The 128,468-nt window shown below is 34.1% G+C and overlaps 12 protein-coding genes and 3 non-coding genes across 26 annotated transcripts; 8 read left to right on the forward strand and 7 right to left on the reverse strand.

The window, feature by feature from the left end:
* Positions 1 to 3,451: 3,451 nt before the first annotated feature.
* Positions 3,452 to 5,234, reverse strand: LOC102614585 (homeobox-leucine zipper protein ATHB-40). Its single transcript, XM_006466687.3, has 3 exons — positions 5,000 to 5,234; positions 4,560 to 4,876; positions 3,452 to 3,938 (listed from the first exon to the last, which is right to left on the reverse strand). The coding sequence occupies exons 1-3, from the start codon at positions 5,124 to 5,126 to the stop codon at positions 3,690 to 3,692; spliced, it is 693 nt and encodes a 230-aa protein (XP_006466750.1). The 5' UTR covers positions 5,127 to 5,234; the 3' UTR covers positions 3,452 to 3,689.
* Positions 5,235 to 13,664: 8,430 nt separating this feature from the next.
* On the forward strand, positions 13,665 to 16,814 carry LOC102614295 (probable NAD(P)H dehydrogenase (quinone) FQR1-like 2). Its single transcript, XM_006466686.2, has 2 exons — positions 13,665 to 14,440; positions 16,324 to 16,814. The coding sequence occupies exons 1-2, from the start codon at positions 13,887 to 13,889 to the stop codon at positions 16,550 to 16,552; spliced, it is 783 nt and encodes a 260-aa protein (XP_006466749.1). The 5' UTR covers positions 13,665 to 13,886; the 3' UTR covers positions 16,553 to 16,814.
* Positions 16,815 to 37,010: 20,196 nt separating this feature from the next.
* On the forward strand, positions 37,011 to 37,114 carry LOC127898996 (small nucleolar RNA R71). The gene has a single exon (XR_008050764.1). It is a non-coding gene; the product is annotated as a small nucleolar RNA R71 (small nucleolar RNA).
* Positions 37,115 to 43,971: 6,857 nt separating this feature from the next.
* Positions 43,972 to 51,415, forward strand: LOC102607290 (aminopeptidase P1). Of its 3 annotated transcripts, XM_006466669.4 has the most exons (16): positions 43,980 to 44,308; positions 44,413 to 44,476; positions 44,628 to 44,767; positions 45,067 to 45,351; positions 45,497 to 45,619; positions 45,930 to 46,157; positions 46,865 to 46,951; positions 47,102 to 47,169; positions 47,657 to 47,723; positions 48,504 to 48,638; positions 48,754 to 48,834; positions 49,868 to 49,922; positions 50,110 to 50,214; positions 50,339 to 50,404; positions 50,654 to 50,778; positions 51,030 to 51,415. In XM_006466669.4, exons 1-16 carry the CDS (start codon positions 44,216 to 44,218, stop codon positions 51,189 to 51,191), a joined length of 1,884 nt encoding a protein of 627 aa, XP_006466732.1. In that variant the 5' UTR covers positions 43,980 to 44,215; the 3' UTR covers positions 51,192 to 51,415. The 3 variants fall into 3 exon arrangements, 2 of the variants coding, with proteins under 2 accessions (XP_006466732.1, XP_024954041.1); XR_003065257.2 differs by lacking the exon at positions 51,030 to 51,415 and having other exon boundaries at positions 43,972 to 44,308; positions 49,868 to 49,957; positions 50,654 to 50,736; XM_025098273.2 differs by lacking the exon at positions 43,980 to 44,308 and having other exon boundaries at positions 44,423 to 44,476; positions 44,580 to 44,767.
* A 4,251-nt stretch (positions 51,416 to 55,666) lies between these two features.
* LOC102606992 (UDP-glycosyltransferase 72E1-like) lies at positions 55,667 to 57,424 on the reverse strand. Its single transcript, XM_006466668.4, has one exon. It carries the CDS (start codon positions 57,285 to 57,287, stop codon positions 55,806 to 55,808), a length of 1,482 nt encoding a protein of 493 aa, XP_006466731.1. The 5' UTR covers positions 57,288 to 57,424; the 3' UTR covers positions 55,667 to 55,805.
* Positions 57,425 to 61,533: 4,109 nt separating this feature from the next.
* On the reverse strand, positions 61,534 to 63,178 carry LOC102606694 (anthocyanidin 3-O-glucosyltransferase 5-like). Its single transcript, XM_006466667.4, has one exon. It carries the CDS (start codon positions 63,089 to 63,091, stop codon positions 61,646 to 61,648), a length of 1,446 nt encoding a protein of 481 aa, XP_006466730.1. The 5' UTR covers positions 63,092 to 63,178; the 3' UTR covers positions 61,534 to 61,645.
* A 7,753-nt stretch (positions 63,179 to 70,931) lies between these two features.
* LOC102631295 (anthocyanidin 3-O-glucosyltransferase 5-like) lies at positions 70,932 to 72,952 on the reverse strand. The gene is made up of 2 exons (XM_006466666.3): positions 72,786 to 72,952; positions 70,932 to 72,693 (listed from the first exon to the last, which is right to left on the reverse strand). Exon 2 carries the CDS (start codon positions 72,689 to 72,691, stop codon positions 71,237 to 71,239), a length of 1,455 nt encoding a protein of 484 aa, XP_006466729.1. The 5' UTR covers positions 72,692 to 72,693; positions 72,786 to 72,952; the 3' UTR covers positions 70,932 to 71,236.
* Positions 72,953 to 75,805: 2,853 nt separating this feature from the next.
* Positions 75,806 to 75,891, forward strand: TRNAM-CAU (transfer RNA methionine (anticodon CAU)). The gene is given in 2 exon segments: positions 75,806 to 75,843; positions 75,856 to 75,891. It is a non-coding gene; the product is annotated as a tRNA-Met (tRNA).
* A 3,062-nt stretch (positions 75,892 to 78,953) lies between these two features.
* LOC102630993 (BES1/BZR1 homolog protein 2) lies at positions 78,954 to 81,255 on the reverse strand. Its single transcript, XM_006466665.3, has 2 exons — positions 80,714 to 81,255; positions 78,954 to 79,975 (listed from the first exon to the last, which is right to left on the reverse strand). The coding sequence occupies exons 1-2, from the start codon at positions 80,936 to 80,938 to the stop codon at positions 79,241 to 79,243; spliced, it is 960 nt and encodes a 319-aa protein (XP_006466728.2). The 5' UTR covers positions 80,939 to 81,255; the 3' UTR covers positions 78,954 to 79,240.
* Positions 81,256 to 89,821: 8,566 nt separating this feature from the next.
* LOC102630486 (uncharacterized) lies at positions 89,822 to 93,667 on the forward strand. Of its 2 annotated transcripts, XM_006466664.4 has the most exons (5): positions 89,822 to 90,052; positions 90,169 to 90,370; positions 91,644 to 92,267; positions 92,422 to 92,597; positions 92,824 to 93,667. In XM_006466664.4, exons 2-5 carry the CDS (start codon positions 90,276 to 90,278, stop codon positions 93,435 to 93,437), a joined length of 1,509 nt encoding a protein of 502 aa, XP_006466727.1. In that variant the 5' UTR covers positions 89,822 to 90,052; positions 90,169 to 90,275; the 3' UTR covers positions 93,438 to 93,667. The 2 variants fall into 2 exon arrangements, with proteins under 2 accessions (XP_006466727.1, XP_006466726.1); XM_006466663.4 differs by having other exon boundaries at positions 89,822 to 90,370.
* A 135-nt stretch (positions 93,668 to 93,802) lies between these two features.
* LOC102629218 (NEDD8-conjugating enzyme Ubc12) lies at positions 93,803 to 96,954 on the reverse strand. 6 transcript variants are annotated; one of them, XM_052444444.1, is made up of 6 exons: positions 96,630 to 96,954; positions 95,558 to 95,671; positions 94,758 to 94,866; positions 94,431 to 94,509; positions 94,221 to 94,337; positions 93,803 to 94,151 (listed from the first exon to the last, which is right to left on the reverse strand). In XM_052444444.1, the coding sequence occupies exons 2-6, from the start codon at positions 95,664 to 95,666 to the stop codon at positions 94,014 to 94,016; spliced, it is 552 nt and encodes a 183-aa protein (XP_052300404.1). In that variant the 5' UTR covers positions 95,667 to 95,671; positions 96,630 to 96,954; the 3' UTR covers positions 93,803 to 94,013. The 6 variants fall into 6 exon arrangements, with proteins under 6 accessions (XP_052300404.1, XP_006466721.1, XP_006466724.1 ...); XM_006466658.4 differs by having other exon boundaries at positions 95,558 to 95,677; positions 96,630 to 96,952; XM_006466661.4 differs by lacking the exon at positions 96,630 to 96,954 and adding an exon at positions 96,379 to 96,623.
* A 6,910-nt stretch (positions 96,955 to 103,864) lies between these two features.
* Positions 103,865 to 105,567, forward strand: LOC102628942 (geranylgeranyl pyrophosphate synthase, chloroplastic). Its single transcript, XM_006466656.4, has one exon. The coding sequence runs from the start codon at positions 104,352 to 104,354 to the stop codon at positions 105,432 to 105,434; it is 1,083 nt and encodes a 360-aa protein (XP_006466719.1). The 5' UTR covers positions 103,865 to 104,351; the 3' UTR covers positions 105,435 to 105,567.
* Positions 105,568 to 106,870: 1,303 nt separating this feature from the next.
* On the reverse strand, positions 106,871 to 106,942 carry TRNAD-GUC (transfer RNA aspartic acid (anticodon GUC)). Its single transcript has one exon. It is a non-coding gene; the product is annotated as a tRNA-Asp (tRNA).
* Positions 106,943 to 108,405: 1,463 nt separating this feature from the next.
* LOC102628474 (UPF0496 protein At2g18630) lies at positions 108,406 to 111,343 on the forward strand. Of its 4 annotated transcripts, none has more exons than XM_025092478.2 (3): positions 108,407 to 108,837; positions 109,154 to 110,312; positions 110,898 to 111,343. In XM_025092478.2, exon 2 carries the CDS (start codon positions 109,155 to 109,157, stop codon positions 110,298 to 110,300), a length of 1,146 nt encoding a protein of 381 aa, XP_024948246.1. In that variant the 5' UTR covers positions 108,407 to 108,837; position 109,154; the 3' UTR covers positions 110,301 to 110,312; positions 110,898 to 111,343. The 4 variants fall into 4 exon arrangements, with proteins under 4 accessions (XP_052300709.1, XP_024948246.1, XP_006466718.1 ...); XM_006466655.4 differs by having other exon boundaries at positions 110,993 to 111,343; XM_052444749.1 differs by lacking the exon at positions 110,898 to 111,343 and having other exon boundaries at positions 108,406 to 108,837; positions 109,082 to 110,510.
* Positions 111,344 to 111,743: 400 nt separating this feature from the next.
* LOC102628183 (pentatricopeptide repeat-containing protein At2g01390) lies at positions 111,744 to 114,947 on the forward strand. The gene is made up of 2 exons (XM_006466653.4): positions 111,744 to 112,766; positions 113,533 to 114,947. Exons 1-2 carry the CDS (start codon positions 112,025 to 112,027, stop codon positions 114,537 to 114,539), a joined length of 1,749 nt encoding a protein of 582 aa, XP_006466716.1. The 5' UTR covers positions 111,744 to 112,024; the 3' UTR covers positions 114,540 to 114,947.
* Positions 114,948 to 128,468: the final 13,521 nt, after the last annotated feature.

Consider the following 128,468-nt stretch of genomic DNA (forward strand, 5'->3'; position numbering starts at 1 on the left):
CCATGTTTTGTAGTGTGGAGTATGGACCCACCATATTCAATTATTGGCATGAAGGCGAGCTTGTTGCCAATTTTACATTTAAATTAATGGGAAAGAGTTGGACTTCCATTTTTGTCTCATATATATATATGCTTGCATGTCCGCAAACATCCAGTCTTACAATGCAGGGCATTGTCTTACCTGCAACGCATTTGATGCAAAAGTTTATATTCAAGTATTAAGAATTTATGCTCAAGAAGATAACTCGGTTGGTTCGATCTTCGATTTCTTATAACAAACGAAAAAGATCAACGTATCAAAATCCACATCAAACTAATTGTGGAGCAGTGTTAGTCTTAATTTGCAACCTCACATGAGAGTTTTAAAAAGTGAAATAATTTAGTCCAACTCAATGTTAATCGGCATTGAATCATTAAAGTTGACAGAAATGGCTCGTTTTTAAATGAATGAATTCGCAGAGCTTCAACCTTTGTTACCATTGTGGAGATTTGTTTTTCCCACACGATGATGCCAGTTTGAGAAGATATCATATTTGGCACAAGGTGAAAAATTTGGAAAAACAATTAATGGGTTCTCATTATCCGACCATTAAATGAAGTGAACCAATATAGAAGCAAGCCAACTTTGTATTAACAATAAAAATGGTATGCTCTTGTCCAATAGTTAATGTGTTCCCATTAGCAAAATGCAGAAGTTGAAATATAATCTGGGAATTTCTTGTGTAACTGCGATAACTTGTGTATGCCATTGATTCGCCGAACTTGGCTTCTGGAGGATGAATTAAATGGGCTCTCAAGGTTGTAAGCAAAAGATCACGGGCCTAAGAATCCCAATTGATTTTAACTCTTAATGGACTATTTTGCACTGCGTAAGAGAAGCCTATTGCTTATCACTGTTTGGAAAGCACTTTAAAATTTAAATGATCAGCTGCGACCCTAAGGTGAACACTATTGGTACTCTTGACCATATTTTATCTTAAGATAATCACAGTTGAATTATTTGTGACAAATTATTAATTATCCATACACCAAGTGTTTGAGTAAATGCCCGTCCATCAATACTCACATCACACACCATGTGGATAACTACTTGCCACTAACTCATTCCTGCTGTGGCATGGCACCACAAGATGAAGCCCTCTTTTATCTGCTGTCTGATTCTTCAAAAATGGGAAAATTTTCTGTCATGGTTTCTTTTTCTCTTTTGACTAAGGAGTGTCTCAAGGACGCCCCCCATCTAATGCCCATTGTTTTTGTGCCTCATTTGGGCTGAGGAGTGCTTAAAGGATATCATGGTAATGTCTAATATTTTTTTATCACTCGCATGTAAGCAGATCATATCGTAATCTTTTTCAACATCTTTTAACCTTTTCTGCGGATGCTCCACTTGTGTCTTTTTTTTTTAGGTTCTTGTTCTTTTCGATCTTTGTAATTGTATGGGTCAGAGGGTATGGGAATTCCTACTCTATAGGATGAATAAGATAACAATGTATGCCCCCTAAGAAGCATTTTAGATTCTTTACGTCTAATAAGACATGCTTGAATCATTTCTTTCATATAAAACTATATTAGAAATCTAACAATATCACCATGAAAATTAGTAGATCAAATAAACTTAGGCATGATACAAGGTTCATATGTTTCGTATTAGAATCTTAACAAAATGTGAACTGCTCTTGATGAAAATCTATTTTTTGTTTGTTTTTTTTTTTTTTTACATTTTTAAATATGTTCATTTTTCCCCTCTTCTTGATTGGTATAGAACTTATTAGTTCTTGCTTCTAAATATAAGAGAGTAAACCAAATGAGTAAATTCCCATCCCCTGGCTTATTCGTATCTCTATTTTGTTTGATTAAATATTCTGTATATTTGCTTCACGTACTTATAATTTTAAAATTACGTAATCACCATTTTCTTGCAATATTCTAATTCTTGACAATTGTTTATTGATTTGAACGTTTACGTACATTACATTTACATCCCATTCTTGAGAAATTAAAAGCCATTCTAAGGAAACAGATGTGTGAAACCACTGCGCTAGAGATACAATAATGAAAAAAAAAATGAAATAACAAAGTACTCGAGTATTTTGATGTGCCTCAATATGTGTGTGTATGTATACGTATATATAAATCCAAAAAATTCTTATTAATTAGGAAATAAATTCATTAACTTTAAAGAGATTATTATTATTATTACCAATTATATTGAGATAATAAAAAAATAAAATTAATAATATAAAATATTTATTTTAATTATCAATTATTATATGTATAAAATAAAAATTATTTTGTATACATTGTTTATAAATGTATAAATATATTTTATTTAACATTATATTCAATTTAGTCATTTATATTTTTATAATACTCTAACAATTAAATTTATCAAACACATACCACTGCTTTTAAAGCTTACAACACTTTTAAAAATAAATTTTATCAAACGTTTAACTGTTTCTCTTCACAACTGATTATTTTTACAGTACAACTAATAAAAATTATTTTAAGTTAGAGTATTACCAAACTAACCCTTAATGCATGTGAATGTAATGGGTCTCAATATAGATATGATACATTTAATTGGGAGAGAAATAAGAAATGACTTAAACTACATTGATATTTTCATCACACATTTAACTAAACATATCTAAATACATTTATTTATATAACATTCATAAATTCATGGACATCCATACTAGATTAAAAAAAAATGCAAAATCCAAATCTAAGATGATCGATTTAACATGCACCTTCTAATCAAATTGTTAAGTGAATTTTTTAGATTGTGATGGATTATTAAATGATTGCTTATTTGAGAACTCACTCGCAAATTATATTCGATTGCCATCTATTTGATGATTCTCAATGTAATAAATTTTAAAAAACATCTTAAGTAAACTATATTTAATAAAATCAATTCAATAACTAAAACATACTAATATTAGTAAAGATGTAATTTTTTCTCGTATTTTTAATTAACCAATCGTATCTTACCATATTAATTTGCACAAAATTATTTGTAGAAGTATTGATCTCCCTACTGTCTTTATAAACAAGAAAAGTTTCTGACAAGATAAGATGGGTTTCTAATTTGAAAAAAGTAGAAAGAAAATATATACGTCTAATCCACATTCTGATGATGATAAAAATCAATCATCCAAGCATCAGTTTGCTGTCATTTACTTTTTAGATAAGATGTCCATAAAAAATTTTCCCTAAATGAATGCCTCTTATCCTGAATTATTGAGTGAAAATTGGGAAGGATACCCTGTCATTTTACTCATAATAGGTAATCAATTAATTAACACTCACTGGTTAGCATTTGCATTATCATATATGCTTAAGAATTATAATTGTATTTCTGAATTTTATCTTGAATGAATTCATATTCCTCTTTAATGGCAAAAGTTATGGTATGAAAGACACAGATCATACATAGAGACATAAAATAAATTAATATATTTGTAAATATAATATATATATTTCATATCAATACCACAATACATTAACATTGCAACAGCATTGATTATGTCCTAGATCCCAAACAACAGACATGTTATTTAGCTAATGGGACTGCCAAATCTAGTGCAAGCAAGCACACACTAGAAACCTAGCTAGATACATTAGATGGTCATTTATCTACAAGCCCACATCCTAAATCAACGACGTCGATGATCACTTGATGGATTAATAGGTGTGGAGTAAGAGCCACTCGGCAGCAGAAATGTAATTCTGTTGAAGCAAGTAGAGGAGATCCTCATAATCAAACCACCCAAGATTACCAGCAAAAGGGTCCAGGGTAAACGGTGAGTCCACGGTGTCCATGTCCGTTGGGATCGTGGCACTCGGATTATTGAGTGAAATCCCTTCAATGAGCTCTGACATTTTCTTAATCTCCTTCTCGGCAACTGAAAGCTTCTCTTTCAGCGTTGCCACCTGCAAATCAAGTCAAATCGCTTGTTAAACAATATCAAGAACAGGAAGTTGCTGAAAAGAAAAAAAGTTTCCAAGGTCACGTGGGCGTAAGTTCCTTCTTTTTGCTGCTCCCCAGGGTAGGCCATAATCAAGCCCAAAACTAACCACTTTTAACAACGTTGTAAAGACTAACGTAATGCTCACCGTGTTATTATTATTATCAATCAATACCAAGTTATGAACCTGTATCATTTTGGTGGCTTTTGCCGTCAAAAGTGAGGTGGCAAGTATAAAAGTAGTATCCTGTTCTTAGTTAAAAATAAATATTTATTAAAAAAAAAGTTAAAAATAAATAAGCATGGGATGGCTTTCTTCGAGCCCAGAGCTCATTCACAATCAAATATCTTTGGCACTTTTGTCCTTTTATAGAGGATAAGAAACAATTAAGACGTTTCAACTCAGATTCATTTTCTTTAAAATAACTCAAAGTCAGTCATAAATTGCGGGAATGGTTAGCGGCAAGGTATACTACTTGCATGTTGAGTAAGAAAATGAAATGTGTCAATATTGAATTAAACAAACAAATAAATAAATCGCTGATGTGAATTAACATTATAATTAGAAACAAGAAAGCTAATATACCTCAGACTCGAGTCGGGTTTTCTCCACGACGACATTTTCATGAGCGGTCTTCAAGGTAGCGTAGGTCTCCTCAATCTTCTTAGTCTTATCACGAGCCCTCCGGTTCTGAAACCACACGGCCACTTGACGAGGGTCGAGTCCGAGCTCAGCAGCGAGCTTGTCTTTTCTGTCAGATTCAAGCTTGTGTTCGTTGCCAAAATGCATCTCAAGAAGCTCAGCTTGTTCAGCCGTCAGCTTTCTCTTCTTCAAAGCACGAAAGCCACCGTTTCCGTTAGTATTCCGTTTGCGTTGCCTGCGCTTCGGCTTAGACGGCTCCCCTGAAGATGACCAGAACTCAGTATTAGTATTAAAGACTCATGCATGCATGCCGGATAAAAATTAATTTCAAATTTTAATGGCAAATTAAAACATTGTTTGCTTTGTTTAGGCTAGCTGCAAACCTTGTTGTGGAACGATTCCAGTTGGTGTGAGAACATCAGAAGGGTAAAACTGGGAAAGCAAGACCATATTACTTTTGTTATCTTCAACTTGATGATTCGTGTTTGTTACGATCATTTCTCTGATCATAAATCTCTCTCAAATATGTGTGTGTGTGTGTGTGTGTGTGAATATATATATATATATGGATATGGTAAATTGGTAATGTGTCTCCAGCTCGAGAAGTGTGTGTTTTTGAACAAGATGGCCTCTTTATTTATAGTGGTTTAGAAGTACTTAAGTATGACTCATGACTCACCGAGGATAGGATGCAAGTGGGCTTGGTTTTCTAACTAATTTCGATCGTGCCATTCATGAAAACAATGATGATGTATGACAAAAGTTGTGTCACTATCCGCAATTGTTTGATTAAATCGAGACATGACTATGTATATGTATCCTTAACTTGACAACGGTGTATTTACGAAATGCTTCTATTATATTCTTACCATGTGTCAAACATGTTGCATTTTTTAAGAAAATAATAAATTAAATCTAGTTTTGCTTCGCCGAATATAAATAAACGCTTACACGCACAATTAATTTATTTTAAATTAAGCAGATAAATTCAATGGTAATTATTTTTACAATCCATTTCACACATATCTAGCTTGCTTTCTTAGGATTTGGTTAGGCGGAATGGTTATCATCATCAAGTTTAGCTAGGGAAGAATTAATAATCAGTTAAATGAGTGTGAATTGTAATTTATTTATTTCTATCTAAAACAATTTCTTCTTCTTCTCTCTCTCTCCTAAGTACTAACTTTCGCCAATCAATGAATCTCGTTTGCATTTGCTTATCCATTGTTAATTAGATAGTAGGTTAGTAGGGTTAATGGGGGGGGGTTAGGCTTTCCTAATTAGGTAATTAAGAAAGGATTAGAGGGCATTGTGGTGTGAACAAGACCACTCAATTTTTTGTAATCGTGGATGGTTTGGGATCCCAAACCTGACCACATCGAAAGTAATAAACAATTAAGTACGGTTGGCCTCTGGATTTGGATATCTAATTAACAATAAGCTCACTTTTGTTGTCCAATTGAGTGGTTTTCTCCAATTTCTATGCGCATTAGCCAAGCCGTTCTCTTTAGTCTTAGCTTAATTAGCCCAACACTTGTTTAAAAGTTTAATCTATATAGCTAATCCGTGGCTCGAGAAGGTGAATATGTAAAATTACACCAATCTAACTCACTTTTCATTCCCAATATTTGTGGCAATTTGATGATCTATAAACGTCCCTAAGGAGAAAAAAAAAATGCGTTAAATACATTATTTTATATCCAACAATGGACAATATATAATAGCTTCACATTATTATAATTTACCATATCAACTGAAATTACAAGCTTCATATAGTACTACTATTATTGAAAGATTTTAAAGAAAACGTTTCATCAATGCAATTTAATAAGTGTTTCCTAAGCATGAAAAACGTTTTCCATAGAATTGTAAGTGCTTTCTGAAACGCAACGGGGAAAAATTGGTCAAAAGTCTTTTTTTTAAAAAAATTTTTTTAATTCAAATGGAGAAAGAAGAAGAGAGAGAAATATTTTAATAGAGAGATCGAAGTTGTTGTTAGAGCCATTTGAAGGCAGGGCACTACTAGAGATGAGATGTCGTCATTGTTGACGTCTTGCATGTTACTCAAGTCGACAAAATAATTTTTTATGTTCCCTGCCATCACGTAAGCCCCTATTTATATCCTCCAATCAGGTTAGGAAAGCGTGAATTTAAACATTTTAGGCTCCAATATGAGTACAATTTTAGTCTATAAATATGGTGAAGACAAAATTGATCATTATTATCATCATCGCTAATTACTTCGTAATATATACCTTTTTTTTTTGGACCAAATTCAGTAAATATCATCTTCTTTCGCTCACTTTTATCGTGGATGAAACAATTTCAAAATAAATTTATTCTTCAAATGTTTATTTATTTATTTACGTGACAAATAGGGTAGAAAAAAATATAAGTGTTATCTCAAAAAATTCTTCAAATAAAAATAAATTTGTATTATTTCAATATTAAATATTAAATAGAGAAAATAATCGCAAGAGTCTTATTTGAAGAGTTTTCTAAAATCTTTGCCCTTCAAATTTGAAGATGCTCTAAGATTTTGGTTCAAAATATTGTGATGTTACCCAAAAAAACAGGTCCCTTTCCAATCCAGTAAACTTTTCCTTTCTGGGAAAAGGAAAAAATAGAAGGAAGGCAAAACCTTTTATATGCAGCACAAAATGTTGATAAGCCGTGAATAAACCGATGGGATTAGAGCACGTGTCATAAGCCTATGCCAAATTGCCGGATGTACGAAAAGTCTGAAAACGAGAGCGACCAAAACTTTTTCTATCCACGGACCAATCACCAAATAAAAACTTAATTAGTTTGTCCATAATGTAAATTCATTGCATTGGGTCTCGCCGCTTCTATATATGTAGAAGTGATTTCTTCTCTTGTAGAAAAATGGTGAAAGTAAAAAAAAAAAAGATAGTAAAAGTTAGGCACTCGTGAAAAAAGACCAAAATAAGAAACTGATCGATAAGGATAGTTACCTACCGGCTACCGCGATCGGGTTTTCATGGGTTTCCTAAACTTTGACTAAGGTTAAAAATAGAGCACTTGACCTTCGAAGAAGGGAGGAAGAGGAAATTAAAAAGAATTAATTAAGGAATATCGGACAGCACTTCTTCTAGTCTTAGAGCCGGACTGCTTAATTAGTACGGCTCAAAGTCGGCTCAATTAGTGAAACACATGCAAGGTCTCGAGCTGAAGGCTTGCATTGAGAGTGTAGCAACAAACAAAGAGTTCTTCGATGGCAAGCAAAATGCACATGGGGGGCAACAAAAAAATTGTGAACGCGTGTCAGTTTCCCACAACTCGCTGAACGGGACCACAAATCCTATCTATCCACGTGTGAAATTTCAACAGACGTAGACTGTTCAAAGTCCTGTGAATCAATCAGAGAATCAGCTCCGTTTTACCCTTATTTCAACGCCTTCAACGATCTATAGCTAGGCTAGCCGCCATAATTTACCACCGTGGCAGCACGAGTGAACAACTCTTGTGTACGTGGCCATCAAAATTCCCTAGTTGTTCTAACAGGTGAAGGCTTCTGCAAGTAAATAATGGTAATGTTCACACAAATACAGTAAAAGTGAACAATGGTCATATGTACATGTACACCGGTGCATCATCTTGTTGATGCATGCAATTCATGGCCTTCTTGGCGTCTTCGTTCGGAATGAATAATGGAGCTCAAGTTCACTTCACCGGGTCATGATTGCTAATAGCGTCGATGAACCACAGCGGAGCAGAAGTAAAGCTATTTGTCCAAATAGGTTAAGCTTATCCTGACGCGTGTTAGGTTATTGAAGAGGCAATAAGATTGAGTTTGGGACCCCATGGTCCATGGTTAAAGTTGTGATGAATGAAGTTGAAGTGAAAAGGCACTGATTGGGTTTGATAGTGGTGAGAAGTTAATCAAGTTTTGATTTAGCTTAATTTGACTGTCTTCGAGTAAAATAATAATGATAATAATGAGCCAATAGAGAGAGGGCAGCTATGTATGCATGACTTTCTTCATTGGCAAAGTTAATGCGGTTCTCTAGAAGATTAGGTGGTTTCCAAATCAAGTTGTTGTTTATTTTAAGTAAAAAAAGATAAGCCCCGTGATTGTGAAGCTTAGTTTCTTTAGTTTACTAGCGTTAACTGAGATTAAAGTAAAGACAAATGGGGGAGTAAGAAAGGATAAGGATGGGCAGGAAAGAGAGATTCTTCAATCAAAGTTGTAAGCTGGCAGCCTAAGTTAATTTTGTCGTACTTTTTGTAGTTGTTTAATCAAGAAGACAAATGCTACAAGCTAGCTTGGCTGAAGAAGATGCGCATGGCATGGCAGGGATTCCTTTGCATGCTTTTGAGTCTTTTTATAATTAGTTCAATATAGCACTGTGTTTATATTATACTTAAATAATTCATCCAAATAAAAGAGCAACTTAAACAAATGAGTGTCATGTTTATCCCGACACATCCAGCCCTTGTTTCCCGTCTTCCAACTCTTAATGATGCGCTTAACAGCTATTAACAATTAGATTTTTTTTGCATCTTTTGATTTGGCTATATAATCAAAACTAATCCCTCTGTTAAGTAAACTTTAATTAACCAATCCCTAATTACGAAAGGATATTTGGATATGCATGCATTATTTGTAAATTAACAAAATCATAACATACCAAGCACTATCGATTTCATTCCCCTTTCAAAGGAATATTATTCAGTGGTCCCAACACATTGTGTGAGGTTATCACACCCATTTTCTGCTGTAGTGATGCCGTAACATAATTTGGCAATTTCCTTAATTTGAATGACAGCTTATAATTTCAGGACTCGTTTCACAAATTTGTAAAAGTTGATTTCGCCAAAACTATGCGAAATTAAATTTTGTGTTTTGAAGATGGATTCATGCTCATATAATTCAAGCGCATTCTTAATTCTTTTCAAAAAATAAAAAAATAAAACAACTGAAAAAGGATTAGGCAACTAATGAAACCCAATGGAATTAATTCAGGATACCAAGTTAATTATAATTAACGCCAAATTTTCGGGTTGATATGGCACTAAATTCAATTGAAGTAATGATCTTTAGTATTCGATTGTTAAGACCAAAACAAAGTATAAGAAATCAACCATTCAATTTCATTTGGTACAACCAATCCGTGGCCTTGTACTTGCAAGAGTTCATTGCTTTCATATCATGTTCTCTCTTAGATATCACTTTCATGCGATAGGGGAATATATTGGGGAAGATCCAGAAACTTAACTTGTTGGGGGTAAAAACATAATAAAAATTAATTAATTTATAAAATTGACCTATTATCAAAATTTTGTTCTAAATTTAACCCCACTTAAATAAATTTTTGAAAAATTATCCACCGTCCATCCGTTTTTTTCAACTTTTTTAAGAATACACAATTCTTTTTTTTTACTGGAATTCACCTGAAATTACATTTCTTTTCACTTTTCCACTTCCGTTTGGAGACCGTTAAGAAAAATGACGAAATTTTGTATAAATGACTTTTTTTCTCTCAAATGTAAAAGATAAATTATCCACCGACCACCTTTTTTTTATATTTTTTTTAAAATACACAATTTTTTTTTTGCTGAACTCCACTTGAAGTTATATTATTTTACACATATCCACCACTGTGTCATTGTGAAATGATAATTTTACCCTTATGATGTCAGTAAAGTTCTAACGGTGTTATAACGAGAGTGGACTAATAAAAAAAAATGTTAACTTCAAGTGGAGCGTTACAAAAAAAAGATTTGTGTATTTTTGAAAAATGGTAAAAAAAAGGTGGAGGATGGATAGTTTCCCTCAATTTTTCTTCAAAATTAATTCCAAAATAAAGAAAATATTTTATTGAGCGGGATGAATTGCCCACATTGAATTATATGTAAATCTATCCTTAGGAACATATATGTACTCTTTTAGCTCTTCCCTGTACTTCTACATTACATAAGCATCAAGTCCCGTGGATGGGGATTTTGAGTCTCTAGATTGGGATGACCACCCCACATTACACAAGTCTTCACAAGTCCTCAAGTCAATTTTGTCTGTGGTGTACATGCCACGCACTGTATTATTCCATGTTTCCCCCTTACCACACTACATTTCTTTCGTGCTTTTTATCCTCTAAACCAGCGCAAATTTCATTGTAAATTACACATTTGCTCTTAGATTTCAACAAACCCCTTAAATTACGCCTTAATTTGGGGCATTATCTAGGTGGGTTATGACTTAATCGTACCATTACTCTATATATATATATTCAAGCTCTGAATTCGATGTGTTTAATGCTAATAAATTAAAGTAGCACATTTGAACAGAGGCACGGCACGCCATCATCCCGACAAGGCGTGGCTCGTTCGTGGACAATGGGATAGCGCGTACGGCGCGTGTAATTAACAAGCAAAGGGGGAGAGAGAGAGAGAGAGAGAGAGAGAGAGAGAGAGAGAGAGGAGAGAAAACGATCAACCATTCAACCTAACCCTATACGAGTTAGCCACGGGTGAAATTGAAAAAGATGTTAGTCAAATACTTAAAAAGAAACTAATAAAGACAGAGCTAATTAAACTAGCCTTTAATCTTTTCTATTGGAAGGCAAACCCTAAGCTTATGGTGTAGCTTTCACTTTCTTTAAAGCTAAAAGTCCACATATATGACACACAAATATAAAGTGGGATTATTCCCCGCACTTGAAAAGAAAGAAATCTCGACAACAGCTAAGTTTGTGTCTTTGAGTGTCCAATTAAATAATGACGAAAGATTCTGTACTTAATCAAAACATTAATTTATGATTAACATTAAACATGCATCAGAAACTGTACTAATTAAAAGTGTATGGTGGACAAGTGGGTATGTGGCTCGCCATGGTCCTTCCATTTTCCTAATTTCCTACTCCACACTGTCACTCTTTTAGGGATTCCAAGCTGTCTTTAGTTTCTTTCTTCGTGTTAATTTCGCCCATTAGCTTTAGCACATGGCTCCCACTATTCTAATTGTTTCTTTGCAAGGCTTTCATTACCCCTCCGCCTCTCCCTCAATAATCGTAATACAGATCCTGGGTAACACGTGTCGTGATTATATTGCGGCCTTGTGTGTTGTGTAGGTACGGATTCTCGCAGCATTGAACAGTGTTTAGTCGTCTAGATTGATCTCTTTCCTCAGGTGTTTTAGATCCAAAGACATTGGTGTTGAGGCATCTTTTTGGGTTCAGTGGTGAATGTGTATCGTGGTGGTCCATGCTTGAAAAGCAATAAATGGGAAATCAATGACAAAGTGCTGTTTAAAATACTTGAAAACCATAATCAGGCACTATTTATGAATTTCTATTAATTCGTGTCCTTAATTGTACTTGGTGGCAACTTTTTTCTCTTTTTAATTTGAAAGTAGAGAACTTCTCAAAAAAAAAAAAAATTTAATTGAAAGTAGAGAAGAGTAAAATATAAATTGATTTTTTTAATCTACTTTTTCAAGATTCAATCAAAGAAACTCTTACGACTGGTGGCATGTATATATATATATCACAGATATATTCATTTAGTCAATAAGATTATGTCAAAAAAAAAAAATCTTCTTGTTGCAAGAATTTTAATTAGTAGCCTTTCGCCCAAGGGTCCGATGCACGTATACTCGCTTACCAAAGAGACGAATTTTACACGGGTCACTGTGTCACTCATAAGTCATAATATGGAGATGCAGATGCTAATGCTGCTAAATCCAAGAATGATAAAGGACAATTTTTTATTCCACCTAACCTCAGCCACTGCTCCGTTCCACCGAATCACAATCATTACAGGGCCAAGGCAATTCTGGGCCGAGTGTTTGCTTTACTTTGGGTCCGAGTTCTGGATTAGAAATTTAGGTCTCTCTGGCCCAGTTAGGTGTTAATGGTGTGACTCTGATTGGCTTCCCCGTCTTGTGTACTCGTAAAGTTAATTTTTATCTTCTCCGTTCTCATGGATAAATAAACGATGACCTTCGGACCTTTGTTCAGCGGAACACTGCCATGGGTCCATGCCATCATCCATCTTCATTATTGTACTCTCAGTCCTCTGAGCCAAATACCTAAAAAGTCAATATATACTTAGAGTAGTGTTTGAGCTGATCTATAATTTTAGTATTTGTTAGAGTTCGAGAAAACGTTATATTATTATTGGTATTCTTTCGAACCTTAACAATATTCAAGATCTAAGATTGAAAATTTTCAATATGCTTTAAAATTTTAAGCATTCAAAGTGTTAAAAAAATCAAAAAGAAGTTTAAATAGTCATATATCAATAGAGTTTATTTACATATTACATTAAATAGTGATTGTATTATTATCCAGTTTAATTCATTTCAATTTAATTCACGAGTAATATTAATAAGTTCAAACATGTTGTATATCATCAATTACTATTACAAGAGATAAAAGATAAAGTAGTTTGCTATTTTAAACCGGTTAACTAAATTAGGCTTATTTGATATTATGGATTGGATGGGTGATTGTAACATTCAAATATTTGGTAAATATTTATTACAATAATTAGGAAATTAAATTACTTTTATCATATAAAAAACTTATAATATCTTTTTTTTTTAAAAAAAAACTATATTTACCAAACATTATTAATCTTATTTTATGGCCACAATTTTTTTTTTTCGTTAGTTATAACATAAATCTATGATTGTAACTTGCCATTGAAGCAAAATTAATAGTTGTTGTTTAGTATCCATGAAGAAATACAACCAACCCAAAACATGAAAGTTGCAATTTTATTCAATCCTCTATCCTATTGATTATTCAAATTAAGTACAATAGTTGTTTCTTAGTCTTTATGTCAATTGACAACCAATCAACAAGAGTCTTTTTCCAAAAAAAAATAATAATAACACCTACCCAAATCTCCGACGCAGTACGATCAGCCCGTGAAGTCGAAAGACCCGTTAAACAGATCTGGGCCAGTGCAGCTTCAAGCGGACTGGGCTTGCATGGTTCGAGCACAAGGCGCAGTCAGCACGATGTCGATTAAAAATCAGAGCGCTCGCATCCGTGTGGGGTTAGGAAAGTTCTGCAATTGTCAGGGTTACTTGGACGCATCCGAATCTTCTATTCCAGAATAAGAAGAATCCGGATAATAATCATTTTAAAACCTCGAAATCAAAACATATCACAACGCCTCAGTGCTCCAACAACACAAGCACTCCACAAACAATTGAATTGCCCACCGAATTAAGTAACAATTCTATTCCACGGTCGGGTTGGGTTATCACATTATCCTCATTGAAGAATATCCTAATTCTCGATGGGGAAAGGCGGTGGCTGTGTCCCAAGCAAGAAAAAAAATCCACGCCCTCCCGCCATCATCGCCGACTCTGAACACGACCCGCTTACCCCTCCGGCCCCGATCCCAATCTCTGACCAAATCACTCATCCTAACGACACCACAACTACCTCCTCTCAGCTGCGAGAAATCACAAAATTGAAGATATTCATCGTGTTCTATTCCATGTATGGCCACGTGGAGGGGTTGGCAAAGAGGATGAAGAAGGGCGTTGATGGCGTTGACGGTGTGGAGGGCCTGCTGTATCGGGTGCCCGAGACGTTGACGAGGGAGGCCTTGGATCACATGAAAGTGCCGCCGAGAGATGATGACATCCCGGAGATTTCGGCGGCGGATTTAGTGGAGGCTGACGGGTTCTTGTTTGGGTTTCCGACGAGGTATGGGTGCATGGCGGCCCAAATGAAGGCTTTTTTCGACTCGACTGGCATGTTGTGGAAAGAGGGTAAACTTGTCGGCAAACCCGCCGGTTTTTTTGTCAGCACTGGCACTCAAGGTGGCGGTCAGGAAACCACTGCGTAAGAATTTCAGATCTTGTTGTTATTATTATTTTAATTTAACATTTAGCATTTTATTTGTTGATACATTTTAAGCCACAACGGTTTGGAAGCAGAAAGGATTTTGGATTGGATCATACAGCAAGCTTAACATTTAGACAGAGGGAAATTCACAAGTTTTGTCTATATAGGCCCTATTTGGTGTTGGGGTTGGGCAGTTGTAACAGTTGTAACTTTATCCTACGGTGCCTCAATTACTAAAACAAGGCCTTAGTAGCTGTACATGTTGATTATGTACATGTGACTTCCATTTTAATTGAATTTATATGTGGGATTCATAAGTTTGAGAGTGCGGTTAACTAGTAGTTTCTTCCGAGACGATGAGGGAGAACTCGAAATTTAGGAACATGATTAGTGGTTCGGAAATTGTTTTGAGGTTCATTAGATTGTCCTTGTCAGTACATTTGAGAACTAAACATAAGTCTGAATTGTTACGGGGCATGGAATGAAGTTGAAAGGAAGAACTGCACTGAATTTATTGGCTGAGTTTCTTTTGAGTTTTCAAACCAAAATTGAAATAATTAGATTTATGCAATTAGTTATCAGTATCTGTCACTTGGAGAAATTGTAGCTTGATTGAAGACCAATAAGAATGAAGATGTGTTTTCTTTGTCTAGAAATCACATCTGTTTTACTACGTTTATAATTATACAGCTATTCACTTATATTATTCAAAGATGTATTTTCCACACCAGTATCTGTAATTGGAGACATCATCAATGTTTATGTGTTCTTGTTTAAACTATGATGATTGAGTTTCTCTGATTAAGGAAGCAAGAGAGAGAATAAAATTACATTGTGTCGTAGAAATAATGAAGCAAGGTGCAAACTTAAAGCAATGTAGCCATGTGGTGCTCCAAGTCCAATGTGGTTGCTAGAATTAACCTTATCAATTACAGTTATTATGTTGAAAGGTGGAATCATTCCATTTGATGTATAACAACAGCTTGTGAACATTCTTATTCGATGTGCAAAAATGCAGTGGATCCTGATTCTTAGAAGCTCGGAACCTGCCAATAGGAAAGGCCAGATATAATCTGTGAAATTCTTGTGAATTTTTAAATTTGATGTACTTTATTGAGATGAACTTAGTACTGGCAAAGTGAGTCATTATAATGTTTACCATATACAAGTATGAGTTCATTATTTTGGTGGCCCTATGATTAATTTCTTCAAAGTTGAAGTTGACTTGCCAGAGCTTCTGGCTATTTTTCATTCTGACTTTTGGCTGGAATAATGGATTCAACTTGATGCTAACTATAACAGACTTCTAATAGATCTATAAACCCAAAATCACAGTAAAATTTTCTCTAGGTATTCCCCTTCTTTCAAGGGAATTTTCTGTCTGGTCTGCCAACAGACTTTCCACATGTTCTGCTCTTTAATTTGTGATCTTTGGTGTGTGTTTTACATTTGTAGGGTGAAAATTTTGTGGAGTGATATATCTGTTCATTATCATGGACAACCTGTTGGTTTTTATTCTTCATTATCATGGACATCCTCTTCTGGTTTTAAGTGTCTTGTTCTGAAATTCTGGCAACTAAAATATATATGTTTTGTTCTTTAAGTTTTATCCTTTTTCTGTTAATTGTCTAGGAAATTGTAAATAATTTTGAAGGTGTATTTTTGGACTAATCATTGATAACAAAAGTTTCTTCATAGTTTGCTGTTTTGGCTTACGTTTTTCTTTCTAGTAATGGGAAATGCAATTTGGTTTGCCAAAAGTTCTTTACAGGTTCTGCTTACATTTTCCTACCCTGGCTATGGGATAATTTCATTCACAAAATGAGGATATAAATGGACAGTTAGCTTATCACTGTATATTTCGTTTTTGTTTGGTTCAGTTGGACTGCAATTACCCAGTTGGCCCACCATGGAATGCTATTTGTTCCTATTGGGTACACCTTTGGAGCCGGTATGTTCAAGATGGACTCTATTCGGGGGGGCTCTCCATATGGTGCTGGTGTTTTCGCTGGTGATGGCACAAGAGAGCCAAGTGAAACAGAGCTGGCACTAGCAGAACATCAGGGCAAGTATATGGCAGCGGTAGTCAAAAAGCTTTGCGAGGCTTAATCTTTTATGTCATTGTTCAGACCACATCGTTGTGATTGGAGTTGTGTTTGCTTTGTGATTGAATTTGGCGTTTTATGTGTTGCCGTCATCCATTCTTTCTTTCCACAATTCATTCTGTTGAAAAGATGTAAATGATATGAAATTCTTCCATTATGCCTCCACAAATAAATCTGTGAGTCAGCGAGATGTTTCTTTGTAAATCTTTATTTCTTAACGTGTAATTTATCAGTATTTTGATGTAATAAATTTCTTTCTTGTCTTCTCTGCTTGTATGCTACTCTAGTTCATTTTATTTTCATACTATTATTCTCCTGGTGTTGATACCTCGAGTACATGCATGACTTGTATCATAATCGTTAACTTCATCGACATAATGAACTTTAAACGGCAAAAGCGCTTATTTTATTCAAGATCTATTTCGTTTTTTGCTCAAACTTTGTTTTCATCTGAAAAGAAGAAGAAGAAGAAGACTGGTATGTAGTGATAACCTCTTTAATGATTTGAAATTATCGAAGTTTTACTGATATTTGATTTTTTTTTTTTTCATTTGATTGATATTTAAATTTATTATTAGAAATTCGCGTAACATTTTTAGTGCAACTCGTTTTGAGTTGAAATCTACTTGAATTCTAAATTTAAGATGGTTCTGTTACGTGTGGAATATTTGGTCTTGTTTAAATATAATAATAATAAAAAATAGAAAGTTCCAACTACAGCTCTTTAATGCAATTACACTATGACTATGATTATAATAAAATAATATAATAATATAATAAGATAATAAACTTCGACCATACAAATATATTATTGTATCACAATATTGTAGGCTTGAAATTCACAAACTCTATTTTTTGTTTTTTTTATTTATGAAAATATGGATTTATGAGAAAACTAAGTAATGTGATGTATTCTTTCAAAAAATTATTATTAAAAAACATGCTTATCAATTAATTAGCAGTAGTTTTGGGCACGAAATAAAAAAAAATGTTATTATCATTTCACTACTTTAAAAATTATCAAATATCAAATGACTACAACAAATATTGTCTCTTATCATTTTCCTACTATATCTTTATAAAAATATCATTTTACTACTTTTTCGTTATAACCGTTAGTTGACCAATTAATTGACTAACAAAATATCAATTTCACCTTTCATGATTAAAAAAAAAAACTTGAAGCTTATTTACAAAATAAATTTGTGATGTATTCATTAAAATGGTTATAAAATACCAACATAATTCTTTTTGTTAGAATTATGATATATGGATTACAAATTTGTCTTATTAATTTTTTTAATCATGAAGGGTAAAATTAGTATTTTGTTAGTTAACTAATTGGTCAACTAATGGGTCAACTAACGGTTGTAATGGAAAAGTAGTAAAATAATATTTTTATAAAGATGTAGTAAAAAAAAGATAGAAGACAATACTTATTCTAGTTATTTGATATTTGGTAATTTTTGAAGTAGTGAAATGACAATAACTCTAAATAAAAGTATGAAATAAGATGTATTACAAATAATATATATATATATATATATATATATATATAGAGTCCTAGATTAGAACAGTTTCCGGGAACTAGTGGCTGCACATGGTGGGGTCCACCATGTGCAGCCCACAAATTAAAAAAAAAAGAAAAAGAAGCCACCAGCAATCCAACGGCCCCTGGTGGATTCCCGGACAATGATTCAATCCGGAACTCCCGGATTGGATCACTGTCCTATATATATATATCTAATGTTTACATTATTGGACCAAATTTAGAATGAGCTTATGGAGAGCCAAGAGATTGTTTTCCTATATAAAGCCCAAGGTGTTCATATATGTGTGTGTGTTTATATATAAATAAGAAAGTGTAGGTAGTTTATATATATAAATTAAAGTTTTTTCGCTTATTTTTACCCAAACATACAAATAACTTATTTTTAGTATTAGTGAAAGCAAATATGTAAAATTTATGAATATTTGAGGTAGTTTATTATTCTATTAACTGTTAAAAAATATATTTTACTTCCATTAAAATCATGTGGAATTCAACATCTTAAATAATGTACAATTGTCTTATAAAAGTTGCGGATGTCATGTCAGCTTAACACTGATCGAGCAAATGACATGTCCTTGAGCCCAAAAAATGAAATGATGGATCGTAAATAATATGCGCTAGCGCTTACTATTTACACTTCATCGTTTATAAAATTACTGAGGATGTCATGTCATGTTTGTTTAATATGATTGAACGAAGTGTCGTTTTAATAAATAATGACAAATGATCTATCATCTTCAACATGTCATCTATGCTCGTCTATGCCTCATGCAATCGACAAGTATAAAAAGTATGTGCCGATGCATGCTATAGATGACATGTTGTTTACATTTTTTCAGTAAACGACGCGTCATTGATCTTGTAAGCATTGTAGTGACTTAAAGTCTGCCTTGTTGATTGGCAAACAAATCGTCATCCATAAAGTTGAATTCCAATTGACTTTAATAAAAGTGAGATGATGTCTGTTTTTTCACAATTACATTGGAATAACAACATTATATTTGAATTTTAGTTTGAGTCTCAACTATTATCGATCACTTATCTATTAGATGATAAATTTTATAATTTGTAAAATTACTTATTTACCATTCAATAAATGAGTTACATGATTTTAATAAGTAATTATAATGACAATTCTAATTACAATTGCAACTCTTAAAATACAATTTAAACTATTATTATAATCATAGTAAAAAAAACAAGATAATAAACTTCGAGCATACAAGTATGCCATTGTGTCATAATATTGTAGACATGAAATCCACAATATTCATTTTTTTCATATTACTTTGTATATGAAATTTTAGATTTAGGAGAAAAAAAATTATTAGAAAACATGCTTATTAATTAATTGGAGATTGCTTTGGGTGTAAAATAAATAAAAAAGTATGAAATCCCTTCGAGAGCCAGATATATTAAAGATACTAATAATAGTAACAAAAATAATTATGATATTAATGTTATTAAAAAGATACTAATCATAATAATGATAATAACAATAATAATAAAGTATCAAAAATATTTTGATCAACACACGTTGTTAGGGGTGTAAAAAATACATGTTCAATTCAGACTCGAAACAGATTTGGGCGATTACCTAGCCTAGGGATGAAGTTGGACTGGTCCCGAGCATCAGTTGATAAGTCAAAGATCCTACCATAAACCTAAATTTTATTGAAAAAATTATTATATATATATATATATATATATATATATATAATTATATTTATTTGACCTATCTATTACATATATGTAAAGTTTTAAACATTTAACGTTCTTATTTTCATATCCAATTTTCATTGATATAAATTTATAAATTATAAAATTACAAAAAAAGTATACATATATAATATTAACAAATTTCAAATGCGAGTACAAAAACCCAAATTAAAAAATTCGGTTGGTGCTGGGCTTTTTAAGCCTGGTCTGAGTGTTTAAAATATACATCCGGGGCAGGTTCGGGCATTGCCCTACCCGATCCTAAACTCAGGTTTTGCCAACCCTAAGGCAGTGTTTACTTTCTGGAGTGGGAGTATGGAGTGTAAATTCCTCCCACTCCAGTGTTTACTTACCTTAAAAAAGGGGGAGTGGGAGTGGGAATCCGTGGATCCCACCTAATTTTAGAGTGGAGAGTGGGATTTTCACTCCCATGGGGGAAGGTGGGAGTAAGAATCCACTCCCCCCTCTTCCCATTTTATCCTTATAATTAAAATAAATAAATAATATTTAATAAAGTTTCGTTCTGGTATCAGAGCGAAGGGGAGGAAAGTGTTTTATTATTTAGAGTTTTGTGTTTAAAGATCTTGTGTTTTATTTTGAAGTTTTGTTTTGTGGTGAATTTTTACTGGTTGTAAGTCCCGTTTTAGGATAAGGATTCCGGTGAGGGCTGTAAATCCATACCTGTAGCCATATTGACCAAACCAAAAATAGACCATAAAGTCTTGACCATGGATCCTCCAATCTGTAGAACATCGTCCTTTCTAACTCTTCTTCCGGGAAGACTAGTGAGTCAAAACATGTTGTGAGTTCAGAAGAATTCATTATTGAGAACTTTGATAAAGCAATTGATTGTTGGGAACTTCCAAAAATTTCCAAAGAAAAGATTTACAAAACAAAAATGCTTGATCTTCTAAAGCATGATTATATTATAAAAACTGAAAAACGTGATATAACTCTTTCAGAGCCTTTTGAAACAATTTATTTGTTTTCAGAAAAATCTTTAAAGAAATTAAAAGAAAAGAATTTTAAATATATACACATTGGTTTAATCCAAGTAGGAATAAAACCTTTGACCAAAGAAGGCTTAGATACTTCTATCCTTACTGTCCTTAGAGATGAGCGATTCATCTCTTTTGATGATTCTTTACTAAGTAGTATCGAATCTAGTCTATGTAAATGTCCCATATCTTTTGATTGTTATCCAAATATAACAATTTCTCTTAAAGACAAAATATTTTAAAGAGCATGATTTTACAAATCAAAACCCATAATTATCATATGATTAAGGGATCCATCCCAGTTGCATTAATTTTTAAAATTTCTTACAAAGCTATGATTTCTGCATTTAGCACACAGCATAAATACCAGTCGAAAAGAGATGAGACCCTTCTCTTGCAGACTGATTTGTCCAAAGCAAACACGGTCATTCTTAAGCCAATCCAATGGAAAGATGTAAATCTTCCAGAGGAATGGATCCTTGAAGGAGCCGCTCCACCAGCGATTCCGAAACAACTTGAGCCCAATACAGAGTTGCAAAATGTGACTCAGTATTCCGATGGTAAAGTCAAACTGTCATTCAGGAGATCTACCTCATCCAGATTTTTTGATAAAGCTTCGTGCTCAGGCATTCTTTTATTAGAAAGGAAATTTACAAAAATACCCTCTGTTATAAATCTCCCTTTTCAGTCCATAAAAAGTCAACCTAGGTTTTCTACTTCAGATATACCTAGTACCTCCATCCGATCAGTTGATTACACCACTAGTGTTCCTCATCCGATCTACACTAGTAATTAACATGTACAAAGTCAGGAAGAGAAGGAACCTTCTCCTCCAACTTCCCCTACATTTTCTGTTGTTACAGAAAATGTCATTAATGTCATTGAAAAAAAATTTGAATTAGATAAAACTTCTCTGCATAATGATTTTTATTCGGATTTAAACAAAGAAAAAAGACTTTGGTTTTTCAAACACTTTTTAAACCAAAGAAAAGAAATCCAACAAACTTATTATGAATTTGTGAATTTTCATAAAATTCATATATTGTTTTTTGATTGGTTTGAGATATATTCTTCTGATAACAACATCTCTTATCCTTTTAAAGAGTCAAACCCTATTACTATTAGGAAGAAAGTTCATGAATGGAAACTTCTTGATAGTGAAAGAACTATAGAGTCTGAACACCCACCTCTTCGGAGTGTAACCGTTGATCACGGTGAACCTCCTATCCAAATTCGAGCTTCACCTTACAAAATTCCAAAACCAAATGATTCAGAGGCAAATTTAAGTAGTATTATCCAACAGAATAATTTCTGTAATACTAACTTAAATACAATCAGAAAGCAGTTGACTAGGATAGAAAACCAAATTCAGAAGTCAACTATTACTGTTCCATCAATTTCTCCTATTCCAACAAAATCGGATTCTGACAAAAAGCTTAAGGAACCTATTTTCAAACCCTTTCAGGTTTCGAAAACTAGCCAAAAGCTTGTTCAAGAGTCGAAATCAGATTTTGCTAAAGCCATTAGAGAACAATTAGATAGGATAGAAGCTGCTTCTTCCTCATCTAGCAAAGTTCAGATAGCCCCTGATACTCCTCAATCTAGCAATATTGGAGTATTAGAACAAGACCAAATGTCTATAGCCTCTTCTAATATAGAAGCATTCAAAGAAGAACCTTCTACTCCTAAAGCCAACAAAATTCATTGGGAATTAGCCCTTCTCACTGTCAAGACTCCACCAGATCTAGCAATAGATAATAGACCAAGTGCATTAAATCAATCCCGATATAATGCATCTTCAGTCTATGAGTGGAATATTGACGGCATGTCCGAATACAATATCCTAGGATTGTTGCAACAAATGACAATGGCAGCCAATGCCTATAAAACCCAAGCAGGAACTTCTGATCGTGCCATATCAGAAATCCTCATTGCCGGTTTTACTGGTCAATTAAAAGGTTGGTGGGATCATCTTCTCACTAATCAGCAACAATTAGACATTCTAAATTCCATTCAAGTCGATGAAAATAGAGCCTCTATTTTTGATGAGTTCAACAATCCAATTCAGGATGCTGTTGCTACTCTAATTTTAACCATTTCCCTCCATTTCATTGGTGACCCTTCACACCTTCGTGATAAAAATGCTGAGTTACTACATAATTTAAGATGTAGAAAACTTAGTGAATTTCAAAGTTACAAAACCTCATTTTTTACCAGACTATTTCTAAGGGATGATGCAAATCATATAACTTGGAAAGAAAAATTTCTCGCTGGATTACCTACTCTTCTAGGTGAAAATGTAAGAAATTCCATTAAAGCCCTTTATGATAACCGTATTCCTTATGATGAGCTCACCTATGGTGAACTCGTCAGTTTTGTCAATAAAGAAGGATTAAAGATTTGTCAAGATTTGAAATTACAGAAACGACTTAAGTGGGAGCTTAAGAAGTCTAAACAAGAATTAGGCGGTTTCTGTAAACAATTCAATTATGACCCCTTTAAAACTTCTATCTCCAAGGATTGTAATGGCGAGTGTTCTACTAAACCCCGCAGGAAACATTACAAATCAAAAAATTTTAGGAAACCCTTCCGTAATTTTAGAGAACTTCCTTATAAGAAACCTTCGAGGTCTTATAAGAAACCTAAATTCTCTAAAAGAAAAGAGTTTAGAGCCAAACCAAAGACTCCTTTCAATTACAAAGAAGCTATATGTCATAAATGTGGCATGAAAGGTCATACTGCAAATTATTACAGGATGAACAAAAAGCTTCATGAACTTGACCTCAATGAAGAGATCCTTTCCAAATTAGTCCCCCTTCTTGTCGAATCTTCTGTTTCCGAATCTTCCATGTCGGGAGACAGTGATCCATATCAAGTTGATGAGCTTTTTGACTCAGATGACTCTGTATCTAGCAGTAGTGAATCTGAATCTGATTCATATTTAAAGAAAATCAATGTTTTGACTAAAGACCAAGAAACTTTTCTTGAACTTGTAAAGCATATTTCTGATCCAAATCTTCAAAAAGAATATCTTGATAAACTTTTGAAAACTTTAGATTTTAATAAAGCAGAGACTTCTAAAGTCCCAATTGTTAAAAAGAATTCTTATGATCTTACTCAAATTTTGGATAAAAAGAAAACAAAAAAGACGGTTCCTAATATCCAAGATCTTCAGAAAGAGATAAAAGAAATCAAATGTGAAATTAGAGATTTAAAAGAAAAACAAAAAAGTGATTCTGATACTATCCAACTTCTTTTACAAAAACAATTGCAGGATAATTCAGACAATAAATCTAATCCTGATGATGGTGATGATATTAAAGTAAAAAACATTGAGTCAGTACCCAATGATTTTCTATTTGTTTTAAAGCAAATCACCACAAGAAAGTATTTGATTAAAGTCACTTTAATCTTTTCTGATGATTTTGCAATGGACGACATTGCCCTTTTTGATACTGGCGCCGATTTAAATTGCATTAGAGAAGACATCGTCCCCAAAAGATTTCATGAAAAAACAAAAGAAAGACTTTCTGCCGCTAATAATTCAAAACTGAATGTCAGTTCCAAGGTTGAAGCCTCAATCCATAATAATGGTTTTGATTTTAAAACTTCTTTTGTCCTCACAAATGATATTCATCATGCCATCATTTTGGGAACTCCTTTTATAAATCTCATAACTCCATATACTGTCAATTATGATAGTATATCCTTCAAAGCAAAAAACAAGAAACTTGTTTTCCCTTTTATTGAAAAACCTAAAACAAGGAATTTGAATATTGTTAAAGTCTGTTCTGTTTATCAAAACAGAATAAATAACCTACTTAAATCAAAACAGTGTGATCTAATGTTTTTACAAAAGGATTTAAACTTACAAAGAATTGAAAGCCAACTACAAAGTGATTTCATTAAAAGAAAGATTTCTGATTTCAAAACTCTTATTGAAAAAGAAATTTGTGCTGATCTACCTTCTGCTTTTTGGGACAGAAAACAACACATGGTAGATATACCTTATGAAACTTCTTTTAATGAAAGACAAATCCCCACTAAAGCACGTCCAATCCAGATGAACATGGAATTGGAACAACATTGCAAAAATGAAATCAAAGATTTAGAGTCAAAAGGACTCATTGTTAAGTCAAGGTCTCCATGGTCTTGTGTCGCTTTTTATGTTAATAAAAATTCTGAAATTGAAAGAGGCACTCCTAGATTAGTTATAAACTACAAACCTCTTAATAATGCTCTAAAATGGATTAGGTATCCAATACCTAATAAAAAAGATTTACTCCAAAAACTATGTTCTGCTCTTATTTTTTCAAAATTCGACATGAAATCTGGTTTTTGGTAAATTCAAATTTATCCTAATGACTGTTACAAAACTGCTTTTACTGTTCCATTTGGACAGTATGAGTGGACTGTTATGCCATTTGGTTTAAAGAATGCACCCTCAGAATTTCAAAGAATTATGAATGATATTTATAATCCTTATTCTGATTTTTGCATTGTTTACATTGACGATGTATTGATATTTTCAAATTCTATCGATCAACATTTCAAACATTTAAAGACTTTTTATTTTGCCACCAGAAAGGCTGGATTGGCAATTTCCAGTTCTAAAGTTTCTTTATTTCAAACAAAAGTCAGATTCCTTGGTCATCATATTTCTAAAGAAACAATCACTCCAATCGAGAGATCTCTTTTGTTTGCTGATAAAATTCTTGACAAAACCCAATTACAAAGATTTCTTAGAAGTTTAAATTATGTTCTTGATTTCTGTCCTAACATTAATAGGATGTCTAAACCCTTGCATGATAGATTAAAGAAAAAACATGTTCCTTGGACAGATGAACATACCAAGGTTGTAAAGCTTATAAAGAATTCTGTGAAAAGCATCCCATGTTTATATCTTGCTAATCCTACATTCCCTAAAATTGTTGAAACTGATGCATCTGATTTAGGTTATGGAGGCATATTAAAGCAAAAAGAAAATGATAAAGAACAGATAGTACAATATTTTTCTGCACATTGGAATGATTGCCAGAGAAATTATTCTACTATCAAAAAAGAAATCCTTTCCATTGTTTTATGCATTACAAAATTTCAAAGTGATTTATTAAATCAAAGATTTCTACTTAGAATTGATTGCAAAGCTGCAAAATATGTTTTGGAGAAAGATGTTCAAAATATTGCATCAAAACAGATTTTTGCACGATGGCAAGCCATTTTAAGTGTTTTTGATTTTGATATTGAATATATTAAAGGTGATACAAATTTTATTCCTGATTTTCTAATTCGGGAATTTCTTCAAAACAGATAATGCCGCCAAAGAAGAAAAACAAAGGTAAAGCTGTTCTTAAAGATTCTGAATCTAGAGCAACCTCTAAAGAACCCCAAGCTACCCCTTCTAAAGACAAATTACTTTCCTCAGCCATGCCTATTAAATCTTGGATAGAAATGGTTGAAGAACATGGTGCCCATTACAAAACCACTTCTTCTGATGACCAAGTAAAACAATGGATGAGTTCCATTACAAAGTCCCCTGAGCTTATGCTCGCCTTACAAAACCTTTTCCAAAGCCAGATTTTCTCAAAAGAAGAAAAAGAAAACCCTATCTCCAAAGAAATCAACTCTATCTCCAAAGAAATCTCAAAACCCTCTTCTCAAAATGTGATTGTCTCTGGTGAAAGCTCTTCTTCCCAAATTGTGCTTTCCCAACCATCACCTTCAAAGAAAACCTCCGATTGGTTTGATAAAACCCATTTTCAAAATATTATTTCTTTAGAAGATGGATTTTACCATGCTGATCCTTTCCAAGCAATTTCAAAGTTTTTCCCTAAGGGCTGATTTTTTAAATCATGAGATTTAACAAAACCCCAGTCCTACTATCAAAGCATTTTAGAAATCACTGATTCAGTTAAGTTCAAACATTTCTTTCTTAGTGAATCTCATTCAGAACCAGCCTATTCCACGGCTACTATTTTAAACGTTTTGAGCCCAAACCAATGGGGTGACCTATGTTGTGCAAATTTTAATGTACTCGCAAGCGCACGAATCTATTGTAGTATAGATCTATGGTGACGAGTGTCGATCCCACGAGGAGGTGGATTTTAATTGTGTATAGAATTAATTTTGTAAATGGGTTGTTGGATTTATGGTGGAAATGATTTGGTATATGCTAAAACTTAAATTAAAATGGCGAGAATAAATTCTAAAATTGGAATTGCAATGGCGAGAATAAATTGAAGATAATTCTATTGAAATGACGTACTTGGGTATCTGGATCCGTATCAACATGCATCATGGGCTAAATAATCCGTATTAATGCCAATTAAATCATGAGGGGGGAATCCACACCTCATGAACCACGCTCTAATCAATATGGTGCTAAGGGCTTATCGTGCCAAATAATAATAACCTTGTACTAGGGGGCCGGTGAAACCAAGGCGGTACTAGACAAGAATATTATTATTTGTCGACGACAAGTCAAAACATCCACAAAAACTAGAGGGGAAGAGAAAATAAATTTACCAAATTAAGCCCATGACACATGTTGAGACTTCACCTTCAACCCAAGCTCGAACGGAAATTAGCTACTCATAATTGAACTAGAGGCAAAATGGAAATTTATTAAAATACGAAGAAAATACAAGATGGAGAGGGAATTACAGAAAATGGATCCCAAAAATGGATTCAGAGATATCAAATTAGGGGGGGGAGGCCCCCTTTTTATAGATACATGGAGTAAATCATGGCCATCGGATTAAAAACAGTTTGGACGCTCAGGATTGCGCCACGTCATCAGTCAACAGTCCACGGTTTGACCACGCGGATGAACAGTAACACGGTTTGACCCGACTTTGAACAGTAACGCGGTTTGACCCGGATGAACAGTAACGCGGTTTGGTTGAAAATAATCCTGTGTGATGCATGCACCGTACGCGAGATTTTTCGTCCACTAATATGCTGCCACGTCACCATCAACAGTACATAAGAATTTTAGTCCAACAGGATCGTGACACCTCATCAGTCAATGCCACATCATCGGTCAATGCCACGTCATCATCCGTCTATGTGAACAGTGTCGTGAACAGTAACGTATACAGTACCGTACACGTGAATAGTACCGTACATGTGAATAGTGCCATTTTTCCTTTTATGCTCCTCCTAAGGTTTTCGACCGTCCTGAGTTCAAAAGTGATGTCCGTTTTGCCGTCTGATCTCTCCTTTATTGTGAAATGACTATAATGCCCCTAAAATACATAAAATACTTAATTAAAATAAAACACATGTAATTAAATCACAAGAAGGTTAAATATATAAAAGTAAGGGTTGTTAGTAAGACTTAAAATGTAAAATGACGGTTTTCTCCTTTATAAATATGCATTTTCTAACACTCAACACACCCCCAAACCAGCTTATTGCTAGTCCCTAGCAAATAAAGCGAAAACAAAATTCAAATTCAAAATATATATATATATATTTTTTAATAGAAACACTCGTATTTATTCCATCAAATTAATGATAGCAATCAAATAAAAGTATAAGCATTATCTCCAGTCTAAAGCAACATCACACCCACATCATCCATCCACATGAATTAGCCCAGTAGACTTTGTTTTAGCTACTCTCAAGAATGACATGTCAAACCCCAAAATCTCACTAGAAGTAGTGACACTCTCACAAATAAATTAATCCCAATAAAAATAGTCACTCTAATGAATGGTAATTGAGAGAGAAAATAATAAAGAAGTGATATCACATGCTCTCACCAAGATGAAATAAATATGCCCTCGGCTTAGAAATAATACGATCTCAAGTCAAATAAAATGTTAGTCAACCCACTTTATTTATCTTTTTTTTTTTTTTTTTAATTATGCATCACTACATCTTTTTAGCCCATATAACTAGCTTCTACTTCGGACTATAGTTCCCTAAAATCAAGAAGGACTTTTATTAGGACGTAACGTAGGCTAGGGACATGGTTAACAAAGAAGGGAAATAAGGAAAACAAAGTGTATGTTTGAGAAAAATGCAGAGAATTTTTTTTTTTTTTTTTTTGGAAGTTGCAAGGTGGATTTCACCTATTTTTATTCTTTTGAAACAACAACTTTTGTTTTTGTTTTTGTTTTTGTTTTTTGTTTTTTTTTTTTTGCTTTTATTTTGGCATAACTTCACTGAACAAAATAATTATTTACATTTTCTCAAACATAAATAGGTGATGGGACTTATAAGATATCGGGTAATACTCCAAATCGGAGTGGGTCAAGATGATAAGTTGACAAAGAAAAGGTTTTTTTTTTTTTTTTTTTTTTAAAGGCTCAAAAGGGTTAACTATGGATATTAAATAAAAGGGATGGCTTGAAAGGCTCAAACGGATCAAAGATGGCCTCTCCATCGTCTTTTAGGGCTCTAAATAATCTTCCATATCTACTAGTTAGATGAGCCTCCAAATGTAGCAACACACTCTTTTTTTTTTTTTTATTTTACAAATTTTTTTTTTTTTTTTTTAAGGGTTAACTCAAAAGTAATTTAGAGATCGTGTATAAAATAATAAACTGCTAAGCTGTATAAAGAGTGGGCAAAAGGGTTATTCTCCAAGAAAAATAATAGGCTCAAAAACTCACTTGGTACTTATTATGACATGTTCATTCCTTCAAGCAACTCACATTTGTCTCCGACATCAACATGTAAAGTAGCAAACATAGCGTAACATCACTTAAGACCAAAGATAATACAAATACTAAAATTTGAAATTAATCATGTCATCCAATGTTAAAACAAATCACACATTTTTTTTTTTTAAACATCATTCTACCCCCCAACCTATTCTAAACATGAAAGGAAAATATGCATGCAGAAATGTGAAAATGATGCATAAAAACTAATTAGAAAAGTTACACGTAAAATGATAGAAAACGAAAATGATTTTTTTTTTTTTTTAAAAAAAAAGATGCGTTTCTAGAGGAACTACACTCCATATTCAGCCATCTTCGACTCAAAAGTTGGAAAATGTATATTTATAGAGGCAAACTTAAAGAAGAAAAATAAACATAAACACATAATAAAGAAAAAGAAAATGTCTGAATTTTTTTTTTTTTTTTATAAACGATGAAGATGCGTTTCTAGAGTCACTACACTCCATATTCAGCCATCTTCAACACAAAAAGTTAGCAACAGTTAGTTTCTACAACAAAAATTAGTAAAAACTTAACCAAAATTCCACAATTGTCGACTATTCCCTCCCCCCAACCAGAACGAAACATTGTCCTCAATGTTTGAAAGGAAAGAAGTAGAGTTTAGAAGACATCACCTGGGTGGTGCAACACAGAAGAAAATATTTATAGGCGGAGAGTTAAATCTAATTTGTACTTCTTACTGCTGCTACTGTTACCATCATTATTTGGACGCTCCAACACGAAGGTCCAGGGGTCTGGCTCCGGTCTATAAGCTTGTAACAGATCAAGTAGCTCATTAGCAGTGTGAGCACAAATAAAAAGTTTTTTCACATTAGCGGGAATGAAATAGTTTTTTATTGCATGGTTAAGAAATGCGATAAAGCCATCATAAAAGTTATTGACATTTAACAAACCGATGGGTTTCTGGTGAATGTGTAGATGGGCCCAAGATGCTAGTGTCATAAGTGCCTCTAGTGTTGCAAGATCTCCTGGAAGGAAAATAAAAGCATCAGCATAATTAAGCATTTCAGTTATTCTTTCTTGCATACCTGAGACGACTAACTCTTCTCCAGTTGATGAGTCAGACGAACTGCCCAATGGTTTTAGGACTCTTGGGATGATGCCTAACACTTGACTTCCTCTGATAAAAGCTGCTTCTGAGACCATTTTTGATAACCCTCGATTACCTCCTCCATACACCAAGTGTAATTTTCTCGCTGCTATGCTTCGACCAAGATCTATGGCTGCCTCAACGAACTCTTTATGTTTGCCATAGGTAAATCCAGAAAGCACACAAATGTTCTTGAATTGTCTATTGGGAGTAGCTGCCATTGTGATACTTCTCGAAAACAATTTGTGAGTGCTTGACAAAAAAGAAATCACATTTAAGAGTCTCGGTGATAGTGGGTCATGGTTGTGTATGAGGTAATATGTTAGTGTCAAATAACGCGTAAAGCACGTGGCTCGCAAGTCAAAAAGAAAACAGTAAAAAGGAAAAAGCAAACAGTAGTAAAATTATTAAAGACAATAATGCAAACAATAAGACAATAGTGAAATAAAATAACAATAAAGTAAAAGGATATTTACAGGTAGTTGCGACTGTGGCTCACATCTTCCTCTGGTTTTACGTCCAGAAACGGCTTGAACGCCCTCTATGGGTCGAGGATAGGCTTCCTATCCAGTTTTCTTATAAACAGGCAAACAGGGTCGTTTATAGTCAGATTCCCGAGACTATATCGTGCATGCTCTTTCTGGAATAATGGCCATAACTGGAGAATCGCTCCTTGCACATATCCACTGGGATGCGTTTCAAGAGACAAAAGGATATCATCCAATGACTCCTTATTCAACCCATCCCTAATGAATTGAATCTTATCTTCCCTGTTATCAGACATCATTCCTAAAGAACATGGGTTTTTATTGCAACTCATTCTGGCACACTTATGACAAGCAACAGAAATTCTTCGAGCTCGTCGTTTTCTTGCATAATTTCCTTTACCACAACCAGGCATGTATGCAATAAATTTAGGAGGTAACTCACCTGCTAATCGTACTTTAGCCTCGATTAACCAACGGATGTCTGCAGGTATGTTATTCCTCATGAGCAATCGCATGCGTTCAGATCGGGCTTTATAGATCGTAAGGAGGGCATTCTGAGGGAGTGAAGGGAATCGCTTGTGAAGCTTCGCTAGAATCTCGTTTCTGTCCATACCTTCGCCTCAGAATATCAGTTATTATGGAAAACTGAAGTAACCGACTTGATTGTCACGGAGTACCGTTATCCGCCACTTCACCGGGGTAACAAACTAAAGCACACAAATAGAAAAACAAATTAAAACACACAAAGAAAATTAAAATCGTCCTCTTATTGAATTTACCTCAAGCTCCAACTGGATGTCGTAAACACTTCTCTCAATGTCTCTGAGTTGGTGTTCTAAACCCTCAACATAGGCTACTAACTCTGGTGGTTGTAGAGCCCAAATGCGTTGTGTTTTACAAAATTGAATATGCCTTTTGAGATGAGTTTTGACACGTTGAAGTGGTTTAAGAATGTTCAGGAGGAACGGTCTAAGTATGAGACTCATGATTAACAATGATAAGAGAAAACTTAATGGTAAAATAAACACACTTATGCAAAAACAATTTCAATTAGCAAAAGAATAATATAAAGAAAGAAAACAAAATCAAATCAACGAAAAGAAAGAAAGAAAAAATCAATTCAAATCTGGTGGGTCACTCAAATTTATTTCGGTGTCTTCTCCACATGGTTGGTATTCTAGATATGGCTTTAATCTTTGACCATTAACTTTAAACGTGACACCGTTCTTTGGGTCCTTAATTTCAATTGCCCCATGTGGAAAAACAGTATGAACAATAAATGGGCCAGACCAACGAGAGCGTAACTTACCTGGGAATAGGTGCAAGCGAGAATTGAATAAAAGTACTTTCTGACCTGGAGTGAACGATTTTCTCATAATTTGCTTATCATGGAAGACTTTCATTCGTTGCTTGTAAATCTTGGCATTTTCGTACGCGTCATTGCGAATTTCTTCAAGTTCTGCCAGCTGTAATCTTCTTTCTGAGCTGGCTTGCTGCATGTCAAAATTGAATTTCTTGATGGCCCAATATGCACGATGCTCGAGTTCCACAGGTAGGTGGCAAGCTTTTCCATACACTAGCCTGTAGGGTGACATCCCAATCGGGGTCTTGAAAGCCGTTCTATATGCCCATAAGGCATCATCAAGTCTTAATGACCAATCTTTTTTGTCTGGCCTCACCGTCTTTTCTAATATGTGCTTTATTTCTCGATTGGATATCTCAACTTGGCCACTGGTTTGCGGATGATACGGGGTTGCCACTTTGTGTGTGATTGAATACTTTGTCAAAAGTGCTTTGAATGCTTTGTTACAAAAGTGGGCACCACCATCACTGATTATTGCTCGAGGGAATCCAAAGCGTGAGACAATATTGTTTTTCAAAAATCCTATCACCACCTTGTGATTATTGGTTCTACATGGAATTGCTTCTACCCATTTTGAGACGTAGTCAACACCAACCAATATGTATTGATGGCCAAAAGAAGGGGGAAAGGGTCCCATGAAGTCGATACCCCATACGTCAAAAATCTCAACCACTAAAATTGGATTTAGTGGCATCATGTTCCTTCGTGTAATGCTCCCCATTCGTTGACACCTATCACATGAAGAACAAAAAGTGTAAGCGTCTCGAAATAGTGTTGGCCAATAGAAACCACATTGTAAAACTTTAGTCGCTGTTTTCTTAGCACTGAAATGGCCTCCACAAGCTTGTTCATGGCAGAATGAAAGGATATTCTGAATTTCATTTTCTGGGACACATCGTCTAACAATTTGGTCTGCACAATACTTGAACAAATACGGGTCATCCCAAAAGAAATTCTTTATTTCCGCAAAGAATTTGATCTTGTCTTGCTTGGTCCAATGCTCTGGAAGTTTACCTGTAACAAGATAATTAACTATATCAGCATACCAAGGTAATACTTCCACACTCATTAATTGTTCATCTGGAAATGACTCATTTAATATTAATGGCTCTGTAATTGTGTCAAAGTGAAGACGAGAGAGATGGTCCGCCACAACATTTTCTGACCCTTTCTTATCTTTGAATTCCAAGTCAAATTCCTGCAAAAGTAACACCCAACGAATTAGTCTAGCTTTTGCATCTTTCTTTGTGAGAAGATATTTAAGAGCAGCATGATCTGTGAACACAATTATTTTACAACCAATGAGATAAGATCGAAATTTTTCCAATGCAAACACTACTGCTAGCATTTCTTTTTCAGTAGTTGAATAGTTCAACTGTGCATCATTCAATGTCATACTAGCATAGTAAATAACATGGGGAATTCGATCAACTCTTTGTCCTAATACTGCTCCTACTGCATAATCAGATGCATCACACATTAGCTCAAATGGTAAGCTCCAGTTTGGGGCCTGAATGATGGGTGATGATGTCAACAACCGTTTTAATTTTTCAAACGCCATAAGACATGAATCATTAAAGATAAAAGGTACATCCTTAGCAAGTAAATTGCATAAGGGTCTAGAAACTTTGCTAAAATCTTTAATGAAACGTCTATAGAAACCAGCATGCCCAAGGAAAGATCTTACTTCTCTGACTGTTTTAGGTGGAGGAAGATTAGAAATGAGATCCACCTTGGCTTTGTCAACCTCAATACCTTTGCTCGAAATGATGTGACCGAGAACAATACCTTGTTTTACCATAAAATGACATTTCTCCCAATTTAAGACCAAGTTCTTCTCGATACATCTCTGCAGAACTAGTGTTAGATGATGTAAACATTGATCAAATGAATCACCAAAGACAGAAAAGTCATCCATAAAGACTTCAAGAAATCGTTCAACCATATCAGAAAAAATGCTTAGCATGCATCGTTGAAATGTAGCAGGTGCATTACATAATCCAAATGGCATTCTCCTATATGCAAATGTGCCAAAAGGGCAAGTGAAAGTAGTTTTCTCTTGATCTTTTGGTGCTATGGGAATCTGATTATATCCTGAGTAGCCATCTAGAAAGCAATAAAATTCATGGCCTGCTAATCTATCAAGCATTTGATCAATAAATGGTAAAGGAAAATGGTCTTTACGTGTGACAGAATTCAACTTTCTATAATCAATGCATACACGCCATCCTGTAGTTACTCTAGTGGGTATCAATTCATTATCAGCATTCGTAACTACTGTGACTCCTGACTTTTTGGGGACAACTTGTACAGGACTGACCCATGAACTATCAGAAATTGGATAAATGATACCTGCATCTAATAGCTTAAGGACTTCAGTTCTAACAACTTCTTTCATGTTAGGATTTAACCGACGTTGCATCTCCCTAGTAGTTTTAGCATTTTCATCAAGGTGAATGTAATGCATGCAGTCTACTGGGTTTATACCTTTAATGTCTGCTATGGTCCATCCTAATGCCCCTTTGTGCTCTTTCAAAACATCCAACAACTTACCTTTTTGTTCGTCATTGAGGGATGCTGAGATGATTACCGGTAGAGTACTTTCTTCTCCCAAAAACGCATATTCCAAAGTGTTGGGCAATGGTTTGAGCTCGAGTTTCGGTGGTGATTCTGATGATGGAATGAGTTGCTTCTCTGATGGTGCTAGTTGCTCAACTCTTGACTTCCATTTATTAGTGTCCATAGATGGTGTTGAGTCAAGCAGGGCATTGACCTCATCGACCGATCTGTCAATATCAAAATCCAAACCAAAGTGAGTTAAACATGTTTGTAAAGGATCACTAAGGTTTGAAACAAAAGTATCATCAACTAATGCTTCAATTAAATCCACATCAACAATTCCATCATCTACACTGTAAGGTTGTTTGGCAATGTTGAAAATGTTTAGCTCCATAGTCATGTTGCCGAAGGACAACTGCATATTTCCGATCCTACATTGAATATGAGCATCTGCAGTTGCCAAGAAAGGTCGGCCTAGAATAATGGGGATGTGCTTCCTTGAGTCCTGTATTGGTTGAGTGTCAATTACAATGAAATCAACAGGAAAATAAAACTTGTCTACCTGGATAAGCACGTCCTCCACAATACCACGAGGTATTTTCGTGGACCGATCTGCAAGCTGTAACACCACTGGAGTTGGGTGTAATTCTCCCAGTCCAAGTTTCACGAAAACAGAGTAAGGCAACAAATTTACACTAGCTCCTAAATCCAACAAAGCATTCTCAATTGTGTGGTTCCCTATACTACATGAGATAGTGGGGGAGCCAGGGTCTTTGCATTTTAAAGGAATTTTATGTTGGAGTATAGAACTAACGTTTTCTGTTAAAAATGCCTTCTTTTGAACATGCATATTTCTCTTTTTAGTACAAAGGTCTTTAAGAAACTTGGCATAAGATGGAACTTGTTTAATAGCATCAAGCAAAGGGATATTAACACTTACCTGTTTGAAGATTTCGAGAATCTCACCTGTGGATTTTTCCTTCTTTCCTTTCGCTAACCTTTGAGGAAATGGAGCTTTCGGAACGTATTCTCGTGGGTTGGTTTCTTCTTTCTCCTCCGGTGATGAGTCTTCAACATTCACAGGTACAATTTGATTTTCTTTGGTTACCGGCATCTCCACTTTGTTGTCGACTTCTTTTCCTTTTCGCAAGGTCATTACTGCTTTGACTTCTCCATGCTGCTGTGGTGAACTGGTACTTGCTTCATGCACTCCTTTAGGGTTAGGCACTGGTTGACTTGGAAACTTACCTTTCTCAACGGTCATTGCCAAGGTCTGAACTGAAGAAGCAAGTTGTCCCACCATCTTCTCGAGGCTTGAAACTGATTGAGCTTGTGAGTTGAAGCCTGCTCTCAACTCATTTCGTAGTCCATCAATGGTGCGGTTCTGTTGCTCAATCGTGGAGTGAGTAAGATTCTTAAGATTCTGGAATGAATCCTCCCATGGTCTGGGCTGAGAGTAATTCTGGTTTTGATTGTATGGTCTAAATGGTGGCTGAGAGGCTTGAGGAGTTTGAGAAATTTGTTGCATTGGTGGAGCTGGAGCTGCTGGTCCATTCTGTTGGAATCCTTGAGACCATGAAAAATTAGGGTGGTCTCTCCATCCAGGGTTATATGTGTTGGAGTATGGGTTGTAATTTGATGGCTTTCTCATTACACCTATGGCATTGGCTTGATCTGAGTATGAGTCATGGTCATGTGGTTCTGTTGATTTAGCAGTTGATAACGATGCTATTTGTCGAGCAAGACCTTCAACCATCTCCTTGACTTCTTTGATTCCTGAAGTTGATTCGCCAATTTGAACCTCATTCACTCCTTTAATCCTTCTAGTATTCCTGAGTGATCGACTCCGTTGTTGGGAATTGTCCGCTTGTCGCTGGAAGAATTCCCAAATTTCTGATGCACTTTTTGACATTAGCTCTCCTCCACTTGTTGCCATTAGCCATTCTTGCACATTCGGCAGTAATCCCTCTAAAAAGTATTGGCATTGGTGCCATTTCTCATACCCATGATGTGGACACTTCAAGAGTAGCCCATTGAATCGCTCCCATGTTTCGAAAAATTGCTCGTCCTCTCTCTGGGTAAACTCCGAGATTTCCCTGCGAATAGCGTTGGTTTTATGCACTGGGAAATATTTATTCAAAAATTTCGTTACCATTTGTTCCCATGATGAAATGCTATTAGCAGGTAAAGTATTTAACCATGAACGAGCTCTATCTTTTAAAGAAAATGGGAATAGTCTAAGTTTAACATCATCATCTGAAAAATTCTCATATTTGAATGTTTGACAAATGGCATGAAAATCATTCAAATGATTATATGGATCCTCATTTTCTAGGCCATAAAATGTAGGGAGACAATTTAACACACTAGGTTTTAATTCAAAACTCCTAGCAGCTACATTTGGGTATCTTATGCATGACGTGCTCAAATTAGCTAAGGGACTGAAGTAGTCCTTAAATGGCCTCTCCTGTGGTTGCAAATCCATTTTATTTTTAATTTGTTTGTGTGTGCGAAGTGTTCTTTCTAGTTCAAGGTCTATAGGTTCAAGATTAGGTAATAATGACCTACGACCATGCATGCAAAACAAATAAAATAAAAATAAAGATAGGAACAAAACAAGTAAAAATAAAGAAGAGGGAGAAATTACGATACTAACCTTATTGCGCTATTACAACCTTTCTATAAAAATACACAAAAATAAATACGTGGAAGAAATTAACTAAAAATTAAATTAATAAGATAAACAAAGAAAAAATTACAAAGAAAAATAAATGGAAAATTAAATTACAGAATTTTAAAGAAGAGAAAAAGAAAAGAAATACTAACCTTTAAATGTAGATTCACTTTTTTTTCTTTTTTTTTTTTAATAATAAAAAAAAAATACAAGAAAACAAATAAAAGAAATTATTCACAAAAATTAATTCTATGAATTAAAATTACTTACCTCCCCGGCAACGGCGCCAAAAACTTGTTGTGCAAATTTTAATGTACTCGCAAGCGCACGAATCTATTGTAGTATAGATCTATGGTGACGAGTGTCGATCCCACGAGGAGGTGGATTTTAATTGTGTATAGAATTAATTTTGTAAATGGGTTGTTGGATTTATGGTGGAAATGATTTGGTATATGCTAAAACTTAAATTAAAATGGCGAGAATAAATTCTAAAATTGGAATTGCAATGGCGAGAATAAATTGAAGATAATTCTATTGAAATGACGTACTTGGGTATCTGGATCCGTATCAACATGCATCATGGGCTAAATAATCCGTATTAATGCCAATTAAATCATGAGGGGGGAATCCACACCTCATGAACCACGCTCTAATCAATATGGTGCTAAGGGCTTATCGTGCCAAATAATAATAACCTTGTACTAGGGGGCCGGTGAAACCAAGGCGGTACTAGACAAGAATATTATTATTTGTCGACGACAAGTCAAAACATCCACAAAAACTAGAGGGGAAGAGAAAATAAATTTACCAAATTAAGCCCATGACACATGTTGAGACTTCACCTTCAACCCAAGCTCGAACGGAAATTAGCTACTCATAATTGAACTAGAGGCAAAATGGAAATTTATTAAAATACGAAGAAAATACAAGATGGAGAGGGAATTACAGAAAATGGATCCCAAAAATGGATTCAGAGATATCAAATTAGGGGGGGGAGGCCCCCTTTTTATAGATACATGGAGTAAATCATGGCCATCGGATTAAAAACAGTTTGGACGCTCAGGATTGCGCCACGTCATCAGTCAACAGTCCACGGTTTGACCACGCGGATGAACAGTAACACGGTTTGACCCGACTTTGAACAGTAACGCGGTTTGACCCGGATGAACAGTAACGCGGTTTGGTTGAAAATAATCCTGTGTGATGCATGCACCGTACGCGAGATTTTTCGTCCACTAATATGCTGCCACGTCACCATCAACAGTACATAAGAATTTTAGTCCAACAGGATCGTGACACCTCATCAGTCAATGCCACATCATCGGTCAATGCCACGTCATCATCCGTCTATGTGAACAGTGTCGTGAACAGTAACGTATACAGTACCGTACACGTGAATAGTACCGTACATGTGAATAGTGCCATTTTTCCTTTTATGCTCCTCCTAAGGTTTTCGACCGTCCTGAGTTCAAAAGTGATGTCCGTTTTGCCGTCTGATCTCTCCTTTATTGTGAAATGACTATAATGCCCCTAAAATACATAAAATACTTAATTAAAATAAAACACATGTAATTAAATCACAAGAAGGTTAAATATATAAAAGTAAGGGTTGTTAGTAAGACTTAAAATGTAAAATGACGGTTTTCTCCTTTATAAATATGCATTTTCTAACACTCAACAACCTACTCCATAATTTTAAAACTTTCCCTTTAAATTTTCAAACACGTTTACCTCATTGTCGGACTTATTCCTACTGGGATTACCAACAAGCCTGGTATAACACCTTTTTTATCCAAAATCCCAAAAAATCTCATTCTTGGTTATTTTTCTTTAACCCAAAAATAACCGTTCAAAGCCTTCCAAACTGGTTCCATCATTAGTGGAATACTTTTGGCCCAATACCATAAATTTTAACCCCGAATGCTACCCATTGTTTAAATCTCTTCAAAGCCCACTATACTCCTTCTGAATCCGAGAAAAGGTTTCCCCCATTTCTCTGTTTATGTACAAATTTCTTCCTTCCATGGGTATGGATGTGGAACCTTCGGCTTCATACCCAAGATTCCCAACTCATCCTTCAAAGAACCTTTAAAGTAAAATGGTGGTCTAAATTTGACGAATAGTCAAAATTGACTGAAAATTTGGTCCGAGATTGGCTCTCTGCCAAAGGCCTTCTTCAACCCACCATAACACATTCAAAAGCCCAACAAACATTTTTAACCAAAAAGTCCAAAGCCCAATCACTATTGGCAGGTGCCAAAACAGAAGAAGAATACTTCAAAGCAATGGAACAGCTCCTCGCCTCCCGGTCAAAGTCATCAGTGGCTGACACCTCTGAAGACGAAGATGAAGATGAAGATGAAGATGAAGAACCATTCATTACTGGGATTACCAACAAAGCAATTTTATCCAACCATTCATTACTGGGATTACTAAATGAAAATATGGATTGTCAATCAGAATCCCAATTATTTGTTTACTTTGTCTTGGATTGGGAGTAAATTATTTTAAATTACAATTTTATCCTTATGTACAGAATTATAATTTGTAATTAAAAAATTAATAAAAAATATATTTGGAAAATAAAATAAATATTTTATTATATTTATAAATTAATAATAATTACTAATATTCTTAATTATGTAAATCATAATTTTTTATTAATTTTAATTTAAATTATGTGAATAAAAATTATTAATAATAGCAACACAAATGAAATATTATTATTGATAATATAGTACAAAATTAATATTTTTTAAGAATAAAATATTTATTGTTATTAATTAAATAAATAATTAATATTTATTAAAATTAATGTTTAATATTATTAATTTAAATATAATATTTATTTATTTTTATTTTATTAAATTTAATAAAATAAATATGATATAATTAAAATCAATGTTTTGACTAAAGACCAAGAAACTTTTCTTGAACTTGTAAAGCATATTTCTGATCCAAATCTTCAAAAAGAATATCTTGATAAACTTTTGAAAACTTTAGATTTTAATAAAGCCGAGACTTCTAAAGTCCCAATTGTTAAAAATAAATAATATCATATTTATTAAAAATAATAATTATATCATATTTATTTTATTATATTTAATAAAATAAAAATAAATAAATATTATATTTAAATTAATAATATTAAAGATTAATTTTAATAAATATTAATTATTTATTTAATTAATAACAATAAATATTTTATTCTTAAAAAATATTAATTTTGTACTATATTATCAATAATAATATTTCATTTGTGTTGCTATTATTAATAATTTTTATTCACATAATTTAAATTAAAATTAATAAAAAATTATGATTTACATAATTAAGAATATTAGTAATTATTATTAATTTATAAATATAATAAAATATTTATCTTATTTTCCAAATATATTTTTTTATTAATTTTTTAATTACAAATTATAATTCTGTACATAAGGATAAAATTGTAATTTAAAATAATTTACTCCCAATCCAAGACAAAGTAAACAAATAATTGGGATTCTGGTTGACAATCCATACTTTCATTTAGTATAAGTAAACACCCTACTCCCACTCCCACTCCATACTCTTAATCCAAAGATTCTCACTCCTCAGGATTCCCACTCCAATCAAAAAAGTAAACGCAGCATAAATGTTGTAGATGATCTATCATTTGTCATGCTGTAAGCAAACGACAAGACATTCACTAAGAAATAAGTTGGACGGCATATTATTGATGCCATTCATGCAACTGACAAGTATAAATAGTACGTGTTAGTGCATGTTATGGATGATTCGTTGTGTTCTTCAGAGAAATGATGAGTCATTAAGCTCATAAGCGCTTCAATAACATGACATCTGACTGGTTGATCGAAAAATGATCTGTCATCTGCAAAGTTAAATTCCAATTTACTTGAATAAAAATAAGATGATAATTGTTTTTTTAACAGTTACATAAAATAATAATAATCACATTTGAGTTCTAATTGAGTTACAAATACTATTAGTCACTCATTTATTATATGATAAATTTTATAAAATTATAAAATTACTTATCGACCATCCAGTAGGTAGGTTACCCAATTTTAATCAGTAATTATAATAATATTTGTATTTACTTGATTTCAATTTTTAAAAAATTTACACCCACTTTACAGATCCATCTACTAATTCTCTATTCCTCTTTCTTTTCTATATCAAATTTAAATATCTTTTAAAGCATGATTAATATCAATATCTAAATTTATTAATATTTATTGTTTTTATTTATCTCATGAATCGTGAGGTATGTGTAAAATTTATAAAATATCAAGGTCATATATAAAAATGAAATTAATATAAAATCTTAACGGAGGCATCCAATTGCAGAGGACACCTCTAAAGAAAGATTCTTTATTTCCAAGAGATCATATATATCGTAATTACCTCCATTTAATAGTACTCATGTTGCAATGCAAAGTTTGTGGCATTTTTTAATATTAGTAATGCTATATATGAATTTACAATTTAAATAATTAATTTTTGAGAAGAAAATGAGAACAAAGAAGAAGAGATGAAAATTTATATTGAATATAAAATTTTAGGCATTTTTGGTATTATGAGAAGTTATAAAACAAAAATTTTTTGTTTTCACCAAATTTTCGCTAGGATTCAATTCTTACCAATTCGGTGGTGCCCATTGGATTCAGCTCAAATTTGACTCAAATAAATAAATTTATATTTGAGGGGAGTTTGTATTAAGTTTGTGCTTAGGTGCATTTTTCTAATGTTTACGATAGGTGGTTTAGCTGAGGTATCCTAGGTGGTGAGCGAAGTAACATATAAGAATTAATTTAGGAAGTAACTAAGGTGTCTATAGAGCACTTAGGGTAGTTGGGATAGCTTAGGTATACTTGAGGGATTGCTCATAATACAAGTAGCGTACGTCAAGTGCACTCACATGTGAAACACAATCTTGACTACAAATTGAAAATACAACAAAATAAACATTAATACAATGAACACATAATGTTTACATGGTTCGTCCTTTGGCATACGTCCATAGGAGAAAGTAATTACTAATCCCCTAAATAAATGAGAGGTTACATAAGATTTTACATTATACAAGATAAATAAAATAAGCTAGATAATGATATAGAGATGTTTGGTCTTGATAAAGATGAAGATGCTTGTTTTAGGTATACTTTGGTTGCAAAAGAAAAGAGGAAAACCTGGCTAAAACAATAAATTTACTTTCAAGATGCAGGGTATTTCTCTTAATCGAAGTGTGTGGGCTGTTGTAGGCTTTTATGGAGATGAAGAGGAGTAAAAAGAGGATGGTTAACGCGAGATGCTAAGGTCTGGAGCGAGAGAGCCTGAAAAGGCAACTTAGACTTGCAGAACAACGGAAAAGATGTTAGAGGTGGAGACAGAGGTGGCTGACAACCACACTTCGATGCTCAAGTCAGCTATATAAATTATTTATGGTGTGAGAGCCTGCAAGCTCTCTAAAATGGTGGTTGGAGGTTGAAGGAGATCTAAGCCTTTTGGTGGATTGTGTGTGTGTTTATTGTATACTATGAGAAAAATAGAACCTTATTGTCTAAGATATATGAAATATCTTGGCTACCTTGCCACGTGACACCGTTCTAGTGGTGATTTGACTGTCCTTTTTTAGATTCTTTCGTCATTTCACCTTTATTATGACTTTTTGGGTTGTTACGAGCATGCTTGGAGAGTAAAAATGATGTTATTTGGTGTGATTTGTTTTCTTGTACGCTATAATGTGGTTTAAGATAGTTATGCGGAGGTTGTTGGACAGCTTTTTGGCATGATAGTTGAGGACCACTGTCTTTGATGTGCTATCCTTTGCTTTTGTAAGTGTGATAGCTAGCTGTCCTTTATTTTTCAGAAATATATTCCTTATTTGATCTTGTCAAATTAAATATTTTCCTTGAATGATGGAAATATTTCACATGATTAATATTCACTTTATTTCTACCATTACATACTCTGTCTACCAACTCAATTATCAATGGACATGGTATAAGACGAGTACCCTATGATAATTATTTATAGATATAAATCCTTACGTTGACACGTGACGCTTCATTACTAATATGCTTCATTACCAATCTTCTATTTATTCCCAAACACCTTTAATTTTTTATTTTAATATGAGTTCATCAAGATTATTGAAAAATTATCTAAATAATCAATACTAATAAATATCTAAATAATCTGATTCTATACCAACAAATCTATTTTATACTAAATAATCTGATTCTATATGGACTTGATTCTTATTGTGAAACGCAGAGAACATCCTTATGAAAGGTCAATAGCGGAAATTGGAAAATTATTTAACACTACACCCACACCCTTGCGAAAGAATTGGGACTATTTTTAGTTCAATTCACTTGCACTCCCAACAAGATAGCAGGTGCTTCATTTTCTCACCCTCTCTATCCTCTAATCTCTACCATATCAATCATCTCAAAAAATTCAGTTTCATCACAATATTTGATCAGATTTAAATACATAAAAGAAAAATCGGAAAAAGCAATGGCGGAAATTCTATCTGCTTTGAGGTCTCTTATGTCCTCACATGATCCTCCTCTCCATGCTCTCGTCGTTCCTTCCGAAGATTATCACCAGGTAATCTTTTTGAGATCACAATTTCTTTTCATATGAATGATATTGGAGTTTTCTTTTTTGGTCTAAAAGAAAATTAAATGTATTAAATATTTTGATCTATGTAGAGTGAATATGTTTCTGCACGTGATAAACGGCGTGAATTTGTCTCCGGTTTCACCGGAAGTGCCGGTCAGTTTCTTTCACTCTTTTCTTTTCTTTTCTTTTCTTTTCTTTTCTTTTTCTTTTTAATTGTCACATGTGGAATTTGATTATAAATTGTTGGAGATTTCAGGTGAAATTGAGTTTCTCTTAAGTGTATGTTGTTTCGATTGAGATTCAGGTTTGGCGCTAATTACAATGAATGAAGCGCTCCTGTGGACGGATGGACGGTATTTCTTGCAGGCAACACAGGAGCTTACTGGTGAGTGGAAACTTATGCGCATGTTAGAGGACCCCGCTGTTGATGTCTGGATGGCCAATGTGAGTTGCCGACTTTTTTACTATATAATAATAAGAAGTTATTCATGGAAATTAAATTAAGGTTATGTAAACGTTCATTTTATTCTGATTTTCCAGCACTTCGATTTGAAATCGTATCAAATATAGTTTTCAGTTTTCGTCCCTTGATCGCTTAATTTCATGAGTGTTTTACAATCTCACTGTATTTTCTTTTTGTTACTTACTCTTGCAAGCATATATATATATATATAATCTGTTTACTTTCATTGTTTTAAAGTTTTTGATGGTATCAAGTGGATCCTGTCATTTGATTTTATTAGAATCTACCAAACGATGCGGCCATTGGTGTTGACCCTTGGTGTGTGTCGATAGACACTGCACAGAGGTGGGAGCGTGCTTTTGCAAAGAAACAACAGAAGCTGGTTCAGACCTCTACCAATTTGGTGGACAAAGTTTGGAAAAATCGACCACCAGTGGAAACTTATCCGGTTACTGTTCAGCAAATAGAATTTGCTGGTTCTTCTGTTGTAGAGAAGTTGAAGGATTTGAGAGAAAAACTCACTAATGAAAAAGCTCGTGGTATCATCATCACAACTCTGGATGAGGTTAATTTATCGTATAACTGATCCCATTCTTCTGCCTTTATTTTTGACTTGAGCTTAAGAATTTCTATCACTAGGATTTTCACCATTTTTCAGATTTTTTTCGTTTTTGTGTAGCAATAAATACAAGCCCTCTTGCTTCTTTCAGGTTGCTTGGTTGTATAATATAAGGGGAACTGATGTACCCTACTGCCCAGTTGTTCATGCATTTGCTATAGTAACAACCAACGCAGCTTTTCTTTATGTTGACAAGAGGAAGGTGTCTTCTGAGGTCAGTATTATAAAATTTTATTTTTTGTATCTTCTCAGAATGTCTGTATTTAGTAGTGGCTTCTCAACTGAATGATATACACCCTTTTTAATTAACTCTTCTCATGCATGGACGTTGGGTTGTCCAGTTTGTGCTGTGTATGAATTCCGTATTGGACTCGCCATTGTGGAATCTGATTTTAATTCTTAAACCATGGATCAGACTTATGCTGTCCTAATCTCTGGATTGCAATTATTATATACATAGAAGGACACACATTAATTTGTAGGGCAAACATTTGACTTATCCAATACATTTGTGCTGTATACAGGTAATCTCCTTCTTGAAGGAAAGTGGAGTTGAAGTGCGGGATTATGACGCAGTGAGCTCAGATGTGGTCTTGCTTCAGTCTAATCAGCTCAAACCTCCAGCTGATGTACAGGGATCTGATCTCATATGGGCTGACCCTAACTCTTGCAGCTATGCTTTGTATTCAAAATTGAATTCTGATAAGGTCCTTCTGCAGCAGTCACCTTTGGCTCTTGCAAAAGCTATAAAGGTAGTACTTGTATTTCCTAACCAATTAAAAAGTCTAGTGCTACAAATTTGCTAGGACAAAGTGGTATAGAGAGTTGTGGATGGTACCAGTTGGAATCCATCCATATTGACATATATGTGGACCCTGTTTATACTACAAAGCTAAGTAAATGTTGCTTGAGCTTTTGATGGGTGATGTTAACTTTATGGCATATTTTGATCTTGGGTATTGCATGAAATTCAAATAATCTTGAGGAGCCCCAGCTTTTGGTCCTAACTTTGCTGCTGCTGGGTTGTATTGGAGCTCTTCTTGCCATTGCTAGGAATTTGGACCATTACGACGGTTTTTAGCCTATAAGTTAGATATACTTGGGCTCTTTTTCACTTGCTTCTGCTTTGCTTATTTACATTTGGCTGTTAAATGCTCTTAACATAATTAGCGTTTAGTATTCATAGAGTTTTATTTTGTATTTTTTGGAACTTTTTTTTTGGTTTATCAATTTTTGTTTAGAAATTTCGTCAGTGCTTTATTTATTTTATCCCAAAGAAAGTTATTTATTGATTTTATAAATTTGTATGTGCTTCTAATGTTCAGCATTCTGCATGAGTCCGTGTAACGAAATCTTAGGTTACTGTAGAATATTTTACATCAACACATTTAATGCTATTATTGCAACAAGAAATTCAGAAAGCAATTTATGTTTACTGATGCATGTGTTATGGTTTTAGAACCCAGTTGAGTTGGATGGGTTAAAAAAGGCCCACATCCGCGATGGTGCAGCTATTGTGCAGTATATCATTTGGTTGGATAAGCAGGTATGTTATGAGATCTATGTTCTTTGAACTTTTTATGTTTCCAAGAATTTTAATGAACATTGTCCTGATTGTCTGAATTATTTTCTCTTTTATAACTTGAACAAAATCTTAAGCTTGAAACATGATTCTAAGCTTCTCTCAATTGTACAGATGCAGGAGATTTATGGTGCTTCTGGTTACTTCTTGGAAGGAGAGGCTACAAAGGAGAAAAAACATTCGTAAGTCTGTCCTCATTTTTCACTTTGGCACTTTATGGCCGTGCATAAAAATTTTTAGTTGATATTGTGATGTATCACGTGATACATTATACATGATGGTATAATGACATCAAGGAAAAGGTGAAATATTTGACAAGAAACTCAAATCCTTTTTTCCCCCTCTTTAAACATTGTAGTTGGATTAATTTAATTCTTGCTTAGATGTTGGATGATACTTTAAGATTTCCTCTGTCTTCTCTAGTTTTTAGTATTGGCACTGCATGTATCTTCACATCTTTTTTTTATTTTGCTTTTGTCTTTAATTGCCATATCTCAACATAAATGGCAACTATTACATCTCATTAATACATTTAATTAAGTTTTTATCTGAAACCAGTAAATCGGATCTTTCGTTTTCTTGTTGCACAGAGTACACGAAGCTGCTGAAGACAATTTTTTTTTTTCCTCACATGACTGATTCATTTCTTCATCTTTTGAACTTTGGCAGGGGAACCGTGAAATTGACCGAAGTGACTGTAAGTGACAAGCTGGAGAGTTTCCGAGCATCTAAAGAGGTAATGCTAACTTCAATTTTTCCAAAATATATCATATGCTGCCAATAGATTTAAAAAAAAAAATTCATCTAACTCGTAAGCACTACTCAAAAGGAGTAGAAAATTTGTGGTCTTTCTAATATAGGTTTCGCTAATTTTTTTTAGTTCTCTAGTTTAGGCAATAAAATATCTTCACATTTTGCAACTGTAAAAATCAAAGTGGAAGCTGTATTGTGGGCATATTTGAAGTAGATGATTTGGGTGAGATGTAATATAAAAGCATACGAACAAGTGTCATTCGATTCGAAGACATATCTGAAACTATTTTAATCTGATTTTAGAATCTTGGGAGATGGTTGAAAATCTAATTTTTGGATTTAAAATGGGAGAGATACAAGTCCAGAACTGTGTAACTTTTCTCATATGGGATATGGGAAAGATTTTTGAAGATTGATACTTACCTACTTACACGTACAAGCAGATTAAAAAGAGTACCCCTATATTTTTGCTTGCCAGAGGGAAATCCAAGGTCGTACTATTTGACAGTACTCAATAGTCAATCAAATTTTCTGACAATTTGTATAAGGTTTCTACATTTTTTGTTGTAGTTATATCTAACATTTCATATTATCAGAAAACAAGGTTGAGAACTTTTAATGGTTGCAAAGGAAAAAGGGTAATAAAAAAGGCATGGTTTGTTTACTTACTGAATCGTATTTATATAGTGCAGCATTTGATCTCAGCCTACCTTCTTGATTTTTCAAACATAACAAGGATTGTTTTTATTTTTTATGATTGCAGCATTTTAGAGGCTTAAGCTTTCCTACCATTTCTTCTGTTGGTCCAAATGCAGCCATCATGCATTATTCACCACAGTCAGAAACATGTGCCGAGATGGATCCAAACAGCATCTATCTATGTGATTCAGGAGCACAGGTTTGTCAAATAATCATAATTGCATGTTGTCCATGGAATGTTATATATGTTGAGGTTGTCCATTGAATTCTAACTTTTTTCTCTCTTTATTGATATGTTGATGGTACAATTGAAGTATCAAGATGGAACAACTGATATAACTCGTACTTTTCATTTTGGGAAACCCTCAGCACATGAGAAAGCATGCTATACTGCGGTTAGTGCCTTTCTTTCTTATATTCTTTTAGACCATGGAGTTCATCCTGTACTTGAATTCAGCCTAACTTCTAGACCAGTTAGGTGCCTGATTGTATTATGCATTTCAAAACACAGGCACTATGTTTTGTTTTTGTTATCAAGGTCAGGACTGTATTATGCCTCCTTTTGCCTATTTGAAATTTTAGCTCTTCAATTACATATTTGAGGCTCTGACTCCTCAGAAGGCCCATATGCAAATGTCCAATCTGAGCATGGCCTTTCATGACCAGACACCAGAGGTTCCTCAAAGTTGGTGTACATTGCAAGACATAATACGCTGGATGGAGCCAGATTTTTCTTGATGAAAAAAGAGGGGTGGGGGGGACGGAGGGATAATGTAGAAATAAACATCATTGTAGTTGATATAGTCACTTTAATCAGTAGTAAGCTGCTACTTACATGCCTTTATTGGGCATGTAAATTCTATAACTGTTCTTACTTTCTCCAGCCTTTGCTCTCATAACACCTTTGATGACCTATTGGTGTGGACACCTTCAGTTATTTGTCAATGTTATTGCCTCCATCACTATCTGTATACAAGCATTACCACTGCCATAAAGTATTTTGATCTTCGGCAGCCCCTACCAGTTGTTCACCATTAGTAATGGCATTGAACCAACTCCTCCACAACTTTTGTTTAGCGGCGCATTATCTGATAATTGGTAACATTTTCCCTGCTGCCTCTGCTGGAAGAACTTACAAATTTGTGAATAAATTGTTAATTCCCTGTTGATATACAACTGGGATGGGTTTCTGAGATAGGGCTTTAAGGCTGGACCGCTGGTCTAGATAGCGTGATTCAGTATACTTTTGTGAAGTACAAAAAAGTTTAGTTTTTTGCATACTTGTTGGACAACTGGTCCACTTCTCTTCTCTGAGTATTCATCCTTAATATAATCTTGAGTTTCTTATAAAAAGAATTGCAACGGAAAGCTGTGACAATCTCAAGTTAATTCTTAATGAGGCTGCTTGATTTGCTGGATATTTTGCAGGTTCTCAAGGGTCATATTGCTCTGGGCAACGCTGTGTTTCCTAATGGAACCTGCGGTATTACAAGATGTTCTCTAATCTGTTTACCATATGTAAATAAGTTATTTCAGTTGGAATTAATGTCAGTAATTTCAGAGCCACATTGAAGTTACCTGAAAATGTCAAATCTGGTTTGAAAGTCGATTGATTGATTGATTAACAATGCTTTATAGGTCTATTGATTGATTGAATAACATTGCTATAGGTCATACCCTGGACATTCTTGCTAGACTTCCTTTGTGGAAGTATGGTCTTGATTATCGACATGGAACTGGTCACGGAGTTGGGTCTTACTTAAATGTCCATGAAGGTGAGCAGTAAATTACAGCCTCTTGCCTTGTGCTTTTATTTGTTTGAAAAGCTATTAGTTGTTTTTCTTGTTTGAAAAGCTATTAATTGTTTTTCTTATCTATTTAATTGTACTATCTGAGCAGGACCCCAATCCATCAGTTTCAAGCCTCGAAATGTGCCAATACATGCTTCCATGACTGCAACAGATGGTTAGTATAACAATATTTTACCTCTGTTGAATGCTGTAGAAATTGTTACCATGACCTTTATTTATAACTGTAAAATACTACTTGATTGGCGTAAGGGAAGTACTTGACATAGCTTTTTCCTATCTCAAGTAAATTTGTTTCTGAACAAATTTCTGCCCATGCATCTCTTTTAGTTTGTTCAAGAATGAAAATGTGTTAATGCTGAAACCATTGTGATTAATTTTTCATTGTAATGAAATGCTTTCTCAGAACCTGGTTACTACGAGGATGGCAACTTTGGTATAAGATTGGAGAATGTGCTTGTAGTCACTGATGCCAATACAAAATTTAATTTCGGGGATAAGGGTTACTTGTCATTTGAGCACATAACGTGGGTAAGTTGATTCATGTGAGTTTTAGTTTTTGTTCAACTATCGATTCTGCTAATAATTTTCTTAAGCATTGCTAATTGCACTACATATGTCCTCCTGCTTTTGGTATTCTTTACTTTCAGTTGGCTCTGTTGTCAAAGTTGATATAATTTTATGCTTCAGGCATGCCCATGCTTGCAGAAATTTGCCTAGTCTGTTGTTGAATGCAAACTAAGTTTTGGTTTTCTAATGTTTGATGATTCTTCTTATGCCAGGCTCCATATCAGATAAAGATGATCAACCTGAAGTCATTGACACCTGAAGAGATAGATTGGCTGAACGCCTACCATTCAAAATGTAGAGATATTCTAGCGCCATACTTGGATGAAGCTGAGTTGGCATGGCTGAAGAAAGCCACTGAACCTGCAAGCGCATGATTGTTTTTGTTCCTTGGAGCCTGGGGTTACTTCCCTTTTGACTCCCGTACTCCATTGTTTTCATTCACCAGAAGAGAAGCAATTCTGAAGAAGGGGAAAAAGAATAGAGACTGATGCTTAAGCTTGTTTCACTTTTTCGTTTGCCTTTATCAGTAAAATCTAAATATGAAAATTCATTGGATGACTGCATATTAATTACTTAATGCATAGTAACTCTTTATGCATCTCAAGTGATCTACTTTTGTTGATAAAAAAAAAAAAAAAAAGTGATCTATTTTTGTGATGACACGGTAAGTGATACGTGACTATCATGTTCTCGGAATTTGAATGAACTACGATGAAATAATTGACACGACACATCATTTGATTTCTTGGAGCATAAAGGTTTCACAAACAACACTGGCTTAGAAGTTGATTCCACCAGCAAGTCTTGGATTTTAGGAAGGAAAATATCTTGAATGCGCCAGTAAAATGAAATATGCCGACATGTTTGGATCATTCAAATAGTTTGAAATCGGGTGAATGTGTCATCTCGGCACCAAGCATAGGTGCCACCTCCACAAAGCACATGGTTGAGGCTGTCTCATTGCCATAAAGTTGTCATCTCGGCATCACTTTTATCATTACAAGTGTCATCACTTTTATCATTACAAGTGTCATCACTTTTATCATTACAATCTACAAGTGTGGAATGTCATATCACTAAGAGAACATCTCAATAGGATAATATCAACCAATGTCCATATTAAATTCCTATCAACGTTAAGTCTCAGAGCTAGACCCAAAGTTGCTAGATTTAGAGCAATGTCTAGTGAATAGGGTGCAGTGTTAGTTGGCTTGAGATTGCGGTCTTGGAACGAGAGTGAAATGAGTAGTTGATGTGCCACAAAAGTGCAAGTCAGCATGGTTATCTACTTAGATGAGGCGTATATGAGAAAAATGAGACCAATGCCTGGAAGACACATATACTGAGTGGGTTAGACTCTTCTATCTTTGTTCACCTGCGAGTGGAAGAGAACTTGAAGGTTAAAGGATTCACAATTCTCTCTCTCTCTCTCTATCTCTTTCTCCTCTTTAAGTTTCTCTCTCTTTCTCCTTTTCAAATTTCTCCCTGTCTTAAATAGGAGTGTTTAGAATCTAATCCAATTCACTTAATCTGTCTAATCTGTAAAAATTCGATCCGTGGATTAATGTATTGGATTGGATTGAAAATTTAAAAATCTGCGGTCGGTGGATTGGATATAAATTTACTTTTATAAATCCACAAAAATTCACGAATCCATAAAAAAATAAAATTTATTTATTTATTTAATTAAAAAAATAAAACTTGTAAATGTGGCGTTACTACTTACTAATAAATAAATAAGTTAAAATGTAGTTACATTAACACTATACATATCTTATCTTATAATAATATATAATAAACATGATTAAATAGTAGAATAATTAAATAAACAAATATAGCTTTTTAAACAGTTAATTTTCATGTATTGATTTAAACAAATGAGATTTTTTCTCTTCATTGTGTTATATTTTAAGACTTTGAATGTATTATTTTATCTTTATTTAAACACTTAATTTATTTAAATCTTATTTAATTTTGAATTTGATCGGTAATAAAATTATTTTTATATAAGATTTTTTATTTATTTAGTTCGTACAATGAATAGAATTAAAAATTTTTAATCCGTAAAATGGTAGATTGGATATGGATTATATCAAATCCGCATCCGATCCGCAGACATATATGTATTAGATTTTGATTGAATTTTCTAATCTGTGAATTGGATTGGATTAAAAATTTACAATTCGCAAAATCATGGACCGAATATGGATTGATATCTAATCCGTAAAATCTTATCTACAAACACCAATATTCTTAAATGTTCGCCATTTTTTTTTTCCTGATTTGAACGTTAAAGTATTTTCGCCAATGAACCCCAAAGGCTACCCTGACTTTATTTATTTTGTAGGCATTATCACTTGATTCCGAGTTCAGCTTGACGTCTGTTGAAGATTGTATTCATATTTTTCTTTGCCCTCTTTCTCCATGCATCCTCTTAATAAATTATTTATATTTACAAATCACAGATTGAAAAAATTGGTAGCATGCCGGATTGAGAAGGGCGCGTAAACGCAACTCTCGAAGGGCAAGATGTCAAGCAGTCTAGGTCGTTGACTCAATGGCGGTTGGCTTTTATTATACGTATGACGCCGGCTAGCCGTTATAGACTTGTGAGACGAGATATTATTTTCTTGTCTTTTCTTTTCCAATACCGAGGTGGCGCCGCCATCGACATCACACTGTTGCTTCTTCACTCACTCGAATTTCTTTTTGCATATTATTATTTGTAATAAAGTAGCCAATAGAAGCAAGTTACAATTAAGGCCTAATAGAAGTCTAATATAAACAAGATAATAATAAACCCCTATCTTAGGATTAAACAGAAAAGATGCTGCCCAATTCAATTAGGGGTTTGTTGGTCGCTCACTGAAAATTTTTTGTTTGACCTTTTCAATAAAATAACATGATTGTAGCTCGAAACAGGACAGGGGACATAATATCTTGAAGAAGTCAATTAAATTTTAATTATGCATGAATACTCTTTAGGTCACAGCGCTTGGGCCAATAGTTTAGTCTTTGGATTTTTTAAGCCTCTCTTTGGTATAATTTTTTCAGTAAAATTTATTTAAATAGAGTTTATGTTAGTACAGTTTTTACAAGCAAAAGTTTTATTTAAAAAAATTTAGTTGTTTGGTTGTCAAATAAGTAAATGATATTTTATATATTTCAACATTTAAAAAAAAATCAATCTATTCTCTCGAAAACTTAACATTTGAGTTTGTTCTATTAGAGGCAAAATATCTCATTTAATCTTCAAAAATTATACTAAAAAAATAACTAAACAATAACAAAAATTATGATAAGAGCTCATGAGATTAAATAAGTGCTTCTAACCATTAGGTAAACCATGTCTTAAAAAGTCTCTATTATATATATTACTGTCTACTAAAATCTTTTTAACCCTTTTCTTATTTTTACCTTTTGCATGCTAGATTTATTTAAATTTTAATTTATATGAGACAAAAATACTATTTTAGTCTCAAATTAGACAAACAACTATGAAAATAATGAAAAAAAATAAAAATTTGACTATTTTCTTAACTTAATGAATAATTGACCCAAATACTAGAACTAAATATGAATTCCTTTTAATATTGAGAAAATGGATTCACATCCTCTCCTAATAGAAAAATTTTAGAATATCTTAGATGTATTACAATCAATTGATGTATGAATGATATGTATAGTTGAATTTAATACAACTACTACTTGCATGATGGTTTTTTAAAATAAATGCACACATGTCATGACATTATTTGTTTGTTGTATGGTTAACATGGTACCTCATATGTATTCTAGAATTTCTTCTCCTAATCTAATCTTTCCTAAGATTTATAGAAGATATTGACACATGTCATTTAATTAAATCAGTGGATAGGATTGAGTTTACTCTTACCTTCCTGACTAAATATTAAAAACGAATCAATTTGAGTATAACTAAAACTCTAAACTTAAATTTTAATAAACGGACGTTAACTCCCAAAAATCGTTTCTTTTTATTTATTTATTTTTCTCGCTTTCTCTACCATGTCAAGAGTGCCCAACGCTCTTGCCTGCCAACTTTTTTTTACACTTAATTGATTTGTCATAAATTTGATCAAATGAAAAATATTGAATCCTACAAGCATGATGGTGGCGGCTGATTTCTTGTCAAGCTTCTATGTTAAATTGGAAAAAGTCAGCATAGGCAACTTGAAAGTGTTCGGCATAATGTAAGTGCAAGAGTTATTCGATGGATTAATTGATGTTTAGTATAACTGGTTGTTAGGAAGCACCAGATCCGATCAATCGTTTTGATTCAATTCAATTTGCCAATTGATGAGTGATTATTGTTAACTTACAAATTCTTCCAAAATTTGAGAACTTTATTTGCGAAATCATGAATGTTTGAATAGTTATATATATATATATATATATATACTCCGTCCGTTATACGTTAGCTTAGAATTTTAGTTGTTATGAGCCAAGACGATATATTTTTAAGTTAAATAAGAAAAGTTAAAGCAAACTCAATCTTGCCTATCAATTTAATTAAATGACATGTGCCGTTATCTTTTATATGAGAAGGAGAGGATTTAAATCACCCGTGACCTCATTCAATGGCATGCATCACATTTGAAGAGTCATAATATGTGTTCGTCAATGCTCAAATTTTTATAGTCACAGCCAAATAGGAAAAAGGAAGGAATACAATAAGTACTTCCGCTAAAAAAATAGGTGGGATTGATCTACGTGGGCTGAGATTTTAGAGTATTTTTATTGTATTATATTTATTATATATATATTATATGTATATATTTATTATGAAAATTATTATATAATTGATAGTTATATTTAATTCGTGTACATATGTATGTATTAAGTGAGTAAATGTAATTGATAATCGTATTTAATTCGTATACATATAAGTCATAGATATATTAAGTGAGTAAAATAATATGGAAATATTCTAGAATCTCTGGAACTTGGATAGCACAATGCACCGCTTATCAAGCACCTTCAGCTTTCTCTTGCGTGAATTGAAGGCTATTCTCGCACTCATGGGCAATTTTGGACAGTGAATTATATGAGGAACCGCCATTAATCAAAGCTTTTTGAGCACTGTGTTTTAGCTCCTTGACTCTATTTCTAATTGCATGTCCTTGTTTCTCCGCCACGATTCTCCACACCATCATCTCTATCTCTCCTCTTCCCACTACACTCTTCTCCGATGGTACCTCCTTAGATCTAATGGCCACTCCAAGCTCCTCCGTCAGCATAGTAGCATTCATTTTTTGCTCTGCATAGAGTGGCCAAACGATCATTGGCACCCCGTTGACTATGCTCTCCATCGTCGAGTTCCATCCACAATGCGTTAAAAATCCCCCGACAGATGGATGTGCCAAGATCTCCGGTTGGGGAGCCCACATGGGAACCACCAGCCCAACATCTCGGGTCCGAATCAGAAACCCTTCCGGCAAGTAATGGTAATCCAAGGCGCCTTCAGCAGTATTAAGGGCGCCGCTCCCAGCCGTGAGATAAGAATCAAATACATCATGATCCAAGGGAGGGCGTACCACCCAAATGAATCTTTGCTTGCTTTGCTCCAAACCCCATGCAAGCTCCATTGTTTGTTTGGATGATAGCGTTCCACCACTTCCAAATGACACGTAAATCACAGATTCATGAGGTTGCTTGTCTAACCAATCCAGTACTACGTGGCTTCCAGAAACCGGCGATGATGCAACCGATCTTGCCAACGGACCAACTGGATAAACAGGTGCCTTAGCCACGCGTCTCAACATGTTAAAGTCTCTCAGGGCTGCAAGTGTTTTGGACTCTAAATCCTCCCAAGTATTCACCAGAATTCCATCAGCCTTTGACATGTCCATTCCGACTTGTAAGAACCCATCATACATTGGACCATATGGATCCAAAAAGGCTTCAAGGGTATCCTCGAATCGCACCGCTGAGCAACCCGGAATTTTGAGAGGCTTTTTCTGGTTAACATGTTCCTCTTGTAACACCTTTTTATCAAGAGCTGGAGCATATATTGTGACAGCAACAAACCACGCATTAGAAGCAATGAACATGTACTTTAACATCTCAAACTCATCAGCAACAGCCATAGCTTCAGTTCCAAACAAGTCAACTATCAGAGCCGTCGGACGGTATTTCATCGCAGAGATTGTTGATCGAAGGGCTGGTATGGACTCATGCATCATAACCGCAATTTGTGTAACTAATGAGGCATCGGTGCCGACTATGCCGGAGATGTCAATACAAGGGAGTAATACGATGTCGAGGATATCGTAATCTGGTGAGTTGACAAGTTTGGATAATTGTTCACTTGAAGTATCATTAGCCACCACAAAGATGGTAGCATGGTGGTTGTTTTGAATAACCAGGCGTTTCCCAAGCTCGAGTACAGGAATAAGGTGGCCCATGCCCGGGCTTGCAAGTAGAGCTACACGTGGTTTCGTGATTTCCATGGTGAGGCACTTAATAAATTGGAAAGAAAGAGAAAATAAGAGGGTAATTTTAATTTGACGCTAGTTTCTAACTCTGAGCTGGGAGACATGTATGGGCAATATTATTGTTGTAAAATGATATATGTGTGCAGCCAAAACATTTGCTACGATATATTTATAGGCAAACTTGTTGTACTTGTACAGACAATCGTAGCTATTATACGCTATACGTTGATTACGCCTTCACTTCTATCTTAAGCAAGTTGATATTAAAAAAACGAAAAAAAACAAAAAGCTTTAAATGTTTCTGTAAACCAATATTGACTCAATTTAATGTTGGGATGGAGACAATAACTAAGTTGCAATGGTTAATAACTAGTTTGGATAACCAAAGTTTATTGGTATGAGTGATTCGGCACTCTCATTCTTTAAGAGAGATCAAGGGTTCAAGTCTCATTCTCGTATTGAGTCACCACTTTAATTAGTACTTTACCCCTTACGGACCGACCCGATATCACCAAAAATTAGTCTGAATTGCGGTATAGGCTTAAAGATATCTTTCACAATTAAGGTCCATTCAAGACCATCTCCCGGTTCAGGAAAAAAAAAACTAGTCTGAATCAGTCAAGTAGACAGTTTGATAATTGATGCAGAGTTGCTACAAAAAAAAAATGAAGCTCGCAGACGACCGAAAGATCAAAGTCGAACAGTTAGTCAAGAATACTGACGTAATTGTGCTATCTCATCTGCTCATGGGAAGATTCAAGGGATGTTGACTTGACATTCATATTTTCCACCCCACACAACACGACTCGCACTGCATAGAATCCACTTTGCGAGACATTCTAGAATAATCAAATAATATAATTTTATGACTTGCCAGCGTTTACTTTGAAAAATCAACATTTAACTATGATTATTTAAAATTTAATTGCATGTATCATACCCATATTAATGGGTGTAGTATCTCTCATGTTTCCTATATTAACATAACACAACATTTACGTTATATATCAATATTGGGAGCCTTTTTTTGAAGACAATAATATATACAAAATCTTAACCTTTCAATACCACTCAAATCAGTAGACAAAATTAAATACTAATTTTTATTTTTATTGATAAAAAATTAAAATTAATAGCTCCATGACATATTATTATGTATTTCTTCTTCTCTTTCCTCTTATTTTCTCTCGATAATTAATATGATTTATTCTCTCATTTTTCATCTATTGTTAAATGACTCTTACAATTTATTAGCTTTTTAGTGAAATACAAATGTCATGAGCTCACAAAAAAATTTAAGAAGCACTAATATTATGAACACGCCCGCTTAAAATGAAACTTGTCAAGGATCTAAATATAAAGTAATATGAAAAGGTTTAATACAAAATTGATTTTAAACCTGTCCATATTTGAAGTTATGAAACGAACATCTTTAGTCAAACACCCTGTGTTGATTTTTTTTTCTTTTAATCAGAGAAAACCAACGAAAGCTTGACAGCCACAGAACTTGGAACATTCAAATCGGGTTACGTGTTATGCGGAGGAAGCGTGTAACATAATATCGTAGAAGTCATCGATCGAAGCTAGTTAAAGGTGTTGGAAAAGGAAGACGAAATAATTTATCCGTTTGATTCTTTTACTGCTCAATAACAAAATAAACCATATAATAAAAAGTTAGAATCTTGCAATTTATATCGTTAATTACTAATGTCAAAATAAAAGCAATAACACAACGAGATCAAGAACCACAAAGATGATTGGAAAAAGAAGGCACAAAGTACTAGCATCACTTACGGATGAAGATTTAGTAGAGGAAAATATGGTGACCATGTAAAGAAGAATTATTTAACGAAAGAGAAATGGAGAGAACGAAATCGTATTAATTATAGAGATAAAATAGGAGGAAAGTGAAGAGAAAATAAATAATAATATGTTGTGTGCCAAGTAATTTTTAATCTTATTACTAGTAAAAATAAATTCAGCATTTAATCATTTGATCCATTAATTTTGGATGATGTTAAAAAATTAAAATTTTTAAAAGTTATTATGTCAAAAATTTAACACACACACATCGATATCGTAATTTTAATCATGATATTATAGAATTTTCCAATCTCAAAAACTAGTTTATGATAAATTATTGTTGTGATGGTCTAAATCTGAAAGCACAAGATACTTGTTGATATAAAAGCAAATTTATTGAAGGTACTTGCTGATATAACTATAATGAGTTTTTTACTTTCCATTTGTAGGTTTTTTTTTTTTTTTTACAATAACTCTTACATTAGTTTACTTGTTTTATCTTTCATTTACAAGTCTTATGTTTCATTTGCCTAATTTATATTTTTATTTTGCATTTAAAATTGTTTTATAAGTTTTATATTATATCGGTAAGCTTTTATTTTATTTACCACTGATACAAAAATTTACCACTCCTAGGTAATTTACTTGTTTAAACTTTCATTTACAAGTTTTATATTATACTTACATAATTTATGTTTTATTTTACAACTAATATTGATAACCAATTTTATATTCTACATGTAAGGTAGCATTTATTTTTTTGTTTGAAATCTGAATGAATCTGAATTTTTCTAAAGTCTTAATAAGTTTGAATACGAAAATCTAAATGACATGTTTGTTTTTATTTTTTTTCTTTTTTATATCTGAATATAAGTGATATCTTATTTATTTTTGTAATAAAAAAAAAAACTTAAACTTGGTTCTTTGACAATTTGTAATTACATTTTTTAAAGTTGGTTGCAACCACTTTTTACTTGATAGTTGTTTACTAGGTTTTGAAGAAATAGGTTTCTAAATAATTTAATTCTTAAAATATTAACCAAACATTTTTAGGACAATCTCAAACATGCTCTACCACTTGTCTGACCAAAGTGCACCTCTCAAACATCTGAATGCACCCCATTAATTTTTTTTATATATTATATATAATATAATATACATGTAAGTTCATAGAAATATTCAATTAAAACTCAACAAAGATAAGTCCACTCTTAAGAAATAAACTCTCTCCGTCATTAGGAAAATTCAAACCCTTTACTTTAGAATTAAATGGAGCACGTATCAAGGAGAAAGGTGCATATTAGATTGGATTGAAGAATAAAAAATAATTGTTAGAAAAAAAACTAGAAAATATTGTTATTAATTAGAGTAATGAATAGGAACAGCAGAAAGTTGTGGTCCAACGTAGCTGACATGAACTTATTGAGGTAGAGCCAATTTCTTCAAATATTAGGGTACTACTAGATGAGCTGGAAAATACTTCTCTTCCTATGTAGTTAAGAAAGTGGAGCCCGTACACCAAGTGTTAGAAAGAAGCACGAATCTGGCATTTAATTAGGTTATTAATAAAATTACCAAAGTTCTTTAGCTTAGGAATTATGTAGGGCATCAAAATTGTTGCATTCGCTACAAGTTTTGCAAGCAGTTCCTGCATCGAGGTTGATGTTAAGAATCACACATTCAATCAGCAGTTGGCTCCACCCTGGACAATAAAACGATTAAATTTAAGACTACGGTAATTCCAAAATAATAATAAATAAATAAATAAATAAAGACTACAGATTCAAAAAGAAAAGTAAAATTCAAAGTCAAATTGATAATATAACCCGACCCTTCAATTAAGCAGACGTCTTTGAACCCAACCATCAACATGATGTCGATGGTCCTACCTATAATTGTATCTTACAGTTATTAATTTTCGATGGACTTTCCCTGATAACTTACTGATTTATGTAATAATATACCCGTCCACCACCAGTACCGGCCACTTTTGTTTAGAAGCTGAATTTAGTATTTAATTACTATATGTAATTTGTTCTACATTGACCACATGAAGATATTAAAATAATTAATTAACTGCACAATTTGTCAGAAATTATTTGCAATATCCGCAAGTATAAATTATCTGTGCTTCCGTTTTTACATTGTATGTAGCCATATTCGTCAAGTTTCTGTTAATTATATAAAGGAAGGAATCGTTTATAGTAAAATTATTGTAATTAATATAGTGTATTGGTGGTGCTAACGTATGTTTATATTTAATTAATAAAAAAAAATATGTCTATTTCCCCCCCTTTTTTTTTTCTCTTTTAAATAACGTCGGTTTTGCACAACCATTTGGCTATCAGCTCTGCTGACTCGTGATTATCTACTGAGAAAAATAAACAGTTTTCGTCTGAAGAAATAAGATGAATATAGATAATACATTTTGTATTTCATTAATTTCATACATACATCCTAATTGAATAGAAACACAAGCCCTGGAGTGATAATGGGAAGCTCAAACAGAACAGCGTGTATGTATAATAGCTAGCACAACAATAAGCAACATTAATAATTATTTTGATTATTCATGCACCCATGACCTTGGCCATTAAGCCTTGCAAGCTCATCTCGCATTGTTTTGCAACTTGCGACAGTGCATTGTATGAGGAACCACCCTTGGTAGAAGCCTTTTTTGCGCTGTGTTTTAGTTCCTTGACTCTACTTCTTAGTGCTTGCCCTTCTTTGTCCACCAAGATCCTTCTCACCATCATCTCTATCTCCTCCCTCTTCACTAAATTTTCTGTTGGCATCTCATTTGGTCGGACGGCCACCCCTAGCTCCTCTGCTAGCATGGTAGCGTTCATTTTTTGCTCGGCATACAGTGGCCATACGATCAGTGGTACCCCATTGACGATGCTCTCGAGAGTTGAATTCCACCCGCAATGAGATAAAAATCCCCCAACTGACGCATGACCCAGAATCTCCGCTTGTGGGGCCCAGTCTGGGACCACCAATCCCATTTTTGCATTACGTGTCAAGAACCCATCTGGCAAGTAATCTGGCGTGCCATCGGATGATCCATCCCCTACTTTGAAAAAAGATCCGGACACATCATTGTCCATGGGAGGGCGTACCACCCAAATAAATCTCTGTTGACTTAGCTCCAGTCCCCACGCCACCTCGATCATTTGATTGGCTGAGAGGGTGCCACCACTACCAAAGGACACGTAAATTACTGATTCAGTAGGTTGCATGTCCAGCCATTCCAATAGGCTTGAATTCTCCGACATATGCGATGATCCCATTGTTCTAACCATCGGACCAATTGGATAAATGGGCAGTAGCTTGCTGATTCCATCTCTCAGGGAAGCAAGTGTTGTGGGTTCCAAATCCTCCCATGTGTTGACCAAAATTCCATCAGCTGTTACCATCTCAAGCCCTATACGTAAGTACTCGTCAAACAACTGATCCTTGGGGTCCGTAAATGCATCAAGGGTGTCCTGAAACCGAACCGATCTGCAACCTGGAATCATCAGCGGCTGTTTCCGGCCATAGTGCTCTTCTTGCAGCCTCTTGTCGATGGTCGGAAAATATATTGTCGCTGCAAGAAACCATGCATTAGAAGCAATGTACACGTACTTCAACATTTCGAACTCATCAGCGATTTGAAAGGCTTCTGTTCCAAACAAGTCAGCGAACAGAGCTGTTGGACGAGGCTTCAATGTGGAGATTGAAGACCGTAGGGCTGGTAAGGACTCACGCATCATGAAGATAATTTTGATAACTATTGATGCATCGGCGTCAAGGAGGGCGGAGATGTCAACGGGCGGAAGTGAGACGATGTTAAACAGATGAGGGTTTGGTAAGTTGCGTAGCTGGGACTGAACAGTAGAAGTATCAGTTGCCACGACAAAGATTGTGACTTGGAAGTCATTCTGAGTGGCAAAGCGTTTGCCTAGCTCGAGGACTGGGATGAGATGCCCCATGCCAGGGCTAGCCAGTAGGGCTACGTGAGTTTTTGTGGTTTGCATTGGATTATGTAATGCAACAGCTAGCTAGCTAACTCGAAATTATTACTTTCAGAAGATGCAGTAGTACAGTTTGGAAGAAGGGTTAATTTGGAATGGCCTCGTTTTAGATGCAGAAACTTAGGCAAGGTATTTATAGGGAAAGTCTAAGATGTCGCGGCTCATCACTTGTACTGTATAGAGTGAACGCTGTATTGTTCATTAGACATTTAAAAAACAAAACAAGCCAAACCAAACTTCTGTAGTTTTTATAGTTGGAATTTTATGGCTTTTATTTAGGGCCGGCTGAAAAGGTAATAAAATCTTACGGCGAAAATTTTAACAGTAAAAGTAAATAAAAAAGGATTTATTTATTTGATACGAATTGTCGATAGGAAGTTTATAACCTTAGTTGTCCTCACTGGCTTGTTTGAGTAATTTTAAATAAATTTTTATTTAACCGATCACTCAAAAGGTAGGAGGCTTAAAAATTAATTTTGAGCTTTACCCTCCCTCCTATCTTTTTTATGGTAGGAGGCTTAAAAATTAATTTTGAGCTTTACCCTCCCTCCTATCTTTTTTATGGTAGGAGGCTTAAAAATTAATTTTCAGCTTTACCTTCCCTCCTATCTTTTATACATAAAAGAAAAAGTTTGCAACCTTAATATGCAAAGAATAACACGCAATAAGCAATGACTTTTAATTAATTATAATGTTTAATTTAGAAGGAATGTTAATTACTTGTGTAAATAAATTAACTTTTAGATTAAGAAATCTGTGTTTAATAATTTTTTTTGGATAATAGCAAAACCTTTATAAAGAAAATCAAAATTTAGGTGCTGTTTGTTTTTAATTATAAAGTCTGAATTTATCCTCTCTTTTTTTTCAAACATTTACTTATTTTAGATTTGTTTGTTTCCTTAACCTATTACTTATTGTCAAACAATTTTATTTGAATAGAAAAAGTAGGAAAAGTCCACTTTTATTTGAAGTATGAAATCTAAATGGAAATTTTAATTTTAAATCTCAAATCTCAAGAATACCCTTAATAATTCATGATTTTTTTTATTATCCTTGAATTTATTTTTCTTAAGTGCTTTAAATTTTTATTCACGTGGTAACATTAACTAAACCAAAATGTTAAAAAAAATCAGATTATGTTTATTGTAATGAATTAAAACTAAAACAACGATGTTGACTTTATAATGAAAGTTGATAATATAATTACATCTTTTATTACAAAATTAAATAAAGAAATAAAAATAATACTATCAAACTAATTAACTTGTTAAATTTATATATTATGAAGAGCAAATATATGTACCACTTCAAAGGATATTATGTCAAACTACTAATTTTTTAATTTTTTTAATCAGATATTAAAAAAGAAAAACATACATACTATTTAAACATTTCCATTCAAATCTATTTAAATTTCGGCTAAATTCAAACACATGTAGATTTCATACAAAAAAATAAACTCAAACCTTGGACAATTTGAACAATTTGATTATGGTGCCTTATGAGAGATAATTTTGAAAAAGGAAGATATTCATCGAAAATTTATGTTGAACAGCTGAAGTGAGATCACTTTAGGCAAGTAGGCAATAATGTCAACCTTTGATAGAGAGAGCCTGAGCTATACTGAGTGAATGTACAATCAATCAAAATCATAACATTAGTGATAACATACAACAACACAAAAATAATTTCTTTATAGCTCTAATTAAGCTGTTGTCGTTCAAACAATTTAGAAAATAATTTTAAATCAGTTGTAAATTATAGTTAATATAACTTAGCAGCTAGCTGTCGTATTTCATATATAAACATGATTACATTAGTTGATAATACATACACTCAATATATAAATAATGTACACAATTTAATTAATGAGAGATTCCTCCCAATCGATTAACAGTTACGGGCGCCTCCTTGGCGTCATTGATATTTTAATTATTTTAAATCTCGTATTTTATAATGAAAGTCAAAAATAAGATTACGGAAACATCCGATTCCGCCAGAGTGTTTCTAGACAATAATTTGAATTTGTTGATCAGAACAGTTATACATTTAATACGACGGAAACTCATGGAAGAAGCAAATTATATTATTAAAATACGAAAGTCAGTGACAAAGCACCCAGAGGTTGGTCCTTAAAAAATAGGGAAATGTGATTCAGGATGCTAAAAATAATATTAGTATAACAATTTTCTTTTTTCAGTCTATGTAATTTGACCTTGTGAAACCTTTTTAGGCCTGTTATTTCTTGCGAGCTAGCTAGGCAATCGTCTTTTCCATTGGTCCTTGAACTTGAGAGATTGGAGCTGTCCTTTATTCACAATTTTTAGCCAACTAATCGAGAGAATACTAATTAAAGAATTTAACTAATTAGGATTAGAAACAAATGTAGGGGATTATGATTAAAAAAATAAGAAATTAGTTTCTCAACCATCCAAAGAAGCTTATCGAAAAATAAATAAATAAATAAATAAAATCATCGGTGCCTCTTCTCTGGATACTTGCATAATATTGGTTAATCCAATCTTGATTAAAAGAATTTAAATAAATGCCCGCGTCCCCAATTGAGGGAGGCCAGTCGATCGTTTAATAAACAAATATTTTGTCAGCCGCCTTATTAAGAATTCAATCTGTGCTAAACTCCAATGAAAGTCAACTAATGATAATTGTCATATTCTAATAGTTGTTGCTGGTAGATAAAAGAGCAGTTTCAAATTTTCTTGTTCTCCAATTCTTTCATTTATAAATATCATGACATTGTATTAGGGACTGCAGTTATTTATAATAGATAATGAGGAGCTAGCTGACTGAAAATTTAATGAAACTCATACATACCAAGATATTAAAAGTAGTTATTACCCCCATCAACTATATATTGTCACATCCGTTTGAAAAAAAAAAAAAACTATATATTATTACAAATGCTAATGCAAGTCGGCCGGAGAAATTTTAAAATTTTAGACCAAAAGTAAGCACCCAACAAAAAGAGACACTAATGCAGTAAAAAAGTGAAATTATATTGAAGATTGGGGCTGCTCATGGTGGAGGCAACTGTATAATTTATCCTGAGTACCTAAATTTCTAATTATAAAAGTTTACCGATACTCCCAACAGGGCGTTAGAGTCTAACAACTAGAAGATATTAACTGAAAGAAAACTATGGTCTGGGTTCTCCATATTTGACTGTTATTGGTAAAATATAGAAGAAAAAAAATTATTGATTAAGTTCCTATTTATCGTAACTTAAGGTCCCGGTCTCCTTTGGTCGCTTGAGAGAAACGAAACGACCATTTGGAGATAGAGAAAGAGAAAAGAAGGGAAAAAAAAAAAAACCAACAGCAGTGGCTTGACAGAGTCCCCATATAATTAAATATACAAGTCATATCTTTCGCACGTCACAAATCGGTTAAAACTCTGCTGGCATGATTTAAAGACAACGGAGACGTTTTAGTTTCTCTATTAAAATTTGGTAAAAATTACCCTATAAAACAAGGAATTGGTCATGACTGATGATAGAACTCGTGGGTTGAATAGGTTCTGAAACCCCTTTCTTCTTCTTCTTCTTCTTCTTCTCATCTGACGATCAACTTTAAGATATGAGTTATTGTGTTTTTAAATGTAATTAATAAAATTAAGGACCCACGTATAATTAATTTTTACCTCTCTCTTTCTTAAGAAATTTTATAATATATTAGAAATATTATATTAATCATACAATAAATAAATAATATTATAATATGTGTGTATTTATTTTTAAAAAACCACCATACAAATGGTGGTTATATTAAATTTAATTACATATATCATACATGTATTGATTAGTTGTATAACCTCTAATATATTTCGGATTTCTCCTCTTTCCTTTATTATATATTCTTTTTTTTTTTGTTTCTCTCTCTTCCTCAAAGTTTTTTTTAGTAATTTTATTTGTGAAAATTTAGATTAAATGGTAAGAGAACTAAATGAAAAATTTCCTAAAACAATTAAAAAGGTTGAAAGAGATCTGTTTCTTCAAAGATTTACTTCAACAAGATTTAAGTTCGATGCGCAAATTTTTTTTGTCAAAAAAATAATCTGGAAGTAACCGGCGAAGTAATAGATCGATTTAAGAAAAGGAATCTATTATATATATGGCCGAGACAATGTCAAGGCAAATACTTCTTTAATTGCTTAACAAAAGTTTTCGTTTGAGAGACCAATAGCATATATTACGAAAAACTTCTGACCAATTTAGCCATCTAATGGCGTAGTAATTAATATTGTTTTAAACAAAACGGAGAGAACAAGTCCCGGACTAATTATTGTAAGGATAAAATTTAAGACTAAATAAAAGACTACATTAAGGGTTTGCTTGTCAATCGTCTGAATTTTAAAATTTTATTAATTTTAATTTTTTAAATTTATTTATTAATTTGTTCTATATAACTTAAGTATGATTTTCAAATATTTATATTTGAATAGATAAAGTAAATTTTTATAACTTTTATCTGAATGAGAAAAGATTAAATGAAAAGTAAATATTATAGCAAAAAAGTACCTCTAAATACATTTATTTTCTGAACTAATAAATTAATATCTTTTTTTGTTTTAATTTATAAAGACGTAAATCTCAAAAAAAATATTTAATTTTTTAATAAAAACAAACAAGATATTACTTAGATTCAAATATTAAAAAAAATAAATATGTTATTAACTTATTTATATTCAGATCATTCAGATTTTAGACTAAAAAGTAAAGGTTACCTAAGTCTTTATTCTTCAATAAATATCAAACCAGAACAATAATATTCAAACAATTGACTAAACATAAATAAGATGAAATTGACGCTAGTTTACTCACTTAACCGACTATATTCCATTAGCCACTCGGCCTTTGGTCGAGTGGTCAGAGCTGCTGCCCTCCAAGTTGGAGGGTAGCAGTTCGAACCCCACAAATGCATTGTGGGGGTATTTCCTTCCTCAATTAAATTTGAGTGAAGGCAGTCTTTTCCGTTATCCAAGTATGAGGAGTAGATATCCTTCGAATATTTGTGAGGGTTAAAATCTGGGCAGCGCTCCATTAGCATTGATGTAAGTTGGTCCCAGTAATAATCTGATTTGTAAATATCAGTTATAGTCTCATGTAATATGAGTTGTAGTTTGAGCAATAGTTTCATGTAATAAAAAAAAACCGACTATATTACATTGTTCACTAATCGAGACATTACAGATCTCAAGCATGCCACATTTACTATCAGGTGCGGCAGGGCTATTCATAATTGCACTCCAAAGTATTCTTTCAAACACTATTTTACTCAAAACATTAAATTAATAAATCTTAAAAGTCAAATTTTACCATACATAAATTTTAAAATGCCAAAACAATCCTCAAATTAAAAAGAAAAACAATTGATACCAATTTTTTGCCATAAGAACTTATTTAAGGACTATCTCTATCCTTTATAGCAAAGGGATAAAGATTTCTATGAGCAAGAGTTGCTACATCTTCTAAGGATGCGACTATGACTATCAATGCACAAATCCGCGATGACTGTGCACAAAGAATTCAATTTTATAAATTTATTTAACACCACACAGTGAACAGCTCCCGATAAGATCCAAGTTGTTAACTCGTTTCTAATTAAAAAAATGCTCCATCAATTAATACTTTTATTTTATTTGTTTACCTGCTATTAACCGGTTTGGCTGGTTCACACATATGCCCACATGTCCACTTATTGGCCTTCATATTCAAAACCCTCAAATCTAACAGCAGTTTCACTAAAAAAGAAAACAATGTTCGGGATACGTTACCCCTGTAGGTATGGCCATCTTCTGAAATTGAAGCCTCTTTTCTTTTTTTTGGCACTTTTTTCCAATGAATCTATCTTTTGCAGCAATAATATCCAGTATCATTAAAGAATATATTAACTCTTTGTACAAATTTTTATTTTACAAATTAATGTTTTATTAACTCTTGAATGATTTTTACATGGCCCACTTCGTATTTTTTTGAATAAGTAGACCTCTCAAAGGAGGTGCTTATTAATAAAGAAAAAAAAAATAAAACAAAGACATATTAAATTAATTACATGCTTCACTTCATTAATTATATTAAATTTTATATTTTATTCAATTAATAGTGTATTGACACATTGGTCATAGCACAAAAAGTTTGTATGCTGAATTTTGTTGAAAAAATTATATCTCTCTATGTAATTCATTAATCTTATTTTTAAAAAAAACTTTCAAAATCATTAAAAAATAAATACTTTCTACTTTTGAAACTCAAAGTAATAATTTACTGTACACTTAGCTATTATTTTTGTTTAATAATTTATTTCGTCAACACAACCAAAAACAGTTTATTTATTATTCAAAATAATCTGAAACTAACCCTAACTCTAGTTATCTTGAAAGCGAGGTCAAAATCAAGGCAAGCCTATGCGATTTAAGCTTTCGCAAAACTGTTTTTTTGGGAACCTGCAGCTAGGAGTTTTATCTTTAACAGGTGGGTCAAATTTTATTTCATAAATCATACCTGTTCTTACTGATTGTTTTGATTATTACATAAATAATTTTATGGGATCCTCTTTTCTAAACTGATGGCGGGCGGTGACCGGGACATGTTAATTAAATAGGGACATCATATGATCTAGACACGAACGTAAATCCAAAGAATGTAGTTATCAAGCATATATAATATCAAATTAATTCTATAACTTGTACATTATTTTTTTCTTATTGTATAAATCCATTGAATGGAAACAAGAATCCATCATCATTCATCTTTCGTAACTATCGTCCTATCACTGGAAAAATAGCATTGTTAATGCCCACGAAACGCCTGTTCATAATTTGTTATTGTTATCACCCTCATTTACTCATAAACCTGAAGTGTCCGTCTCCTAAAATTATGTTTATGTAGGATTGTTAATGTGTGTCTGCACCGACTCTATATATGTATGTATGTATTTGCATGTGTGGGGAGATTGTCAATTTCCTATACTAAAATCAATATATACCGCTTACCCCTATAGTTTTCATAATAATTAATAAACCTCTTGGTAACATAATTTACAGTATTATCTTTATTTTTAAATACACTTTTATCTAAATTTATTATAAATTAAATAAATTATATTAATAGAAATTAAAATTAAAAAAATTGAAGTACTAAAAATAAGAAAATATATATTTCGGAGTGAATAAAAAATTAATAATATGATATTTTTATAATTTATGTTAATTTTTAAATAATTTTTTATAATAAGTATATATTTTATATTTTCAAGTTAAATTACTTATTTACTCCTCTTTTCTTTTAAATATTTGGTGTTAGAAATGTTATTAGCTATTATGAAAATTATAAAAGAATAAATGGTTTATACTAATTTTAGTTGGAGAGTAATCTCCTTATATATGTGTGTGTTGGCTGGGAGTGGATGGGCCACCCCAGAACTAAGGCCCCCACTAGGTTCCTATATATATGTTAGGCCGGGAGTGAATGGGCCCTACGGAGCTGAGGCCTTCACCAGACCGCCGCTGAATATATAAATTATAAAATTATAAACGATTGAAACGGGAGCAATTGTAGTTTTCAAGAACCGCTTATCGTTATCAATTAAAGATTGGCATTTCAACTTTATGTGACGGGATGGAAAAAAGATAGAACACATGGGAGGCGACTTTAATTGGTGTGCGCGCGTGTGTCTTGGCTGGGAGTGGATGGGCCCCCCGGAGCTGAGGCCGTCACTAGCCCGCCACTGGATATATACAAACAATCAAAATGGAAACAATCAGATTGGCATTTCAACTTTATGAGACGGAATGAAAAAAGATGAACACATGGAGACGACTTCAATGGTGATGTAAACATTTCTCTTTGGACTTTTGTGTGATTGATTTTTTTCATAAATTTATTGTGAATCATAAAATTTTGACTCTGAACCCACCACATCGCCGTGAGTTTGATATTCTAGACGTTGCATTTAAAAAAGAATATTACAAACCAACAAAACAAGATGAGACAAAGTAAGCAAAGCACGAAATACACAGTGAAACAGTGAAAGGCCATCACACAATAATGGTTACACGAAGGGACGGACTACGAGTGCCACACCGATGAAAATACAAACTGTGCAAATATATATATATTTAATCGATAATTTATTAATCGTTGGCGTTGCGTTTGGTCATCATCCCGCACTCCTTAGCCAGCCGAGCCAATGAACTATAAGAGGAACCACTCTCACGAGTCCATGCTTTCTGTGCACTACGTTGCAGCTCTTTTACTTTGGCCCTAATCTCATATCCTTCTTCGTCCACCAATATTCTTCTCACCATCGTCTTTATTTCTTCCCTTCCCACAACTCCCTTGGATGGCAAAACCTTCGAACGAATAGCCACGCCCAGCTCCTCCGTGAGAATTGTAGCATTCATTCTCTGCTCCGAATAGAGCGGCCAGACGATCATTGGCACGCCATTTGTTATGCTTTCTAGCGTTGAATTCCACCCGCAATGTGATAGAAACCCTCCAACTGATGGATGGGTCAAAATGTCTATTTGCGGAGCCCACTGTGGAACCACCACTCCAATGTCGAGGGTCCTGCTTAAGAACCCATCAGGCAACAAGCTTGATAAATCATCATCACCGGCCCCGCTCCCTGCAGTGAAAAACGAGCCGTCTCCTGTTGTCTCAGTAGGCAGGCGCACCACCCAAATAAATCTCTGCTGGCTCAACTCCAAGCCCCAAGCTAGCTCAGTTATTTGCTCATACGTCAGCGTGCCTCCGCTCCCAAATGATACGTAAAGCACTGACTCACTTGGTTGCTTGTCTAGCCAATCAAACAACTCGTTCCATGAACCCGCCGGTCCTAGCCGCCTAATTATCGGGCCAACCGTATAAATCGGAACCTTGGTGATTCGGCCCAAAGATTTATCATCTCTTAGTGCTGTCAGTGCTGTTGGCTGCAAATCCTCCCACGTGTTAACCAAAATCCCATCACTCAATGGGATTTCCTCACCAATGCGCACATATTCAAAGTATTGTTGATTAGTCCGGTCCAACATCGGGTCAACCACGTCTTCAGGTCGAAGGGGCCTGCAACCCGGGATGTTAAACGACTCGTTTTGAACAACATACTGTCCTTGCACTGTCTTATCTAGAGTTGGAGCATAAACAAAGAGTGCAACACACCAAGCATTGGTGCCCACGTACACGTATTTAGGAATCTGAAGCTCTTCAGCAATCGCCAAAGATTCAGTTCCAAAGAGGTCCACGATCAGAGCAGTCGGGGTAGTCTTCAGAGCAGATATTGCAGAGCGGAAAGCTGGCTTTATTTCGCGCATGATTACTGAAATTATTGTAACCACTGCAGCGTCTGGGTCAACGAGGCCGGAGATATCTGGTGCTGGGATTTCGATGACGTGGCAAAGCTTTGAACTCATGGCTGACTGGAGGATTTTTGATTCTGCGGCTGATGTTTGAGAGGCAACAACAAAGATTGTTACGTCGAAGTTGTAGAGAGTGACAAGGCGTTTACCGAGCTCTAAGACGGGAATGACGTGGCCCACGCCGGGACTTGCTAGTAGTACTGCATGTGGCTTTGAGCTTGAGCTCTCCATGGCTTTAGATCAGAGAACAAGAAATATATAACTAATTACAGAACAAGATATATAGAACTAATTACAGGATTTGAACTTTGAAGGATACCCTTACCAACTTCGGAACTTGAGCTATTATGATAGAGTCTTTTCGATCTTCAAGAAAGTTCAGTAATCTTGTTTATTTATACAGATTTGTCCTGAAAGGGATTGAGATTCCATGGCCCGGCCACTCCTCGTTGAATTCAACTATGGACTCTCATTTTATATAACACACACACACACACACACACACACACACACACACACACATATACATATACACGTACACATATACATATACACGTACACATAGATACACATACACACATTCATATACATATACATATATATATCTATATATGTACATTCACTAATAAGGATGTCAATAAAAAATAAAAAAAACACACATTTTTGTATATAAATAGACAAAAAAAATAATTTCTAATCTATTAAAATAAGTTTTTTTTTTTTTAAATTTTATTGATATCCTCACTGGATCTCCTCACTAAAGATATATATAAAAAGTAAAAACTACCTAGTTAGAATATTTTATAACTAGCGTTATTGGACTCCTCATTTTGAGAAAAACATGTCGGGACCTCTACTTGTTTTTTCTTCTATACTTTCTCTTTGTTTTTCAAATCTAATTAAAAAAGTGGCTTATTTATAAATAAAGTGAAAGCTATCTTGATTATCAACATTAAAATATAAGAATCAATCTTAGCCGCTCATTTAATTAGGAGAGACTAGAAGTTAAAATAATAATAATAAAGAGAAAATCCTTATCCAATTTGTTGAGGGTAATATGCCCCTCAATTTCTCCCTTTTGTTTTTCTTTCGTGTTACTTTAATTCGTCTTTTCAATTTTTTCTTTTTTATCATTGAATTTTATCATCCAAAGATTAAATTAGAACAAGGAAAAAAATGCAAATTACCACTGATATTAATATTCCCCATAAAAAAAAATACAATATTTGTTATACAATAATTGTGGGGGTCAGATAATTTATTCAATAAAAATTCTTAGATTCAGAACAAGAGTTCAAGAGGTCTTGAGTTTAAATCTCATTCACATAGATAGAGAGAAGATTTGTTTGCAATTAATAAAGGGAGATTGTCTATTTCTCTCATACTGAAATCAATATATACCGTTTACCCCCTATATTTTTCATAATAGCCAATAACCTATTGGCACCCAATATTTAAAGAAAAACAAGGCTAAATGGGCCATTTGTTTGATAATTAACTTAAAAATATAAAACATATATTTATTATAAGAAATATTTAAAAATTAATAAAAGTATAAGAAAAATATCATTTTATTAATTTTTTATTCATTAATAAGATTTATTTAATTCATATAATTAATATGAATATAATTAAAAATAAACTAATATTATAAAACTATGTTGTCATGGGGTTATTGATTATTATGAAGACTGTAGAGGAAGAAGTGGTATATAATATTTCAATAGGGACAAATTGAAATTCTCCCTTAAAAAAAACAACAACTATGTTCCTGGACTAGATGGCTTTCTTGTTCTTTGTCACCTTCAATAATGTCTCTCGTCTCCATGGAGATTTCTTAATAAAATAATACAATAATTTATCATAACTCAATGACCTATGTTTGAAATGTTTGTTGGTCTCTTTTTTGTTCTTTATTCAGTTCTTTAACAACAACAACAACAACAACAACAACAACAACAACAATAACAACAACAACAACAACAATAATAATAATAATAATAATAAAATTTATGTGTATTAGAACCGACCGCCAACTATTTAGAAAATAATAATATTACTGGGGCATGTAATCATTATTTTTCTATTTTATGAGATAGTATTTAGCCGTGGGTCTTTATTAGTTTGGATCTTCTGAATCTCTCACATATTTTTTTGGAAGTAAAGTAGGCAAATGGCGTAAAAGTTGAGATTCCATGTCAAAGAGTTTAATCAAGACAGTAACTTTGTGAACATTAATATCTCATATTTATGGAATATCAAAATCTTTTGGAAGCAAGTCCATTCCTATTCTAGGGTTTGTCGTAAAGCTTAAAGGTAGATGCATAAGACATAGAAGCTGAGACACTTTGCGTATTTCTATGTATCGCAAGAGGAGAAAAAGCACCAACTTGAAGATTTGTTATTTATCGTGTCTTCTTCAACTCGTCTTTCAACATACATTTGTTTATGATCACTACAATGTTTTTAAGATTAATGGATAGTTTGTTGTATATCTATGATCTTAAAGAAGCAACAAACACAATTAAAAATGAGTAATGCTCTTTAAGTAAGGTTGATTAAGTTGATGAAACTAAAATGGTAACAATGATAGAAGCGAGTTTGAAATTGTGTAAGATCCAATAGATTTTGACCTTCCATCACATAGTGAATTGCTTAATCTTTGAATATGGTCCTATAGATATAAGATTTTATCTAAATCATGGAAAAAAATCTCTGTATACTTTATTTTATATAAAAGTTAATATTCAAATAACGTACTTAGATAGATCTAAATTTTTAACACTAAAATTGATAATTGCAAATATTTAAAAATATTTGTTATGAATTTCATTACTCTCATTGAGAGCTTTTAAATGATATACTATATGTCTGAATGCAATATAATTTACTTTATTTAATCCTTACTGAAAAATGTTCCACATCATAATCTTAAATTTCAGGACAAGAACAAATTGCCTTTTCGTAAAGAGAATTTCATAAAAATTCCTAACAAAATTAATGATACTATCTAAAAATTTTATTTTTAGAAATTTCGAGTACAAAAGTGGTATATTTCAAAATTTTCTAATATTTTTAAAATTTTAAGAGGAAAATTAGTAATTTCTTATTTAATGAGTACATATTCATTCCTATCGAGTTCATTAGTTTCGGCCTCTGGCGAAGGATAATACGACATATTTATTGTTGTCTGGCATCATAATGTAAGATACTTCACTCCCAAAAGATATCAGATAATTTTCTTCTTCTCATCATTATTTTTATTCAATATTTATCATAAAATTTCAGGTACCAAAAATTCCGTACATGGTACTAATCCAAAAAGGTCACCTCTACCGCCATAAAGGGGTGGTGGCGCAGTTGGCTAGCGCGTAGGTCTCATAGCATCTTGAGTTATCCTGAGGTCGAGAGTTCGAGCCTCTCTCACCCCAATCATTTTTTTTAATGCTGTTGTAGAATGAGATGCGATGTTTCTACAATATTTAAATCCGTCCTTTTTTTCTCTCTTGAGCCTCCATTTATAAATTAGTTTCCAAAACCAAAAACAAAATTCTTGCAGTCAAATATCTTATTTATTTATTTATTTATTTTTGTTTACAAAAAAGTTTGGCTTAGTTTAAAGAGATCAATTTAAAAATAGTTTTCTAAATTAAATGAGTATTCGTTTGCAGTATTAGTTGAGTAAACACACACCAAAATCACTTAGAAGAGAGCGATCGATTCTCAAGAGTTCGTCGTTGCTTTGAATACCAAACTCTGTCACGTTGAAATCACAATCATTCTTCTATTTGTCAGTTGGGAACGATTATCCTTGACTTGAAAAAATAACCAGAATTTTGAACATAAATTTAAGAACACTTTCCGCTTGCGTAACCTATAAATATCGCTTGAAATAATTCAATGTCTTGCAAAGTCAAATAACAGTTGGCAAGAAAAAATTAATTAATCAATTTTGGATATAAAATTTTATCGGTTAATTTTTACGGTAAAGAGAATTGCAATTAAATAAAATTTCCTAGTTTCGATCTTTTTTTTTTTTTTTTTTTTTCAAAGTGTTCTTAGTTCTGAGAAGTTCATTTGGCCCATCTTTCATTTCTCTGTCCATTACGGTAATTTTACTTTGCTAAAAAATATGGAATAAAAGATAAAATTAATGAAAAGGGGCTGGAGAGACAAAAAGAGGGTCACTACACTACTCTATTTCAATAAATATTGGGTCTTAGCCTACACAAAAATTCCACCCAAGAGTCTGAAATTATACCGAGCCCCATCTGAAATGAACTCCAAAGCCCAAAAAACTTACGGAATGCTCCTAAAATTATCCGGAAAATTATTGATTCATCTCTCAAATATTAGTTAGAAACACTCACATGCAAATGAAAGTATGTTGTGACGCTTACGCCCTCCAAATTCAAAAACGATACAATTAACCTCTATACGCTAATAATTTAAGTTATTTTATAATAAAAAGTCTATATTGCTCCAAACCAATTTAACTTATTTTACAAATAGTAAACATCCATCAACATGAAATATTTTTTGTGTGATATGACAAAATTGTCCTCGATAAATTAATTGCATAATTTTTTAATTTAAAATTTTGGCATAAATTCAAGTTGTCTGTATATTGATTTTATTTTATTTTTGTTTTATTCTATAACAAGATGATTTCATTTTATTTTATTTTCATCGTATCGTGGATTATATACTAATTTTGTTTCTTACCGATAACACATTCTCTCATAGATAACACATCAAATAATCTTCACCAAACTTTTAGGTACCGCAATTTATTTTCATTTTTTGATTATTAAGTAAAAAAAACATAAATTGGGTAATTAACTCCACTTATTAAAGATAATGTTGTCATAACACATATTATAATTCATTTTGATGTATGCTTATGATTTATAAGATAATTTAAATTGAGTAGGGGTAATATGAACTTTTTATTATAAAATAACTTAAATTGTTTGTGTTTGGGGTTAAATGTGTTATTTTTAAATTTCAGTGATTCAACCTATTTAAATTTGGAATAATGATTCAGTGCTGAGCTGAGTTTTTGCTAAGTACTGAATTAATGGTTGTTAGATAAGATAAATTAAAAAAAAAAGATTTAAAACAATTCTAATCATTGATTCAGTGCTCAATAAAAACTCCGCTCAACACTGAATCATAATTCTTAAATTTGGGTATAATTATTTCTAATTCATATTTGAGAGAGAAATCTTTAATTTCCCGTTATTTCCGAACGTTGTTACTTATTTATAAAAGGGGTAGTGAAATTTCCACCCAAATTTAAGAAATAATTACAATAAGTTCATAAAATCTTTTTAGCGCTGGGTACTTGGCACAGTCAATATGAGCCTTGACTAGGATTCTAGGAATGACGTGCTGTCTGTAGATCAGCTCAGGTCACAAGCATGAATGACATTGAAGCCGACATTGTGGAACGCATAAGCAAAAGAATTGCTTTCATATGATTGCTTGAGCAATGAGCATTTGCCAATTTGGCCGCACCCATTTTAGGCTGAGACTAAATCAAGGTCCCACGGGGATGAGCATCCAAGAAACTGACTGAGAAGGGAGTAGCCCTTGAGAATTGAGAGAGATAAGGGTTTTCCTAGCCAAGCTAATAGACGACGGTAGCAAGCACTATGGAATCTGGATGGATAGTTATAATAGATAAATCTCGTAGAAAGCTAAATAATGAATTTAGACACGAAAGCTTTAACAACCAACAGGAACTGCGAGCGAATTTCTTGTTTATCTAGTTGGACTGATAGCGGTTATCTGCTCAAAAGTGACGATTAATAATAACTCTGTAAATGGAAGTTATTGAATTGGTTGGGTTATATCTTAACAAAACAACGCGTGACTTGGGTCACATGGAACCATTAACTACATCTTGCATCGCATGTGAAGGGACCCTCTTGGCGTATATGATGCTTTTTGACTCGCACAAGCCTACGAACTGAAAGAAAACTTATTAGTGGGTATATGACAAAAAGAGTACAAGAAACAAAAACCTTGAGACAATAGGAACCTGCTCAATTTCTGGTCTGATACATAAATCACTTTCTAATTTACGCATTATTCTAGCTAATTTCTCACCGGTCACCGCATTGCCTTGTTCTCTGTGTTTATGAGCATTGCAGTATGCTAATGAACTTCATTACTTTAGTGTCAAGAAATCAATCTAAACTACCGTCTGTGACGGATGACAACATTCGAGGGACAAATACAACTATAAAGAAACATACATCTAGATTCGTCTGGCTAATGGCTCTAATAAGTTGTATATTAAAAATGAAATAGACAGCATTTGCTTGCCAACGTGATAGAACTGCCATCAAATTCCTTCACAGTTTGCCAAGGATATATATGACAAATCAGATAAAGAACACAATTTCACTACTTGAAGCATGATAAATGATGATAGAATTAAATTCTACTTACTACAGGAGAATAATTTGTTGAAAAAACAATGCGGTAAACATAAACAGAGGAGGGCAAAATATAATCCTCCCCAATGCTTCAGTAGATTTCACAAATGAAGCTCCGGCTAGAAGCCTGCCTGGATATTTTTCTCTACAGAATTTGATAGGCTTAAATTCCTGATATGGCCCTTAAGACTGAAAACTATACAAAAGGAAAATACAGGATGCAAAAAATTTGAAATCAATGTCTCTGAAGTAACAGACGTCAGATCAGACCCCAGATTTGAGAATCAACATACATTCCAAGCTCTTTCCTCTCAAGCCATGCTTCAGTGGATGTTTATCCACGTGCCTTGCCACTTCCAAGTGTAAGCTCAAGATCATCAACACCTACCTCGTGAATTCTCTCACCCTCCCAAGGCTTCACTCTCTCACTCTCAAATTCAAACTCCGAAACTTGCCCCCTCTCTGCTGCCATTCCCCAAGCTAGGCCTTTATGCCCATCAACTGCCTTTTGAATACAATTCTTCTGAACCACAGGTTTGACAAGGTTAAAAGTAGGCGAAGGAGGGGCTGCTAAGGTTGCTACTGTCTGGAAACTGACCCAACGACCAGAATCCACAGTGGATGCATCAGACTCGTCACATTCTGGTATTGTGGCAGGTGTAAAATGTTGGCGACGAGTAGGGCTTGAAGGAGCAGATACCGCAAACAGGGGATGGCGAAATGAGCTCAAGGTGCCATTTGAAATGGATTCCCAATCAGTCTTTCGTTTTGGACCTCTAGAAGTTGGAGATGAAAGAGGTGGGGTTACTGGAGCACTATTGGATATTCTAAGACGAGGTAAATTTGTAGGAACTGAAGCAATGTTTTGAAGGAACGGGAGAATGTAATTTGAGGGATTTCCCTCGAAACGAGTGGGACTAGGAAATGAGGATGAAGTTGGGCTGGCCTGATAAGAGGGCACAGGACTGGGGAAAGCTGAGGATTGAGGGCTTGGTTGAACAGAGGAACATGTACTGATGTTTGCTGAACCGCCTGTAATTTCAGATGGGGTTCGCGGTGGCCTGCTTCCCTGAATTAGAAGAGATTGTAGCAGAAATTTCAGCAAAAGATAAGACAATCCATAAAAATTTTACTTGACAGAATAAAGAAGCAGCAAGAATACATTGTTTATACATGAATTTTCTATCTTTTTTCCCTCCTAATTTACGTTGAACTGGCCCGGGGACTGTGAATCTATGGAGACAAAATTGCAAATTGCTTATTAGTACCAGTGAAAACTGAAGGAAAAAAAGGGTTTTGATAGATCAACAAGAAGCAATTTGAAGAGGAAAATAGCTTTCAGGGCCCATCTTCTTCACGAATACTAGTCAAAATAAATTTACCCATTTAGCAGTTAAAGAAAAAAAATCTTTAATCATCTCATAAAACCATATCTCCTCCATCTTGCCTTTTCTTTCTGATAGAATCAATCAATACCTCACAAAAGTTTTCAAGTTTTATTATCTCAACATAACTATGAGACAAACAAAACTCAGAGCCAACATAAACTTCCTCAACTTCTGACGAAACAAGATTCCAAATTCGAAAGTGAAAGTATCATAACCTCGGAATCCAAAGCTAACTAAAAGTAACGCTTGCATGTAGATCTATCAAAACAAATTGAAAAAAAAAAAGAAGAAGAAGAAGAAGACTAAAGAAGCTTGATTGAGATTCTCAAAAGTCCAATCATATAATATAAATGACACAGATCTTGCAATATAGTAATTAATAAAACAGGAGATCATGAACTGAAGAAGCAATAATAAACCTTGCGATAAGTGGTACCATCTTCTTCAACGATCCAGCCAGCCTCAGCACAGAGGGCTTTCAAAACCTCGTTATTGTCACAATGTTTTGGTAGCTTAAAGTTGCCCTCAGCTCTAAGCCCAGAAAATATCTTAGCGGCTATGGCTCTTCTCCTTCTCTCCCTCCTCTTGTTGTTCTCTCTCTCCTTCCACGTCGGCAGCCTCCCTGATGAGCCTCCCGCTGTCATTGCTCCAGATGCGTCTCTCTTTTGAAAAAAAAATTAATTCGATCTAGCTGTGAACTTGGTTTGCACTTGAGGGAATCGAGAGATAGAAAATGAAAAGACTTTTAACTCTCTATCTCCAGTCTCTACTCACGAACCCAAAGCTTCCAGCTTTCAGCTTTCAGCTTCGTTTATTTTAAGTTTTGCAGAGCAGTCAGTCGGTCATGTTATGTTTGTTCAAGTCTGTTGTTGCTTGTTCCATTAGGTTCTTCTCTTTCTCCCTCCTCTGCCCTTTTCACACGTTGGTGCATATAGAGAGATTTGATGTGGATTGTGCAAAAGGGTACTCTGGAAATTTTAAGTCATTTTTAGGATATTATAAGTATTTCAGGGTTTCCTATTTTTGTTCTTCAATCTTTATCCTATCCTAAGCCATTTAAGTGGTAATCATATCTCCTCCTATCATGATTTGAAAGAATAAACTTTTACCAAATGGTTGTGGCTCAGTTGGCGGTTGAGTTTGTGGAAATAATTTTTGGGTTCGATTCCCACTAAACACACCATTTGAAAATGGTAAAGAGCTTTAACTGTGATTATTCTCTTAATTCGGATTAATCGAGACCTAATGCGGTCGCAGCCCACCGGATGGTTTATAACCTAAAAAAAAAAAACTAAACTTTTAATTAACTTTTATTTTCTAAATTTAATGACTGCTAGATTTTTACCCACAATCGCTTTTTGTTTTTTAAGGAATCCATCCCGTTAGATCATCAATAGATAATTAGATATATAGACTCATCATGAATTTTGTATTTGACATGTTGATTGTTGGTCCATTACTTATTGACCTTATGTTAATTATTCGTCTAACACCATATATTATTTAGAGATATTTATTTGTACTAAGAAAAATGGTAAGTGAATTACTTTTATAAATTGACGATAATTTTAGGTTATATTATAATATTCCACAAAAGTCTTGTATATAAACAATTTTTAAAAAAAAAACAAAGGAAAGAAAGAAAGAGAGAGAGAGAGTTTGGCTTAGGTATTCAGATGGAATCCCTTTAAAATGTTATGATAAGTGTACGGACATTGCTCATCGAGATTGTCTGCGAGTATTTGGGTCCATTTTTTCAGGCCAGGCCACGTACCATTTATTCCTTAATTGAGTTAAGCAAAGCCTAAGCAGCAAATAGCAATAAAAGACTCTGCCAAACTGGATTTTTGTTACTGGCCGTGGCAAACAAAGGGCCAGAGATGGCGAATCTATTATCTCACTCGTACATCAACATGAAACATGCATGTCAGTGATCCGCGAAAATGAGTAAAGCCTTGGTAATGTGGAATCTACGTTACTGACCCTCCGATGGTCTGACGCGACTTACATTGTAGTTCAAACAGAAGAAGATCAAAGTGATTCCCGGACACTGATCGCATAGCGCTTCCATTTACGAAGCAATCGACAGCTTTCACATTGGGAAATAAAAGAGAGAAAAAGCAAATGGGAAGTTTGTACCTTCAAAATTTTCATTTTCCTTTTAATTTCACCGATCTTATGAATAAACCGAAAGAAAAAAAAAAATCCTAAAACACGGACATGTTTTCATATTTTTTATTTGTTATAATTTTTTATCTTTTATGTAATTATTTAAAAGGATATAAATATTAAATAACTAAAAAATAAAAATAAACGACTTACATTCGTTATGTCTATTATTGTTATTTTCGAAATCCAAATTTAGAGACAAATTTGGTTGGATTTGATGATAATGGAGCACAGTAGGGACGCAATTCTGATGGGACGGGGCCAGCGATATGGGCGCCTCTGATCTCCACTATTGACAAGTTGTTCGGTGTCAATCGGCATTACCCAGCCTACCACATTAATTAAGCACTTGCATTAATGAAGACTCGCATGGTCTTGTTTCATAATTTCGTACTTATCATAATACAGTAAAAAACTTACACTTATCATAATAATAAGGACCATTTCAATGACAATTTCGACAACTGGTTTACGGTCAGTCCATATAATATATATTAGAAATCAACTATTTCATACGAATTCAAAACAGAAAAGATAGAAATCATATTTTTAAATTGTTATTAGTATAAAAAGTATTATGATTTCGTCAAAATTGCAGAAATTATGATATTTGATATCCTGAAAAAGACTTTCATTGGAAAAAAAAAAATTTATTAGATTTGCCTAATGCAAATTTGATACTAACATATTTATTTCAAAGTGTAATATCATTTGAGGAGTGCTACAGTAATAACATTTGAGGGGACAACTGACTCTCTGGCTCCCCCTCTGTTGGACATGTGTATTTGTATGAATTCTGTCAGCAAAAATTAATGTAATAATACGTGTCTTTTATTTTTTAAAATAAATAAATAAAATAAAATAACAGCGGTTAATGTGAAAAAACTTTGTACGTTTGTGTTAGTTACAAGCAATCACAGTGGTAAACGAAAAAAAAACGAATTAAAACACATGAGGAGAGTTAAATGAAAATGTCTGAATAATACATCACATGTAAGTAAGACCTTTTGTACTCAAAACTGATCAGCACCCATTCTGCCCGCCCGCCGTGTGATCACATCTTGAAGGGAGTGTTGCTTCGTAGCATGTAGGGACGCACGGCACATTCAGAAAGAGCAATTTGAATAGTGCATATATAAAAAAACAACAGGCTCCGAAAAGCCCGACCCGGCGGACCACCTCCAACATTTAAAATGTAATATTATATTTATATTTATGAAACACTCACTACACGGTGCGTTTTGCAAATAGTTTTTCTACACAGCTCGATTATTGTTAGTTAAATAATTAAAGGATAATAAAAGATTAATTATGAATTTATGTGTGTGTGTGTGTGTGTACCGCTGTCCGAAATTCGAACGGCACTACACGTGCAAATAGGGGGCAAACAAATAAAGTAACCTCAGCACCGGCTCGTGGGGACAACGATCCAGCTTTGACGTGTCAAGCGAAGCAACCAACACGTGATGTGGACCCGTCATTATTTTTTTCCAGAGGAATCGCACGGCTTCCATTGTTTTGCCTTTGCGTACCAGACGGAGCTACACGCTGGTCTGATTTTACCTCAACAACTACCACGGTGACGTTATCAACTGCCATCTAAGCATTCGTCATTAATATTTTAATCACTGACATTAGGCATGGCATGGTAAATGAAGATTTAAGATGGATGGTTATGACTTGTAAATCTGATAGTAATTAAAAGCATGTCTAGTTTCAAATTTTTACATACATAAAGTAGTACTTTAAAAGAGTAATATTATGTCTCAATTGAAAAACAAAAGTAGTAGTACAAATGTCGATAACACTTGTTAAATAACGCAAAATACGTCTGAATTCAGTGGCTGAGCAGTAGATTGGCCTCGTGCTGATCCAGCTAAACTGAAGCGGACGGGACAGCTAGGCTGGCAAAGTTGTGAAGGGTACAACACTAGCCGCACGTGTGGGCGTGCGTCGTGGCCAGTATGCGGGGACCTGGTGGACCTTGTCTTCTTGTTCCGAGAACCAAGAACGAACTCTTTTGACTGGTCTTCATAGATTGAAGAAGCCACGTGGGGTTTCATTACACCGAACCATTCTTTAGTTGTTGAACGACTTTAATTTAATCACCCCGTCTTAAACGTACTCTTTTACCCCCATCTTATAGTGTTGTTGCCATCAACCAGAAAAATCGTGTTACGAACAATAGAAAACTAGCGGCGACTGTGCGGTGCATGGTCGTAAGACCCACTTTTATCAAGTCTGGCTATCTGTGGTCTCTGGACATGGACTCTGGACCTACACCCACGTGCATATGACTTTTCGTAATGCACACAGTCAACTTCCACGAGGCTGACAACAGATTACGACCCTGTGCTATCATCTTGTTGTCACCTCTAAACTCAGTCTGTAAATTCAGAATTAAATAGCCTTAGATTCTTAATCGAGATTCGTTGTTCTTCATTTATTTAATTTGATTAATAGAATAAATATCTATTTCATTTCATAGGGTATACTTGCCAGTTATGGATTAAAATCGTTCCAGCACTTCTCAGAATTTTGTCGGTCGGAGCCTCGCCATTAACTAAAGAAATATGAATGTGTCTAAATAAAGGTTAGGTTTAGAAAAAAAATAGTTACCGGAGCCTTTTTTTTTTTTTTTTCAAAATTCTTTCTTATACTTTTCGTGAATCCTCATTTGTCTGCTAGTTATCTAGTGTTACGAGTGATCTAACATTCTAAATTTATGGTGTGTTTACTTTTTAGATTAAGGAATTAGAATCATTGACAATGTTAACTTCACAAATTAAGAGCGGAAATTGAAATCAAATAAGTCTACCCAACCTCAATTTGGGTTTGAAAAATGGAAGATCGATTCCCATCGCCCTTGGGAACAACAATAATAATAATAACTCTGTAGAAAAGATTAATACATAATAACAATTATTATAATAAATAATAGTAATACTAATAATTGAAATAATTCATTCTGATTCGTAGTTAAAGTAAATACATTTATGGTAATACAATCCAATCTAATTTTGATACTTGCAATCGAAGTAAACAACTTATTTTGATTCCTATTCTTATTCTCATTCCAGCTCATTCTGATTTTATTTAACCCATTCTGTAGCCATTTCATGCCGATTACTAATTGATAAACATACCATTAAAGTATTGGTAGTAATGTACTTGAAAAATAGAGGACTTTTCATCTCCAAAGTAAAATTTTACAACGATTTTTTTAATAAACATTGACTACTAAATGTTTTTTAGGGGTGGGCGACTAGTCGGTTCAATTTAGTATTGAATTCTAAAGAACTGATAATAATAGAACAAAACAAAAAAGGTGTCGAACCACAACCAAAATTTTTAGGCAAATCCTTCAAATATTTACAATTATGTTAATTTTCTTACAAAATTTAAATTTTTATTTTTTATTTTTTTTATGTCTTATTGAATCATGCTGACTAACACTATTTTAATATAAAAATTTTTCAATAATTTTTTCTATTTCGACTTGGGTTTTAAGGAAAAAAAAATATTGAACTAGAACCTGAAATTTTACCTACCCGATTTTAAAACTTATCGTCATACCTCAGTTAATTGATAAGTTAATAATAACAACAACAATATTTAACTAATATCACTTTAGTACCTTACAAGAATTCTTTCTTATTTTAAAATAAGGTAAACACTTTAATGACAATATAACTCATTTTGATTCTGAATTTTATAGGTAAAGCAAACATTTTATTCTAATTCCTATTCCCCATTCCGATTCTAGTTCATTATGATTTTAGTCCATTTCGATTATCAATTGGTAAACGCACCATAAATATATGTGGTATAGCATAAACAACGTTCAATCATCAACATTTATCAGCTTCATACAAGAGAAGTGCTTTCAATAACAAAACAATATTCACTCAACCGAGCAAACTTAGACGTGTGGAAGCTAACAATTACAAGAGGTGAAAAAACGCACCGTTTATAGTGTTGCTAGGATAAACAAGACAAAAAAAGCATCGGCTCCAAATCGGTTACACCCTTTCATTTTCACTCTCATCATCAAATGGCTGAATAAGCCAATAGTCTTCAGTTAATTGCATCTACTTATTCTAATATTAGTCATTGGATTATGTAAATTTCACAAAATGACAAAATAGCATGGTATCTTACCACGTAGCAACACAGTGGACCCAAATAAATGGGCCTATTTTAGAAGGAGAAGAAAAAAAAAAGTGAATTCGGGTGCCAAATTAATCTCATAAAACCCCTCCGACCTCTACTTTTAAGTTTTTAAAAAATAAGATCACAGTTAAGTAAAATAGTTGCGACCGAAATAGATAATAGATGAGGTATTTGTCAGAAATACCAGAGAGCAAATGTAAATAATTGTGGTTCAAACATATCTAGAGAATGAATCAATGATGTTTTATTTTTTATCTTATATTAAAACAGATAGCATAGATTAATTAAAACAGAAAAGTTGATATTCGAAGACAAGTTGACACACAGACATGTTCGAGTGAAAGGGGTAATTCTAAATATATACGGGGTATACAAAGAAATGGGATCTAGTAAGATAGAAGCCAGGGTTAAATAGCTTTTCTTAGTCCACATTCCTGCTTATCCACTTCACTCAATTCTATAGTTGTGCCCATAATGAACCCAACAATTTGTCCATGAAATTGGAAAGATGGCCTTACTAGGTTGGCCCATTTAGATCCATGATTTTGATCATCATGAACTCTCTTACGGCTCAGATGAGATGTTCATTGATCATGAATTTTTTAATTTTGATGAATCCGAGCACACTGCGTCCGTATCACCCGAACAACGGCCGCTTTAAACTTTTGGTCTCAACTTATCTAAAGTGAGAAATCATAACCATTAGATGACTCATGCCGATATTCAGCGACCAAAATCATGTTTGGATGAATTGTTGATTTTTTATTTATCATTGGCACATAGAAATTTTATAGGTGTCGAAACCTTGCCAATGCAGGTTAATTAGACTCCTAAATGTTTGTCAATAACTCATTATGGATCACAGTTTTAGGAGAGTCGTGTAACTGACATATTTGACCTTAATGGCTGGTGACGATCGAGTGAGTAAATGTTTGTCAATAGCTCATTATGTCAATTTGAAAAACATTAAAGATAAATTTCAATTAATCATCTTCAATCAAACCATGTTTAAATTATAAAATCAAAATTTTAAATTGGTATTTGCACTGATTATTCTTTTTGAAAGAGAGAGGAATTTTGTGTTCTCAAATATTCCTTCAAAAAGTCACAAACCAAACGATTTATTAATGTTTATTGTTTTACATAAACTCTAGGAATTGAATAATAAAGACATAATTTCATCTTGTGACACAACTTTTTTTTTTTAAACTCACAAAAAATATTTTCGATATACCATGTATGCAACTACAAGAAACCGTTTTATCTGTAAATATGCTCATCAACTATCTTATTTTTAATATCAAATGAAAAAAAATTAAATTGGTTTAAATAGATGGATATTGAAATATGAAGTAGTTTTGATACTGACATGTTTATATAAGTAATTTTATCAAATGTTATTTTAGAGAAAAAAATATGTTGACTAAAGATCAACTCTAGTTGGTTAGTTAATATGTTCATTCTTTTTAATAGTAAACGAGTTAAATTTGATTTTAGAACTTTTTTGAAAAAAAATTGATTACTAAATAAAAATGAATTTAATTTTATTAAATATTTGTATATTTTATTGTAAAAATTAACAAGTTATAAGAGATATTTTACCCGATCAATTTAATTCAATTGAGGGGCATGATAAGTTTTTAATTTAATAACAGAAAAGTTAACGGATTGGGTGTGTGGTTGAACATAAAAAGTTGATGAGTGCATATTGAATTATTTTAAAACATTTGGGTGTGCATCGAAATGGACCCTTCTGCATGTTAAATATGGCTGTCCATGATTGATTTCTATTATGGCCTTTAATCCCAGCCATCCAATTTCATTCCCTAAATCTAACGAATCAAAGATGCATGGCTGTCGCGTACAGTTTCTGTAACGTATCAAGATCCAACTCTGAAAACTATATATCAATATAACCCGAGAAAAAATATCCTCTCCTTATATGATTTCTTTTAAATTTTTAAAAATTTTCTGTTATGTATTTTTTTAACAGTAATATATAAATAAGGTTTAATTTTTTTTATTTTTTATTTTTTAACTACTAATTAATAATTAAATTATTTATTTAATATATATAATCATTGCATGAAAAAATCGTAATCCTCGCCCGAGACCATTTTCCATTAAGGTAGCGTTTACTTTTTGGATTGAATTGGGAATCCTGAGCAGTGTGAATTCTAGGATTGGGAGTGTGGAGTGGGAGTGAGAGTAGGTTGTTTACTTACACTGGAATGAAAGCATGGATTAGAGATCAGAATCCAATTTATGTGTTTACTTTGTCTTGGATTGGGAGTAAATAGTTTCAAATTACAATTTTATCCTTATTTAAAGAATTATACTTTTTAATTACAAAACTAATAAAAAATATATTTAATGAATAATATTTATTTTATTATATTTGTAAATTTATTATAATTATTAACATTCTTAATTATGAACAATAAATTATTAATTTTAATACAAAATGAAACCTTATTTTATTTTATTTAATATAATTATATTAAATTTATTATTATATAAAATAATAATATAATATTATTTAGTACAAAATTAATATTTTCTTATAATAAACTATTTATTATTATTAATATTAAATAAATATAGTACTATTATTTTTAAAATAAATATAATAATATTATATTTATTAATTCTCTATTAATATAATAATATTATTTTAAAATAATTTTAACTTAGAATGAATGCAAATTATTATTTAGTTAAATATAATATTATTATTCAAATAAATATAATAATATTTATTTTATTTTATTAATTATAAAATATTAAATTAAATTACATTAAAAAAATAAAAGGATAAAAAAGGGAGAGGTGGGAGTGGATTCCCACTCCCACCTCCCCCAATGGGAGTCCCACTCCCACTCCCCACTTTAAAAATGGATGGGGCCCACGGAGTGGGACTCCCACTCCCTTCTTATTTAGAGGAAGTAAACACTGGAGTGGGAGGAATCCACACTCCTCACTCCCACTCAGCAAGTAAACACAACATAAATGTAGGCATACGTCAGAAGTCAGAATTTGTAAATTCTAAATTCCATGTCATCAGTTCTCAACGGCTAAACAGGTTACAGTACGTGATAAGATGCGGAAAAGTCATTTAAGCTAAAAGTCACAGAAAAGGACAAACTGAAACTGCTGTATCTTTATTCTTAAAAAACTCCCTCCCACACGTAACACAAGACACATGGACGCAAACGGTGTTAAGATCCGATGATCTTGACTCTCTGCCCAATCACAGTAAAATAACAGAAGCTGGAACTTTGAAGAAAAGAGAAGACATAAACCCTTCGTGGTCGCGGCGCGCACGTTTTTGAGAGCCAGCCCTTCAAACAAAAAATGAAGTTTCAAAACGATCAACTTTGTTGTCTTTCTCGTACCTCACTTCGGTGAAATTAAAAGTTCGAATTTTTCACCTTTCTGTGTTGGCTCATTTGGCATATGCTACTAGAATTTAGAAATAAATAAATAAATTTCGTATTTTTGATGTTTTTTTTTTTGGTTCTGGGATGGGAAGAGTTTATTGGAAGAACCAGAAGTCAAGTGGGTGTCTGAGATCGGGCGTGGATTCTGGGGAGCTGTTGTTTTTGCGATTTTGTAAGAGTGGCCCTTCGTTCTTCATTCATGGGTAGTTATCGGAATAATCTTAATCTTAGATTTGGTTCGGGTACAGATTCAAGATTCAAGCCTCCTTTTCTTAGACGTCTCGAAACCATGAAGTGAGTTTCTCCAATACATTTTTACTGTTTTGTGTTGTAACGGTTTTATAATCCGAGTTGACCCGATTACTATTTTTGACTTAATTGTGTTTTCTCTCTTTTAAATTTTAATCCATTTCATGAAGGGACCTGATGGAAAATGAATGCAAAGGAAGTTCTTTTCAATGGAGATTAACTTTGGATTTGGAGAAATTTTCCTCATTTTCCCATATTTATATTGAGAGAATTTCTTTTCATCGAAGAGAATTAAAAGTAGATTCTCTTCATGCACTGCATGGACGCATTATAGGCTTCCTACACTTTATGCCCTCTATGTATTAATACACTAGATCTTTTTTTTTCCCTTGTTAGTTAAAATTTCTTCTAGATAGTTAATTCAGCTTAAACTTGAAGGATTTTATGCTTGTAAAATGTGCTTTGTAGTGATTCATTCACTGGGGGCATTTATTCTGTTGAAGAATTCGTTCTTCAATCTTCTTTCGTCTCACCATCTTATTGTCTGCTTGCATGGGATGGATTGAAAATTTGAACCAGAGCACCCAAATCAGATTCTTAGATCATACATCTGAGGCCCTTCAAATAGGATTAAAGCAGTAATAGAGAAAAAACAGTTGTTAAGGGTTGCATCACTTTTTGTTTAGATGGGCAATATTCATACAACTAAATTGGATACTCATTGGGTAGTGATAACTTCTCTAGACTATGCTTGAGCAACTGGTATCATCTCTCAATTTTTTGTCTATTTATATTTGGGACAATAAAAACTTTGCTTCTCTTTAAATGTCTTCGACAGTTGTCTAATTAGATAGTCTTATGGTTGTAAGTATAGCATGTGTTCAAGTTAGTCTTTTTTGTCTCATATTTTGTTTTGACTTTCTGTGTAATCTTAGTATTATTTATATCGTTTAATTCATGATTTTAATGCCAACAATATTAGTAGAACTCAGATAATGCCAGCTGTTCCTTTTAACATCTATGATGATGGTTTTCTTTAAATTTAAAACTTCTTTCCCAAACGAAAACATACTTTTGAGAGGACTCATGCAGCAGATCATACAATGTTTATGAATTGATTTATTGTTCCTGTGTTGGCCAGCTGATCCATGAACCTTTAGCAAGCTCTTATGCCCTTGTTTCTTCCTCTGTCATGTGAACCGGATATAGTTTATATCACATGCTTTTTTGAATCCATTTATTTCCGCTATGTTGAGGAGGCATACTCTCTGCATTGACTCTGTCTTCTGACCCTTGGCATTATGTACACTTTTCACAGAACAAGAAAGGTTTTGGGGATTTCTCTTTCTCTCATTCTCATCAACCTGGCTGCAATAATGGAACGTGCTGATGAAAATCTCTTGCCATCTGTTTACAAAGAAGTTAGTGAAGCTTTCAATGCTGGGCCATCTGATCTGGGGTATCTCACATTTATAAGGAACTTTGTGCAGGGACTGTCATCACCCTTGGCAGGCGTACTTGTTATTAACTATGACAGGCCTGCTGTCCTAACTATTGGGATTTTATGTTGGGCCTTTTCGACTGCTGCAGTAGGTGCAAGCCAGCATTTCCTGCATGTTGGAATGTGGAGAGCAGTAAATGGCTTTGGGCTGGCAATTGTTATACCAGCACTCCAGTCCTTCATTGCTGATAGCTATAAAGATGGTGTGAGAGGTGCTGGGTTTGGGCTGCTAAGCCTTGTTGGCACCTTGGGTGGCATAGGAGGTGGGGTTTTGGCAACGATCATGGCTGGTCATCAGTTCTGGGGTGTCCCTGGATGGCGCTGTGCCTTCATTTTGATGGCTACATTGAGTGTGCTGATTGCATTCCTTGTACTCATATTTGTTGTTGACCCAAGGAAAAAAGCTAGCACCTTTCATGGTACTGGTGAAAATTTTGACAGGTAGGTCTTTTGCTTGATGTGTCATCCATTGGTGTCTCACTGCCATTTATATTCATTTATTGTATTATTTTACCTTCTGTTACAGATAATTTCATGATAGTCTGGTTGGTTATAAACTTAATAGCACACTGAATAGCATTTCTTTCTGCTGCAGAGATGAACTAGTAGAAAAGGGCAATACAAGTGTATCATCTGTTTGGCTGGAGTCTTGGATGGCCACAAAAGCCGTCATCAAAGTGCCAACATTTCAGATAATTGTCTTGCAGGGCATTGTTGGTTCACTGCCATGGACTGCCATGGTATTCTTTACCATGTGGTTTGAATTAATTGGTAAGCACTAAGCAGATGTGAAATGTTAAATGGCTTAACGCACACAACTAATAACATTACTTTGCAATGAAATGGGAAATGATACCCAATAATTGCATCTAAAGTACATTCCAATAACGTTAAAAGGAAGACAATCATTCTCTGACCATTACAGAGTTGTTATTGCATCGTTACCATTTAGTTTCCCCATCTATTATGATGTCTGTCTTTTTTTTTTTTTGGGTAGGTTTTGATCATAGTAGTACGGCAGCCCTTTTAAGTCTTTTTGCCATTGGATGTGCTGTGGGGTCCTTCCTTGGTGGAGTAGTAGCAGATCGAATATCACAAGCCTATCCCCACAGTGGCCGTGTTATGTGTGCTCAGTTCAGTGCCTTCATGGGCATACCATTCTCATGGTTCCTTCTCACGGCAATTCCACAATCTGTTAGCAACTATTACACTTATGCTGTCACCCTTGTTCTAATGGGCTTAACCATCAGCTGGAATGCCACTGCTGCAAATGGCCCCATGTTTGCTGAGGTAGTCCCTGCCAAACACCGGACCATGATTTATGCATTTGACCGTGCTTTTGAAGGTTCGTTCTCTTCTTTTGCCGCCCCCTTGGTTGGAATTCTTTCAGAAAAGATGTTCGGCTATGATTCAAAGGCTATTGATCCAGTTATGGGGTCTCCGCGTGAGGCACTTGCTTTGTCCAGGGGGCTTCTGTCAATGATGGCTGTCCCATTCGGCTTGTGTTGCCTGTTTTACACGCCCTTGTATAAGATTTTTAAGCGAGACCGTGAAAATGCTAGACTGGCCAGTTTCAAAGAGGCCACTTCCAAAGACGAAGAAATGTTTTGAAATTGGCACTTGCCAAGAGTACTGATCAGGTATATAGTATGATGCGACTTTCTGAGTTTAGGACATTTACTGAGAATTTGTTGAATTCAAACTCTCTTCAGTTGAGATGTTTGCTTACTTGCACGTTGGTGATTTGGCATAGGGTTTAATTTATCGATACATTTACTTGATGCAAATAGGTATTTACCTTGTACTGTGCTGAAGGTTCGAATATGACGATTTTATTCTTATGTGACGATTTCAAATCATCTTAGTTAGGTCACAAAGAAAAACTTTATATGTTGTTTAATTAGAACAATAATGGTATATAAACTGTAAAGAGCATGTTCAACAAGAAAGCCGAGTGGCTGAGAGAGAGACCCACGAAAAGGAGTAACGTATCAACTCACAGCATAACATCAGTATACTTTTGTGTAGGTTATACAGTTGGCGTTTTCAGGAGTTAAACCCTCATTTTAAGATCACAAGAGGAATGAATAGAAAGTACTAAAAGCTTTCAATAACTTGTGCAAACCACGAGCATTCAAGTTACCAATAACATTGTGTCAGTTGGCGCTGAGTTCTATGGAACAAAAGCTACATAACTGGCTCAAAATATTCGTCCCCTATATACCCACCTTGTAAAGCCATTCTCACGTTTGACTCAAAATAAGCTGGGCTATCCCTCAACAATTCAGCAGCATCATGATTAAGGGGGTCCTCATGATTTGGTTCCTGTGCAAAAATCAAGTGTCAGATGAACTAAAATGAAAAAGCAAAAAAAATGGAATGATCAAGCATTACCGTGAAAAGATGATATAATCCGTAAATAATAGTGTTTATGTTGAGGACAGGCTTCCAATCTTCTCGTAAGACGTTGAGGCAAACATTTCCTTCCAAGTCAATATTTGGGTGGTAGACCTGCAAGTTAGATTCAAATGTGTACAACTCCAACTTAATAGCATGATTAAATAACAATAACATATGGATAAAATTGAGGAAAAAGATGTCTACCTTGGTCTTACACTTAACCTTTGGTGCGTCATGTGGATAAATAGGGGGAACTTCAAAAGAGAACACAAATGTGCCATTTCTGTAACAATGTTAGAAAAGGACAATATCAACTGATCATTGCGGTCCACTACATAAAATTAAATAACAAGCAAAATATTGAGAAGAAAACAGAGGAATCTTGCTTCTGTATCGAAAGGGAAATCTAGGTAAAAACCACTCAATAAGTTGGAAAAAACTTCATTATAAAATTTTTGATTTCACAAATAGAAATTTCACCATGGGGCAAAATAACTTGTTTGAAAGCCACATAAAAGAGAAACTTCTTACTGATAATATCCTTCATCAGGTTTGATTGAGACCTCAAAATTCATTAAATCATCCTGGCCGTTGGGGAATGATATTTTGCAAGCTTCGGGTAGGTTCAGCTCAGTGATATCTGCGAAAAGTGAAATTCCAAGATTGATGTAAGACTTATAATTTATCAAGAAAAAGGATAAAAATTGGCAGACAAAATCAAGACAATTTGTTGACCCGTTTCCATCTTTCCAATTTATTATATAAATCCAGTTCCCAGCCTAAAAAATGAAGAATATAGGTATCTGAAAAAAAAAAAAAATTAAAAACGACTGTGTTTATGACCATATCATCATTGGACTTAAATCCCTATACAAGTTTAGAGAGGTTGAAAAATGCAACACTACCAACAGAATATTTATGCTCTTGCAATAAATCTGGTCTATCAGTTAGGAAACCCAGTTATGGTGTATATAGATTTGAAACCAAAAAAAACTATGAGCTCTTAGAGGTCTTTTAAACCTATTCATAATGTATTGGTTACATATTCTAATATGATCCTAGACCAAACTTAAAAGTCCTTTTAACATGAAAAGTAATCAGAGGAAGATTTTTGTTAATATAAAATCATTGTAGAGTTTCAATCCATATCCTCCACCATATACATTGCTCCTTGTTCTATGGAAATGCCATCACAAGATTGATTTCTAAAACTGCAGATCAAGCTTAGCAAGGACTGAACTCACAAACACACAAAGTTCGAATCCAGAATATCTTTTAACAAACAACCAAATTAAAAGGAAAAATGCAACCATCAAGCACAATAAAGAAACCTTTGTGAAGACGCAATTCCCCAGCGCATTGCTTTTTAACAGGTGTACCTCCTGTGTTATTCTCAGCATCTTCTTTCTGTTTTTCCTTTACTTTAAATAGTCGAATCATATCTCCTACAACTTCAAAAGAACAATTATAAAAAAAATTAAGCTACGCATATTCATTCTGTTCAGAAATCACAAGTTCAACATTATTGCGAATATTTAGGAATACATTGTAAATCAAACAGGACCGATTTAAGCATCCAACAATAAGCAATTCTGTAACCATTTTGTGCATGTTTTGTATAAAAGGTGTATAATCCAACTAACTAATTTTTTACACTACATATCTTGCCATGAATTTTCAATCCTTCGGGGGTAGACCCAGAAAAACACCCTTTCCTAATAACTTAGGCTCTATCATTAACAAACTAACACCCCTTCACTTCAACTTGAGCAGACCGACGGCATGAAATTTATGGCTAAAGAAAGTATCAAACATTTCCAAAAAGTTGGGAGCAAAGCGATCTCTTTCGTTCCTTTATGGCGATCCACCGGATCAGGGCTTTAAAAAATTAATTATTGAGCTTTGATGATGTAGCTATCTAAAATAATCATAAATCATCATGCCCGGTTGAACAAATATAATAAAAAACTACAAAAGAATTAATATATGTATCGAGTCTTTGACCGTTTTGAAACACAAAATCCTAAAAAACTACAAAACCAAAAATCAAAACCAAGGGAAACAAAACTATAACAAGAATCTGGGCCATTAAATTATCAAAATAAGCAAGCAAAACACATAAAAAGAAAAGCAAACCCGTTTGAGCAAAAACCTGCACAAAGAGAAACACCAAACAGAGAGATTGACGGGCGGAAATGAATGAATTGATTTAACCCACCAGAGAAGAGAAGAGATTATCGGGTGGTTTTGTGGAATTTGAGGAAAGAAGAGAGAGAGAATGAGTGGCAGTGGCAGATGACAGATACGTCATACGTGGACCCTATTTCCGCAGTTGCAGCTACACCCCACTATGGTCTATACATACATGATACATACATATATATATATACACACACCACATACCATCGGAGAAGACAATTTACGGACGAACGAATATCTCTGCCTTCTTTGGTTCGATTAATAAATGAATCCTTTTACTCCATTAATTTTCTTGAGCATCACAACTTCAACTTCAAGCCAAAAAAAGAAATATGCTTTATTTGATTATGACGGTGAGCGAGAACAAGGTCGCACTGGCAAGCAGCTTATGGATATTAGCTCGCAAACTACTTTGTCGGGGGTCGCGTCGTTGGCCCTTTTTTCCAATTACTTTTATGATTTGATTATTATGAGTTCAATTTTCAAAACTCTTTCTTTGTGGGTGAGAGAGTGAGTTTCATTTTCATTATCCGTCGTGACACAAATATTATTGAGTGCTGGGATCAGACAATTTTTGTCTATCACATGTTTGGCAAATTCACAGGAGTGAGTACAAAAGCTGTGGGTTACATATGGGTCTACTTATTAATTCCGAAATAGGGTTTATTACTCATTTGTGATGTAATAATAAATTATATCATTCATTATTATATTACAAAATTAATAAATTATTTAATATCATTATTTTTAACAAATATATTTCATAAGTAAAACAATGTTTTATGAAAATTTTAATCCATCTAAATAAATTTCATTCACCTTAATTTAAATAATAATTAATCCTATTTTTTAATTGATAATAATATAAAATATGTATTTTATAAGGTTGACAACAATTTATTTATTTAAATATTATTTGTAATATTGTAATTCATATTTTTTTACATTAAATTATAATACTCTTTTAAATTATATAATTATTAAATAGTTTTATAATTTTTAATTTGCATTATAAATTAATCATTTAATTAATATAAAAAATATTTAGTTAAATTTTCATAAACTTATAAATTATTAAGTAGTGATGTTGATTGGAGTAATATAAAGTTCAAAAAAATTTAGCTTTTTAATGATAAAAATTAAAAATTATAATATAAATTATTACAAATAATAATATTAACAAACTTTAAATTATTTTTTAATCTTAAGTGAAATTCCATTTGTAATTTATAAATAATTAAATTAAATTTTAATTATTTAATTTTAATCAATTTTAATAATCAAATTATTGTTCAAATCCAATCTAATCCCCGATTGTATCAAACACAAGATAATATTAACTATATTCTAATTATATCTAATCCCATTTAATCCTATCACATCTTATCCTATCCCTTATACCAAACACGTCCTATTATAATGTAAAATAATCTAGAAATAACATGTTAGCAGGATAAACATATTGTGTTCTCGTTCTTGTATCATATGTTATTCCTTCTATTTATCCTTAAATAAGTGGAGATTATCTTAATCCAAACAATCATTTTCACTTCACTTCACTTCACAACTTTTCATTCAACCTCACTTTGAGAATAATTATATATATTTTAAAATTTTATTTCAAATGATAAGATATTTAATATATCATTCGTTAATTTGTTGATAATTTATTTACAAATTTTATATAAATTAATTACATTATATTACAATAATGCAACATAACTTACCATTCATAAGAGTTTTTCTTTTTATTTTCCCTTTCCATAAAAAAGGTTGACACCTAACAAACATCGGATTGTAATAAGTTTACATATTGTGTTGTGTGTGTGTGTGTGGGGGGGGGGGGGAGAAACTTATTTTAGAGTGACGCTATTAGCACCCTTTATATCTCTTATGAAACCTATATTGTTCTTTATTTACAAATTTATCTTTTATATTTAAATTATATTAAAAATAAAACATATCTAATTAAACCCACCTATGTTTTCTTATTTTTTCTCCGTAGAAAATATAATTTTGTGAAGTTTGTTTACAAATGCCAATTTTTTAAAAAAAATTTACACACATGTCTTTATGTATATACTAAGGTTATTACCCACTAAAAAAAACAAAGACAAATAAAGATAAAAAAATGTTAGAGGTGTGCCAATAGTCCAATTCTTTATTTTATTACAAACACAAAACAAGAATCAAATATATTTATTAGTCAATATATAATTATGACGATGGGTGCGTACTCTCATCAATATTGAGGACATTGTCCTCTCTCTGTGTGTATAATCAAACATACAAAACAAAATCAAAGATAATTACACAGTTTGAGACAATATCGTGTGGGTATGACTGGTAATTTTAGAAATAAGTATAATTAATTGATAAACGGAGACTGATGAGATAATTGAGAGATCGATATTGCTAGTGAAAATTAATTCAGTGTGGGCAGTCTGACTCTTTAATTTTAGAGTTCAATATCGACACCCTTCATTAATCACATAAAATCTTTATTCTATTACAATTATATTTAAGGACAAATGAAATAAAATTAAATTTTTTTAATAGAAAATAGAATTCAATCAACGCCAGAAATAACCATCAAGTTATTTTAACAACAGACCCACTTAGATTTCGATTATCTCTCTCCCGAGTTTTCCGAAGTTTAATATGAAATTGTTATGTTGGCTTAAAAATTGTCTTTTTAATTGGAATCCTCCCAAATAAACTCCTTGCAACGATTTCATAAAATAATAACTGATAACAGGGGAATTGACGTTGTTGGACTAAGTCGAAGCTTCCCGTATCCCATATATTTTGAAACCAGTTTGACTACTGACGCTAAATAAAAACAAGAACTCTGCGAGAGAGATATGACTCATACGAGGAAGCATTCACCTTCTTGAGTTTTGTTTTTGATTAGCCTTCTTTAATCATCAAAGTATATTTTTAGGAGGGACTCATCTCATTTCTTATTAATCTTAACATTCATCTCATCTGTGACTGAAATTCTCTTAAACTTATTTTGCTCTTCACCTCCACACACACACATGTACACACACATAATCATTTCATATTGTTGTCAGATGACTTTACAATATTATGAAGTTTTAACAAAAGAGTCAGACTTTAAATCCACATTTTCAAAAACACAAACATACACATTAGAGAAAAGCTCTATATGCACATACGTATTGAAGAAAAAGGATACTTTAAGTATGGGCAGGGCTATTTGCACCCCTATAACTTTCTTAAAAAACCTCGTTTCTGCATACACACCTTATAAATATAAACTACTTTTCTAAAGTCCCTCAGTTAATTCTAAAATTACCCTCATCTCTTCACTTTTTATTTCAACTACTGATTTTCAATCTTAATATTTCTATTTTCCAATTTTAAATAAAAATCACAATTGCAATCGTTATGCTGGTGACAACGTTACCTAATAATCAATATTTCCTATTGAGGGAAGTGCTCGAAAAGAAACTACAGATGTAATGCCCTCTTCTTCTTTTTCTTTTTTTAATTGGTGCTCCCACTTAAGAGCTATTAGTGTAGATGGCAATTAAAATAATTAACTTATTTTAGCTCTTTTTGATATCATACCAATCTACCAATAATTTGTTCAGTCGCAGTCTCAGCCTTAGTATAATTGATTTGTTACCACCCAGCCTAGGCTTATTTACTATCTTTTCACGTTCATTTGAGTGTCGTCGTTTGATTCTGGCTCGTCGGATGTGAATGGTGTGCTTGATTTTGTTGACTCTCGTCGCGAATTGATCTTAGCGGCTGATGAATCTGCGTCTGATTTCATCAGGAACATTGCCGCCGAATTCGCGGTTGATTTTGACGAGGTCTGTACTCAGTGTTGATATCATAATCTACTTATTATAGGAATGATAAATTTGGTTATATTTTGCAGTTCTATTTATTGAACTTATGTGTTAGGACACACAGGCCATGGCTATTGATCACTTAAATTTTGCCGAGGGTGATCATACATTGATTGCCAGTGATGGTTTTATCCAATCCAATGTCATTATTGGGACATCACGTTCAGTGTATGCAGCTAATAGTCTGGTATGATAAACATGGCTATGTTTATATTTTATCGGTTTAAAGCATACACAGAGAGCTTGCTGAAGCTTTTTCTTTTGGCTGTGTGGTAATTGGTTTTCGTTTCCAATGGTTGTTGATATAATGTATTTCTGCAGGTTTTGAAAATGCCTTCAGCTTCTCCTTCAGCATATTATGCTAACTGGGTCAGTCATCACTCTAGTTTCAGTTTTGCAGGTAAGTTGGCACTCTCCCTTGTAATGTTTTTTGACCCATGATATATGGTGGGAGTCATTAGAATCAAAATCTACCAAGACCCTGTAGCTGGCTGTCAAGGGATCAGTGAGGCATATTTTATAATGTCTTTTATGATGTCATTTCAAATAGAAGCCAGTTTTATTACTAAAATTTATAAATGTTAGACAATTTGATTTCTCTATTGAAAGATAGTCTTCAGTGGGTTCAATTTCATTATTCTTATTGTTTTTGCCTTTTTGGAGGCTTGTTAGCAAATAAAAAGAATTATGTTATGATTAAACCCACTTTTTCCCTCGTTACACCGTTATTTTTGTTAATGAGATATTTTTATCATTAAACCAAGCCTGAAACTGATACCATTGTAATTCTGAAGTCAAGTTCTTAATAGGCAGCTTTTAAATGATGCACGCCATAAACAATGCTTGAATTATGATTGCTGGAGTTTCTTTTCTTCTGCTCTCTCATTTTTATTGATGTGAAACTTATAACTTTATGCAATACAGAGTGTCCAGATCAGGTGTGAGGAAAGCCGGGAACTCAAATAGGTAAGTGGAGCATGTTGAATTCCCCTTTAGTTTCTCCAACCTGAAAGAAAGATAAAAACAGTACTTGACTTTCTGATAACAGATTTGACAAATCAGGTGACGAACAATTTGTGACTGAGCTTAGCAAAATGGGTTTCCACGAAAGCGGCTTCTAAAGATGAGGCACACACAGTAGCGTGCTGAATTGCTTCTACTTTATGTGGTTTGTTTTAACTCAATTTCCTAGTAAAGTTCACTCGAATAGAGTCCGGTGATGACTTATTTGAGCTATAGAATTATATCGCAGTCTCAACGCAACAATTCACCAGCATTTACTTGATTATGATATTTTTTATTGACTGTGCCGCCAAAATGTATTTCATTATCTCTAGATTGTTAATGTTATACACCACCAAGTTGGGGAAAAATAAAAATAAAAATTATTTTCTTTTCTTTTAGTTATCAAAATGCATGCATAAATATTAATTTTTGTCCCTTGGGCGAGCCGTTGCAAGTGAGGGTAGCGATTCAAGATTCTTTGAGGAAATTCAATAATTTCATTCCAATTATATAGGGTGGAAGTATATATTTTTCTAATTCATGTGGGTGGAGCGGCTATCTGTTTAATATTAATAAGGGTAAAAATTTGGATGTGTGATAATAGATTCAATTTATGATAATCTCAGTAGTATTTATTTTGAAACATGAACAGCATTCTAATTGCAAAATAACCTATCAGTGTTTAAAATAATAATAATTACAGCGCCAAAGTCTCTTGTTAGAATTATTTTGGATTCTTAGGTTGACCAGGATTCCATAGGATACGGATTCTTATGGAGCTAGTGAGAACACAAAATTAGTTGACTTGACCAAGCAGCAAGATGTCTTAACATTTTGTGAAAGCCATGCCAAAGATATGATCTGATTTTTCTTATACGTGAAACGTGAGGAATCATGCGTTCACGTCCTCGTACAACGTATCAGATACGTAACTGAAATTGATCGGTTGCTTTGTTGGAGTTGTTTTGTGTGACAAAGACTAGGAACTGCAATCCTGTCTTGCATGAGGAACACGATTTTGCACCGACAGTCAGAATGCTTTGAATCCATAATTAGGTCGTTTTTTTTTTTTAAGTTACAATTTTTTGTAATTTACAATCAACAAAAATAATGTAAAAATAAATAATATATAAGTGAATATTATATGGATCAATGCTCTATTTTTACTTTATTTTTTTTATAATTATAAGTTCTATTAATTGTAATTTTGGGATATCCTATTAATTAAAAAAAGGTGCGATATATGGTGGAGCTAATGTTGCACCATAGTCTTTCAATTTACTAACATGTTGCTATCAATAACTAGACATTATATGTTATTACCATTGTTACATTTATGGCACGTTTGGTGTGGAGGATAAGATTGAAACGATAAAATGGGATGAGATAGAATTTGATTGGATTATAATCGGTGATGAATCATATTTGTTGTCATACAAGATTTTTGGTTAAATTGTACATATCATTTTTTTCACTAAAGTAATTAAAAATAAATAGAGTCTGACTAAATATTTATATATTAGTTTAAATTTAACTATACATTTATATAAAATTTTATATGCGAATTTAAAATAATATTATAATTTAATGTTAAAACAAATAAATTGCAATATTTACAGAATGCATAAACAAAAAATTAAGAATAATAAGTTGGGATAATTACAAGCCTTAAAGTATTTTTATCAAATGAATAGTTTGCGATTACATTGTAGTATTAGAAAGGAAAGGTAATGATTGGTAATCCCAAAGACCCCCTACGGCACATTTTGGTCACTATTTATGTGGTCATAATTACTTATTCCAACTTAACTTTTTGACCAAAAAAAAAAACAGATTGATATTTTTTTTTTGAATTACATGAGATTAAAGCTCGTATTACAACTCATATTATATGAGATTTAGAACTGATATTTATAATCAAATAATTACTGGACCTAATTTACATTAATTCTTATATAGCACTACCCAGATTTTACCCTTTCTAATATTCGAGGGGTGTCTACTCCACTCACATTTTGAAAGGGAGAAGACTGCCTTCACTTAATGATTAAGGAAGGAAATAAACCCCTACATGTGTCGCGGGGGCTCGAACCGCTGTCGCTGTGCTCACAGTTATGAGTGTAGAGTCCTGGCCACTGGACTAAGGCCCAATTGATTACATAGGATTGATATTATCTGTACCAAACTAATCTAAACCTATGAAATTGAAGTGTAATCAAAACGTTGTCATCAATTTCATCGCTTCAACGTTGTCATCAGTTTCGTCCACGCATCCTTTAAAAAATTTAAATAAAAAAAATCAATCCACGTAAACACATTATGCATGTGTAAAAAAGTGTATTAACAAGTATCGTAGTTTACAATTATAAAATTGGTAGAAGCAGAGCTCCTAAATCCGAATTATGCATGTGTTGTTCGGATGAAAAAAAGAATCAAATTAGGCATTTTCTACCTAACTTCGTATTTGTTTCAGTGGCGACAATGGATCGATGAATCGACAAGCACCGAAGGGTGCACTGGGTAGGGGCCTATAAAATGGGTGCTTGGTTGGTTCCGTCGTCACTGGACTCTTTTACTCCAAAACATAAAAGCTTCCTAACGTCATACTTCCTTTGCACATGTAACGGAGAGAGTTTGGACAGCTAATCCCACTTTCTAGATATTATCATGCTCGTTGTTCCACTAGAATATTATGTTACGGCTATAAAATAGATGCTCATCTCATTCGCCCACACACAACGGGGTCCCCAAAATCCAAAGTTTTATCTTTGCCCGCTGTTGGTTGGCCTCCCTCCCTCCACCGTGCATTTGCGGTTGCCGCTAAATTTCCATCTTTGGTCTAAAGAAAAAAAAAAGGAAAATGGCTTTGTTTGGTAACATGGTACAATTTGGGCATTTCTGTTTATGAGTCTCGAAGAAGAAGAAGGAATCGGGAGGATAAAGTGGGAGAGGCTTACGGCTTGCCTGCCCAGATTGCGTATTCTCGGTTGTCAGTTCTCGCACCAGTGTAATCTCCATTTCTTCTTGCCTTACCAAAATGAGTTGCGTCAATCTTGCGGCATGGACTCAAACATGCTCAATCTTTAACCAAGCTAGCAGTCGCAGATCTAACAAAACTCAGCCGTTCCGTACGCTTACAACACTGCCCGTTTCCTTGGCTTCACAGAGACCAAGGCGCCCCGTTTCGATCTCCGCAGTTCAAACTCTCGAGGAAAACCCCGCCCCAAGCCCCACTTTCGATTTCAAGTCCTACATGATCCAAAAAGCAAGTACCGTCAACCAAGCCTTAGACGCCGCCGTTTCGCTCAAGGACCCCGTGAAGATCCACGAATCCATGCGATACTCTTTACTGGCGGGCGGCAAGCGGGTGCGCCCTGTGCTCTGCCTCGCCGCTTGTGACCTCGTTGGTGGCCACGAGTCCATGGCCATGCCAGCTGCATGCTCTATCGAGATGATCCACACCATGTCCTTAATTCACGACGATTTGCCTTGCATGGATAACGACCCTCTACGTCGAGGGAAGCCCACGAACCACACGATCTACGGCGAAGACGTCGCCGTTTTGGCCGGCGATGCGCTTTTGGCCTATGCTTTTGAACATATCGCTGTTTGTACAAAAGGGGTTTCGCCTGCAAGAATTGTCAGAGCTATTGCGGAATTGGCTAAATATATCGGAGCTGATGGACTTGTCGCCGGCCAAGTTATTGATATCAATTCTGAAGGCCAAAAAGATTTGGGAATTGAGCATCTTGAATTTATACATGAACACAAAACTGCAGCTTTATTGGAGGCTGCTGTTGTTCTTGGAGCCATATTGGGCGGCGGAACTGACAACGAAGTCGAGAAACTGAGAACTTTTGCTCGCTGTATTGGGCTTTTGTTTCAAGTAGTTGATGATATCCTCGATCTGACCAAGTCGTCAAAAGAATTGGGGAAGACTGCTGGCAAAGATTTGGTGGCCGATAAGTTAACTTATCCCAAGTTGCTGGGGATCGAAGAATCGAAGAAGTTAGCTGATAAGTTGAATAAAGATGCTCAACAGCAATTGTCGGAATTTGATCAGGAAAAGGCCGTGCCTTTGATTGCTTTGGCTAACTATATTGCTTATAGGCAGAATTGATGTTTTTAATTGGGTTAATGCCTCCAGGGGAATTGTGTGTCGTTTGATTTGTAATTGTATATTTAAGCTTACCTAATCTTGAGAGATCAACTGGTGGGCTTTTTTAATATTTTATAAACATTCTTCTTATTCAGCGATGGTTAGTCAAATTGGGTTTTGTTTATTTTACTGTCCCCTGTAATCTTTATTATTTTTCTTTTTGAATGGAATTCTTATAATATATAATATTCTCTCTTGACTCTTGAGTAAGAAAACCGGAGAATGTACGATCTGCATCTGTGGAGCTGTCCCCCATAAGTTGCCTCTGAGACTATCATCGATTTGAAGGTATTTGGCATTTATAAAGTCGGAGCTTCTCAAATGTTTTTCTCTGTCTTCAAAAAATTTGCATCACATAATTTTTCTTCAGCAACATCAGTGTTGCACCGTTTTAATCTACAGTTCCCTGGTTTTAGTGGACCAACAATTTAGTTTATTGACCTCTGTTACTTTGTAATTTCTTTTAATGTTGTTTCTGCATATCTAATTGCATTATTGCCTACAAATCTGTTGTTCTGACTAAAGCCTCTGTAGAAGTCGCTGATATTCTGATGAGGTTTGTTCAACCTGTGTCTAAATATGTAAAGCCATTCAATTCTCTCTGCTGCCAGAGGAAATGCGCGTGCTAGAGATCATGAAGCTAACCTGCGGAGAAAGCATTATCTAGGACCTATTCCTGTATGATAGGGAGGCAAACTAACTTATGTTACATGAGGTCTAGGCACTGAGAAGTGACAGATGAGAGTGAAATTTGTACTAAGCAAATTTTTTGGGATGCCTATGTTAAGTAAATATTGATTGATTTATTTTCAGCAGTACTACTAGTCCCGCATTGTTACGGAGATTGTAAAAGAACAATGGAACAGATTTAGCTTCCGATGAGGCTGCATGTCAGGACTCAGGAGTAATGGCATTGGCAAATGGGTTAGTCTATTGAGAATGTGTACAAAAGGTTCATGGGATCAGCTAATGGGGTTTCACCTGAGAAGGCTGCTTCTTAAGTTCTTCTGGCAAATTACATTGCCTGAAGGCCAAGCTATTTTGTTGATCCTGCTGGCCTCGTAAATTGAGTTCCAAATAAATGCTACATTTAGATGCATTCAAGATGATGCAAATTAACAGAATGTTGGATGAGCTTGAATCAGTTTTATGGATGATAAATTTCTGTGTGAAATCATACCTTCACTTTGGTTGTTTAAAGTGCTACAATAAGATATAGCAGGCAGCACATAATCATAATCATAACGGGGCTTGCTTTTACTTTCATCATGTCAATTAGGCATGCTTCCAAGTTCAAACAACTTTTCCTTTTCTCTCTTCAGGAAAACCAAAACCCACTCTCCGATTCAGGAGCAGCCAGAGAAAATTTAGAAGAATACAAAAAAAAATGGAAATATCGCCGTTGCCGGGGATCGAACCCGGGTCACCCGCGTGACAGGCGGGAATACTCACCACTATACTACAACGACTTGTTTGCTTTCGAGATTAAAACAAAAATTTTTAATGGCTTACATATATATGTGTGTGTATAACGGCTGGAAGCAAAATTGTGGTTAAAGAAAAAGGCTATGAGTAAAATTAATTTGAATTTGTGAATAACACATAGCGGGTCAAAGTCTGTCTACCCAATCCCTTGTCCTTATAAAAAATGGAGGGCAAAGTGCTAGCTCACTTATATATTAATTTCCTTCGGCCATGGGTTTAACCAAACTGATTTTCTTCATTTGGTTGAAATATCTTAAGATCTGGACTGAAGATGAATTCAAGCCGGTCTTGAGCATCATTTGATGAATTCGAGACCCGACCCAAAACCTATATTTTATTTTTAAAAAATATTTTAAATTATATATTATTTTAAATAGTTATATTTATTTGACCCATCTATTACATATATATAAAATTTTAAACATTTAAAATTTATATTTTCATGTCTAATTTTATTAAAATAAATTATAAAATTAAAAATATACATATATAATATTTAAAAAATATATAAAATCTGGATTAAAAAGTCAGCCCTATGCTGGGTTCTGTTAAGCCTAGTCCAAGATTCTAAAATTACATTCGGGTATTGCACACCCGAACCCGAATTTTACCAACCCTATCCAAAACCTAACAAAAAAGCAGGAGGGAAAAAAAAAAAAAAACCGCTGTAGTTCCAAAAAGGAAAAGGGGAGTTGCTTTAACAAATCACAATAATAATGGCACAAAAACGTAAATTGATGTTTTAATCTCCACCTTTCATAATTAGAAAACGACATTCATACACCAATGGGCCTTTGGTCCAGTGGGAGAGCCCTTGCACTTAGAATAATGAGTGCAAGGGTTCGAGCCTCCATAAAAGCATTTATGGGGCTTATTTATAATCTTTCCTCAATTATCACATAATTGAGTGGAGCCAGTCTATTCCTCACGAAATGTGAGTAGAGTGGACAGAATTTGGGCAGCGCTTCAGAGGAGTACATGCCACGATGAAGGTCTCAAATTGTAGAATCTGTGTGTAAATATTAATTGTAATACTTACAATCCTGTATAAAAGAAAACGACATTCATACATCCAAACTATTGATTTCATTTATTAATAGTTTATATTAAATAGCCAACAACTTATTATTTGAATTTGCTAGATACTGCTTCATCTCGTTTTTATTTTTAACAACTTGAATCTCTTCGTGCACAGGGAGATTTGTTTACGTACCGTTTTATATTTTTAAACTGAACTTCGACATTTATTAATATTTGTATTTTACTCCCTATCGTAATATTAAAAAGGAAGTGCATTAATAAATGGGGCCAATGGGGCATCAAAAGTTCAAAACTATTGATATCATTATTCTTAATTAATAGGCAATCAAACATTAGAGGGCAATTTAGTCATAAAGAGAAACATCTTGGTGCCTTCCTCTTCTTGTAGGCGTCATTGACTTGTAACACCAAACGCAGCTTTTCCCTTGTGGCCTTTGTCTTTCTTCAGACCATTACTACACGCGTCGTTGACACTTCAAACTCTGTAGAAACACAACAGGGTTGAGTGTTGGCGACATTTCTTATCCTAATTTTATTTCCCATTTTCTCACATTTTCCTTCACTTTTCCTCCTTAGTTAATTCCCCACGCGCAGAAGCCAGCCACAACTCCTGCCCTTACTTCATAAAAAAAAACCATTTTGCTTATTATTTATTTTGTTGAAATATCTTTTGTCGTGTTACAATTAATTAATTGCAATATTTTCGATTCCACCGAAAAAGACCTCTTTCACCAGTGCTTAAGCTCTTTGCTGGGATTTGGACCTGCATGTTTGCTTTTATTGAAGGATCAAAGTAAGAGAAATTCTTATCACCTTTGTCGTTTCAGCAGAAATTCAGGTACTTTAAGCTCTTGCTTATTTGTTTTTTATGATTTATATACTTGCTTCTGAGGATTTCAGTTTGGATCTAATTCTTGTCACCAAGTGAGGAATTGCTTCTGGTTTCTTAAGAGCTTTGCCAAATTTTACTCCTTTCAATATAATTTTTTTATCCTCAACCCAGTTCTATTACTGGGTTTCGTTTAATTTTGACATTTTGCTAGTAGTCATTCATCCAAGCTTAAAAACAACTCATTTTTTAGATTACCGAAGCTGTAATGATAAATTTCTGATTTTGAGCATCTTGGGTTTTCCTCTGTGATCAATTGGATTAGTATGATGGGAGGACAATCTAGCAAGAAGAAAGGTGGTGATGCACCGTCGCCACCTCTTGAAGTGATCACTGATGCCCAATATTCAGCTGACCTTAGCTTGTATGAGGCTGCATGTAGACTTGATCCTGACTTGCAATCCTTTGACGCCACCATTCAAGAGCGTACTAGCCGTGTTATCCACAAGCTTTCAGCTGGTGTTGAGGTCCATTCCTTATCTTTTGACTCACTCAAAGAGGTCACTGGGTCTCTTCTTGAAATGAATCAAGAAGTGGTCAAAGTCATTCTAGAATGCAAGAAAGATATATGGAACAATCAAGATTTGTTTGGTTTGGTTGAGGACTACTTTGAGACTAGTATCAAGACTTTGGATTTTTGCACTGTTCTAGAGAATTGCCTTAAGCGTGCTAGAAACAGTCAACTAATTATTCAGCTTGCAGTTAAGCAATTCGACGAAGAAGTAGAATTACAGGAGGTGGTTGATGAGAAGAGGTATGTGAGGACATTGGACGAATTAAAGAAGTTTAAGGATGCCGGGGACCCATTTACAGAAGAGTTCTTTGTGTTGTTTCAATCAGTGTATAAGCAGCAGGTATTGATGCTGGAGAGATTGCAAAAGCGAAAGAGAAAGCTTGATAAGAAATTGAAGTCTATGAAAACATGGAGGATGGTTTCGAATGTCTTATTCGTTTCTACCTTTGTGGCTGTATTGATTTTCTCGGTAGTGGCAGCTGCCATTGCTGCACCTCCATTGGTAACAGCTTTGGCAGGTGCCTTGGCTGTTCCCATTGGTTCAGTGGGGAAGTGGTGCAACTCACTGTGGAATAGCTATGAAAAGGCACTGAAAGGGCAAAAGGAGTTAATGAGTACGATGCAAATTGGTGCTTACGTTAAAATCATGGACATGGATCATATAAGAGTACTTGTGAACAAATTGGAAATTCAGATAGAAGCACTCTTGAACAATGCTGATTTTGCTCTTAGAGAAGAGGATGTGGTGAAGCTAGCTATTGAGGAGATCAGGAAGAGATTGGAAGTTTTCATGGAAACTATTGAAGTTTTATGTGATCATGCTGACAAGTGTAGCCGTGACATAAGGAGGGCAAGGACTGTGATTTTGCAGAAGATTATCAAATATCCCAATAATTGAAGAAGTCCTTCGGTAATTATGCTGATGACTTTCCCATAATTGTTGTCTTATGTATTGTACTAGGTGAAAATCTCTAACTCTGCACTTGTGGTCTATTCATTTTGGATTGATTACAAAGAGTAGTTTGTTTATACAGGCCTATACTCAATGTTTTTATCTTTCATACTTTCTTCATAGCAGACAGGAATACTTTTGTTTCGTTTTCCATAATTGTTCATGTGTTGTCTTTTTGCTCCCTGCTCTAGCATTAGAATTCTGGTCCTGCAACTGTCATGGTTTGACAATCATTTTAGGCTCGTAGTTAACTATACATTCAGTCAAAAGATGCATCTATGACTGAAACAATTGTTGTCATAAACACATAATAGTCTCATTTATTGATCCATTGATGAACAATGGCCACTCTCTGGTCTATAAAAGATTAAGCTGAGCTTACTTTACAAAACTAAAAATTATTGTTTTGCATATTTCGCAAGTGATCCACTTGTGTGTATTCTGTCTTAGTTTAGTTGATTTTCTTAGTAGGTTGTGCAAATAGAATTGCAATACTGGAAACTGATATTGATGAATAGTCTGACATTGAATGTTACACTCTAGTTCTCCTAGCCAAGAAAAAGAAGAATGAAAGACATATCTGCTACATAAGTCAATCTGAATACAAACTGATCGAAAGGGTGTGACATATATTGCAGTGTGGAAGAGCATCTGCTGGAAGTGCATTCCAGAGGATTACTTCAGAAATCGTTTGAAGTGTCTATTAGTTCCAGAATGTGTGCTTATTTATTTCAAGGAATCACTTGAAAGTACTTAGAACTTGGATCATTTCTTGATCAAAAGCATCTCATTTACTCCATTTAGTTGTTTTGATAGTCATTTGTGTCATGCTGAGTCGTGTGTCATTTTGAATTGACGGCTTGCCAACTCAGCTTTCGAAGAGTAAGATGAGTGAACGGTTGAACAGGCATCATGGTCATTTATATAACTTCCATTTATATGGGAATATAACTCAAGCTCTAAAGTTATGTTGACGGATTTTAGATTTACTATATTGTTATTTGTGGAGTGATTTTTGCGCTACAGCACTGAACATGATGGGGGATATCATATTGGATATATATGTGTGTGTGTGTGTGTGTGTGCAGCTTAATTACAGGATCAGAACCAGACTGCTCACTATTTCTGGGCATCATATTTGCTGAAAGAGCAGATGAAAATATATGCGTAATCATACAAAATGGTTTGAATAAAATTTGTATAACAAAATAAAGATCTCTCAATTCTTCGAGACAATGGAGATGTAGGAGAGTTCAAAACACCAAATAATTCATCATTATCTTTGACCTTAAATTCATTGGCTTGTTTTAATCAGAGGCTCATAATACGATTAAACCAAAAAAAAAAAAATGAAAACATGTTTAACAGTTTCAGCTTAACAAATAATTATAAATTTTGTTAAGATATCCATCGACTTGAAGGCATAAACGTTGAGTTTTGAGTCTCCCTACTGTACATGTAAATTGTAAGGCCGTTTTCTCCCTATATTTTATTAACTACTCTTTTACTTATGACCGTAGTCTTCATCGCAGTAATAAATAAATAAAATGCGTTTACAAGAGTTTTTGGCCGTGAATAGCGTCCGATAAAATCGATCGGTTTTCTCCCGTTAATTTACTTTCTGCTCTGGAGACAGTCCCGTAGCGTGCAGGTGGTTTTGATGCTAGAGCATGTATGGATCAATTAGAAAATTTGTTCACTGCTTTCAGCCATCTTTTAATCACTGCAAAACTTCCATTAAAGGCCTGCATACCCTTCAACACTGCAATCCAAAGAAACCCGCTAGACCAGATTACAGAAAGAAAACGAAGCCCCTTAAATCATCAAATCACAAACAAAATGAAACCCCAAAAGCTTACATGAGAGATACAATATCAAACGTATACAAAATCCTCAAGTACTCCACGTGGGATTCTGCTCAAGACCTGCTAAAAAACTTGCCTATAAAATGGGATTCTTACACTGTCAATCAAGTTTTAAAAACCCATCCACCAATGGAAAAAGCGTGGCTTTTTTTCAACTGGGTTTCCAGATCAAGAGGGTTTAATCATGACCGGTTCACTTACACTACCATGCTTGATATTTTTGGAGAAGCCAAGAGGATATCATCAATGAAGTATGTTTTTGAGCTTATGCAAGAGAAGGGTATTAACATTGACGCGGTGACTTATACTTCAGTTATGCATTGGCTGTCTAATGCTGGTGATGTGGATGGGGCCGTGAATATTTGGGAAGAAATGAAACTAAAAGAATGTTACCCTACTGTTGTTTCTTATACAGCTTATATGAAGATTTTGTTTCTTAATGATAGAGTGAAGGAGGCTACTGATGTGTATAAGGAAATGATTCAGCGTGGGTTGCCTCCTAATTGCTACACTTATACTGTTCTAATGGAGTACCTTGTTCGGGCTGGTATGCGCGCATAGTTTGTTTACGATTGCATGAACGTTGTTTGTTAAATTGTCTATATGAATATTGAATTGCATGTTTTTCCCCTTTTTTTTATTAACTTTTTTAGGGATTTCCTTTAATTTTTTTTTTCCGAAACCGTCATGCATTTGTATACCCGAAGTTATATAATCAGCTTTAGCATAAGTATAGTTTGATCCTCGTATATTAGCGTTCCAGCTGCTTCCGTCTCAGAGCCTTTTAACTACAACCCAAGCTGATCTTTGTTAAAAATGGTCTCCTTTCGTGGTAATTTGGCCATGCAGTTCGATTAAAATTCTGTTTTATCCTCTGGATGAATTGCCGCTACTTGTCCTGAGTTGGAGAGGTGGTATAGACAACTGAAATAAGTCATATACCTGACTCTGCATTTTGTAGGTCTTCAAATGGTTTTCAATTCTTAACAGTCATGAGGCTATACATCCAAAAGATTTAACAGTTTTCCAAATTAATCATTGGTGAATTATTTTGTTTAACTGGCAAGTAGTTTGCTTTCACTTTTCATGACCAAATAAAGAGAGAAGCATTTTTGCAACTATACTTACAGCCAATAACGAAACTGATATTATCATATTTTCTATTCATATGAACCCTTCCGTGCTTTTGTGTTGTATCCTGTAACCATGCATATGGGTGCCACTAGGTATCAGTTTCCTGCATTGGTTGTCCTTGCTGGAATTTAGTATCTGTGGTGGAAATAACTTATCCTTGTGTTTCTTGATGGATCCAGGCAAATATGAAGAAGCCCTTGAGATTTTCAGCAAAATGCAAGAAGCTGGGGTACAGCCTGATAAAGCTGCATGTAATATTTTGATTGAGAAGTGTTGCAAAGCTGGGGAAACTAGGACTATAATCCTAATTCTTCGTTATATGAAAGAAAACCGCCTTGCCCTTCGGTACCCTGTATTTAAGGAAGCTCTTCAAACTTTTAAAGTTGCCGATGAGAATGATTCCCTCCTCTGGCAAGTTCATCCTCAATTTTCTCCCGAATTTATCAGTGACAACGATGCAGTTGAGTTTGTAACAACTGACATTGAAGGTCCTCTATCTATTGATCAGGGGCTTGTACTAATTCTCTTGAAAAAGAAGAATCTTGTAGCCATTGACTGTTTACTTTCTGGAATCATGGATAAAAATATACAGTTGGATTCTGCCGTCATCTCTACCATAATTGAGGTGAACTGCGACCATAGACGACGTGATGGTGCTTTGTTGGCTTTTGAATACAGTGTAAAAATGGATTTAAACCTTGAGAGAACTGCATATCTTGCCTTGATAGGCATTTTAATCAAATTGAATACATTTCCGAAAGTAGCAGAGATTGTTGAGGAAATGACTAAGGCTGGACATTCTCTTGGGGTGTATCTCGGTGCACTCTTGATACATAGGCTTGGTAGTGCTAGAAGGCCTGTTCCTGCTGCAAAGATTTTCAGTTTATTGCCTGAGGACCAGAAGTGCACTGCTACTTACACTGCTTTGATTGGTGTCTACTTCTCAGCTGGTAGTGCTGATAAAGCGCTTAAAATTTATAAAACCATGTGTAGGAAAGGGATTCATCCTTCTTTAGGCACATTCAATGTTTTATTAGCTGGTCTTGAAAAACTGGGCAGAGTTTCTGATGCAGAAATCTATAGAAAGGAAAAGAAAAGCATCCAGGCTGATGCTCTTTCCAAGGATACTGTTCCTATGGAGGAAAAGATATGTGACCTTCTATATGGTGGGGATGGGGTATTGTGACACATTGGTTATGAGATAAGCTTCTTCGTATTGATGGCATGCCATGAAAAAAGGTGTAATTGCTGCTTGATAAAGGGCAGGATGACAACCAATGCTTCTCTCATGTAACACCAAGACAAAGCATCAGCAGGGAAATGGCAAAGGCAGAAATATCAACTGGTGTACAGATTCAAACTCATTGGCATTCCACTCAAATGAGATTCTTGTTTGGCATGCTTTGGTGAAATGTCCTTTGCTGATGACTCCAAAAGTCGGAAATGACAAAATTTGATGTATAGCATTGCTTATGTAGAAATATGAGCTTCCATGATGATTTCTTGTATGCCTTTTAAGCCCTGTTCTTATAAGATGGTAGACATTTGCATTTCAAATTACTAATATATCTGTTATAATCGAATTTTGGTCAAACTGGATTAGAACAAATAAATTTATATTAATGAGTTTAATTACCTAAGTATGTCTGAGGTGTGCCTTAATAATGGAAGGTTAACCGGGTAAGTTTGGTGGTGACCGATGGTCAGAAACGGGCCTGGAATCCTCCAGCCTTTAAACCTTGAATCCTGCAAAATGGAGCAATCTAATGTTAGAGGTGGAGCCGGCAGTGGCCAACGACCACAGTCTGACATTTAAGTCAAGTTTTTGTTGATAAATTACTATAGCTCTAGGGCTGTGAAACGTTAAATCCTTGTTAATGGCTAGGGATGGCAATGGGCACCGCCCGCAGCGGGTTTGCCATTACCAAACCCAAACCCGCACAAAATTTAAATTACCAAACCCACCCGCAACCCACAGCGGGTTTTAATTTTTTTATAAAAACCCACCCGCAGCGGGTTTTAACAATTACCAAACCCGCAATGGTATCTGGCAGATTTTTTGCGGGTTTCCGTATTTAAAATCACAAATGTTTAATATATAAATTTATAATAATAATCTCAAATTCTATATAACATACTCAATTTTATATTTAAATAATGTAAATGAAAAATTAAAATTTCCACATCAATTCAACACAAATTCTCAAATTTAAGTATAAATTACACAAATCCATTTAAAAAACACAAACTAGTATCTAAAAATAATAATTACATTTCATATTATCATTTAAAACAAGCTCCAAGAGAAGATATTCATTTCATTCACCACCATAAGCACCCATCCAACACAATGCCTATAATAATAATTAAGATTAATATTTTCAAATACTAATTCGAAGGAAAATGCCTTTAGTTTTCTTTAGATTATGACTTTAGAATAGGATATAGGTCACATACACACATACACAACTTTGAGCCTTTGGCTATTTGGTAATTTAATTAATGACATTATTTTCTTTATACATTTTTAGATTTAAATTAAATTTAAAATATTTGAAAAAAATATTGCGGATTTGGTGGATATCCATGCGGGTATTCACCGGATATAAGGTTAATACCAAACCCACCCGCATCCATGTGCGGGTTTTAATTTATAATACTAACCCCGCCCGCAACGGGCGGGTTTTGGGGGGTCGGTTTGGGCGGGTTTGCGGGTACAATTGCCATCCCTATTAATGGCGATCTTGAAATGGCGAACTTAAAGTTTCAAGATGATTAGTTCGTGAGCAGGAAGCAAGTTACCCAAAATGGAAAACGTGGGAACTTTCCGTTTTAATAAGTTCGGACACCTGGCGTATTCTCATTGGCCTGCCCCCTCCAGGTCGGGCTATTTTCATCTTTTTACTTACGACAGTGATTTTATAAGCGTGGAGAGCAAGTAAGCCTTTGCCACTTATTCATCCTTTGTCTAGATGAAGATAACCCGACCTGAAGGGTACAAAGGATGAATGAGTCCACCAGTAGAGCCACTGGTTTTCAGGAGACAGCTGAGTATTGTTACGTAGATCTCTCTTATTGCTTTATTCAATCGAGCCCTTCCCGCATTGGCTCCATGTTTGTACCCCAAGGGGCAAAGATTTTTGTTCTTTTCTAATATCATGCAGACACTCACGTGTGAGCTCCAACTGCTACATTTGAGTTTCAATTATGTCCCTTCATTGGAATTGTCCTTCTATAGGGAGTATATCTCTTGCCTGTCTCAGCTATTGCTCCCACCTGATCAATGACGATGACTTTCCTTTGCCACCTAAATTTCCTTCCAAACAATATCCACTCAAATTGTTCTCTCCGCTTTAGTTAGCTTCAATTACATGGTGGAGCAGGAGCAGCCTCTAGCACATTAAATTTCTAATTATTTTTGTAACTTCTTTTGGATCTCATTTACCACGCGAAGACATAAGCTTTGGAATAGTTGGATGCGCTGACAACTTAAGTGTGTGGGTTTGTATTGCAGAGAAGCTTTTCTAATTTTTCTTTGTTTTGTCAGTTGTTGTGGTGGCGCCATTAGGCCAATGATCACCTGAAGAGTCTTCTGGCGGAGAGTTTGGGTGTATTGGGGTTTTGGGAAATGAGCTAAAATACTACAATACTTGTAACTCCTTTTCACTAGTAAAATATTTCCTTCTGTCTTCGCCCGTGGATGTAGGCTAAAAGCCGAACCACGTAATTTTCTGGTGTCCTCTATTGTGCTTGTTCTTTATTTTATTTCCAATTTCATTTTAGCTGCGGTCCTGCTGCACCCACCAATTTCCTAACAGTGGTATCAGAGCTATTGGTTGTATTTTTTGGAGTCGGGAACTGTTCACGTAAGGGGTACTATTCACGTATACGGCACTGTACACGTATACGATACTATTCACGTATACAATACTGTTCACATATACGGTTTTATTCACGTATACGGTACTATTCACGTGAAACGGTGGAAGCAATCCAAGAATTTTGCAGTGCAAAGCAGAGAATAGTGGTGTGAGTAAAGCAACTGTGTGGTTTTGTACATGTCTAGGAAAGTTCTGTCACAAAGGCGATAAGAGCTTAAGGAGTCTGGGTTTTAAGTGGGACCATTGTGACCCCTCCAGTCTTTCCTAGGAACTTTCCTGGTGTGCATTCTCACACATACTCACAACTATTCAAGGTGGTACACTAGCTTGTGTGCGGTATTTATCAACAAAATGACGGCAAAGTATGAAATTGAGAAGTTTAACGGAAATAATTTTTCGTTGTGGAAAATGAAGATGAAAGCTGTATTGAGGAAAAATAATTGCTTGGTAGCAATTGGAGAAAGGCCCATGGAGATAACTGATGACAAGTGGAACGAGGTAGACGGCAACGCCATTTCTGATCTACACTTGGCACTTGCAGATGGAGTATTATCCAGTGTGGCAGAGAAAAATACAGCGAAGGAAATATGGGATACTCTCACAAAATTGTACGAGGCCAAGTCACTACACAATAAAATCTTCTTGAAGAGAAAACTCTATACTCTTCGAATGGCAGAATCTACAATGGTGACCGACCACATCAACACCTTGAAGACTCTATTTTCACAACTCACAATGTTGGGTCATAATATAAAGGAAAATGAACGTGCAGAACTTCTACTTCAAAGTCTACCAGATTCGTATGATCAACTCATCATCAACCTGACGAACAACAATCTAGTGGACAGTTTAGTTTTCGACGATGTTGCAGCCTCCGTATTAAATGAGGAGAGCAGGCGGAAAAATAAGGAAAACAGACAAGCAAGTTCGCAGCAAGCGGATGCGCTATCGGTGACGAGAGGGAGATCAACAGAACGTGGCTCCAGTGGGAGTCAAAGTCATGGTAGATCAAAATCCAGAAGTAAGAAGAATGTTAAATGCTACAACTGTGGCAAGAAAGGGCATGTCAAGAAAGAGTGTTGGAGTAACCAGAAGAGAAAAGAGGGCAAAGAACCTGAGTCATCAAATGCTCAGGGGTGTGTAGCAAGTACCTCGGATGATGGCGAAATACTCTACAGTGAGGCAACAACTGTTTCAGAAGGCAGAAAACGACTTTCTGATGTCTGGCTTATAGACTTAGGAGCTACCTGGCACATGACCTCTAGGAGAGAATGGTTCTACACATATGAACCTATCTCAGGAGGATCTGTATATATGGGTAACGATCATGCCTTGGAGATCGCTGGTATTGGTACTATCAAAATAAAAATGTTTGATGGTACAATTCGCACAATTGGGGAGGTACGACATGTCAACGGCCTAAAGAAAAATCTATTGTCTTTGGGACAAATGGATAGTCATGGGTGCAAAACTCATGTGGAGAATGGAATTATGAGATCGTTAAAGGCGCGCTTGTATTGATGAAGGCAGAGAAGATCGATGATAATCTATTCATGCTTAAAGGAGAAACACTACAGGAGGCTGATGCGTGTGTCGCGTCAAATGGAGAAGAATCAACGATGATGTGGCATCTCAAACTCAGCCACATGTCAGAACAAGGCTTGAAGATTCTCTTTGAGCGAAAATTGCTTCCGGGGCTCAAATCGGTAAGTTTACCATTTTGCGAGCATTGTGTTATAAGTAAGCAGCATAGATTAAAATTCAGTAGATCTATTGCTAGAAGTAAATGCATTCTAGACTTGATTCATTCTGATGTTTGGGAATCACCGGATATATCCATGGGAGGTGCAAAGTACATGGTGACTTTCATTGATGATTATTCCAGAAGATGTTGGGTGTATCCAATTAAGAAAAAGTCAGATGTATTTCCTGTGTTTAAAGAATACAAAGCGCGGGTAGAACTTGAATCTGGTAAAAAGATCAAGTGCTTGAGGACAGATAATGGTGGAGAATATACAGACGGCGAGTTTCTTGCTTTCTATAAGCAATAAGGTATTCAGAGACAGTTCACGGTGGCATACACTCCTCAACAAAATGGAGTGGCAGAACGGATGAACAGAACTCTTACAGAAAGAATAAGAGCTATGTTGAGGACTGCTGGTCTACCCAATTCATTCTGGGCAGAAGCAGCCAAAACTGCCTGTTATATAGTAAATCGATCGCCATCTACAGCTATTGGGTTGAAGACGGCGATGGAGATGTGGACTGGAAAGCCAACTGATTATTCCTACCTACATGCATTTGGATGTCCTGTGTACGTGATGTACAATGCCCAAGAAAGAACAAAGCTGGATGCAAAATCTAGAAGATGTATCTTCTTGGGGTATGCTGATGGAGTAAAGGGGTATCGTCTGTGGGACCCCACTGCCCACAAAATCGTCATTAGCAGAGATGTTATTTTTGTAGAAGATCAACTGCAAAGAAAAGATGAAGATAATGGCACTGTAAAAGAAAAGTCAGAGACTGTGCCGGTATATGTCGAAAATAATCCAGAAGATTCAGATTCTTCTGAAGCAGCATCAGAGCACGAGGAACAAGAACCAGTTGAGTCCGAGGCTCCAGAAGTTCGTCGGTCAACTCGTGAGAGACGACCGCCAACGTGGCACTCGGAGTATGTCACAGAGATCAACGTTGCATACTGTCTTCTAACAGAGGATGGAGAGCCTTCAACTTTCCATGAAGCTTTAAACAGCTCAGATGTTGCTTTGTGGATGACAGCAATGCAGGAAGAAATTGAAGCTCTACACAAGAACAAGACATGGGAATTTGTACCACTACCACGTGGAAGAAAAGCTATTGGAAACAAATGGGTCTACAAGATCAAACGTGATGGCAATGACCAAGTGGAGCGGTATCGTGCGAGACTGGTAGTGAAAGGATATGCTCAGAAAGAAGGTATTGACTTCAACGAGATATTTTCTCCGGTGGTTCGACTCACAACAGTCAGAATAGTCTTGGCAATGTGTGCTACATTTGACCTACATCTAGAGCAGTTAGATGTTAAAACTGCATTTCTTCATGGAGAACTTAAAGAAGAAATTTATATGCTCCAACCAGAAGGTTTTGCAGAAAAAGGAAAGGAGAACTTGGTTTGCAGGTTGAACAAATCTCTATACGGTCTCAAACAGGCGCCGAGGTGTTGGTATAAGAGATTTGATTCCTTCATCATGAGCCTTGGATACAACAGACTCAGTTCAGATCATTGTACATATTACAAGAGGTTTGAAGATAATGATTTCATCATTTTACTGTTGTATGTGGATGACATGTTGGTAGCAGGTCCCAACAAAGATCGAATCCAAGAATTGAAGGCACAGTTGGGTAGGAAGTTTGAAATGAAGGACTTGGGACCAGCAAACAAGATTCTAGGGATGCAAATTCACCGAGACAGAAATAACAGGAAGATTTGGCTCTCACAGAAGAATTATTTGAAGAAAATCTTGCGGCGCTTCAACATGCAAGATTGTAAGTCAATTTCTACCCCACTTCCTGTTAATTTCAAATTATCCTCAAGTATGTGTCCTAGCAATGAAGCAGAGAGGAAGGAGATGTCTCGAGTACCGTATGCATCAGCAGTGGGAAGTTTAATGTTCGCTATGATATGTACAAGACCGGACATTGCACAAGCAGTGGGAGCAGTCAGTCGATACATGGCGAATCCTGGCGGAGAGCATTGGATAACTGTGAAGAGGATTCTGAGATACATCAGAGGAACCTCAGATGTTGCATTATGTTATGGAGGGTCAGAGTTTACTGTCAGGGGCTATGTGGATTTAGATTTTGCAGGAGACCTTGATAAAAGGAAATCCACTACTGGTTATGTGTTTACACTTGCGGGAGCAGCTGTAAGCTGGGTTTCGAAACTGCAAACCGTTGTGGCTTTATCTACAACAGAAGCAGAATACATGGCAGCTACACAAGCTTGCAAGGAAGCTATCTGGATACAAAGATTATTGGAGGAGCTCGAGCACAAACAACAGAAAATTCCTGTGTTTTGTGACAGTCAGAGTGCCTTGCACATTGCAAGGAATCCAGCTTTTCATTCCAGGACAAAGCACATAGGAGTTCAGTATCACTTCGTTCGAGAAGTAGTGGAAGATGGAAGTGTGGATTTACAGAAAATCCATACGAATGAGAACCTAGCAGATGTTTTGACCAAGCCGATAAATACTGATAAGTTTGTCTGAAGTAGATCCTCCTGTGGCCTAGCAACAATGTAGGCAACATGATTATGGCGAAGCAGAAAGGATAGTGTGGAGATTGATTGCTTTTCACTCTAATCTCCAAGTGGGAGAATATGGAAAATAGCACCACCTTTTCTAGAAGGTGGCACCACTTTTCCCTGTTTTGAATGCGGCTGTTGCTGCATTCTTTGAAACAAAGAAAACAAAAGAAGAATGGAGGATGATGAGTCGTAATCTAGAAGCTGTAAATGTTTGAAGAAGAAATGTGAAGTTAGAAAAAGAGATGCTGGGCCGAAGAAGGAAAAGAAAAGAAAAATTAATAAAATAAAAATAATAATTAAATATTAAATGAACAGTAGCCAATTTTTTGCTATAAAAATGCTGGCTCCCTTCATTTGTAAATCATCGAGTTCTTCAGTTCTTTTCTTTATTTAGAGAGGGTTTTTTTTTTTTTAAGAGTTATAGTGATTTGAGAGTTTGGGTGTATTGGGGTTTTGGGAAATGAGCTAAAATACTACAATACTTGTAACTCCTTTTCACTAGTAAAATATTTCCTTCTGTCTTCGCCCGTGGATGTAGGTTAAAAGCCGAACCACGTAATTTTCTGGTGTCCTCTATTGTGCTTGTTCTTTATTTTATTTCTAATTTTATTTTAGCTGCGGTCCTGCTGCACCCACCAATTTCCTAACACTGGCACCTATTCAAGGTGAAATCAAAGAGTTTGCCAGCCTCCTATGGAGGTAACGAAAAACGTAACTTCTAACAAAATTTTTACATGTTCCCAATCACTGGGCATTAAATCCTCACATGTTGCTTATCTGATTAATTAGCCAATTGTAGCTTATTTTATGTCATCCATTATTTCAGCATTCTTCGAAGACAAAATTTTGGGCGTCCCTTAGCTCTTAAACTTGAGTGTGTATGTATATATATATATATAATACAAAGATTGTACATGCTTAGTGGGGCAAGCAGGATGAGATTGGCATTGAAGATTGATGTTCTCAGATTGGTTTCATTAATTAATTACGTATTGACAGGTATTCGTATATATCCACTACGTTAGCTTCTATTAATTAAAAAATGACATGTGTTAAGACATGGCAGCGTATAGTACAGACAGCTCCCTTGCCCTGTCGTGTAAGCGTAAAATTCCATGTGTCTGACCAAATGAGATGGTTTGCATTTAGCAAAACTCAATCCAAGTACAATTTATCAGCTAGATAAGATCATTTTACTTGTTACAACTCAATCTTGTTGACATTTCTTGGTCGTGGGAGAAAGCAAGTTCATGAAACAGAGGTCGGCCATCCAAATAAATAAACTGAGTAACCGTGATGTAAAATTTTTGTGATTACAGGCAAGCCATGATCTATCCGTCCTTACTTTATGCTACCTGGATAGGCAAGAGTCCGTATTGAGACTTGGTCCGGGGTAGAAGAGGAGTCGTCATTTCTGAATGTAAAGGATGTATTAGGAATCTTGACCCTTTAATTTATCAGAAAAAGCTTTGAATTTTGATTTTTTTGTGTTGTGCCGCCTGCGCAGAATCAAAGCAGCTAGTTTACAATTAATCAACGTTAATTGGGACAGTGTTTTTTTCTTGAATAACCTCGGTCTCAGATGCCGTGCTACTGAAAATGTGGCTGTTGGGCACTACTGTCAACTAGCTGCATTTCTTGTTCTTCTCTTTTTTATGGGAGAAAAATGGAAAGTTAATAAGTTATGATCTTTTTACTGGTCAATAATATCAATTGACGAGCCTAAAATCTGTGAAAAACCAGATTCCAAGCAATAATGTCTGAAGAAATGAGCCGTATAACGTAAATTTCATGCTAATTAACAAAGAGGTCTGCGCATAAATTTATTTGCTAAAGACGAAACATGATCTATCTGGCAGTACTTTTTTATGTTTGCGTATCGTCAATCTCCAGAAGGAATCTTTTGCTTAGCTTAAAACATTCGAAGGACTAGTAAGAAGCATTGTTTTACCAGTCCATATGATTTCAAATTCAATCAAAATTTCAATTTGCATTAGTAGTTAGAATTTGGATTGTGGTTCTGCGACATGAAATCTATGGTACGAATAATTTGGGTGCTGCCTATGCATGCTATAGCTGAACCGAGACACAACCGATTCTTGGAGAAGTTGTGAGCCAGAAGCAACAGTCACAGTCCACCCACATCATGCCAGAGTCACAGTAACAATTCCCAAGAATATATGCTATTCAATTAAGTCCAAGGCAAGATGGGATTGCCAAGAAGAAAAGGCACGGGTGTTCCAAACGCAATTCTGCCTAGGCTATAGGCCTGAGCGCGGTTCCTTTTATATTTGATGTTGCATGTACTCATTCTTTAACTTGTGGGATTGCTTTTACTTCTAGTCTTGTCCTGTTAAAGCTAAACGACGTGAGCCTCTCCAGTCTAAGTCCAACTAACATGGAATATCATCATTCATCGGCACACATTTGCTCTTGGACTTTCCCACACCATAAAATTCGGTCATGACTCATGCGGTAACCATGAACTCCCTAAGAATTCTTCTCTTTTTTTTTTAATATATATGTATATTTATACCTTTACACTAATTAAAATGAAGAAACATCCAAGTTTTATTATTTAGCTTCATATTCATCAATTTGTCTATATACTAAATGCTTGCGTTGCGTCCAGCTCAATCCTTCATTTACTTCGCAGTCATTAATTTGTCTATATACTAAATGCTTGCGTTGCGTCCAACTCAACTCTTCTTTTGACTGACTAAAGAAGGATATCACTAATTATTTGTTTATGCCTTTTCTTATTCCTATGACATTTGATCTGACTTTAACTTTCTCTAATTAGTCATGTAGCGCACATTCCGAGTTCAGGATTGGACAAGTACGCACCAACACATCGCGAGGGCTCTAAATCTAAAAAGGAAGCCATTTTAGGACAATTGGATTGGAGAATCAAATCACGCTACCCATAAACCTAAGCATGGTGGTGTCCGTGTTTGCAAACGCAATCTTGGATATTGAAAATTGCCATTATGCGACACTCATTTTTCCACATCTTTCAGTTGAAATCGACTAGTGAAAGACGTCAATTTACCATCTAGTGGGGTGAGGAAGAGAATAGCGGCAATCTTTGTAACTTGTAAGCTTTTGCTAGGATAAGGGCCGGCCACAGATAAATGCCTTGTTTTTGAGCATCCAGTTCATCTTCTCAAATTATTGCACTCAATTATTTTTCTCCACGATTCTTATTGGGTCAATTATATCAAAAACCTTTCTATCCTTTCACTCGTACTGTTATTGTGCGAACCCCACCAAGATTTTCATTCAATTATATATTCTTGCAACATGCATTATCATTCCTCGATGCAGCTTTTGCTTTCTAAAATTTATATGCTTGCTACAAATTCTTTACTTAAATTGCAGAGAACCGATTAGCCTAACACAGAAACTAATTAAGCACTGAGTTTTAGCAACCCAACATTATTAGTTCGATTTTACTGAAACTGGAATTAGTAGGTTTTCATTATCCCTCATTAATTTTGTTGAAAAAGATTGTCCTTGTGATCTGTGAAGGCTTCTAGTAAATGTATATGCTCCATGACGAATATCAAACTTTTTGATAAATGATTTTAAAAATTCTATATTCCGAGAGTTGGTTTTGACAATAATCCTAAAATTTATTTGATTATAACGTGCCAACTAACTCATATATATCACAAATTCTTCAAATCATGTGTTTAATCCAAACTTATCTTTTAAAAATACAGATCAACGAAGAAATCTTATGTCTACACAAGCAATTATCTTCTTCGCTCCGACCTTTGAATATGATTGACAATATATGAACACAAAAATATGAAAATTAAACGTATAAATTTCGGGCTCGTGACAAGCAGGAATGAATAATGTAATGAATTATACCATGTGATAATTTTATTTGAATTTGATGGGGAGATTTGGAGATCAAGTCAAGAGATTTTGAAGGCAATGAAATGTAAATCGAAAATGAATATAACCCTTTTTTTCGTCTAAGAGAGTTCTTAAAATTCCATTTTAAATCTTAACAATGCGGCGCATTTGACATTACATTGACAATGAGCTGTCTATTATATAATACTTAAATCTCAGAAAGCAACGGACGATAATTAATATTGTGATGGTGCCGTTAAAAAAAAATAAAAAAATTTAATACTTTAATCTGGCAACCACAACGCTAGGGCTGTTACAATGTCATAATAGACAATCTACAAGTTGAGATAATCTAATTTATTTCATTCTTTTCTATTCCGTGCTTAGTTTAATATTTTTAAATCTAAATCTTCAACTGCAATTTTAGCTGCCATTGAATTATATTATCCGAACACATGATGCGAGATGGAAGACAAACGAGAATAAATAATTCAAAGACTGAGGAATATTATTATGCTATTCGAATATGGTTAAAAAATTTTGAACAACACATTTACGGGATTTTACTTTAATGAATTCGATCAAAATGTCTAGAAAATGAGTTTTAATTAGGGCAAGATTCTAAAAATACTAAAAATCTTTAAAAAAAAATGTAAATCAAATAATTAGCTAGTTACTCTTAGAGCCAATTTAGTAATGCTGTTGTTTTTAAAATGATTGTTGTTAGTTATACTGTAAAAATAATAAGCTGCGAAGAGAACTAATTAAACGTTTAGTAAAATTTATTTCTAAAAGTGTTGTGAGTTTAAAAAGTAATAATATGTGTTTGTTAAATCTTATTATTAAATTGTTATAAAAATGCAAATAACTAAATTGGATATATATAATGTTAAATAAATATGTATATAAAACAATTTTTGTTTTGCATATATATTAACTAATAACTCAATAAATATTGTATATTTTTACTTTTATTTTTTATTTTGTTATCTCAATATAGTTGGTAATAATAATTATCTCCTTATAGTTAATGATTTTATTTCCTAATTAATAAGGATGATTTTGAATTTTTATTATATATATGAGAATATATATGGAATTGTATTAAGTTTAAAACTGATTCTTAAATTCAAAACTACTCCTTCATACTTTTCAAAATTTATTGTAAGATGGGATAATTTTGTCAAAAGTAAATTTTTTTTAAAAAAATAATCAAATACCAAAATTAACTTTTAATTTTTTAAAATTACTTTTAAACCTCTTAAAAACAATTTCAACTGGACCCTTAGTCAATGACACGTTAAAGGATCGGTCGATTGTTTAAAATACATGTTCAAGATTTCATATGGATCGTTAATTTTAATTTTTTTAAGCATAATAATAATAGTAGTTGGATCAGTTTAACTTTTTTTTCCCTGATTTATTTGAATTATTTTAATCTAGAAATGCAGTCACTTTCTTGCAAGTAGACAATTCGCATGAAACAGTGGCAATAGCGCGGAAAAACATAATTTTGGATTAAAATTTTCCCACGCAGCACATATTTATGAACTTGACAATTGTTGCATGGGACCAACGTGATTCATTCTTAAATTATGATTTTGATTTCAATCTGATAGCAATTACAACATCTTGGCCGGTTGAGTTTTGCTTGGAGGAACAAGAAACAAATATTTTGACATTGTAATGCGTATTAGTAGGGCCGGCCTTTAGGATCTTTTATTAGACGACTTCAATTTTATTTTATATGTTTGAGTGAACGAAGATAAGCATAAAAGAAAACTAAAAAAAAAAAAAGGAAAAAAGACACGCATACATCAAATAATGCAATATTAAGAACTTCTCTTTAAACAAAATACATATATTTAATAAAATAAATCTTTTAACTCCAACTCTATTTTAAAATAACAAATTACTAATGGTTTGGTTATCTGCACTCTAAAAATTATTTTGAAGAAGAAGTAGTAGTAGTCCAAAATATATTAAAAATATTGTTTAAGAGATTAAAAATAAAAACTTTAAAAGGTTATGGCAAGAATATTATTTATTGAATAGGAAGTGTACTATATAAGTGTTCAGAGTAATTATATTATGTCAATTTATAAGAAAGAGTCCTTGTTTAATTCATATGACATGTGTTTTTATAATTAAAAAATAATTTATTAAAATAAGAGTGTTTAGAGTAATTTTTAAAGTGCAAATAACCTCACTCATTATCAATTTAAAGGTGCTAAGGGCAAAGACGCACTTCACATTGCAATGGTTTCACAGGTGAGGTTAAGTATGGCTAACTCATGAAAATTTTATTTTAAGCCCCCATTAAAAAATAATAATAACATTATTATATTAATTTTTTGAAAATTTCTTATAGCTCCTAATGATACCAATAATGTTAGTATTGGTCTTTGGCAAATTTTATATAACCTCTAATAAAGTAAATAATATTGGTCTTTTAAAAAATAAGGAATGGGTCGAATTCCCTTAGTATATTAGTTCATAATCTCTCTATATGGAAAATAAGAATTAAGAACTTTCTTACTAACTTAGATTACATAACACGTTTTTTTCATCAATTAAAGTGTTTTTGCATTTTCAAAGATATTCTCATAAATGATGTACCAAACACGTTATTGGTATTATTTAGATTTAAAAAATAGAAAATAAAATTTGAAAACAATGCCGAACACACATCCACTGCATATTTTCATCATTGCCCAATACTATTGTTGCTATGTATAAAGTAACAGTGTTTTTCTTTCTAAAATACAAAAATAGATAGGACTGAAAAAAATATAATTCGGAAAATGAAAAAAATGTTCAGATTATTTACAAAAACTGGGAATTATAACCCCATTTAAATTTAAAAACTGACCTAAACCACCCTTAACATTATTACAGTAAAACATTGTGACAGTTGGAGTGTCCTTAAGGGAGACAAAGAAGTTATTTTCTTAAACATAGTTAATTTTTGAAATTTGGTACCAAAATATTGAAACTTTGCCGATCTACATAAGCAAACTAATTTTGTCGACGTTGATGGCCATTTCATGGCGCAAAAACCACCAAAAGAAGTGGTGGCAGT

This window comes from Citrus sinensis, chromosome 7 (assembly GCF_022201045.2).
Source record: "Citrus sinensis cultivar Valencia sweet orange chromosome 7, DVS_A1.0, whole genome shotgun sequence".
NCBI lineage: Eukaryota > Viridiplantae > Streptophyta > Magnoliopsida > Sapindales > Rutaceae > Citrus > Citrus sinensis.

Coding starts and splice junctions, on each gene's coding strand:
- LOC102606992 (XM_006466668.4), bottom strand. CDS start 57,287: ATGGAAATCACGAAACCACGTGTAGCTCTACTTGCAAGCCCGGGCATG.
- LOC102607290 (XM_006466669.4), top strand. CDS start 44,216: ATGGCGGAAATTCTATCTGCTTTGAGGTCTCTTATGTCCTCACATGAT. Junction 45,352..45,496: donor TCATCACAACTCTGGATGAG/GTTAATTTATCG, acceptor TGCTTCTTTCAG/GTTGCTTGGTTGTATAATAT. Junction 48,835..49,867: donor AGAAAGCATGCTATACTGCG/GTTAGTGCCTTT, acceptor GATATTTTGCAG/GTTCTCAAGGGTCATATTGC.
- LOC102614295 (XM_006466686.2), top strand. CDS start 13,887: ATGGGGAAAGGCGGTGGCTGTGTCCCAAGCAAGAAAAAAAATCCACGC. Junction 14,441..16,323: donor GGCGGTCAGGAAACCACTGC/GTAAGAATTTCA, acceptor TGTTTGGTTCAG/TTGGACTGCAATTACCCAGT.
- LOC102630993 (XM_006466665.3), bottom strand. CDS start 80,938: ATGACAGCGGGAGGCTCATCAGGGAGGCTGCCGACGTGGAAGGAGAGA. Junction 79,976..80,713: donor ATGGTACCACTTATCGCAAG/GTTTATTATTGC, acceptor CTTCTAATTCAG/GGAAGCAGGCCACCGCGAAC.
- LOC102606694 (XM_006466667.4), bottom strand. CDS start 63,091: ATGCAAACCACAAAAACTCACGTAGCCCTACTGGCTAGCCCTGGCATG.
- LOC102628183 (XM_006466653.4), top strand. CDS start 112,025: ATGTATGGATCAATTAGAAAATTTGTTCACTGCTTTCAGCCATCTTTT. Junction 112,767..113,532: donor GGAGTACCTTGTTCGGGCTG/GTATGCGCGCAT, acceptor TGATGGATCCAG/GCAAATATGAAGAAGCCCTT.
- LOC102628474 (XM_052444749.1), top strand. CDS start 109,155: ATGATGGGAGGACAATCTAGCAAGAAGAAAGGTGGTGATGCACCGTCG.
- LOC102629218 (XM_052444444.1), bottom strand. CDS start 95,666: ATGATTCGACTATTTAAAGTAAAGGAAAAACAGAAAGAAGATGCTGAG. Junction 94,867..95,557: donor GGAATTGCGTCTTCACAAAG/GTTTCTTTATTG, acceptor CACTTTTCGCAG/ATATCACTGAGCTGAACCTA. Junction 94,510..94,757: donor CCTGATGAAGGATATTATCA/GTAAGAAGTTTC, acceptor ACATTGTTACAG/AAATGGCACATTTGTGTTCT.
- LOC102628942 (XM_006466656.4), top strand. CDS start 104,352: ATGAGTTGCGTCAATCTTGCGGCATGGACTCAAACATGCTCAATCTTT.
- LOC102630486 (XM_006466663.4), top strand. CDS start 90,276: ATGGGTAGTTATCGGAATAATCTTAATCTTAGATTTGGTTCGGGTACA. Junction 90,371..91,643: donor AGACGTCTCGAAACCATGAA/GTGAGTTTCTCC, acceptor CACTTTTCACAG/AACAAGAAAGGTTTTGGGGA. Junction 92,268..92,421: donor ACTGGTGAAAATTTTGACAG/GTAGGTCTTTTG, acceptor TTTCTGCTGCAG/AGATGAACTAGTAGAAAAGG.
- LOC102614585 (XM_006466687.3), bottom strand. CDS start 5,126: ATGATCAGAGAAATGATCGTAACAAACACGAATCATCAAGTTGAAGAT. Junction 4,877..4,999: donor TGGAATCGTTCCACAACAAG/GTTTGCAGCTAG, acceptor GGTCATCTTCAG/GGGAGCCGTCTAAGCCGAAG. Junction 3,939..4,559: donor AAACCCGACTCGAGTCTGAG/GTATATTAGCTT, acceptor CTTGATTTGCAG/GTGGCAACGCTGAAAGAGAA.
- LOC102631295 (XM_006466666.3), bottom strand. CDS start 72,691: ATGGAGAGCTCAAGCTCAAAGCCACATGCAGTACTACTAGCAAGTCCC.